General features: G+C 42.1%; 3 protein-coding genes and 1 long non-coding RNA gene across 6 annotated transcripts; 3 read left to right on the top strand and 1 right to left on the bottom strand.

Moving 5' to 3' along the window:
• Positions 1-5,090: 5,090 nt before the first annotated feature.
• Positions 5,091-9,655, bottom strand: adrb2a (adrenoceptor beta 2, surface a). Its single transcript, XM_058063292.1, has 2 exons — positions 9,504-9,655; positions 5,091-9,252 (listed from the first exon to the last, which is right to left on the bottom strand). Exon 2 carries the CDS (start codon positions 9,250-9,252, stop codon positions 8,002-8,004), a length of 1,251 nt encoding a protein of 416 aa, XP_057919275.1. The 5' UTR covers positions 9,504-9,655; the 3' UTR covers positions 5,091-8,001.
• Positions 9,656-39,739: 30,084 nt separating this feature from the next.
• il12ba (interleukin 12Ba) lies at positions 39,740-41,813 on the top strand. The gene is given in 6 exon segments (XM_058063950.1): positions 39,740-40,337; positions 41,151-41,238; positions 41,331-41,383; positions 41,385-41,433; positions 41,436-41,603; positions 41,704-41,813. Coding segments are annotated over 5 exon segments (468 nt in total). The 5' UTR covers positions 39,740-40,337.
• Positions 41,814-46,070: 4,257 nt separating this feature from the next.
• Positions 46,071-103,167, top strand: ebf1a (EBF transcription factor 1a). Of its 3 annotated transcripts, XM_058063168.1 has the most exons (17): positions 46,072-46,662; positions 47,109-47,265; positions 47,811-47,874; positions 48,247-48,302; positions 49,254-49,327; positions 50,561-50,629; positions 72,602-72,683; positions 73,756-73,897; positions 76,141-76,271; positions 79,707-79,833; positions 87,958-88,046; positions 92,317-92,382; positions 93,390-93,552; positions 95,703-95,882; positions 97,691-97,888; positions 98,818-98,886; positions 100,973-103,167. In XM_058063168.1, the coding sequence occupies exons 1-16, from the start codon at positions 46,529-46,531 to the stop codon at positions 98,883-98,885; spliced, it is 1,800 nt and encodes a 599-aa protein (XP_057919151.1). In that variant the 5' UTR covers positions 46,072-46,528; the 3' UTR covers position 98,886; positions 100,973-103,167. The 3 variants fall into 3 exon arrangements, with proteins under 3 accessions (XP_057919154.1, XP_057919151.1, XP_057919153.1); XM_058063170.1 differs by lacking the exon at positions 98,818-98,886; XM_058063171.1 differs by lacking the exons at positions 97,691-97,888; positions 98,818-98,886; positions 100,973-103,167 and adding an exon at positions 97,511-97,662 and having other exon boundaries at positions 46,071-46,662.
• Positions 103,168-106,852: 3,685 nt separating this feature from the next.
• Positions 106,853-119,563, top strand: LOC131110494 (uncharacterized). The gene is made up of 3 exons (XR_009120897.1): positions 106,853-106,990; positions 107,658-107,711; positions 119,020-119,563. It is a non-coding gene; the product is annotated as an uncharacterized LOC131110494 (long non-coding RNA).
• The last annotated feature ends 375 nt before the right edge of the window (positions 119,564-119,938 follow it).

Below are 119,938 nucleotides of genomic sequence, written 5' to 3'. Positions count from 1 at the left end.
AGGGAGCTGGAGCCGACCCTTGACCCCTGACCAGTTGCTACAGAGTTGGGGGTGGTCGGGGATGAGGCTGCCGTATCCGAGCATGTCAGCCAAATGGAGAAGAATGCCGATTTATCCTGGTGTACAATCATGAGATTTATGTAGTACTTTATTAAAAATAAATACAATAACTTCCCACTGGGATCCAATATCATTTTCAAAGCTCTGTAAATGAGCAGGATAAAGCCCATTTAAGAAGTGTATTTTGCACATAAATATTACCTGTGTTTAACTTCAAAGTTAAAACAAGAAGAGCATCCTTTCATTTCAACCTTATTCAATGTTTGGTTTGGTTGGCTTAGCATACACATATTAACATTTTTAATGTACAAAATGTATCAAAGTGGCCCCTCATCTTTTTCTTTTTCTCACTGGAAAAAAAATTGGACACCCATAGGATAGGGGATACCCCATCCGTTTTATGTTTGCTGAGGGGAGGCTCACTGCCGCTCACTTGTCGTATATATTCTATAAATAGTCCTTGCATATTTGCTTTATTGGAGTTCATCAAGACCCTTAAGGTTTTATGAAAACAAACAAAACTATCAAACACTGCAAAACTCTTGTGATATTTTAAGAAATATTGGAAATAGAGTCATGAATAAGAGTAAATGGGAAAATGGGTGTAACCGAAATGTCCCTGCTGTTGAATAAACGCATCAACAAAGAATATGTAACAATTTGATGGACCTCTCATCAACTCTTTGAATAGTTAAGGTTGGTGGAACCCTTTGTTCCCAGTCACACTCACCATGCACACATAGACACACATACAGTGTTTAAGTAGTCAAATTGTACCACTTACAGCAGGGGTGAGCAAATATTTTGACTCGTGGGCCGCATTGAGTTAACAAAATTGTCCGGGGGGCCAGAACACATAACACACACTATTTTATGCTTGTAATTTTCCTTGAATTATTTGTCTAATTGCAAGTCATGTTGGCGGGCCGGATTCAAACGCTTGGTGGGCCGCAGTTTGCCACCTCCTTTGGAAGCATTGCCTTCCAACTTCCATCCTTCCGTCCATTTTGTAGTTTGTTCATCCTCATTATAAAATGTGCAGTCATTACCTCATGTCACATACTTTCTGTTTGGTTATTTTCCGGTTTTAAGCCTTAGTACCAGTTTCAGGCTTATTTTGTAGCACTTCCGTGGGTTCAGTCTACTTTTTTCTTCGTTAAGGACTCGCACCTGCTGCTAATTTTAGTTCCCTTTCTGTTCAGCAAGGTGCTTCTTTGTTTTGTCAGTGTATTGAACATTACACGTGCCTGTAAGACGGTCGGCTGTTGCGTCCCTTTTGCTGCACTGCAGCTTTCATGAAATATATAAATATATATATTCACCTGCATTGGCTCTTGTCTCTGCATCCTGAGGTCATTGCCAGCACTAAGACCATGCCAAACCGTAACATCTAGGACTTAACTCACCCTTAAAAAGCTATTTTATACTATTTGACTTGAACAAGGAATCCTATCTTGCTATAACAGACCTTCATATTCCATCCCTTTTGATTTAAAACAGAGTCTCATGTTATATACAAGCTTCATTTCATACTTTTTATATACGTACTGTTGAGTTACCGTTGTCTAGGAGTGTCATCTGCTGCGTGACAACAGCATTATGATCCTGTACACACTTTGTACATACACACATCTCCACATGCTGAATTATTTCCTTTCCCTACATGCCTTACACAATACATGCTTTTAGAACCATATTAGGAATGTTTTTAGAGAGCACAGCATCTTTTTCCCCCATGTCATGGTTCTATAGGAAGGAATCTCAACTCCATGTTTCTCATGATGTTACAAAAGAGAATTGCACTAATGAAAGTAAGTGAGGATAGGATAATTACCAATGCAATAGACCACCTTTCATCACTAGTTATTATGTATTATATGGCATGTATTAGATTGGACAAGTCCAGAGTTACAGTGTGTATGTAAAAAGTGGATTAAAGGCACAATAGTGGAGCCACACACAGTCAAAGACAAGTGTGGACACACACAGCTCATTAGCATTAAAGCTACAGACACACAGATCTTTCGAGCATCCAATTAGAGCTTCTTAAAAGCGCTGTCAAAATGTCAAAATTTCAGATGAAGGCACACCTCCAATATACTATAATGATGAGATATGATATATGAGACTTACGTGTTATTGTATAATCCGTCATAAAGGAAAAAAAAACTTGAACTGAATCAAGCAAAAAGTGTAAAACTTGAAAAATTAGGTTTGTCTGTCGTTGAAATGAAAATTTTAATGTTTAGGAAGAAGTAATGATACCAACCCAACCCTTGATTAATTAAGGGGTGTGTTTGACAATTGTGTTTGTCTTTTGATTATTTAAAACCTGTGCTTTCCAGTAAGTGTGTGGAGGACAGCCTAAAGCGATCAAAAACCGGCTCAACCTTTCGTGTGAGGCAGGCTTTAGTTGTACAAAAAATAAAAGACACATGGCTCATTTGAAATGAACATTTCTGCTGACAAAACGGAGGCTTCTGCTTGTCAAATACAACCCTTGGAACACAAAGCAGCACTGCTAAAAAAAAAAAAAAAAAAAAAGACAAGAAGGTACCGTGAGGTTAATAGGCAATGAAAACAATTGAAAAGTACACAACAAAGAATGATGTAACAATAATTCCCTTCTCATCAGCCCAACAGAGCGACCGTATTGCATAAGGCTTTTCAGCACCTCAAAGGATGGCAGAAGTAAACCTATAACCAATTGCAATAGCTTATCATTAAGAATGCAATGTCCCTGACACAGCTTGGAGTCAACATTGATTGCTTGGAAGTCAATTATTTTGCACAGATAATGGAGCCATTTGAGGCGAAAGAACGAGATCGAATTTGAAGCAACTGCATCCATGTTTTCCTGTGCAATTTTATTCTAATGACATCTTGGAGGAGCGACAATATAGTTTCTACTTTTTATGGTCAAGTTGTTGTTTAGCCTTGTGCAGTAAGATAGTGTAGTGGTTCACAGAGTCTTTTCACATGGACTTTTGTGCAGTTTCCAATTTATGTCAAACTACCAGTCTAGGGTGGAGTCTTTGTTTCATCCAGCTGGTGACCCATTGCCCTGAAAAGGGTAGTTGGGGATGGATGGAATATAGAAGACTATGACCAGTATAAGCAAATATATTTACTAGTAGGGATGCTCTGACCAGGGTTTTATGCTGCTGATTCTGATACCGGTCATCCAGGACTGAAATCCAATACCCGTCACATGAATTAATTATGCATTTTTCAATTTATTTATGATGAGTGCTATTGGCCGATCATTACAACTTGAAATGCATGTGGTGTGACATAACGTATGAAGTGCATTGATGGCTGTGCCTGCACAATCCTATGCATATCGTTCAGTTGTACAGCACCAAACATGTTAGCAGGCTATAGAAGCTGTGTTTTATGACATTTTCTTTGGCAGAATCAAACCCACCAAGGAGTCGTTTCTGCTTTGATAACCTCAGGTCAGGTGGAGCTCGTTTTTCGGAAGCGGCCGGAGCATCGACTGGAAGATTTCAGTTGCATTTGTGTGTGGATGCGCTCCCCAGAGGGAAGCCCTTGGGATTGTCGGGACTGCAGACATTATGGTGCCCCAGTTCACTTCAGTCACCGAAATGTCGGGACTTTCAAACTTTTCACAAACTCGGACCATAACTGATGTAAGTTGCTGCTGTAACTAACATACCTGACCAAAACAGACTAGGATTCCACGATGCTACGTACTGGAGCTAATAGGATCTAACTAATGATCGACGCTGTTGTGAATGGGTTTACATTTGAAATCATGACTCAGAACACCCACTGTGATGCTGTGTGGGAAACACAGTAGATGCACTCTCATATGCGGACTTTGAGTGGTGAAATCCAGCTGTACAGTAGAAGGTAATAAATGATTTATCCATATAGCCATTCATATTATATAGTGCTCATTATATGCAGAGTCACCGGAAGCTGGCCCCCAACACAAATGTCTTTATCATAACCTAATCCAAAAAAACTATTTATACGTCTTTTAGGGTTTTTTTTGCATAAGATGTGAAAACACAACTCTGCACTAATACATTTGACTTCAGAGCAATTTTAAACCATAAAAACAGCCACACACGGTGGCAGACCTGCATTTGATAGGCACTCCACAGGGATCACAGGAACGGAAAAATCACACATGACAGGAAGAAGGAAGTGAGAGGACTTCCAAGAACATGCATGCTAGTTTAAGTGGACACTCTAAATTGCCAATAAGTATGAATGGGAGTGTGAATAGTTGTTTGCGATTGGGTGGCTGTACCCTGCCTCCCGCCTAAAGTCAGCATACCCTGCTCAATGCTGAGCATAAAAATAATATATAGATTTTTTAAAAATGAATTTAAGCAACAAAAAAATCAATTGAGCCATTTGAGAGCCGACACAGCCGACTCTTTTTAGGGTGTTGAGCCAAAAGAACCGGCCCCCTTAAAAGAGCCAAAACTGCCATCAGTAGGGCAGACAGATCTCTCATACTGCATGACTAAACTGTCAAACAGGCAGTTAAAATGACAAATAGATAGAATGATAATGAAAATAAAAAGAATGGCATGGTTCTTTGTAATTGAAAGAATGATTGATGCTGGTTTCATGACATTGAGTCATCAGTCTTGTCAGTGTTTGTACAGATTACCGTTTAAAGATAAAACGATAAAGAAACCACCGACCCGATAACTTCATCCTTCCATGCCGTGCAGTCCATATTCTGTCATACCACACAAGTTGATGACATATTCTGTCATATGTGGAATGGTCCTCATGCAAATTTTTTTTGCTGATGATTATCCAGATTATTTTCCTTTTGCTTCCTTACATCACTGAAAGAAACATTGTTTACAATAATTTATTTCCAACCCATTTTATATTTACATCACACCACATTTTATATATTTTTTTCATTCATTCATTTTCTACCGCTTATTATCACGAGGGTCGCGGGGGTGCTGGAGCATTAAAAACATCACAAGTTTATTGTTGTGTAATTTAATTTAATGTTCACAAAATGAGGACAGTTCATGCAACAAGTAAATAATTTATTTCAATACAACAACTCCAGGTGTTCATAAATATATCACAGGACACCACATGATGCAACAGACTTATTTCCCACGACAAACTTGTGCGTGAAGGAAAGACATCGAGTAAACATTCAGCTGCGAGAGAGACCACTTTTCACATAATAGCTGAAGCATATTTAATATTAATTATCAGACACGTCAATTCGACACACATTCCCCCAGTCTTTGCAAACAGGAACACAAATGTCTATATGCAAAATTACATAATCATTAAAGTACATATGGACAGCATTACCCTTGAGTCATTTATGATGTGGTTTAACTTTAACTGTAATGGAGGACTAATATCTCCTCTTTTGGCACAAGACATCCAATAATATTTAGCATACCTGTAACCATAACCCAGCCACTTAACTGTATTAAGTATTGGAATGTTGTCATGGCGTCTTTTCTTTTGAATTACTGTGTTGCCAGAACCACTAATAATAATAATAATAATAATAAATAAGAGTGGGGGCCGCCAGGAGGGACCAGTATCGCTCAAAACCCCCATCAATGGGACTAATCAGATGACTATTTTGAAAAGAAACAGCAAGGGCACATCAGCACAGACACAGATTTACCATGCCAACTAAATCAGTTTATAAATCCATCCCAGACATGGCAGCCATGTTCCGTACAAAACTGAAAAGTGACAGTGAAATCCACAGTGACAGATTAAGAGACAAAATTGTGTGTAAATAAATAAAAAGGAAGTCAGGAATCTATAAGTCCTTCCTGTTTTCTGCTGTACAGCGAAAATACATCTGGAGAGTGTTTCTTTTAATGACATTCAACCCTTTCATTTACTTTGCAATAAATCCATGAAAAAGAAAAACAGGGAGGGGGAAAATATGATAGGAGAGCTTATTTTTTCACTTCACAAACATTGACGTATAAAGGCAGTATACTCGTGTCGGTTTCTTACGCTGTGCTGTGCTGTGCTGTGCTGAGCCATACAGTGCATAGAGATACAAAGTTCACAGTTTTGATGGCGTCATCGGGTCAGGAGGAAAGGCTACGTCCACAAAACACAGGACACGAACACTGATTGTGTTCAAAGCATGTTACCCATGAGCAAAGTTCTGTCCGCAATTTATCCCGGGAGTGTTAGATTCAGTCCCCATAAAGTTGTCCATATATGACTAATATAACGTTGGTCTTTTAAGGGATGCCAACATTCAAACTGAGAACTTTGTATGACAGTGTTGTTTTAAGGGAGGAGGCACTGGGGATAATGGATTTACTCTTGTTTAATGGGCTGGGCTCAGCTGGATTGAGCCACTTCCTGATAGACAGACACACCAAGGCAGGGATACTGCGCTGACACTCCTCTGGATTATTTCATGATAGCACTGACATCCATTTAAGGGGAAGGAATGTCTGGGAAACATCAGGATGAAGTGACAAAGGTGCACTTCTTTTCATGAATACGATAAGTCCTAAACACACTTCTCACCCTCACATTATTATTGTGTTTTACACATATTGTAAACAGTACTTTCAAACATTTACATTCAAATGAACCAGTGCGCTGAATGCAATGAACAACACTTGCAAGTTGGTGCTGAAAGACTTGGAAAGACCGTCCTTATTAGTGCTGGTAATTAGGACCATCCAATGATATTGACGCATGAGTGATGACAAGCTTGATAGCTCAGCATGTACGTATTTCTCACCTTCGGACTGTAAATATGCCATTTGCAATAAACGGGGGGTGGGGACGGGGGGGTTATGTGTCTTCCTTGAATACTTCTAACCCAATCTCACACCTCAGGAAGAATCACTCAGAGTCACTCACAGCTGGCGTACCTGCAGCTTAATAATAAGCGTTGGTGGATGTGATTGTATTACTGATTGTCATTTCAGTTTTTAATTATATTATTTTAGTTCCAGGGATTCATACTTTGCACTATGATTTTCTCACATAGAAATACAAATTATTATTATTATTTTAGTTTTAGTTTGATGGAAGAGCTACTGCCAATATCGGTAAAACAAAACAATGTATACACACAGTTATAGTGATGTAAATGTAACATTTTGAGTTAAAGTGATTTTTTATTTAATTGGCATTTTTCAGCTGAATCTTCAAGGCTGTGATAAAACAAACGATTGTCCTGATTTTTATGCATTTTCACAAAAAGTGTTACAATTGTCCATATATTTGAGTTGCTGCCAATAACGGTATTAGTAATAAAGTGCTGGGTATTATTAATACATCAGATATCGGTAAAAAGCCTACATCGAGCCTCTCCTTCTGATAATGGAATTGTTAATTGCTCAACAAAAGCACAGGCTTTTATCATTCAGCCGACAGAAAATACCCCCAGGCGTTGTTCAGCTTGCGCCAGTGAGACCGAGATAACTGTTATTTATCAGTGGCGCTATCTGCTACACAACCTCCCATGAAGGAGGCTGTAAAAGGCAGATCAGGCAAGCGGGGGCCTCATAATACAGCTGAGAAGAATGACGCCCAACATGTTGTTCGGCTATTGTGTTTGAATATAATAACTGCGTTGTTGTGGAATGTATCGATTCAAATGAAGCACCACCAAATCTGTAGTCCAATCTAATGAATCTCCACCACATCGAGGCTTTGAGATCCATGTGTGTTGAAAGTGAGCAGCGTCTGTGCGATGGTGTTATCGAAAGGCAAGCGCACATTCAAGATGCGGTGAGGTAGATGTGACGTGCACAAAATGAATGAGTAAAATGTGCCAACAGTATTTTTGTAACGTGATAAATATACTGTTGCATTCCGCGACTCTACTGTGCTGCTGCACTGGTCTTACCTGCTAAAGTCAACGTGTTCGTGACCGCAGTGTAAACATAAAGGTTGCCCTCTCGGCAAAAGTGTCATTGTTTAAAGTACAGCTGATACAGCTATGAGGTCTTTGCTGCAGTTCCCGTTAGAGTCCACTGCTTTTTCCTCAACGCTGCCGACAGACGCCGCTTTCTCCAGACAGCCCTCGTTGGCGTCGCTGTCTTCCGAGCTGCCTTTACTCCGCCCCTGCTGCTCGCTCTGCCAGCTGTGTCTGTTGTAGATGTATCCATTGACAGGCCCCGCTTTGGAGACGTGGTTCCTTTTGAGGCAGAGGATTTCCTTAAAGGCGTATCTAAACTCGGGGCTCCGGCAGTAAATGAGCGGATTGAAGGCTGAGTTTGCGTAACCTACCCAGTTGAGAATCCGAAAAGTGAGGTCAATGTCTTCAACTTTCCATATGGCCACCACCACGTTGAGCAGAAAGAAGGGAAGCCATGACAGAGTGAAGATCCCCATGATGATACCCAAAGTTTTTAGGGCTTTGTGTTCCCTCAGGCAAAATTTCACCTTCCTGTGCCCACGCCCGTTGTTGGCCTCCAAAGATCTGATGTTGTCGCTGTTGTGAAATCGTCCCACGCTTTGGTCGATCTTTTTAAGTTGGCGTTTAGCCTCCTGGAAAACACGGCTGTAGACAAATACCATGATGATCAAGGGGATGTAGAAGGAGATGATCGAGGAGGTGATGGCATAAGCCATGTTGGTGTAGAACTCGCAGCAGTTGCTATCCTCGATGCACTCCTTCGCTTCCTTGTCATCAGAGATCCACCACTTCATGTGGATGGGCAGGAAGGAGATCAAGGCGGCGATGACCCACACCAGCACCACCACGATGCGAGCTTTGCATTTTGTCAGCATGGTCTGGTAGCGGAAAGGCGACGTGATGGCCAAATAACGATCAATAGCGATGACGCACAAGGTCTCGATGCTGGCGGTCACACAGAGAACATCGGTCGCCGTCCAAAACTCGCACCAAAAACTACCAAAGTGCCAGGTCTTGAAGATGATATAAAAGGCACCGAAGGGGACCACGACCAGACCCATGACCAGGTCGGCACAAGCCAGAGAGGTGATGAAGCAGTTGGTGACATTTTGGAGACGCTGGAAGCGGGCGATGGCCGTTATGACGAGGATGTTGCCGAAAACGATACACAGGATGAGCAAGGACATGATCATGCCCAGAAGAATCATCGTCGCCTCGCTGAAAGCCTTCTCATTTTTGGTCGGTTCTGATGAAGAGTTGAACACATCTGTGCTCGCATTGAGGTACGGTGGGGTGGTTGGACTTTCCATCTAAAGACCAACAAACACAACTAAATTAAGACTACTTTAAGAGATCGGGATATCTCATGTACAAACAAAATGTGCAAGAAAAAAAGCCTTAAGTACTAAATACTTAACACGCCCACACGTCTGCTGGTAGTTAAATTACACCCACTGAACAAACTGTTGCCAAAAAAAATCTCAATTCAATCCTGCAAAGCTCCAGTCAGCCTCAGCTTTAAAACACATTCAACAAGTTGAGCAAAATTAAAAATACAAACCTCCACAGGTGGTTTCCTTCCTTCCTTCCTTCCTCCCCGGCAGAAAAAGTCACGGCTCAAGCTGTTTTTGCTAAAACTCACATGTCTGTCTGACTACCCTGTCTTTCTTACTCTCCTGGTGTCTCACTCACTCTGCCCCTCAGTTGAGCGGCTTTGCTTCTCATGTGTCTCTCAGGCTATTTGTCAGAGCCCTTATAACGTGCACCAATGACATCACGGCCGAGGTTCAGCCAATGAGGAGCAAGAAAGCATTGGGTGCTGAGAGCTCCAGAGAGTTTGAACACATTGTCTCTGCAGCTGTGACTGCATAAGACAAAAGCTGCCAACACACTGAGATGCTGAAACATTTTCACAAAGTCTTTTTACACTTTAAAAAAAATACAATTGATGAGATACTGTATGTTAATTCAATTTATATGCATTTATAATTGTTTTATGCAATTAAAACTAAAATAAAGCAAATTAATATGGTCATTTTAAAGACTTTATGGTCACGCTGTACAATGCGTATAATGTGTTTGCAGCAAAGCGCTGCATTCAGTGACTTCAAGTCTGGATCAGTTTAAAAACAGTTGTGGGTGAAATTGGATGCGTATGTTGTTGAAGTGGCGAGTTGCATCATTTGGCTGTTAAGATGCACCAATGCACATTTCCTGACAAAACATATGGTCGTCTATTGCATCTATTGCAAAGTGGTCATATAATAAATTTAGATAACAGAATGTCTTAATTGTCCAAAAAAAAAAACAAGACATTTGTATTAAACAAGTCTTAAAAATCGGGAGATCCCATGATAATAATAACAAGGGTATTTAGATCAAGTGTATCACCCGAGGATCCTTCTAAATCAACCCTGTGTGTGTGCATGAAGATCTAATCTCACATGGGAATCGATGATACTTCAAGAAACTCCATGTGCTGATGCCACAGGCGCTGTTCTTCACTCGGCGACCTCACAATGAGCTCTCAGAGGGAACCGTATGACCCGTGACGCAGAATGAGATCCAATCAAGTCCATCTTGTTCTCATCTCATTGCCACACATTCATGCTTCAAGTCACGTAGAGTCACTTTGATTCATAAATCCCTAAATTATCTCAAGATCTACTATATGAAGATCACGTCTTGACTGCATTATAGTTCTCAATTGCTTGAAAACTCATATTAGGCCAGGGGTGTCCAAACTTTGTCCACCAAGGCCCGCAAGCTTGTTTTTTGGTCATACGTTTTTCTGGAAACGTCGGTAAGGAGTGGCAATATTGTCAATATTAAACATTTCACCCCAAAAAATGTATACAATATCACAAGAATGTTTGTCATTTAAACTATCAATCTTGAGTATTCCTCAACATTGACTTTTCAATAACGATAGAGTGACGATAGAGCCAGTTTATGACCACCAAACATGAGAAAAAACATGACACAAGAACCACTTTGAAGTTCCGGGTTATCATAACATTATGAAGAAAAAACCTCCTTCCTCATGGACTTGATACCACCTCTGATGCATACCATGCTAGATAAACCCACCACTTCACAACGGACAGCTTAAAATAAATAAATGAAAATAAAGCCCGAAGCTCTGTCATCTATCCATCAGTCACCTACAGACACGGAGGAATTAAGCTGGATCATTTTTGTTTTTCTGCAGGCTAACCTTGCATGAGCTGTGTAATGTTAAGGCTGCAGCTCACATCACTATGATAGTCTTGTGTAACCTTTTTCTTCTCCCTCGCTCAATCTTACATTATTCTATGTGCTATATAACACATATATGGCACTTATATTGACGACAACTTACAGTGTGTGTGTATGTCAATAAGGATATAGCATCTTGTGGAGCCTGAATTCCAGGATCAACTGGGCAAAATGCTTTGAATAAACAATTCAAATTGTTGAAAAATAGTAATATTGGATCTTTAAATAACCCTGACATTCTAATCTGGTGCCAACATTACAAAATGAGCAAGAATATGACAGCATATGCATTTGCGTGATCTTGCAGTAACGCCTATTGCCAAAACAAAGGACTCCTTTGTGCACAATCAAAATGGAATTTGTAGATTACTGAATTCTACACAAGGATTACAGTACTGACAATTATGAGTTCTCTTTGTAAATACCTAAATGCTTTACAAGTAAAGTGAATTGAGTTCCTGTTAAATGTCCTGTTTTGCAAACGGAGTCTGCATGTTGATTAATCATGACTGGTTTCCTCAGTTGGTGATATTTATCTTTGTGCATCCTGTCATTTGTGCACCGAGCCCCTGCACTTTTGCAGGAAAAAAAAAAAAAGGATTGGGAAGGATTGTTTCCAATAAGACGTTGAACATTTCATTTGAACACTTCTAGATGTCTGTCGCACTCCACGCTGCGCTGTGCACAATTCCTTTATTCAAATTCTCGTTGTGGCGGTACCGCTCCGATGACCCAACCTTCACCTCCCACCTCCCCCTGCTAGGTTGTTCCTGTAATGCATGAAGAACAATACCTGGAGCTATTATTTCTTTAGGGAAATGAGAGGATTTGTTAGGACCTAAAAGAAAACCCTCACTTGTTCTCATACATGTTGATTGCTTTCACAGTATAAATACAATAGCTTCGCTTTATATTGATACTGAAAATCAGTATGGAGTTGGAATGGAGTCAGAAGACAGAATGAATATTAAAAGTACTGTTAGAATGCAGTCACAGTATTTAGAAAGCACTTCAAATGCCCTTTGAGTCCCATTCGATCAGCATCATCAGGAATAGGAGCTGGCTCTTTCGGGGCTTCTGGTGCTCCGTACACGCCGGCGGCTGGTGGTGGAGTTCCTCACCTTGACGGGATGCGATAGCGGCAACACTTTAATGTCAAGCGAGGTTGGGACATTTTGACTGCATTCAAGGTGCAATTACGATGCATTCAAGCTGCCTTCCGGCTAATTAGAGGAACATTTGGAGACATTCTGGCAAGATCTGAGGTGGCTTGTCTTTTCGGTTCATCCTCCATTGCAATCAGAAAGTTTGGAATGCTGTTGGAATACTGTAAGAATATTTAGAATGCAGTCCGAGTACCGAATACTTTAAGAATATTCAATATTTTTCTTCCTCAAATGCACCTCGGAAGTTTTTAACATGAGCAAAACATTCGGATCAGCTGCAAAAATGGGCCTGAATATTTGGAATGCAGTCAAAATGCAGTCAGAATTTTTAGAATGCACTTCAATATCCAGGAATAAACAAGGAATGTTCATTCAGTTTACATTCTGGCTCATTCTGCCTCCAGTGGAAAAACAAATCATGTGAAAGGGACTAAATTGAGCATTTGTTTTAATATGTCACAAATAAAATCAGTTATTTTCTGAGAAAAGTAAGGCTAATCAAATGCCAGAATTGCCTTGTTTCCAACATAGGGACTCACATATAGACTGAATAATTAACTGAAAACAACATGCATGTGTATTCAACTTGTACACTCAAAAATCTTTGTATTAAAATATATGTGTAGTTGACTATTCAGTTAAACTCCATTTCATCTCAGTGCCAATCGGTTTCTTATTTAAGTTCTCCCAACAAACGCCTTCCGCTTGGGGTTTATCCACAGCAAAAACCGTTAATCGATTCGATTGCCAGGACCCCCGAGGGACTGTTCTCCTGATCCGTGAAAATTGGTGTATGACCATCAGCGCACCAAAATCCCATGTTTGCAATGCTGCGGTACAAAAGAAAAACACTCTGAAATATGCAACACTGTTGAGGTTAAATTGGTTGATTCAGTTCTTCTTGTGTAATTGGGTGATAAAATCCCCACTTATTTTGGGCAAAACTGTTTGCCTTCATTAAATTTAATGTGATGAATAAAATTGTAAATGGCAAATTCAGTTCGACACAAAGCGCAACAGCTGGAGTTGCAAATTTGAAACTGTTTCCAAAACACTCGACCGTATGGTTAGCGACTTTTAATGTGAAATGGTTTGTTTCACACTGGAACTTCTGCTCAAATGGAGGGACAGCCAATGGGAATGAACGGTGCAGATCCTATGTGATCATTTTTTGAAGTAAGCCTAGCTGTGAGTGACGGTTCTCACATTTTGCCCTGACACACACTTGAGCTGGTGCTTGTAAAATTATTAAACAATCCCATGGAATCTTATAGACAATGATTATGTAATGGAATCATTGCACACCATTTGCAGTTTAAACAGCTTTGCAGTGGAAATTTGAGGGTGTTTTTTTATTGCCTTTTTCATCCAGGAGAACGTTTGTGAGGTCAGAGGTCACTGTTGTTGGATGAGAGTTGAATCATGATATCACGTTACAGAGCTTTACAGAACATTATGGGCTGCTCTACTAAGATCACTAATAGGGATCTTAAATTGCATGAGCAAAGTAAAAAATTGCATGTATTATTATTAGTGGGTGTGTAACTGCTACTACTGCTACTATGATTGCTTGCACAATTTTTAACATGTGCAGACCGCCGTATGAAAAACGGGATTTGAAGCCATGGAGTTGTCGGAAGAACTCCAGTAGGGACAATGTATCATTATAATATTTTGCCATTTAATATGCATGTTTTACACTACATACATGTGACATGAATTCCCAGAAAGTTGGTATTGTCCATACTGGGGTACAGTAACATGTTTGGCCTCTATCTACGCTTGGCAGACAAATGGTTTGTCTCATGGGACTCACTTCCGTAGGTCTTATTGATCTGGACCCCGAGCTCGTATTAGACTTATCATTGGCTTTGAAAAGGTTAAAGGGTGACTGCTGTGATTGACCTAGTGTTACAACCTGTCTATTTAATAAGAATGTGGCCTTTATCCTGACAACTTTATTTAATGTCCAAATGAATTGACTTAGACGGACGCTGAATGGCTACCCTTTTCATCCTGTGGGAAGAACATTAAGCATCATTGGCCTTGGGAGGGGGTGTAAATCTGTTCAATCAGCAAAAAAAAAATGTGAGTGGCAACACAATTAATTCAGCCATTATGACAAATAAGTAAACAAATGTTCGTAATGCTAAAAGTTAAATAAGCGTCTCTGGCATGGAATGATGTTTATTCTCTTGGGTTCATTCCAATGTTCATTTCAATTCCTGTTGTGTTGTCTCATTTGAAGGCCAGTGGGGGCTGTCTGTTGGTGCTGATCTAGTAAATGGAAATATAAATAAATAAACAGCTACCTTTTTTAACCTCCCGAAAAGACATATCAGAATCAGCAGCCGCCCATAAATTCAAATTTATGTGAAAAATAATAGCAGTGACTATTAGTGGGAGAGTTGCACCCTGAGAAGATGACCATAAAAGAACATGAGCATACAACAATAGCTATGTAGACTACACATAGTTTACTGCCCCTATCTTGTATTAGATTCATCTACAGCATCATAGACTTTGCTTTTATTCCAAAATGCCACAGGAGAGAAAAGATTTGTTTTTTTCCATGTTCTCTATTTCCAAGAGTGTGCAACTCAGCATGACCCAAGCAACTGGGAATGCCGCCGACCCTCCTCCAACGGTGATTTACGGGTAAACAAGAATGGCTTGACTTTGCCACTTAAGGAAGAATCTCTTAACAGCTCCCTTCTGTTCTTAGCCACCCTTGAACCGCAACCAAAGTGATTCAAAGATAAAAATTAGATATTCCACTAAGTCTACAAAGTGACTGCTTTTGTTTATCACCATCACATTGCTACGGAGCAGCTTGTATTGTTTTTGAACGCTTCAGACATGAGTTGGTTCGGCACTGAAGAGGAATTTTCTGTGTGAGTGTGACTGCTAAGCAGCCTCACAAAAAGGGGTTTCAAAGTTGCAGCCATCTGTTTTATGTGTTATCTTTTATCTGTTTTATATCTTTAGGACGCACAGAAAAGAGAAAGACGTTTTCATGTGTCGCATAAAGATTGTGGCTGATGTGCAAAAAATTGCAGTTTTGCTTTAAGTTGCGGTGTGATGCACCAACGTTATTTCTTATATGCTATCACGAGTCAAACTGTCATGTTGAGTAATGACCTCCTGCTGTTTCCAACGTGTCGACACGCTCATCGGGAGCTCACTTGTGGCTACTGCTTGCCCAAATAAAGAGCAACAAGCAAGCTGAAGTACCTCTGAGCATCTTCTGGACAACTCAGGAGTGCAACACTATTAATTTTTTATCACCTGTGGCTGAGACTCGGAGTTGCTTCCGGTGGTGTTTGCTGACAAGTAAGTCAAGTAAGTGAATACTTGATGCAGACCCGCGTAAGTTGAGTTTGAGACCCCTAATAATAATAATAATCTGTACAATTTAAACTGAAGTTGGTTAGTTCGTCTCACTAAGGCACATACGCACACATGTAAAATATTGGTATTTATTATGCACAGCATTGGAGCGGATGCCTCAGGTTTGAATCTCCACAAGTAAGCATCATCACCAAGTATTCGTCAGAAAGGGCATCCGGAATATTAAGGTCTCCAGCCAAAATCAGTATGCAGATCAAAAAGATCCGCTGTGGCGACTCTGTAATCAGTAAAAAGCCGAAAGAAACAAACATTCAAAATAGAAAGTGAAAAACACATTAGACTTTGTCACAAAACATGTGTTGAAATAATCACTATGAGTCTTTGTTTCTTCTGAAAAATATCAACAAAGTTGTTGTTCAACTGCAGGTTCTACCAATCAAAACAAAAGGGTAAGTATAATATGTCTATTCTTGTATAAGTGTCCCAGCTGACTCTATATCTTTTATCATCAAAGTATGAAATTGGTCATACACTGCTGGGAAAGCCATTATTTCTTTGAAAAGAGAAGTAATGTGTAATGGGATACATTGCACCTCCTGTATATCTTTCATGAACAATGGAAATAAAATAGAACGTAAGCACCCACAGTGTGTGTGAATAGTTTCTATGGACATTTATCATCGGCATTTTGAGGCATGTGAGGCAAGAAAACACATTTGGATATTCTGTTGGATGTTTATTATGCGCCTGCTTAGTTGAGGTGAATTCGGTGCATTTTTGTGCTACCATTTATCAAAACAGTGTCACTGTCAGAACTATTCACACATTATGTGTTAGTTCTGATACACACAAAGCATTCAGGGACCACATTCTTTCAAGCCTACAAATTGTCCACCAACCAAACACTGTTTTCTAAAAGACAAGATATTGCATAATAGAATAATAATAATTTCCAAACCTAACTAAACATTACATATTTAACAACATTTCATAGAAATATATATTTTCTTTGTGTGACGAAATGGAGAGGGTCCCTATTTGTGTAGTGGTTCACATGGCTTTTTGTACAGCAAGGATGGGGTCAATTCCCCAGCACTGACTGGCAGTGTGAATGGTTTGTCTATAAGTGTGGGGTGGGTGTACCTCACCTCTCACTCAAAGTCAGCTGAGGTAGGCTGCAATTTCCTGCAATCCTGAAACGGATAAATGGTAGAAAGCACGAGGCTGTATAGATCAGGCAGCTTTTTATTCCACGGGGGCCGATCATGAGCTATGTAAAAACTCTATAAGCTTGTCAATCCATTGAATGGCAGGAGGTCATTAGTCAATCACAATAACAGTCTGAATCACAATGTCATCTTAACAGAACACTAAACTCATCACACAGTAACTTAACACTGAAAAGGTACCGATTTGAGTTTTCCCACACAGTCAGGAGTCAGTTCTTCCTGTGAGTTCATGGGTTTTCTTCGGGTACTCTGGTTTCCTCCCACATTCCAAAAACATTTGTGACTCCGAATAGTCCATAGAAGACAGCTCCAGCATACCCCCGCGAAATGGATGGAAGGGTGGCAAAGCAATTAATTGGAGGACAAACAGCATAGAAAATGGATGGAGCTGAGGAGCTCGGAGTCCAGAGGGTGGCTGATATCATTGCAGCACCCCGCAGGCACTAATGCACTGCTCACTTGCAATGCATGATGGGGAAACTTTGGAATAGTTGTTTTCATTTTAAACCTACTTACCATTATTACACATAAAGATAATTCAATGTTAATGAATGCTAGAGGGGTCATTGATTCCATGTGCGTTTGCATGACGATCTGAGAGGACAAGGGGATGAAATCCTTCCGGTAAGGATTTTTTTAAAATCCGTCTATCCATCCATTTCCTATACAGCTGATCGTCATTATGGTCACAGGTGTATGCTGGAGACTATCCCAGCTGACTTTGGGTGAAAAGCGGGGAACACCATGGACTGGTTGGAGTTAAAGGAAAATAAATGAGACAAACATCTATAAATACAGCCCACGGCAGCTGATGGCCCTCAACTTGCTGACGCAGCTACGTGGACAAGCGTCAACCTCAGCATGCTGCAATTTCAAGATAGCTGAAACGGCTAATTGTGGCACAGTTATACAATGGTATACTGCAATTATCAGCAACAATGGCCACTCAACTTAAACCTATAGAAGATAACGGTATTGATCTGTGTTTTTTTCCATTATGGGTAACATGGATGCATTGAATGTGTTCATCTAAAGTCGAGATAATGTTTTCATCCAAACTGATTTTGCGAGGAGCTTTCAGACATGTTGCGTGTTGTATCCATTTCCTGTTTCACTTCTCTGTCCTCATGTGTTTATGCTTGTTTCACTTCTTGCCCTTGTGCGTTTCCTGTTCTTGTGATTGTCCAGATTGATTGAAACCTGCTCCTTGTTACCCCCCCACCCTCTGCAGAATATTTACACTATCGTTCAGCTGCTGTACCTCTGGAACACTTTTGTCAATAATGTTTTGGGACATTTGTCATCTGTGTTTTGTCAACCTATTTATGCTTAATTAAATTTGGTGTTGCTCTATGAGCAACATATTACAAAAAGTCCCAGCTGCAAGACAAATGAGATGCAATAGAAGGTCTGTGTCAATATTACACCTTTACACATATCTACGGGGTAAATATGTTGCATATTTTGTAACCATATATTTGAATAACCAAAATAATATTATCCCCTTTCAGTATAATCCAGTGAAGTCCCTTAGTAATGTTTAAAAATAGTATTAATAAAGTACTCAATACTAAAATTGTGACCTATAGTCACAGTAGAAGCAATAATCATTTTCCGTAACACATATTTAATGCACAATAATATTAGTGGTTGCACATCTTGGTATAATAATGTGCACTCTGGATGTTCTTACCTTTATTGTTGGAAGTAAATATACGTTACATTGAGTTATATGACCATGAGTTGAGACTTGGTGTCGTCTGATCGGCAGTCAGTTTCGAGAATTACGTTCTGTGTCATTTGTCTTTGCAATGTGCAGACACTGATCCACACTCCTGTCTGCCATGCTGATAAAAATGAAGTAAGAGTACTCGCTTGAATTGGAAATGTAGATTTAACGACACATGCAGAAAAGTCTGAGGTCTTCAAAAAACCCGAGGGTTTAATACATCAGCGCAGATTAGAATCAGAGCAACAATTTCCCATTTTCCTTGAAGGGAACTTCCTGCATATGATTGAGGCACTCGGCTAAAATGTTAATGTCAGGACAGGATACTGTGCTGATTGACAAAGCGGACTCGTGAGGCTTGGAATTTTACAACTTAACTTAGTTTATATTACTGTTTGACTGTGCATGTGTCTTTACAGCACCAGAGACCTTCCATTGTCTTTTCCTTTACTATTGAAGTGAAAGTCAGTTTAACAAACAGTGGCTATGTTTACATAGACAGTAAAAAAACAAAACTGAGGTAATGGTCCTTATTACTAATAAAATATAATTAATATTCAACACGGCCGCACAGTGACCGAGTTGGTTGGCATGTAGGCCACACGGTCAGGAGATCGGGAAAACCTGGGTTGGAATCTCCGCTTGGACATCTCTGTGTGGAGTTTGTCTGTTTTCCCCATGCATCCGGTCAGTCATCTGGGATAGGCTCCAGCATACCCGCGACCCTAGTGAGGATAAGTGGCATAGAAAATTAATGTTGACAAAATGAATGTGACTATAGGGGTGTTATTTCATGTTGAGAAGGCTCTAATAATGTTCTGGTTTTCTATGCTCTACCTATGAAAATATATAAATAAGGAATCCTACTTTGCGAAAATGCATTATTCATGGAATTACTATAATATTCAACGTCTGAAAACAACACACCCATCTTGAACTTCTTCTACCAGAGCATATACAAGAAAACCAACATGCAAACTCCAAGATATCCAAGCCAGGATTCAAACCCTGACCCACTTGGCTGTGAAGCAGACGTGCTAACCACATGTTCCACCGTGCTCCCCAAAATAGAATGAATCACAGAAAATTCAACTTCTGCAAGGCAGAGACCCAGAGTAGCTTCCTTGCGTATTTGAGCTGGACAATAGACGAGAGTGACTTGGAGCGAATCGCCTGCAAGACTGGTGAGATTTTTCTTTTGAACGCTACTTTTTAAAGGTCATGCAGCATACTTGAGCCCGTTTCTGAGCTCTCCTGTGGTTGTGTGTGTTTTATGGGTCATTTGCACTGTTTCCTGGTACTTTTATTGGGGCATTAATAATCCACAATGGTGCAAGAGAGGCACAAGTAGAGTTCTCGTCAGAAAAAGAGATTAAAAAAAGCCTGGTACTAATGTCTATTTATTCTTTACCTTTTCTTCACGATTCTTGGGACTATATTACAATCGGAGAAGTAGTCAATATCACCTACAAAAGAGCCCAGAATGAAAGTACAAACAGTATAGCAGAAAGTGAAACTTAAGCTTGTGTGCCTGGAAAGTCAAATTAATGTTCCATTAATTCTACGTATTTGCATTTGAATATTAATGGGAACATTTTGAATTCTGAACACACCAGCATACAAAAACCTTCAAGTAGTAAGAATATACATCGCGTGTCGTTGTCTAAAATCCCTGCATCCTTTCTCTTCATCCCACAGGTATGACTGGGAATTCATTGAAAGCTTGTGCCTTCCAATCATTCCCAGCAAGTCAACAGCGAGCATGTATGCTCATGCTCAAAAACATCATGAGAGTCAACATGCATCGTCATGACCCCCCCACTTTGCAGGTCAGCAGCCTCCTCGCGGCTTTAAGGTCATTCTCGAGTGGTCAGTACAAGTTGCTTCTCCTGACTGAATCTGAATAATAGAATGTGTAACTATAATAGTTCCTGTGGTTTGGGGACCGCCGTGTTCTTTAAGGGGGGGAAACAAAACAAACCAGGAGCAGGTGGCAAATTACTGCTCATTATCATATTAACAGCACACCAAGCCAGTCTTGTTATTATTCATATAACAAATTCAGCAAGATAGGATTTTCTTGTTTTTGTAATCATGAAGACCTGTTACCCAGGCTGTAAAAATAGCGACATATTGCCATATATTGTTTTCAAGTATTTTAACAAGCACATACTGGGTGACGACACACATTAAAATGAGTTGTTATCAGTCAGTGTAATGAGTCCAACCAGATAACAATTTTCCAGGAAGTTATAAATAGGTTTTAATGGGACCAAAGGGCACAACAAACAGTTGACCTCAAATTCATTAATATTTGTCGAGAATTATATCATATATGAAACGACAAATGTACTGTGAAGACCTTTACCAAGTGATCTGCATCAACAAAGAATCATTTTTAGATGGTTGTAACAACTTAATATTCAACCATGCATAATCTATACCACTGGGAGTTGGCTCCCAATACAATAAAACAATAAAACATTGAAGTATCAAAGTGTGTTTGATAAATAAGATGTTTTACATGTTTTACAAAAACTGTGCTGTTTGAAAAATGACATTTGTATTTAGTACATACTTGTGTGCTGTAGTATTTCATAAAACAGTAGATAATTTTGTGGTAACTGGTGTGTTAGTTTCTGCTGCCCAACGCTGTTATCACTTGCTGGCTGGGCCTAAAAAGGTGCCGCTTCCTCTGTTTGGGTGGTGAAAACAAGACAGCGATTTTTTGGTCCGATAGTTCAAACATGCGTCATTTCCTGTGCGCATTGTTTGTTGCATATGTGCAGGGAGAGCGTTTAAGGAAAAAGGGGGGAAAATGTCATTTACAGATTTTACACTACGAGTTAGTTGAATTACCATATGTTCGCTTTTGTTTGATAATATTTAGAAAACAACATAATGCAAGCTTGTTGACCCATGCAGGGATCTGAAATGTCTCCCCAAAATAAATACATGTTTTCACAATGCAGGAAAAAGCACAACAAAGAGTAGAATAAAAAACAAAAAAAACACTGGAAATAAAAGGCAGACGGTGTGTCTGTGTGGTGTGTGGCTTGTGCATGACGTTGCCATGGTAAAATAGGTCACTCAGCAGAATCTGTCCGATCACCGACATTACACTAATTTTCTTTCAGGCATTGTCTCCCGGTGACTTCATTGTTGATTTCCTCTGATCTGAACATGTATCATCTGTCTAAAACTTCCACTGAATTAAAACATATTTGGAGTTGTCTGAAGAAGATAAAGAAGGAAGTGTTGATTGCTAATCTAATCAGACAGAGTGTTCAGCACTTATCACAGGAAGAAGCGAATTGAGATTGCATAAGCGCTTAGAACCCCAGAATGAGGTCAGCCTTATTTGTTGTATAGTTCTTTGTCGTGCATATTTAAGTTAATCATTCAGGAAACAAAGAACTCTGATATTTTGTTTTTTTTTTCTTTCTCTACAATGATCTTATTTTATAGGGTGTTGCCTATCAACATGAGTTCACCAGATGTGTTGAGCATTTGATGTCGACCACGCAGAACCTCTGGACTGTGTGTTCTCTCAAAATAAACACATCCAATCGCTGGCAGGCGGCTGCAAAGTAAAAGAACAAAGCACAATATTATGCTGACCTCACTTTCACTCTTGGTACTCCATGAAACGTTCTCGTGCTCTAAATAGAGCTACAAACGACGCACTAAACCTCACTGTAGTTTTCCAAAATTTGACCCATATAATTTTTATTAGGCTGCACGGCTGCAGCCTAATGAGTGGATCACTGGATGAGTGGTTAGCGCGAATACCCGATCCCAACAACTTATTTATACGGGGGGGATACGGACCCAACTGTCACACAGAAAACTATAGCAATAAGGTAAGTACTTTTTTCTGATTCTTTAGAATAAAATATATATAGAATAAAAAAAAATATATATAAAATATATGCAGGTGGACTCAAATATTCCAGTCCAATTTGTAAATGTATATTCCAAATAAGATGAATAAAAGCTATTTCAGAAGATTGCTTAGCAACAGTCCTTTGTTTTCATTTTTCAAGAAGAGTCCGGAAATTACTTGCATAACCTTGTCCTTCACACCGACTGTGATGTCATGTGGCCGGAAGTGTGTTACAGCTGCCAGACGCCATTCAGTTGACGTGGGGAAGTGTCAAGTTCTGAGCTGGCTTGTCACCAACTTCCTTGCATCTGGAGCACTTAGTGTACTGCCTCATGTACAAAGGCAGTATGGGACGTATACAGTATACGTATACAGTAGCTGTGAATGTAGTATGTTGTGTTTGCGTAAAATAATACAACTTTTGTCATTATAAAACATTTCCCTTTACAAGCAATGCTTTACATTATAGTGATGTGTAGCGCGTGTGTATACGCTTCAACCACAGCGTCTTCTGCCCGGCAGAATGTCAATGAATTATTCTCATATTCTGCCTTCTATGTTCTTACTGATTTTTGCGGCATGACTGCGGCCAACAGCAACCTATTTTCTTCAATAAAGCGATTCTTGTTTGTTCACATCAATCGCCTCCTCGCGATCCTTCCTAGGCATAAAGAATATAACTGGCTGATTGATAACCATCACCATGAACCACCTTTTTAAGGTCATGCACAGCATCTCTGGACTTGTTGGTGTGTTTTGGATGATGGTCCTCCTGCAGAACTTTTCATTCTCGTTACATTCTCTTTCAGGATTTTTTGGTAGACTGCAGAATTCATGGTTCCATTTATCACAGCACCTCTTCCAGGTCCTGAAGCAGCAAAACAGCACCAGAACATCACACTACCACCACCGTATTTTACTTGACTGATGCTTTTCTATTCAAGCTAATGACCTTTTGCTGTATTTTAGTGGTTTATCAAGCTTTCCAATTATTTAAGGGAGACGTGGTGTTGCGAAAATCCTCATGCCGTTTTTTTGTCACAGTGTCGTAAATGTGAGATAAGGTTGGTCATATTCGACAGGAAATTTTGACAAACACGCTAGTACACACTGTGGTGATCATCTGGGATATGCATGCTAAGTAAAAGTGCAGTACAGTAGAAATACTGGAAAGGAGTCTTTAACGGACAGATCTGGCAAAAGTTATTTTATTCTCTTGCAAAAGTTCGTTTTTTGTCTTTTCCATGTCCCCTCAAGAGCTCTGTAGTTTTTTTTTGTGATGGTCAGGGTCCTCTTTGTATCTTTATACTTGAAAAATACGGCATACGATCATTAACTTTGATCGTATACAATATTATTTTTAAACTTTGATTGAATCGGTTTAAATAACGTGAAAAAAGAAGTGAAAAGCTGGAATCAACTGGTGTGCCTGAGCAGCCAAGATGCAAATGATGTTTACATGTATCGAGTGCCTGACGGTGAGGCTGCGCGCTTTGACATTTACGGTGAAACTAGTGAAAAGGTTAATGATATCAAAACACAAATTGTACATTGCTTTAGGAGGAGAGGTCATCTGATCCATTCATTAGAGTGAGTGCTTTGATATAGATGAGCATATTAAAGAGCGGTTTTCACTCATGCGCTAATCAAGTGAAAGACCATTTACCATCCATGTGACAAAGTGACTTGGAATCATGTTCAGGCCTGCAGGGAAGCACATTTTGTAACACGGAAGCTTCTTCAGCTGCTATAAAGGTCTTCAAATTAACCTGAGGTGTTATTTAATTGATAGTCAATGAAGTGGTTTGTTCCACAGGAAAAAATATAGACATCTGAATATAGTCGATTTGTAATTAATTACACTCATCTTTCAGTAAACGCCATGTTCACTCTTCTGCTCACATTTCCCACACACAAGGTTTCACCAAACAGGAAACAGTGAAATTTTAAACGTTGACGGCCAGGAAATAAGTGTGTGACTGCGGCCCAAAGGAAGTCAGGTTTTGGAAATGTTTACCAGTATCTAAGGTGAACAACACTCAATCAATTAGAGTCCACACATGAAGGCGGGGATGCAAAAGAAGCTCTGAAACAATAGTCGACATACCTGACAGTGCCGAATTTGACGACGCTCAAGAATGTGCTGTTTCTCATTGATAAAAGCAAAAGAACACAGACTTACAAATGAATTAAAATTCCCTGCAAAGAGAGCATCTTCTTACAGAACCCAAATTGCATACACACATGACATGATGTCATGTAATTGCATCACTTTGAATGCAAGCATTAGTGTTTGGTAAAATCAAAGACTCCATCAAGACAGTCTATGCACAATGGTCTGTTTTTATTACATATTATGTGACATGTTCACTGACAAGGGAGTTAAAACACAACAACCAGAAACAAACAGCAAAACAAGAACACAAATGCGGGAAACCAAAACAAGATTCAAACTGTCCCGCAGAGCGTGACACGGTCATTATAAAGTCCAGTCAAGCAAGAAGTATTGATAATGAGAAGAAATGAGTGTTGCAAGAGGAGGAAGGAGGAAGGAGGAAGAAAGATCCCTGGCCAGATTGGGATACCAAGGACCCCCTGATTCCAAAATCAGTATAATAAAGATAATATTGCATATTAATTCTTGCCTTGGCCTGACTTAGTGTTTTATGCCTCACGGCAGAGACGCACATGCTTTGCACATTGTCCGAGAATATTCCACAAAATGTCGCACAACCCCCCAGGGTTCATAGTGATCTATGCGCATTGCAGAGGCAGAAATTGTATCAAAGTAACATAATACATGACCATGAATATTTACTGTAAAGCATAAAATAACATGCACATAAATAAAGTATATTTCTGTGCAGACCTCAGTCACATTTTTTTCTAGCTTTTATTATCTTTAAAACACAAATCAGAAGTGAATACTGCATTGAGTTATTGATGTCTAGACGATGGCTTGAGATAAAGGGCGTAAAATGTTCTTTGCATCAGTTAAAAATAAAAATAATAAAAATAATTGTAAACCCCTTGTACCTGCTGTTGTGTTCCAACAGACAAACTGACTACATGCAGAAAGGACAATCAGCAAAGGAGCGATGAGGGTATGAAGGAGCCTGAGCTCACAACCTTGCATGATTCAGCACGTTCAGCAGTTTCCCGACAGCACCAGAATTAACAGATTAACTTCAGGTTCCCAATGAGCACATGTGACAGATGAGAGATAATCTGGTGACACTGGAGAATTTTCTCCGCTGCCTTCCATACCCTTGGAGGGTTTCACAAACTGCTGACTGCGGTTTGGTAACAGGATGAGATCCTAAGACCCATTGTCAGACCTTAGGCTTGTCCAGCTGTGCTCCTGGTGCATGACAATCCCTGGTCGGTCTCACATACATGTAGTTCAGTAGTCAGCACTTCCTGGATAATTAAGGTACTGAGGCGATAGATTGGCCCATCATTTCTCCAGACCTGAATCTATGGGAGATCATGTGTTTGCTGCATCCAGGAGCTGACTGATGCCCTGAAGTGACTGTGATGACTGAAGTTCTGGGGGGAGATCACCCAGGGGACTCATCCATCGTCTCAACAGGAACTTGCCCAGATGTTGTAGGAGGTACAAAGAGGCTTGTGGAGTCCATGCACACTACTGAGCCACGTCTTCAGGATATTAAAAAAAAAAAATCTCTTTTTCTATTTCCTTTAAAATGCCATGGTTGGAAAAATTCCTCTTCAGTTGGATTAAAGAGTTAATTCTAATTCCTTGTAAAAATCTATTTTAAGCAAATGACGAGAGAAAGCAGAAATATTAAACTTGTCAGTAGACTATTCTGTTTATGTCTGGTCCCCATCATTTATACAATGCAGGGGTTTGTATAGTAATCCTCGTCGTGTCTCACATTTATGTTTGAAGGATCTCTTATCTGCAAATAATAGCTTAAAATGTTGTGTATGAATATGCATTGGTTTAGTTCATTTTATTGTATTATTATTTATGTATTTTTTTTCCCCAGATGGATTCAAGCTATTCACTGCAGGAAACTACTGTTTTAGAACCTCTGTGTGATGGCCTCATGACTGACAGTGAAAACTCCAGACCTTTTTAGAGAACATTATGTTGTTGCAGCTATTATTTCCTTAGGTTACTAACCCAGTAATAGCTGATGTCCTTTTCAGAGTCCGTTTCAGAGGCCCCCGGATACAAGATACCATAATGCATGCAGGTTTCTAGCATAACCCAACCAATTCTGTTCATAAGTGACAAATCTGCGTCCTGATTGGGTGTAGACTACTGTCAATTAATCTCCTTTGTGGCACCCTGATATGTCTCACTAGATTTCTATCTTGTGTTTTTTGTATGTTTGCAAGTTTGTCGCCATCAAAGCACACAATTAAATATTTTGGTTCAAACGAGGACTGTAACAGGAGCACAGCAGCGATATGGTTTAACAAGGATACAGAAACACTACAGCTCCAGGACGGAAAGGCGTGGTCGTAGATCGAAATATGTTAAAATAAGTTTTTTTTTTACTTTTATTTGAGCATGACAGAAAATAATTGAGAATCACTGGGTTTATGGAGCAGATGGAGGAGAAAAAAAATGACCTCAACCCCCAAGGTACATTCAGGATAATCTTTAGTGACATCATATAAAACAAGGCCTTCACTGTGTTTGGTCGGAAGAACGGGATCGGGCACAGAATAGGCCTGATAATCTTCATCTTTGTACTGGGATTTAAATAGCAATGTTGATGTCATCAGACCAGCGAGGTATAAAGAAAAAGTACTGTATGTGGTTTTTATCCTTTATATCATATGTGTGGTTTTTAGTCCTTTATATCAGAATGACAAACATGACCTCGTCTTAGTAGTTCTAAATGTTACGCCTGCCCACAAGCCTTGTAATAGGAAGAAATAACCTTCCCACTCTGTCTGTGCTGAAAATATAATGAACATCGTCATCCCAGCAGCTGGTGAAAGCAGCGCCTAAATACTTTTCTGCATCCTTATGAATTGTGGGTTTCCCATGGCGCCCCATTATTATCAAAACCTTGGAACAAGGAGGTAGGGAATTGTGGTTGCTGCTGGTTTCCAGTAGCAAACGGGCGGGTTACTGAGGTCACACAGCATTGGTGGTGAAAGCACTGCTGATTAGGACCTAAGAAGCACTCTCATTTTTTTTAGTCACACTGATCACACTGTTCCTTTTATTTATTTATTTTTTGTTCCATGGACTCAGATGTGGTTTGCTTCATCTCTTCAAGCTTGCTTATGTTTAATCCCATTTCTAAATAAAATGTATTATGTCATGATAATCAATAAATAAATTAATTGTTAAATAAAAATGAAGTCAGTCTCGATAAATTGCACACAGGCTGGCTGACAAGAGGCTTCACTGTGCATCTCATTGGTTCTATAGTGGAATGATGATTGAGATGTGACTATAATGTTAGCCCTGTTGCATACATTATTATGCCGGTGTTGACGTTTGACAGATGTAGACAAACAAAGCTCATTAGCATTAAAGCTACAGACACATAAAACGACATGTTGACAGGAGGGCTTCCATAAAGTACTTTTAAATCAGGAGTGTCAAATGCAATCGCACAGGGGGGGGCCAAAACTCAAAGCTTACTTTAGGCTGGGGGCCAAACTGGACACTTGGCGCGGTTGTCTGTTTTCATAAAGTGATTTTTGATGGACCACCTCTTTGGCATTCTGTCAACGTCTGGGCAAAAAGCTATAATATTTTATATCAACACAAAATAATCACAATCTGTGAGATTTGTAAGCTGGCAGAGTTTGCAGCTGTGCTGGAAGAGTTCCCAGCATCCTTTGCTGCAGTTAATATAATTATTTTTGACTGTTTTTTGTTTTTTATTCTACACTGCATAATGTCACATACAGTCGCAGATCATCAGCAGCAACGTTATAGTGTAGTTTGTGCGTAAACATTCAACATTTGTAAAAATACCCACGTTTGTGTGGACATGACCTTTAAGGTTTCATACACTAGTGAGAAAAAGAAGCTCTGTTTAATGGAGGGAGCTTTAAAAGGTAAAAAGATAGGAACTCATGTGGATGGTTTAAAAGGAAGGTTAACTCTTTTTGTGGAATTTATTCAACGGTAAGCAGATTCCAACTTGCTCCTCTTTAACAAAAGAAAGGAATGTACTACGCTGCATGATGAGATAGCTCCCTGACGGTGATAATTGGCCCCTGCTGACTGACGCCTCGGCAGCGTCAAATGAACTATGTGAATCTGAGGGATGGGCAAAATACGGGGCAAAAATCCACCGCTTGCTCGAGTGTTGTTTGTGTTCATTCAATGCGTGCAGCTCTGTGTGTCTTCACTCCCCATGCCCATATTTTAATGGATGTTTTCCAGCAGCGTCTCGGACGATAAAGTGAGTGGCTGTCATCACACATCGTCTTCGAATCAAAATAAGGCATATTTAAGCCCAGGCTACGCTGGATGTCTTATTTAAATTCCCAAACAGTCAGGAATGTGCATGTTTGCCAGGAAATACAAATGATGTTGTTGGTTGGGTGTAGGTCTGTGTACCGTACGTTCCTGTCAACATTTGAGTGGTGTTACTCACATTAGCCCGGGCGCATAACACACGAGGAGTCACCACGCAAACCAAATGACGAAATAAAAGTGCTGAACTTTGAGTGTGCCTGTTAAGTGGCAGTTCAGACCAGGACAGACAAAATTACTCCCAGACTGTTTTTTTTAAGCGTGTGCTACTTCTCTACTACTTGCCACAAGATTGGATTGAAAAAAATTACAGATGTGAGTTTAAATCTGGACATTTTGGTATTTTGGGTTTACACTCAGCACACTCACAATACACTAGAGATTTATTATTAGTATTTTTAAACACATGCAAAACAATACATTCAAAGAAAACAACAGCTTTTCACTGATGGTAAATTTATGTGGAGAGTTTTTGTGAGTGCCACTCACTCCATCTTTATTCCTAGAAAAAAAAAAAAAACAGCTTCAAACTGAAATGTCCCAATGCAAAAAATAAAAACTAAAACCCAGTGAGATTTAAAGTAAATGAAAAGCCTTTTATTTGATTTTTTCACCACTTCTACCACTTGTTTATGCCAAATTACATCCAATCAAAGACAGTTGAAGGTCTGGTTTTAGCAGGGTTACATCACTGTCTTATCGGCATAAATAGATCCATCAGTTAGCACTCTGTCTGAAGGCTTCGCTCCAGTATGTATGACCTAGAAGACTACGTGAGCAGCCAGCTGCCTGGAATAGAACGGTGGCAACAGGTCGGACTGCTCTGCTGATAAACGGTAAAGTACGACAACAATGAAGTGAGGCATCCATCCGACAAGCCGCTGTTTCTGCATGGACGTCGGGCTCGTGAACCACTAGATTATCAGTGACCCTGAAACCTTTCATTGTTTGCGATCAAGTGGATTTAGGGATTGATCTGTGTGCACTATGCCTGCCCAGTATTAACTTGGACAGGTTCCACATGCTGTAATGCTCTACTGAATAAGCAATGGAAAACAGCCAGACAGTCGTGGTTTGTTCACATATGGCCATAGGCACCATATATAAATATCAACAAAAGTATAAAGTCAACACTCAATATTTTTTATGAGCGGAACTCAAATATGTAAACGTTTTTCTATGCACACAAAAAATATTTTTCTAAAATGTTGTTCACAATTCCAACATTTTTTTACCTATTTTTCCACTTTTCTGACCTATAAATGTAGTTAGAATGTTGTTTTCTCGTGTTAAATGATGCCAGAGTTTCAGATAATGAGGTTTGGGATGGCTCAAAAAGCTCGGTTTTAAAAGGTGTGATAAAAATGCCCTTTTGTGATGTCACAGAGGGGCGGACTTCCTTATATGGTTCATAACTAGGAAGCACTTTGAGTGGGCATGCCGGCATGAGGCGGGTCGTGGGTGGAATAAATTCAAACAGACCGTTTCTTATCGGGATGTCAGAGTAGACGCTAACTGAGGTTCCACTGTATAGTAGAAACATGCAAATAGTTAGCATGCTAATGATATGTATATAATATGCAAACTGTGAATAATAAAAAAAAAATACAATTAATACATTTTAAAATAAAAATACAGATATTTTGTTCAATTCTCTGATTGCATGTTCTCCCCGTGCATGCGTGGGTTTTCTCCGGGTACTCCAAATTGTCCCTAGGTATGAATGTGAGCCTAAAGTAAGCTGGGTTAGGCTCCAGCATACCCCCCTAACGAGGATAAGCGGTATAAGAAGATGGATGGATGGATACAGATATTTTCACCTGCTAAATTGTGGCGCTTCTGTGGACCGTGCTCCAAGTTTAGGGGCTTTCATTTCAAAGTTCCATCGTACATTAAACTAAGCCTGCCAAAACTGATGTTTGAAGGAAGGGAGCTGGATGTAATTAAACCAGTTATGCCTGAGTGAAGCTCTCAAATTGGAGTGTACGCTTTTATCTCGGGCTTTCCTTCATGTAGCAGGTGCTACACACAAAGTACTTCACTTAGTACTTTCACTTAGCTTCACCTTCAAAAACAAACAAAAGTAAATTAAAACTGGTGGGTAAAACCTTATATTACATAACCTCATATTACAAAAAACAAAAACCCCCAAAAACTTACATCTTGTAAGAACTTAGTTAGATTGCATATACAAAATAACATTAAATTAGAATGTCAGAAAAAATGTGATAGAAGAACCCCTTTGCAATTTCCTGCAATTTAATGAAAAGTGTCCATTAATTAAAGGGGCAATTACATGTAAAAAGAAATGTTTTATAGTTGGAGTGCAACACTACTTCATACTATACTATATGAATATGTATACATGAAGTGTATGTTTGAACTTGGTTCCTGCGCTTGTGTGAGTCGGTTAATGTCGACTGTGGCCTTTCCTTTAACTTGGTTTGCACATTTGGATGGGGATGAAGATGAGTCACACTCATCTTTCTTCACCCACCTTTATTACTTGCTGCAGCTGCTGGTTGCCATGCCAACATACCTAAATGCTCTAGGAGGGAAAGAGCCTGGAAGGCCCATTCATTCTGGTCGCCATCATTTTGTGGAAAGACTAAAAAGAACGAAAATGACAAAAGAAACCGAACTTTGTCTTGATGTCAAAGTGAAAGGTGTTGGTTTTCATTGAAGAAAGTGGGTGGATTTTTTTTTTTAGCATATACCAGCCATGTTGTTTGGTGTAGAGACAGGAAGCAGAACTGGAGGTAGCAGATATGAGGATGCTGAGGTTCTCATTGGGAGTGACTAGGATGGATAGGATCAGGAAGGAGTACATCAGAGGGACATTACATGTTAGCCGGAGGTAGCAGAGATGAGGATGCTAAGGTTCTCATTGGGAGTGACCAGGATGGATAGGATCAGGAACGAGTACATCACAGGGAAAATACATGTTAGAGGCCTTGGAGATAAAGTCATAGAGGCCAGACTGAGATGGTTGGGACATGTCCAGAGGAGAGATAGTGAATATATTGGTAGAAGGATGCTGCGTTTAGAGCTGCCAGGTAGAGGAAGACCAAAGAGGAGGTTTATTGATGTAGTGGAGGCCTGGTTAAGGCCTTCTTAACCAGTTAATCCAATAAATGATCTCAACTTTTGTCTTTTTTCACTAAAGACTCCTAGTTTTCAACAAAAAAATCCTTTCTAATTGCAGTATATAAGCACCTTTTATTCATCAAGGACAACAACATTTTTTTGCTTCTAAAAGATGTTTGCACTGACAGAGTGACGACTGAGACTTTCTTCAGAATAATACTGCATGTCTGACTGCAAATTGGTGAAAAGGGATGTAAATGTGCACAAAACAAACCACAAGGTTAAAAGTGTTTGACCTCTGTACTGAGACCACTCTGCTGCTTTCATACAATATTTCTCATTATGGAAATCAAAAGCAGCAGACAACTAAAAGACAGCAGCCTCCGTCTGCTTTATCAAAACAAATGCATTCTTTTTTTGGCTATAAAGTGATCTGTAAGAAAATCTGGTATTAATCAGTTTTGGTTGGAAGAAACCTTAAATGTGATTGTGGCTTTTTGCTGTATCAGAAATTGGCTCCCACATCTTTCCAGAAATGCCTTGTGGCGTTCAATTACTCTAATCCATGACCTAGTGATTGGCACTGCTTCATTTTTGGTGATGAAAATACAGTCTATATAAGGGAATATGCTAATTTGCATGCATTGCAGCTGCCGTTTTCCTATTTTCTATGCCACTTATCCTCACTAATGTCACTTTGGTATGCTGGAGCCTATCCCATTATTATTATTTTCTAAGATCAATGACTGATACTTTGGAACAACTATCCGGCCATCCCAGTATCTCAGCATCTTCTGCCCCACACTTGGTACCACTTCCTTTCAGATGAATATGTACTCTCAAACCATGAATGAAATGTGCTTTTCCCCTCGGTTCCTCGGTTCCTATGAATAGATAGATCCCAGTTGATGAATAATACAGCTTCTTAATTCAGACAGATGCATTAGCGGAATCTTTATAAATAGCTTTGTGTTCAGAAGAGAGCTGACATAATTAAGGAATTTGATTGCTCTTCATTTCTACCATCATCTCTGACGTGTTGTTTACGAAATATGAATGGAAAACTTAATCGATTGGCACCCACCTGCTCAGTCAACTGCGTATGAATAAATGAATGAATTCATATTTATCAAAGAAAACGAAATGCACCGCTAAGAACGTGTGAAAGGAAAGACAGCTAAAAGGTAGAATATTCCTTTTCCTCCTTCTATGTCGCATCCATCCATTTTTCCGAGTGACATAATACATGTGGGGCGGGCAGCTTCTGATTTTGTGTGGCCTTTTTATTTTTTTAATACCAATTACGCGGGACGCAAGCCCCCCCCCTCTCTGTGATCGGTTGCCATGGGAGTAAGCACACAAATACGGAGCAGGGCAGTTGTATAATTCACAGATTAGGTAACATCCAAAATAAGGCAATTTGGTAACAAAACAATTCCAAAATCAACTAAAACAAGCAAGGAAGGAAGAGCCGTACAAATGTATGATACGTTTTCATTTGTGATATTAATCCAAATGTCACACAAATAACCATTTTGTACCAATTGTAACGAATAAAAGGTTTACTTTGTGTCAGTAATGTTACTTTAATATTCGGTGAAACACGGAAGCACCAGACTTGATCGCCAAAACAACAGGCGTTTATTGCAGGTATCTGTATCTGCTATATTGGGTAGTACAAGTGCAAAGGGGAGTATATGTGAGTTATTTCAAGTCTAAAGGCCTCTAAAGAAAATATTTCATTTTTAAATAAGGAATTCTACATTGGGCGGCACGGCGGTCTGGTGGTTAGTGCGCAGACCTCACAGCTAGGAGACCAGGGTTCGGTCCCCGCCCTCGGCCATCTCTGTGTGGAGTTTGCATGTTCTCCCCGTGCATGTGTGGGTTTTCTCCGGGTACTCCGGTTTCCTCCCACATTCCAAAAACATGCTAGGTTAATTGGCCACTCCAAATTGTCCATAGGTATGAATGCGAGTGTGAATGGTTGTTTGTCTATATGTGCCCTGTGATTGGCTGGCGACCAGTCCAGGGTGTACCCCGCCTCTCGCCCGAAGACAGCTGGGATAGGCTCCAGCACCCCCCGCGACCCTCGTGAGGAAAAAGCGGTAGAAAATGAATGAATGAATGAATTCTACATTGTGGAAATTCACAGTAATCCCTCGTTTATCACGGTTTGGTCTGAAGCCAATTAACTGTGATAAACGAGGGGTTACTCAATAGAATTTAGTTATTGATAGAGGAGACAACGTACCTACATATGGGTATAATAATCAGTGTGTGGAGTATTCAATCGGTTAATTTCTATTAAGAAAGTGGTTGGTGATAAACAACTGGTGAGCACCGACCACATAACGTCTCTGTTGTTTGCATGCATCCATTCCTTGCACATATAGAACCTTATCATGATCCTGCCTTACAGTCGACGTCTCACTGCATATTTGACATTCTGCTGGCATAGCTTCACTGTTTTAGTTGACATATCAGCAAGTGGAGGTCAGATAATACCAGAGTGACTGGACCAAAATAGTACAAATTATATTTCCCCCTCTTTGATACTATTATTGTTCCAGAATGCAGGCGACATATGAAGCTCTATTAATCTGACTTAATACGCGGCACAAAAACAGTAAACTGTTGGGTCACGATGTACTGTACATGTAACCAGGTTGTTCGGTGCGACTCAACATTTCTCTTTGAGACCGCAATATTTCCGAGAAGGGGGTCCCAATGGGTTACTCTCCTGTATAATGTACATTTATATCCAAAGCTCTAAAGACGACTCTTTGCTGTAGTTGTGGAAACAGCTGAGGGCTAAGTAGAGCGAGGCCGGTGTTCAAACCAGGAAAACCAAGGTCAGCATGTTCCAGTGTTCTTCCTAGTCTGCTTCACCATCACAAAGGTCAAGCTAAAATAATCCAAGGTTTATTTGAAAGAAGACCCGGATGTCATATTGACAAACATACTCAAAGGGATTAAATGCATAACATAACATAAACCAAAGCACCAGAATATGGCTTACATGGATACAAATGTTAGAATCAATGTCTGCAACATTGTTTGTATGAATGATTTCCTTTTATATTATAAAGTATGAAGGGCATTTAATTGGAAAAAGGATTCTTGATGTATTGATTAAGAAACATTTATGTCTGTACCATACTTGCCCAGATTTCAAGCACTGCTTGAGCAATCACATAGTTTGGAATTTATTACTACAACGTCACTGATGTACACCTGTCACATTGAGAAACAGGTGGAGCCATTTTGATACTGCGAAGGACACAAAAATTCTTCAATCTGCACCTGTAGCTGGAGCGGCACCCAACATATATTTGGTTCTTAATTTTGGTTCTTAAGTTGGTTCTTGGTCCATGTCTTTTGTATGAACCTGCTAACACACAAACGTGAAAATACACTCATTCATTCATTCATTCAATTTCTACCGCTTATCCTGGTGGGGTACACCCTGGACTGGTGGCCAGCCAATCACAGGGCACATATAGACAAACAACCATTCACACTCACATTCATACCTATGGACAATTTGGAGTCGCTAATTAACCTAGCATGTTTTTGGAATGTGGGAGGAAACCGGAGTACCCGGAGAAAACCCACGCAGAGATGGCCGAGGGTGGAATTGAACTCGGTTCACCTAGCTGTGTGGCCTGCGCGCTAATCACTTGACCGCCGTGCAGCCTGAAAATACACTCCTGATCAAAATTTGAGTAGCGGTTGAATTTACATTTCGTACAATTGGATCTCAAGAAGGTTCCAAGTCTAGCTTCAAAAAAATAAAAAAAAACAAAATGGGAGTGACACAAGACATTTTTGAGTAAGCAATTTATTGCAAACAACCATTAAAGTGAAATCAAAAGTCTCCCTTTAAAAGCCAAAATTCAATGTCGTTTTCCATCAGGTATTCAGACTGTCATAATAATGGCAGTAATCTCAGTAATCTCAGACAGTAATCAGATAATCTCTTGATGGCAATGACAAAAAAGCTTTCTTTCTTTGAACACGGTCAGATTGTTGAGCTGCATAAGCAAGGCTTCTGCCAGTGCAACATTGCTACTGAGGTTGGACCCAATTGGAAACTTCTTAAAAGAGCTTGAAGGTTATGTAAATGGTAGACTCCCAAAAAATGTCAGTTGGAGTGTCAAGACACAGGGCTATAATTAGTCCAAATGCAGGTTCTTAATCCAGTAACCATCAGACACTATCTGGTCTTCAAAGGCCTTGTGTCGTTCAACGCTACAATATTACCCGTTGGAGTTTGCATGAAAGCACCAAATTTGGGTCATTGAAAGGTGAAAAAAACTTTTATTCTCTGATGAGGGGGAAAAAATAATGGCTTCCACCATCACTGGCATGACAAGAAGTGTTTCAGGTTGTGCAGGGGCGTCAAACGGTGTAATGATGTTGCAGGGGGCATCCTTCATGATTGATTGCCCGCCTCACAAAGGACTTCTTCCAGAGGAATAACATGACTATTTTGGACCATCTATGGAAATAATCAATTCATCAATAAAGAGGGATTAACAAAGGATTACTGTATATGCCAAAGCCTTGTACTATGCCAGTGTGCAATATGCAGCTTGTAGTAAAAGGGATGTGTTCAATATCACGTCAGTGTTGTCTTTGTCTGTCATTGTATGTTTTTTTTTTGCATGGTGTTCCTTTTGTTGCAGGTCTTTGCATGCTAACGGGCTTAACGTAACCATGGTAAGGTTCACTCATTTACACATACCAGAATGGATTAGCCCATTTTGTCTGAGATGGTGAAAAGGATCACGTGCATTTGAGTTGTACTATACGTATACCAGTCTAAGAAAAGAATAATCAATTACAAAAAAAGATTTGTCAATTACTTTATGCATTTCAGTACTCATACAACACATCCTCATGGATCTCTCATATCAGGAATTAAGAATGAAGATAGCACTTAAATCCGATTTGGGGGGGGCGTCTGAATTACACACACATGCATGCACATAAACACTGACCACTATAGTTGTCAGATAGAAAACCTGCTCCTTAGTTCGACAGGGCCACCCAATAACTGCAGCAAAGAAAGCAGAGCTCTATCTCTCAAACCACAAACTATGTGGGAGGGAATATGATCCTTCTTTGGAATTAAGAAGGCCATTCTAAGTTTGCAAGGAATTGGTGTGATGCACTGAAACTAATTGTGAATATCAGTCGGCACGGCTTGGTTCAACATGGTCGCATCCAAATACTGCCTAAATTACTGTAATGTTTCTCAAGGTACAGTATTTTATAAAAAGACAACATACTTAGCTTTTCCTTTTTGCACTAAATACTATAAATGCACCTCAATATTGTGTTATGATCGGGATTCTGCATTGATTGAATCTTTCCTTCTGTGGAGAAAATCAGTGGTTCAACTTAGCAATCTTGAAGTCAGTCTTTGTTATGTGGAGTCTTTGTGAAGCCAATTTTTCAGCTTCATCCCTGAAATGACACCAAAGTTGAGGACAGCGTTATTATAAAAGAAACTTTCCTTCCCTACCCTGGCAAAAGGTGATAGACTGTAATGCAGGGGAAAGCCGCCCTGACTGTTTTCAGTCGGTTTCCCCTCAGTGATCATGTTTTTTTTTTTTTCTGAGAAACGGTGATAACAAACAAGCCAGTGTTTTCCTGAAAGAAGATGATAGCGACGTGACTTCATTAATGACTTCATCTGGAATACAACCAATTTAACTCATTTGGCCCAAGTTGTAACTGACTAGAAGACTGGAATGGATCAAAAATACTAACAAAACAATAGATTTTTTTCAAGAATACAAGTGATGCATTTGTAAAATTTGGTTTTAAAATCTAATTTAAATCAAAGAGTGTCTACATAATGTTTTTTATTATTAACCATTACAATAACATCAAATATGGATGAATTTAGGGCAGCCGTGGCATAAACCTTACACTGGCCGTCTATCATCCTACCTCGGGGCTTCAGAAGGTCTACAAGGTCTACAAAAAATGGGCTAACTTGAGCTGCATTGTGATCTGTTCCACACTGTGGGGAAGTGGTTCCAATGTTATTCTCCAACAGACTCCCGCGGTTCCATTCACACAGTACGCGCTCAAGGACTTCATTCATACATCTGCACGATATCAGTTAAGAAAACGGCATTAAAAGGAAATATATTCAGCCTTTTGTCCCCTGAAAGTCTCATTTCAATTAAGCACACGTTAGAGTGTTACTTTAAATAGCAACCAAATTATTCTGTGTCCTGACAAAGAATAAATTTGAATGAATAACAAGAGACTTCCTTAAGTTAATGAAGCCTGATGCTCCACTTAAATGTGATTTAGAATTGTGACTACACTACCACTGACTTCTGGGACTGCATTATACACGTTTGAATGAAATATTGGAAATATTTGGGTCCAAAAAAGTACATTATGCCACTTTTTTGCTTCTATAATAAGGGATGCCAAAAAGCCCAATACCAGCTTTACATAATAAAACTGATTCCATGCATAAAAAGTTTTATCAACACAATGTTTCTCTTTGACGCAAATAGTTTAACAGATCTAAAAGAAAAAACACCACAAAAACCCAGACATAAACTGAAGTAGCTTCCTAATCATGCTAATCATGCCAAAACAAACTCCCCTAACAGGATCAGTATGCAGAATGCCCCATTTTAAATGAATTAACCTTTCAGGGCCTCGATCCACCGCTTTCTTCATCTCTCTCATGCCCTCGCTCGCACACAATAACTATTTCCACTCTTTTGTTTCCTTGTGTTTTTCCATCCATCTCCACAGATGAGATCACTGCACTGATTTCATCCCAGCTGCTACAGTTTGGAGTATTGTGGGGACTGGGGACAGTCCAATGAAGGGTTAGATTTCACACGCAGAGTCCTGTTCAGCTGTGCATTTCTTAAGAACTGTACAACATCGATTAGGATGGCAGCCAAAAACCTGAAATCTTTATGTGAATAATGAAATGTAAGATGCTGGCTGTATATGTGATGGCATAGGATCAACTTTGGAAAGCTTTCAGTTCACATGTTGTCCTCTATTACCCTCTAGTGGCCATTTGAAGACATTACATGAACCACAACAGGGATGCTGAGCAATTCAATTTCTGCATTGCGTTATAGGTAAACAATGTAGCCTATTTCAAACAAAAGAAACATTTCTCTCAAATATTCCCTCACAAGTCTGTCTAAATCTGTAAAATTGAGCATTTCTCCTTTGCATAGATAATCAATCCACGTCACAGGTGAAGCATATCAAGATGCTAATTAGATAGCATGATTATACACAGGTGTGCCATCATTGGCCACAATAACAAGCCATTCATGACTAATTACATTGTAGAGTCTCCAAACTATGAATGAACTTGTAGAATTATGTACTACACTGAAATGTGTGAAATAACTCTAAATATGTTCGATTCCTTAAAGAAGCCACCCTTTATTTGATTGATAGCGCTGCAAACCCACGGTACTTCATGAGGTAGTCCACCTGAAATGGTTTACACTTCACAGGTGTGTCTAATTAGGATTATTTTCACAGAAACAGTCTCAGTCTCTTCTCTTCTGGAATGAGAACCTCCCGTCCTCAGCCAGAAGCACTAAAGATGACTAAATCATACAATCAAACCAACAAAGGAGTGACTCTAGAAGAACATGAAGATCCTGGAGTGATTTAGTCTCTGGACTTTATTTATTTATTTACTTTGCCAAGTGACAGCATTGCAAATTGTCAGAATTTGGAAAGGAGCGGTCTAAAATCTTTCCTCAGATGATCGTATTCTTGAAGATACTGTTCTGTTAAAATTGTGCTATGATAAAACTTCTAGACTGTGTTTTCATGTTTAAAACTGATGGAGGCCATTATGCTTATTGGGAGCTTCATAACAGCATGGATTGATATGCTGTGTGTATAAACTAAATTATCATAGTTCATGTCAAACAGATGGCCTTCAGTGTCCTCCAAATGACTCGACGTCTCAAGTACTCGTACTCAGATTACTCTTAGAAGTACAAACCGTGTTATACGTAGGATTCCAATCCAGAGAGAAGTGTGTATGCTTGGGTGGAAGTGACAATAGGTGGCTCACAAAAGCAGTTCCTCAGGAGAATTTTTGAGGAAATTTGCCTGTGAAACGTCACTTGGATAAAGGGAACTGCGGAGAAAACGACTATATCTCGCTATGGCATCCCATCCAAGGTAAGATAACACTCGCAACTTGTAGCCTTTTTGTTATTTTTAACAAATACACTTCCTTTAGTTAGTTTAATTATTTGCTCTTCTTTCTCTTAAATTTTGTTGTAAAATTATAGTATGTATTACCGTATACTGACAGTCTACCAGTCCCAGTCCACTGGGTTCTTATTTAGACCAGGGGTCGGCAACCTTAACTATCAAAAGAGCCGTTTTGCCTCTTCTTACGGTAAAGCAAAAATAAAGAATAGATTCTTTTGTATATTCTTCATCTCTGAGTGCTCTCTTAAAGTCTTAAAGAATTAAAGTGTATATTTTCTTTCATGGGAAGACCTGCATCCGACGGGTTGCCGACCCTTGCTCTAGACCAGTGTTTCTCAGCTATTTTTTTGTCATGCTCCCCCTCAAGGAACAACAGAAATTGATCATATTTATTGATTTATGTGTACTGTACTAAGTGAATTCAACAAAATGGAGAGAATACAAGCATAAAGAGTGAAATTGCATGTTGTGTACTATAAATTTGTACACGTTGGTACGTGTGCATTGAAATGCAAGCCCCCCTTTGTATTTTCACAGATTAAAAACAAAAGTATGACATTATTAACCTGTATTCTACCATAGCAACTAACAAAATGCATTTATTTCATTGTTTTGAGACTGTTAGCCGCTGCTGCCCCCCTATAGCCCAACCTGGAATCACAGCTCAGAACCAAACACAATAGTCCCGTCGCTACCATATCAAATGAAAACAGAAGAATCCAATAAAACATGCATATGGAGGAAAAAACATGGCCGATAGATTTTCCTTTTTTTCAGATGAATATGTTTGACTTCACTCTCATCTGTGCATTTCTTCAACTGGGTAACCAAAACCCGCTGAACTCCTGGACTCTCAAGCCTAATGGTAAGTTCGAAGACCATGGAAACACTTTCCATGTTAAAGTTCAAGTGATCATCATTGCACCATTTTTCTCTCTGTGTTGGTTTGGCATTTAGTTTTGGTTGTGGAGGTCTATGGTGCGTTGGGCCAACAAGCCCTCAAGTGTCTCTTTGCACTCAGCAAAGGAAGTAATGAGAGGTGATGACAAGGATATATTGTGGAAGAAGAAGCACAGAGGGGTAATTCATACCTGGTTCAGCTGGAGGAGAGTTTAGGAGGAGGCAACTATAGCTGCTACACTAAGAATGGAACTCTCCTCAATCACACTCTCGTTCTGATTCAAGAGCGTAACACCAAGGGAAGGAAGATTCTAGTGCAAACCGCCCTGGGTAGAACCACCTTTTAAAATATTGCGAGATGTCATTGCAGCATTTCAACTCACATGAAATGTTTGTGTTGCTTGGCTCTGAATGCGTCTCCTCATTGCAGGGGATTATTTAAAGTGCTCTACTCGAAACTTTGAGGGCGCATTCAGCTGCTCTTGGACTTGGCACAGAGCTCGTGTTGGAAAAATAGAACTTATCAGAGCTGGACGGTAAGCTCACACACCGTAGCGATGTTTCCTGTTCCGCGGTCCAATAATAACACACTGCTCAGACTCACACCCGCGTTGAGAGCAACAGCCTGAAATACTTCTTTTGGACAGCAAAACTACATTTAAGTGTCAAGGACACATCACTGGATACAGTTTCACATGAGGAGTCATAACGATTGATCAATTGTGTAGCCTAATTAACAGGCGAGGAAGACTGAACACTAAATATTTGGGGGAAAATGGCAAAATTATTCATCCTCATATTTGCGGTTTACTATCTTCTATCTGTCTGAAATAGGTAAGAAAATACAAATTAAATTTGTATCGTGTGAAACAGGAGGTCATGACTCAATATAACATTCTGACTTATGGTTTCATCTTACAAACAACATTTAAACTCATCACACAGCAACTTAACACTCAAGTATTATACCTCCAAAAAATATAAAAACATGTACAAGTTTAAAATTATCACAATACATTTCATTTGATGAGCATAGAAATGAAAAATGGTGGCTGGAGTCCAGAGGGAGGCTGACGTCATTGCAGTGCCCGAATAAATTTGCTGCTCAGACGCAAATGCCTTATGGGAAAACTTTTAAAAACCTGTTATATATATTGGGACATGTTTGTATATTTGTCAGGTATACATTTTGAGTGGTAAGTGGCTATTTAGGGTTGATAAAAAGTAAAGTGTTCTTGTCAAACAGCCCTTTAGCATTATGGTAATGACTTCTTTGTAGTTCATTGGTTCATTCATTGTGTGCTTCCCACCTTTCCAAATGACTTGCATCCAATGCTTTGCTTTAATAGTGAAACTGGACAAAGTGAGGATCAGTCCGAGCCAAGGATGCCCTATGTAACTCTCAATGGAGCGAATGGAGCCATCTCAGGTCAGTATCGCTGTATTAACAAATGCCAGTGTGCCTTCTGTCAGTACGGTAATTCTTGTTATCAAGTCGAGTTATGTGCCTGACTGGTTTGATGACTGGTATCATACTTAGGCCCTCCTTTTTCTTATTTGTCTTCTATACTAAATCACTTTTTAGCGTCTTAAACCTGATTTTTTTGAAGCACGTTTTCATTGACTTTGCCAGTTGCAGTGTGTGACTAATGTATTTTTTATTCAAGTAAGGAAGAAGGGGAAAGCATCCAAACAAAACATAGCAGCCAGCTAAGCAGAGAATGTGAGTGATACTCAAAAAGAAAGTCCATCGCTGGACACATTTAACAACAATATTTACTATATGTCTTTCATACAGTGTGACTGTAAAAGATGGCCTTTAGCGCCTTCATGGTCTCCTTAATCAAAGCGTGACACGCTTACATTTAGTGTAGACTTTATTCTGATTATTTAACATGACATCATGCAGTTATCATTCTGAACAATTGTAGCTCTGAACAGAAAAATATACAGTATTCAGCAAGGAGCAGATGTTTGAAACATGAGAACAAGGGAATCATACGATGCTGACATTTGACATGATATACTGTACGATTTCCAGGTTAAGTCAAAACACAGATGCGTTTACTTACACATTTCCACATTTAAAACAGTGGGAAAATCCCAAATGCACGACATCATAACCACGGAATAACATGCCAAAGTATTATGGTCACTGGGGTCCTAACGAGGAAGCGGGGAACTATCTTTTCCCTCCCCTGTCTGGAAAAGCAGAGGAGATTGTGGCGTGATGTGCCTCACATGTAAAACCCTGATGTTTGACCTTTCACGGACCATTTCCCAACTGTGGCTATTCCTCACTGGAGTCAAATTAAAGAGCATAGTGTTAGGTACTTTTATTGTGTACTGTATTATGAATGGATAGTCTTTTTGTAGGGATAACCAATGAATGCTTCTCAGTTATATACACATATATACTACCAGAACAAAAGAGAAAAAATGCTGAAATTGTGTATTTAAATAATAATATTTTTATTTCACATAACCCGAACAAATGTCTTGAGCTCTTGGTTGTCTGAAACAAATATCCTTGACCTTGCCCACATTTCTTGACCCTGTTAATTTAGAAGCAAACCAGTTTTGGAGATGGTACCATTACGTGCAGTAATGAGCTGTCTCTTTTTATCAGTTTTTATATCTTTAGAACACACAGGAAAGAGAAAGACATGTGTTCATGTCCAACATAAGGATTGTGGATAATGAGGCATTTAATTTTTTTTTCAGTAGCCGTCCCTGGAAAAAGTTTTGACACCCCTGACCTAGGACAAAAACTCATGCAATGTCTTTTCCCAGGCACTAGATGGTAACATTGTACCAGGCACTCAAGTGGGCCACTTCCAAAGAACATGTGAGAGAACACAAATGCCACATTCAGTGCTACTAATACCATCTACAATACTGAATGCATAAATAAGCAGGTGATTATTGTCTGCTAATGAAGAGCCATCACATACATTTTTTTTTAATCCAGAGACTACACTACACTAGTCAAATTACAAATAATATATATTTATCACCTTTTATGACAGGGGTGTCCAAACATTTTCCACCAAAGGCTGCATTTTTAAAAGCTTTACATTTTGTTAAAATTATATATATATTTAAAGCCAAAACTTTGTATTATCAGGAATTATTACTATCCACATTTTGACTTTATCTTTTGGAGGACATGGAGTAATTTTATTTCTGCAGTGTACCATGGTCTGCAGATGGCCCTCGGATCACACTTTGGATGGCCCTGTTTTATGGCGACTGGAGTGCGTTGCTCCACCCTCTCCTAAGCATATGTCTTGAGTGTTGCAACCGGTCATTTTATGCATCTTCAATCCAATCAAGCCATTATTATCATCAGCCCAACCTTTTTGATTTAGGACAACATCTGGCAGTTACAACTCCTTTCTGATCACTTAGCTTCTTCAAGATCACTTTTTATGGCCTTCCCCCATATGTGCACACACACACACACACACACACACACACACACTTGACAAGCTTTGTTCCACAGCCAGTGACATGTTGCCAACCTTATGTCTGCATGGGTGCCATGGAGTTAGTAGATCACAGTGTTGGGATCATCAGGGCCCAAGTGACATCTCTGTTTTGTGGACGGCCATGCAGTGATATTTGGGCTAACAGTGTGTGTGTGTGTGTGTGTGTTAGTGGTCGGGGATATAAATATAAGCCACCCGAGGGGCCTCCACTGACCCGCATGCCGACCGAGGCAGGCGGATCATGGCGAGCCACAATCAAACAAATGTGCTGAAGGATAACTCTGAACGTGTGTGTGTGTGTGTGTTGCTTTTTATTTATTAGCATTGAGAATATTATGTACTCACATGTCTCCTTCCACAGCAGGAGACATAAATAAACGGATAAGGGAAAAGATGAGATGATTTTCTGCAGTGGTTGTTTGCAGCTTTTGCACTCTTAAAAGACTGTTGGTAAACAAGGAGAGGAAATATTAACATTTCAGCTATGGAAAATACACAAAAAGAGATGATACATTTTAATTGTGTATGTTATTTGTTTCTAAAATGTATTGCACCTAGTATGATTTAAGGTTTATAAAAAATAATATCATTTTCAGACAATATTCTAGAGAAATCAGACAAAAAGTCAATAATTATTGTGGTTACAATGCACCACTTCCATATAGTGTATATATATATATATATAGTATATATTGGCATTCCATACATGGCATCACATAAGTGCTCTGCAAATAATGATGCATTTCTTTTCTTATCATGTCTGCAGTTGTTTCTTGGCTTCTTGCAATGCTGTGGGACGTTCAAGGCGCAGCACAGACGAGCAGTAATCCTCATATTCATGTTGGATTCACCAGTTGGTCCCAATAGATTTATGTCAGGCTCAGTTCTCTCTTGTCGGCTTGCAACAGAAAATGTGCACAACTGATGCGGTGCCTTTGTTTTTTTTTTATCTTTTTGTTCTTTAATTTATTTCTATTTATGCAAGTTTTTATTTGATTTATTTTGAGGTCATAGAGTTTAGACTGCTGGTTCCTGTCCTTTTTATTTTTTTTATTTATAAATGGGAATTGACATTTAGGTTAAGATGCTTTTGCAGGTATATTTTTGCCCTCACATCATGCACAGCTTCTCACTAAGTGGCCGCAGGGCGGGACACTGCAAGTGTTGGAAGGACAGGAGGAGAGAGATGGGGGGGGGGGGGGGGGGTGTCCAGTTGGTGGACAAGCTGATTGTCGGTCTTATTAACCGTGTTCGGGGGCGTTGTTGCTCGCCTTGCAGGCCACGCCCCCCTCGCCCACTCCTTCTCCTCTTTGGCATCCACACAGAAGGTCTAAAGTGATTCCTCTGGGAAGAAAAGAGCGCAAACCTCGCAGGCTGGAGCTGGAGCGTAATTGCGCCTGTTTTGCGTCGTCTGAACCGGGGGAAGACGTGATGTCACCTGGGTGTTCCTTCTTCTTCTTCGTCGCTTGGACTGTTTGTTGCAAAAACTGACATCTTCCTTTTTTTTTTATACATCAACCGCAGCCTTGCTCTCTCCACCCTGCGCGCTCCTTCTTCAGAGACAAGGTGCATCTCGCCGTACGCGCTGACAGCTCCTCTCTGCTTCCACATGTCGCATCTTTTGTTCACTTTGAGAAGCAGGAGAGCGACTAAACGCCAAGTGCAATAGAGAGCGCCACTTTGGTGACAGCGCCTTGCAGCACCAGGAGGGGGGAGAGAGACATAGACTTGGAGAGAAAGAGAGAGAGAGAGAGGTGCGTTTTGATGTTTGGCATCCACGACAGCATCCACAGGAGTGGGAGTAGTATGAAAGAAGAGCCCATGGTGGCCGGCATGAACGCGGTTCGGACATGGATGCAAGGTGCCGGGGTGCTGGACGCCAACACAGCCGCCCAGAGGTGAGCCTGAGGCGGCGGGAGGAGAGCAGACGCGTAGCCGGTACCACTTGGGGCAACACGCCGTCCCGGAGGACGCAGTTGGATGAGATGATCCACCGCTGCTTTTAAGAGTTTAGACATCCAGCAGGACTTAAAAGAGGGGGACGTTTTTAGGCGTGCAACTTTAAAAAAAACTAACTTTTTTTTAGCGCAGTGTTGGAGCAGATTTATAATTTAAATCATTTATCTTATTTAATTTCCTTTAATACACAATATAATCCCAATCGTAGGCTAAATGGCTATATTTAATTCTTTATTTAGTTTAATAATTCATCCACTAATTGTTGGAATTGAGGGGAAAAATCACTACAATCAATTTGAATGACGCATTGGAACACTATGAATACTGCAGTATTTATATATGTGTATTTATTGATGTTATTTGTATTTGCTTGTGGCGTCCCCAGCGGAGTGGGTCTGGCTCGGGCACACTTCGAGAAGCAGCCGCCTTCCAACCTGAGAAAGTCCAACTTCTTCCACTTCGTGTTGGCTCTCTACGACAGGCAGGGGCAGCCTGTGGAGATCGAAAGAACCACCTTCGTTGACTTCGTGGAGAAGGAAAAGGTACCATGTTATGCACCGAAGTATATATTTTATACACATTATTTAGCTTGTAAAATAATGTCAAAATGGGAGGGGTCGTGGAAAAGGGGGGGGGGGGTTGTATTTCACTGCAAATGAGGCGGCCTGTTGAATCCACGTAATTTATTACAGGCATCATTTGTACTAAATAGTCACGCAACTTCATAATAAATCCTGCAAAGTTCAAGGAGCATATAAATGTAATTATGTCTTAATTTAAATAATAAAAGTCTTTCTTTTTTGCACGCTGAGATGCAGTGAAATGTTTAAATGATTGTCTTTAATTCATATGTCATTTATAAAATGTAAATTATGTGTCATAATAACATATGTTATTTGGTAATATTGTTGAAATAAATACTACATCCATGAATTGTATTTAGTGGCGTGTTTGCTGGGAAAAAATGCCCTGATCAGAGTGCCAACATTTAAAATAACGTAATTTAATTGTTGTCATTTTTCTCAAAATTTAAAGAAACATTTTCGTCTTTTTTATTGACTACTATTTTTTAAAATTGTACTTATAGGAAACGACGGGGGAAAAGACCAACAATGGGATCCATTATAGACTTCAGCTTCTTTACAGTAACGGTGAGTTTGTTTTTCGGGATTTTGATGTAAAAAAAAAAAAAGAAATACACACTTGAAGAGGAGAGCTTTAATTATTTATTGATAAAAAAATATAAAAAGCTAACAGAAATGCTCATATTTAATTATAATACGTCGTGGTTATTATTATGATGATGACCATGAATGAAAGTGCATTATTACCTTTTAAAAATACATATTCATAATCTTGTTTCCTTGATTGAATTCAATGATACATTTTAAATCAGTATCCTTTTCTCCAGTTTACATGACAGGAATAAAAATGTGTAAAATTTTAAACTGTGCTTTTATAAAATGCCTTAAAAATAAAATATATATTTTATGTTGCCACGTTCAACCTTCTCCGTCTTGTAGGAATCAGGACAGAACAAGACTTGTATGTTCGGCTAATCGACTCCATGACCAAACAGGTAGGACTTTTTCCAACACTGACAAAGATGTCAACTTTGCATCATTCCCATGCTTGTAACCACACACACACACACACACACACACACACACACACAAACACACACAGAGCTGCATGCCTGTGTCTGAGACCCTCAACTTCAGCACAGCCCAGTGTGATAAACGACCTGTCTTACCTGTGGAATACATTTACCAAGGCCCAGGAAGGTAGAGGACATGTGTCCTCTTATTCTCCCTCCACTTATAGCAGCCAGTAACCGGAGTGTGAGATTTTATAAGCATCTTTGTGCACATGTGTGTTTGTGTGTGTGTGTGTGTATAGAAAAAGTGCAGGAGTGTGTCAGCGTTGGGGAGAGACAGTGATGCATGCCAGCTCACTCTTTAAAGACCTTGACCCTCATTTCCTCAATGTGAAACAGAACAAACTCCATCCCAGAGTGTGTTATGAGCAATCACATCAAGAAACGCAGAGCAGCACAAAGTCAGGGAAATCTCTCTTAAGATGAATTAGCTAATGAAGCCGCCAATGCGGTCTCTAGTGACTTTACCGGAACTTAAACAGAAACGAGAGGAAGGAGATTTCATTTTGACGTGACGCGGAGTGTGTTTGTATGTTTATTGTTTACTATGTGTGTGTGTGTGTGTGTGTGCATGTTGATGGCAGCCCTGGAGAGCATGTTGAGTGGGGTTGGAGGGGAAACCAGACTACAATTTTGGACGCTGTGCTATATAGAGCAGATGGTGCACTATACTCCAGTCTGGCAGCCCAACTGCTCACTGTACACCACACATAAACATACATACACATATGTGCACGCGGGACAACACATATGTGCACACACAAATGCTTTCTGTCTTGCTGTAAGGACAGAGTGTCCCCACAAAAGATACACGTTTGCTTAAGACAATTAAAACAATAAAATGTTTTTTTTTTTTTTTTTGTCTTACTCCAGGCGATCGTCTATGAAGGCCAGGATAAAAATCCAGAGATGTGCCGAGTTCTGTTGACCCATGAAATCATGTGCAGGTAAGACTAAACAACACCCTGCTGCTAATGTCAATTTATTCTGATCCAGAATAGGCCTGGATGGAGGGAAATGTTTTTTTTTCAAACATAATTGGAGGTGTCTCACTTGAAGGAAAGAGAGGGCAAAGATGTGAAGAGCAGCGCTAAATTACTAAAGAAATCTTATCATTTTCTTCAAAGTGGGTTGGGAAGATCGGCCCTGGCCTATTTCTGTTGGTAGGGGTGTGAGAATGTGTGTGTGTGTGTGTGTGTGTGTGTGGATCCTTCTCATGTTCAGCTAATTAGGACAAGGAAATGCTCATTACTCAAACCCATCCTCCTTAGTCTGCATAACACATGCAGTTTGCACTGTCCTGCAGTGAGCTATGCACCGACAAAGACACACTCACATTAAATACACACTAGCCCTGTCATGTACATACATTTATAGTATCAATAAAGGTATTAAGCATGTGATGACCATCAAAAAATACGTAGCTTCAAGTAGACATAAATGGCCCGTGGCACTTCCTGGTTATCACACAAGGCAATTTAGAGCACTTGTTTTCATATGCTGCAGGAAACGGGCCGAGATCAGAAATCTGATCTGGCTCCGCGAGCTCCTGTCCTGGGGGACGCAAAAAAAAAGTAGGGGGGAGGGTCACTCTCCCTCCCTACTCTTTTGTGTGTTTCTGTCTTGTAGACCACTAAAACAGATGCACACATGCAGGTAGATGTGCACGCACGCACGTATGAGAGCAGGCAGAAGAAAAGGTAGACGGGCGGGGTGACAACATACTGTACTCTTACTGCCGTCAAATCATTGGGAAAAGGCACTCGTCACATCAGTATGCAACCCCCTTCTACCCAGCATGCACTACTCCCCAGGTCCAGTGGGACCACTCTGTGACCCACTTCTGAGGGAGAGGAAGAGCGAGGCGGGATAGAGGGAGGGGACGAGCTCTGAGGAGGAAAAATAGAGAACACAAGATGTCTGCTTGTGTGATGTCTGACAGAAATGGAGCTAACCTGAGCCCCCCGCCCCCCCCAGTGTGATTTAAGTTTCTACCCAGCCTGATTCAAGCTTTGCCGCTTTTACTCATCTCCAAACCGTGCCCGAAATCACCTTGCTGATCTGGCCTTTAGTGTAGCGGGACTGAAAACTTCCCAAAAGTCTCCCCATCTTTTCACTCCCCCGTTCCCTGTGACGTACCCCACATTCTGGTGCTTAACCCCCGTCTTGTCGCCCCGCAGTCGATGCTGTGATAAGAAGAGCTGTGGCAACAGGAATGAGACCCCATCAGACCCGGTCATCATCGACAGGTAGGCCACTCTGACCTTTAACCTTGCGTTCCGGGGATGTTGCGTGTGGTGTAAATGTTGATAAAATGTCACACGGCTGAGATGTATGAATGATTTGAGAGGAAGCAGACCACCAGTTGTTTACATCTCAGCAGCCATAATCATCTCTGTGAGTAAAATGTGTGAAACAGCAGTAAATACCACCAAAGTGTGTGTGTGTGTGTGTGTGGACTCCTTCACGTGTGGTCACACACAATGTTTGTGTGGTAAGGTTGATGACTTAGCTGATGAGCAGTTAGAGTCTGATGTGTGTGTGAGTTGGTGAATCAGTTCCCTACCCATGATGCTTTGTTGTTTTTAGCCCACATTCCCCAGTCGTCATAAACTCATGCTGACCAATGCAGCAGTTACACTTAGTTAGGGAGCGAGAAAAAAAGCAAAACGCTGCAGATTTGCACATTTACAGTGTGGCACTCATGTGGCCTGAGTGGGGATGTTTATATTTTTCTTTAATATTCAAGTATTTTTATCTAAAGTGGAGTTTTTCTGTTGATTGGACATATACAAGAGTGTGTGTTTGTGTGTTAATGAGGCAGTGACCTGTGCTATTTGATGAACACAGCTGTCCTAAGCTACTTTTTTTTTTTTTTTTACCTGTGTATGTATATGTGTGTGTGTGTGTGTGTGTGTGCATGCGCCACCCTCGTTTCGCTCCAGTGAAGCGGAAGGCCTCACCTCAGTGCTCCCTGAGACAGCTGCACCCCGACCACGTGGGCTGGGACAACACGCCTGCCCATCACTCTGTGCCACAACTATTTTGGTTTGCATGCGTCGCTACTTGTTGAATTTCTCATCAGTGCACCTGCCGCGTCTTTTTTTTTCCTCTTCAAGTCGTGCTGCAGTTTTAAGCAGTCACCCCATGGCGCGGGAGGCCCCCGCACTGAGCATGTGTGTGTGTGTGTTGCTGCGCCGTCCCTGGCTATATTCCCCTGACACGTGATGGCTCAGGTGTGCGGGTTGCATTAACAAACAACAAATTAGAAAACGGGGGAGGGAGGGGAAAAAAGACGATATCTCAGCTTTCCTCTCCAACGAGCACTCTTCCTGGACAGGAAATTAGGTCAGGTGAGAGGGGTGACAATTTATTTTGGTTGCTCAAACCGATAAGGTCGCTTCATGCATTTGCTCATTTAGCATCAATATATTCCTATAGCAGTTGTAATCATCAAGCTTTCATAAACAAACAAACAACTGTGACTCCCAAGCTGACTCAATTAACATGACCCCTCCCCCCTCCCTCTTCTTCAAATTCATAAATACCATCAGCAGCCCCTCTCCACCCTTGAAGTTATTTAGTTCGTTAAATAAGGGCTCGTTAGCTCGCTGCTGTTTCGCAGAGATGATTAGATTTTACAGCCCTAATTAGCTGGGCTAGCTCAAACTCTTCTGGAAGAGTAATGGGTCTTATTGCCTAATTAGCTCTCTCTCGTTAAGATTGGAGAAACAGGCCACGGCAGCAAAACCGCAGGAATGAGGAAAAATAAAGGCAACTAATGAGAAACTTATTTGATTGTTAGGAGAACAAATCTGGTACAGTGTGCAATCGGGTACGGAAGACACTCCCTTGTTGAGGAGAGAAATTGTTTGGACGTTTAAGCGGCGATATGACGCTGATTTTAATTACGAGGAATGTCTGTTTAAGCTGTGTTAGCAAAACACTTAAGAAGTTCAATCTGTCTTCCTTGTGCGAGCATCTGACTCACTTTGCTGCTTTTTCGTTGGAGGATACATGTCGCCAAATTGTTTCAGCGCTTGACACATGGCGGAAAGAAGCAGCGGAAAGGTGCGACGCTCCTGTGCACCTCTCAATGTCTTCCCCAGGGAAACATGCGGTCCACTTTAGCCTCTTACAGAAACAGGATAATATGAGGGGGGGAGCCCTTAACCCCTCCACCTCCACTTTTCAGCTCTTCTCATCACTCCTGCTTAGCATGGGGGTTAATGGTATGCAGACGCTGTCCGTCACTCTGCGGTGTGCCTGGATGGTCCTCACATCATGAACACATCTCTCTGTCTCACCCGCGGACACCTTTGCTATCTCTTTGCATAGCGCCTGTCAATCCTGTGTCCATATGATTGCAGACTAATCTGCGAGTCCTGCTTGCTTTGGGGTGAATGTCCTCTCCTTGTAGCGACTGTGTCCGACCTTGTGTCCCCTGGCCCTTTCTTGCCCGTCCGGCTCCTGTAGGATGGCCACAGGGTGTCCCCCAGGCAGGCTTCACCTCTTTGGAGGGCCCTCCGCGGCCATGGATAAGGATCCACATGACACCCCCCTTTTCCAGTTGCTGTTTTTGTGAGTTGTGAAGTTGCTGCGGAGATGTTATTTCAGGTTAATTGCTGTTTCTGAGTGTGTTTGTGTTTGTGCACGCTCCAGCAGCCCGCTGTTGATGTGGTCCATTTCCTTGCATGCGTGTATCAGCGTCCATGTTGCTTGTTTCTCTGCGAGTGTGTGTGCGGTGATAGAGGCCATTTCCTGGCGAGTGTGTGTGTGTCTTGAGTGAAGAATGTCGGGGAGGAAGTGCTCCTCCCGGGCAGGATGATGTCATGGCGGTTTCCTGTTCTGCTATAGTGGAGCGGAGTGGCTCGCAGCAGATTTTCGATCACCTCTTTGGCGATGTGCTCTCGGGAAGGGAAAATGTTCTTCTGCTGCTTGTTTGTCACTCTGCTGCTAATTGTCTCTATTTAGCGGGGAACCCCCTCATTGTTTTGGTTGTTGTGTTTGGATGCACTTCCTGAGGTGAGAGGTCATGTGTTGCCTTGGCTGAGCTAACGTGCGCTTGTGAATAATGTATTTCATTGACTTTATGTCAGCTCTGCCAGCCTCCCAAGCCGAGCCCACCCATGTTTAATTCATCCGTCTCATTTGTGTGTGTGTGTGTTTGTGAGCGCACGCGCTTGCGAATTTGTGTCATTTAGAGGCCCAGTCTGCACCTGTCCAGCCATTAGCCCGCTTCTAATTTGCATTTGATGCTAATGCGGTTTACTGGCAGTGCCTTCCATTGCTGCGGCTTAGTTTCACTTTCATATCCATGACTGTGTCAGCCAGAAGGTGAAAACACACTCACTGTACATGCAGTCGTCATTCTCTCTTCATCTCGTGACGTCTATGACACGTCAGTCAGGTCTTGAAGTGAAACCGGTTACATGATGGTTTTATAAAAAAAAAAAAAACACAAAGTCATGTGACCCGTTGTTTGCCCTGCACTTGTGAAGAAATGGCTGCCAATTGCGGTGCTATTTTTGTACTTGACTTTGGAGAGCTAAGGGTCGCACTTGCAGTTTTCGCAGGTTAGGTCGCGTAGCGGGGCATTGCAAAGGGTTGCCTACATGTTAGTTGTGGTTGTTCCAGGCTGGGGGCCAAAGAGTTACTGGCTCATCGATAGGCAGAACTCCCCTCCCTCAGGTGCTGGCTGCTTTTATAAGAACGCACACACATAGCTCTCACCCCGAGATAAACTCATTTCCAAATATTCATGGAGACGTGCGCACACACACTCTTAAAAATCCACAGCCATGACTATAAACACACACATATACACAAATACGTTTTGACCTGCAGTTCCCTGCATCTGTTTGGCTGTGTTCTTTCTTCCCTGCAGTGGTTTCCCCCCTCAGGGTTGGAAGAAAGCGCGGCCCCAGGGGACGGACGGCTTGGATGATTGACAGCAGAGAGTTTGGAGGTCGAGGAGCCTCTAAAACAGGGCTGCCTTTTTTTTTTTTTTTTCTATCGCTGCAGCACTGTAACCCCCAACAACTGCTGCGCTTTCACTTGCAAAGAGAAAAGAAAACACATAACATTCATGTGCTGGTGGTTTAGTCTCTCCGTATATGAAACAGCAATTTTGCAAAAGCTGTTTCTGGGTGGACTTGCTGGGAAGGAAACAATGGGAGACATTTATACATCCTTGAAAAGAATGTTCATGTATTTTGGGGGTGATGCCGTCACACTTTTGTAGGTAGTAAAACTAATACCCCACAGCTGAATGCAAGTAACAAACACTTTATTAGCGCTCGTAAAACACAATTTACAAATGTCATAACTCCGAGACCGGCTAGTAAGTAGCTCACTTTTCAGCCCAAACTGCTTACCCTGCTGACCCTCTACTTGGTCATCCTCACTGCCTTGGTGCCAGTGTTTGTTCTGTCCCCGAATGACAGGGTTCGGTTAGCCAAATGAGTAACGTGGTACTTCTTTGAAAGACATTTTTGGTGTGGAAATTGCAGACCGGGGCGAAAGAGATAGAATAGAATAAAGATATATTTACTATACGCGAGCATGTGTGTATGGTGCTGCAAGTGATGAAAGAGCAACATTTTCCAGGACTTAGTCCATGCCCTAGAAGATGCGCTCAATTTGCTTTTCAAATGAGGCGTGAAGAGCACAAGCGTGTGCCTCTCGGTGCGATGGTATACATTTGTCTGTGTGAGTGTGTGTGTGTGTGTGTGTGTGTGTGTGTGAGGAGCAGGGCTTTGTTTTCTCACTGCGCTGATGCCTGTGGACAGTAAGTGCGCTCTCATGGCCAATGGGTTACACGGCTGTCTGTTTGTGGCTACAATAGAAGAGAAACACCAGCAGCATTCCTGCCCTGATGCTATCCCAGCCACACACACCCTGATCTCGCCCCCCCCCCCCCCCCCCCCCCCCCCCCAACGATGCATTGTTTACTTCTGCTAAGTGAGAACACAGACAGTTCACCTCATGCCAGCTCGATACTAGCTGGCGTCTCACTTCCTAGCAGCCAGTCTCCATCCCAGCCCTTCTTTGGCACTTTAACTCAGCGCCGTAGCCCAGGATATGAGTCCAGGTGTCCAGGATGAGCGCTCAGTTGACCCGCTGTGCCCGAGTGCGATGTATAGTCTGTTGATTGTTTTCCATCAATCTGTTCAGGAAGAATGGATCGCTGGCCGGGCGATGTGAGCGCCGCTCTCAGTTTCACACACCACAATGGAAGGAAGACCTGCACGGCATGTGGGAGGGGGGGGGGGGGGGGGACGCTGGGAGGGGAGGACTATATGGAGACTGATCGCAGTGTTGGGACGGTGCAACGAAACAATAGCGTATTTACTTGTTTGTTCTCCTTTGGAAACACATCATCATTTCATATGTGACTTTTCAGACATTGAGCTTGACTAATTTGAGCTGCCATGTTTAGGTACAGAAAAACAAACCTTTGGAGAACATAATTAAGACTTAAAGCGGCACGTCAGTAAGCAGACAGTAATGGTGAACAGCAGCGTTCATCAAAGGAATGTTATATATTCTAACTCTACTAATAATACTTTTATTTTTGCATTAATCATGGACAAATGAGACCCAGCACATGTCACTGTTTCACTTCAAAAAGCCGACCATGAATTTAAAGGCTTTGTTTGTGTTTATGTAACTGATGGGGGAGACAAAGTAAGGCGTAGGCAATCGACAGAGACACTTTGTTGTTTTACACCGCCTCAGCCCTTTTGTGTCTGCGCTTGTTTGTTTGCTGAGCGACTTGACCTCGCTGAGAGGAGTGTTCAGTCCTCCTTGTCTTCGTCTCGCTGACTGCCATCCTCTGCTCGTTTCTTCTCTCTGCCCCTCTTGACTATGTGTTTTTTCCCTTTGGTCCTCCCACTCATAACTCCATTCTTTTCGGTTAATCACACATGGAGTCTTCCCGCTTTTGAACATGTGTCTTTCTCGATCCCTGCGTGTGGTGCGGGGGTGAGTCGACGCTAATTATCCCGGCTATTGGTTTCTGCTGCATAGGGGCCTTGATTTACATGAGGTGACATTCAGTTCAAACACAGAGACCTTCGCAACCTTTTTTGGGAAAACAATTAACAGTGCGGTGTTCTCCTGTATCCTCTTTTGCTCCCGATGCACCACTCCCTCGCTCTCTTCCTCTGGCTATTGTCTTCACTAATACAGAAGTCTTGCAAGCAAAAAACAGTCAGTGTGAATGCAAGCAAGCAAATTTATAAAAACACAAAATAGGCCCCTATTATTGTGTGAATGCAACGAGAGCATCAGACTTTATTACGGTCCAAGGAAACCCAAGTATCTTCGATTGTTAACTTTTAGTCGAACAATCTCAACAATTACTTTTGTGTTTTGGAGAAAAATACAAAATACACAAAATATGATGATAGATGTTTTTCATCTGAGATTTATGCCGGGTTATTCTCCGCCAAAACGTTTTTAACCGTGCTGAATGGGACGTGTTTTCTCGACAAACTGAAACACATGCAAAGAACAAAATGTGCAATTTGTTTGGTTTGGCTGAGGTATTATTTTCCACAGACCAAAACCTTCTGAAATATTGGACCAGGATGATCAACAATGAGAACATGTAGGCAAATATACAGCAGAATCAGAATCACTCTATCCTGTCAAGCATCCACTCACATTCATCTGATAAATCCACCGAGGAGACATTTTTGTATGGAAATGCTGTTATCCCTTATTTAAATCCTTAATTAGTTTTGAGATACTTTTTCTTTGGCATTTCAACTCAGTAACGCCATTTGTCTGGAATTTACATGCAATTTGAATACTTTACTAATATAAATAAAATGATAACAAAGCAAAAAAATCACTAATATGAAACAAATTTAACAGCAATACAGAACACACCAAATGTGCAAAAAAGTGCGCACATTCATAATTTGTGGCGATCCCACTTTTACAACAGTGTTAGCTTAGTATTAATTGATTAAATGAAGTTAGTGTAAAGACATGCTTGTTAATGGTGGTTAATGTAGAAGTAGACAGTGTGAGAGTAGAGGAGACTTTACCAGCATAATACCATTTTGAAGCACTTGTTGCAGGTGGCTCAGTCCGCATTTAGTTCCAAAATGAGGCATATATAGCTACTTAGTTTTGGGGTTTTTTACACTCATTAATAGCAGCACTGGTTCCATGAAAATACCATGTTTAGGTATGCATCCCTACTGCAGGGATGCCACTGTAGTACTCACCTCATCTTGAGGGGGCCTGAAATGTGCTTGTCACTGCCGCCCTTCCATAGCACCAGCACCAGCTGCAGAGTAGCAAGTCAAATGCGTGAATGAATTAATTTGACTGCCAAGATTATATATCCAAGCTCACCAGGTGATCAGACCTTTACAACAAAGTATCAGAGCGTTTCTTAGAGAAGGATATGGTGCATGTATTTCATACCTCAATGGTTAAGAGAGGCTCATGGTAATCCTTAAATGATGTCTTATTTGTCCCTGCTACCGACCCCAAACCATTCAAACCTCTCGCATGCACCCCTTCCCCGTAAGGCATCCTATATCCTCCCACAACCAAACACAAAGACAAACTTGTGGCCGTTAATGAAGCGCGTCTCTCTTCTGTCATGACGCCCGTGTTAGTATGTGACAAGATGTTTACACGAACAATCACGGCCGCGCCTCTGATGCGGGCGGGGATGAAAGAGAAGAAGTAGAGGCAGAGACGTGATGGCGAGTGTCTGCCTCTCTCTGTTTGACAGCAGGACAGTTGTAACGGGAGCCCACTGAGAGCCCAGACAGAGACACGGCGAGAGCCAGGCAGGCATAAACCGGGAGATGTACCTGTAGGAAAATGCGCTGGGAAGGAAAGCTATGCTGTTTTTTTTGTTTTTTTTTCCTTGAATCCAAAGGAAAACAATTAGATCGGCCCGCTTCCTCCCTCACAGTCCTGCAGTGTTGATTACAAATGAGCAAACCTGGCATTTATCACATTACTACAAACATTTATTAAAGCCGGTTCCCCTCTAAAGCTACAGAGATAACAGTGGGTAATTGCAGAGACTGGCTCTATTAGTTAAGTATGCCTAATGTCACTGCCTCAGAGCATTAATGGACGCCGTAGTATTATGTTCCTACCCCTCATTACCACCCCTCTCCCCCTCAAACACACACACACAACCCTCTCGTCGTGCATTGACCCTGCAGCAGGAGTCTGTGCCACTCTAATGAGAAATGGAAAACACTGCTCCACATGCTCAAAGACACACACACACACAAATGGACACACTCTCGGCAGGAGCCATTACAAGGGGACAGAAAGGTACAACAGTATAATCACACACGCCCTGGGAAACAATTGTGGCGGTATCAGAGTGATCATATTATAAAAGTTTAATAAACAGCAAACGGCCTAATGGTGAATTAGCCTGTATGTGCCCTCTCTTGTGCTAAATTATAATTAGCGATTTAACAGACAAACAAATGTTTTCACCCGTACTTATGATAAGGAAACGTGCGGCTCGGAAATGATTTGTCAAGTTTTCATCGATGTCGCCTGTGCTGTCGCTGCGAGAAATAAAAACAAACACTGAAGCTCCGGCAGGACGGTTTGGCTCAAGCCCCAGTCTGGTTTTCTAAGTGCCACTTGAGATGTGTATGGAGAGAAGGGGATGAGTGCTTGAGGAGGAGGGAAGAAGAAAAGACACAGGAAGTGATGGCGGTGAATGACGTGGAATCAGTCAGTCAAGAGGGTGGGCTGCTAGCCCCCCCACCCCATACCCACCCCATAACCCCTTCATCCTAAAGTGTGCCTTTTTTATTTGTCTGAGAGCATTTCCATGTATGCGGTAATTGACGTTAAATCGATGACAATTTGTAATTCACAATCACAAGGACCTATCACTTTTTTATGGAGCCTCCATCCTCACTCATCAATATTACATCAGCACAGCGACGCTCATGGCGAGGGAGCAGGGTGCTTAAAAAATGGCTGAGGGGAGAGAATATGGCTTTAGTCCACTTTGTGTGTGTGTGTGTGTTTGTGCGGTGGAGGGCATCTGCTGAGGTTGTAGAAAATGTCGCTTCCAGCATACACAAATGTGCAAACGTGTACCCGACCCCACATGTGTGTGTGCACCTTCTGCATATGTGTGTGTGTGTGATGTGTTTATGTGTGTGGGCTTGCCAGCTGAGTGACAGCCTCGTATTGATCGGTGGGAGGCCCCTCTGTCATTAGACCCAGTGTGGACCAGCAGGCACACGTGGAGGTCAGGGCACAGTGTGTGTTTGTGTGTGTGTGCGTGCATGTGGAGGAGGAATGAGGGACCAAGTGTTCAGTAGTGACAGGCTCAAGCATCTGAAGGAAAATCAATGGTGTCATAAAAGGAAGGTTTCCTCCAGCCGTCTTTCCTCTCCTTTGCCCCTGTTGTATTCTCATTCTTTTTCAGTTTCTCCACTTCTCTCGACTTTTGAGTTTTACCCCGCTTTCTTCTTCTTTATTTGACAAATGTGTGTTTCTCAGCCACAGACGCACACACAGATAGGACTTCAGGGTCACAACAAGGGATGCATGTGTGATGTGCGGATCAATCGGTGAGGTTATCCTGGCAAAAGCAGCCATTAGTGACAGAAGTGATCCCGGATCATCCCTCATTAACTTAAAGGGCACGGGGGGGGCTGTGTGTCCAGATAAAAGAAATGACCCCAAAGCAGCGCCAATTAACTGAGACGCATTGAATTGACGTTGCAAATTGCTTTGTTTATTCCAAGTTTAAATCCGAAAAGTAACTGATTAGACTTTTGTACATTGTGAGGCTAAGCCGTCCTTCAGTTATTTATTATGAAGGATGAGCACGTAGACGCGTACGCGCACGCGTGCACGCGGGGCAAGCATCCACCTGTTCTCCTCTCTCGCCTGAGGGCACTAGTATGGTGGATAACAGTTTGAGAGAGCCTGCTGCAAAACACTAATCAGACCTAACGCTGCCTACTTAGCACAGAGTCCACTGATTGGCTTACAGCAATAATTAACACAGGTGAGAATAATTAGCTCCCCATAGACCTGTGTGTGTGCGTGCGGCTGCGTGTGTGTGGAGGATGTTATTATGCAGCCTCGGTCCCCTGTGAGACTTAGCAGGCAGAGAGAAGAATCAAACTCATTACAGAAACCAGGCCAACCCGTGTTAGGTGCTCTGCTTTCCCACACCCTGCGAATTAGCCACAGAGAGATCCACCTGCCGTGCGTATGTCCCCTCTTCGCCTTTTCTTGCTTACTTTGTCGGTTTTCTGCCTCATCCCTTTCTCTTAAGCCTCCCCCTCAGTTGATGATGACTGAAGGTGCGTTTGAGGAATTTCACCGCGAGGTGAACCTGCTAAGATGAGATGAAACACACACATGGGGCATCTTTCCATCATATTCTGTTTTGCTGGTGGTGTGCTTTGCGCTTTTATCCTCCCCTCCCAGCCACTTCCTCTCCATATTAAAAAAAAAAACCTTTACGGTGGCGATATAGCCTGCGAGCCGTGCTCTCCCTCTCTATAAAACTACACAACACCAAGCATTACTTACCTGCTGGCTGTATATACGGTACTAGTAGGAGGCATGGACGGACACCAAGACAGAGAAGGAATGAGATAATGAGAAAGACAGAGATGGACAGACGAAGTCAAGAAAAGAGTGTTTTTGCAGAAAGTCTGGCCGTCGTTCATGAGTCTGTCTAGCAGCATGGTGTCTTCCTATTTTTACCAAAGTGCCGCTTCTTTGATCAAACCAACATCACAGAGAAGGAAGACATGCACGCAGACAACGAGAAGTTTTTTTTTTTTTATTGAAACACAATTGACGGCTTGTCACTTTTAGCTCCAAGGCACCAACGTTGCAGAATAGTTAGTGAGGTGCCTCAGAAGAAGATAGAGAGAAGTAACACACACACACACACACACACCTTCAAGAGCTTGGTGTGCTAAATAAATAACAAGCGACGATGTAAATTGGTGTTTTCCTGGAGTGTGTGGTTGCTTCTGAGATGTATTTTTTATGTCAAAACATTTTACAGTGGTTTAGGAGTGCATGGTGAATAAATGTAACCCCGCCTCCAGCGTCTCCACAGCCACATGCATAAATACACACTCTCATTCAGGGTGATTCAGGGTAGTCACTGGACCTTCAGTGTTCATTATTGGGAGACGACAGTTTGACTTTCATATAAATACAAATACAGTAAATACTATAAGAACAACAGGAATTAGATATTAAGCACAAATCATGAAGCCTTTTGTTTGTAAGTGCCTTGAAAAATATTAATATAATAATTAGGAATGTCCAATATCAGCATAATAATATATCAGTTGACATCCGTTTTGGATTTTTTTTCCCGATCATGAAAATGGATATTATAAAAATGCTATATCCAACACATATATCGGTGTTGGAAATTGAGAGTTACGTAGACAATATTGGCGTAAATCCCCAATAATAATTATATAGTATATAGTGGTGCCTTGGTTTTCATTATTAAGTCCTTCCCAAAGGTCTGACAAAAACCAAAAAGTCCATGACGGACATTTGACATCATTTTTTTTTACCTTCATTGACTCCTCTTGGTGATAGTGAAGATCATAGTGACGGCCATCTTTGTAATTTCTTGAATCCTGTAGTCCTTCTCACTTTCTTTCACTCTCAGAGCGCTAGCACTCACAACTTTCTTTTGGTACATGATATCAGTCGCACTCAATAAAAAAAAAAAAAGAAAAAAAAAGAAATGGACAGTGACTCAGCAACTTATCGGGTGCTATGTTTGAGAACTAGATTCAGTGCAGGGCAAACACACTACCTCGTTAGGTGCAATATTGTACGATAACTGAGACAGTGTACGAGTACAATATAAGAGTGGTAATCTAATTAAGCAGTATGTAGTTGTTGTGATACTTTTGCCTCCAAAAGTTACTTTACCTCCTATAGCAGGGAGTACTACACATGGAGTTGTTTGCATGAGCGGAATGGATGTACTGACGAGCAGCTTAAAGCGATATAAGAGCTGTTAAAGTGGTGTTTATATGATGCATTTGCATAGTGTTCATAGCTCGTTCTGTGTGCTGCCTCCTTCAACACACACGCACACACACATGCACACACACACACACACACATACACACACTGCACTTTTCTCTCTTGAATACTTTCCGCATGCCTTCCTGACTAAAGAAAAATGAAAGGAGGTTGATTGAGGCAAAACAAGGAAGGTTGTTTTTTTTCATATTTCCTGTTTCAATAATTAATATGCATGAGTTTTATGGCCGCTTAAGATGCGATCAATTATTCATTAACAGCATGTTAATTGCATCCACAGTCGTGAATATTTAACCAAACACTAAATCAATGGGGTCGAATGAGCAGCAATATGGACATTTTATAAGCTTTGCCAAAATGAGGTTAGGCTTTAATGAAAACCGCCGACAACAGATTGAAAGGAGACGCATATGAAGAGTTTTCAAGCAGATAGTATGAATAAATGTAATGTTGTAACAGTCTTTGACTCTTAGCCTTTTCTGTGGCGTTGTGTCTTTATTCTCATCTCTTCTTATTTTAAATGGAAAAGATGTAATCTGTCCATCTCTGTCCACTGTAGCCACCAGTTTTTTTTTTTTTTTTTTTGGCTGAAAGACTCCAGACTCCTTTGTCCTGGATTTGTGTGTGCGAGCGGACTTTGTATGTATATGTGCATGTGTGTCACATTGGCGTCTGGACGGTGACATTTCCCTGCTTGGATAACCATCGAGCCCCCTGTCCCCCTGTCCGTCCAGCCATGACGCAGGGTAATGTCACCTGTCAGTCTCAAACTCCTACTTACAACCCCCCTCACCCGCCCGTTTCCATCAAAACCACATGGAACACCCTTTCACCTTGACCCGGCAGCTTCTCCCCATGCAGGACCTCAACTGATAACCAAAGCCTTCAATGACTCCATCATATTGCTTTTGTCTTGGTCTCTTGTACCTCGTATGACTTCATATCCGTCTGCTCTTTTCATTGCCGTATATCCAAATGGCAGCCCCGCCTCCTCTTACCCCTTACATTTGCCCCCGGGCCTTCAGACATGAAATGGGAAGACGTCTCGTGAATGGCGAAGTCAAGGGTGGGAAGTTGAGTTTTTACTTGGACCCCGGTGAGGCGGGTGCCTGTTTCCAATTACTTTCTCAGCACAGGCGGGGTGGAGGTTTATGCGTTATATGGGAATGTAATTGACTATAACTGCCCTCTTAACATTAACCAGGTGTACTTGCTGAGTGTGTGAGATTAGGCCCCGGGTCTTGGCCCGTTGTAATGTGCCTCCACTGTCCCTATGTGTTGTTGTAAATATACTTATATTGTGTGAGTTCCTCTGCTTGCATGTGGATATAAGAATATGAGGGGAAGTAAATGGAGGCAGGACACGGATCCAAACTGCTTCAAGGGGGGGCCTGACTTTACAAGGACAAAGTCAAAATGGGGCCTTTCACAAGACTGACACACTGTGATTTGTATGTATAGTGCTGTGCAGCCTGCGGGGCACAAGCCCAGGGGCTGTCGCAGATGCAGAGAGCCGTTCATGGGCAGAGAGGGGGTAGAGGTGAACTGAGGGAGGGAAAAAAAAAAAAGACAGTTGCGTGTGGTAGGAAACGAAGCCTCAACTGGCTGTCAATCAAGCGTCGGCCACAGCCTGTCACTCCTGGATAGAGCTCGTCCGGGGGAGAACGGGACTCCTCGGGACCCCGGGAGGGAAAAAAGGAGGAGGTGACTGACTGTCTGTCTGTCTGTCTCAGTGACTTGATTTGATATTTGATACCGAGCATGTGGCATTTGAATGCAAATCTATTTTCATCGTCCCACTGTCTGATAGGGTTAAGAGGAACCTATTGGGGATGTGCATGCATGTATGCATGTGTGTCAAGGGGCTTTCGGTGCGGGAGACACGCACACGCAGAAAATGGGGAATTATTCAGATGCATTATATTACTCGCCAATTCAATTGCATCAGGCACTTTTGCTCTGAAAGCAATATGACGGCAGCTCGCTCATAAAACATCAAATAATAACTTAGAGGTTACAAATATGTTTAGCGGAGTGATCTTTGACTTGGTGAGTAAAGTCAGTTGTGCAAAAACCATGCATTATGCATACTTTTTATACGTATATGTTTGGCTACATGAGCGTGAGCAGGATAATTATTTTTGTTTTTAAAAGCAAGCATGCCAAGTAGGTAGACAGACGGATAGATAGAAGCGTGGAAAAAGCCGCTAGTATCGCTGTATGGAAATGTGAGGCTCACTTCCCTCCCAATTAGAGCAGTGACTTCTGAAATGCCATAATACCCATTAATTAGCCGGCTGCTATTTTCTCAGTGATTTGACTAATTAGTCTGCGAGGCGCTACACTATCTGGACCATTATTATTGGGTTGAAGCCATGCAAATACGCTCACTCGTGTTCAAGTTGCCACGCAAACACCAGCGTGCTCACGTTGGTGTGTATGCAGGGGAACAGTTGCAACAATTCCCCACAGTTGACTGACCCTATTTTAAGTGACACCATTATGCGCTTCAGCAGCAGCAACAGCAGCAGCAGCAGCATCGCACGGCTTGAGAGGGTTAATGGCGAAGAAGGGGATGGTGATAAACAGTTACACATCGGTCGCCCCTCTTTAGTCTCCTCATAACATCTTAATGTATGTGATATACTAATGAAAGCCAGCAAACAGCAGCACTGGCCTGTGCCCTCCTCTGGGAAGCCTTTAAACACCTTGTAATGACTCTGCAAGTGTGTGCGCGCGGCACCCTGTGTGTGACAGTCCATCACACCCGGTCCCCCACTGGACAGACAGGCCTAAACCTTTTCAATCATTCCCCCACTTTTCCCCTCTGTCAGATGTCACATTGATCTGTTGTTCTTCCACTCCAAAGTGGAGTGTGGAAAAAGACGTCGGGTCAAAAAAATGCTTAATGAAAGCTTTCTCGAAATTATTAATCAGCATCATCAATATTGCACCCCCAAACCGTTGGTCGCCACGCTGCCGTGTGCAAGTATGCGCTCGCAATCCTCGCCGCCCCGTGAACTTCGTAAGTGTCCCATCACCACTTTAATCAAATTACTCATGAACCAAAATTGACAGTTTTCATTAATTATAAAGGATTATTCTAATTGCGATTCAAATTTATTCATTTAGAACAGACGGCATTCAGTAATGTTTCAGGAAATTTGCATATTAAATGGAGAGGGGAGGCCATTAACTATGCAAATATATGCATGATTCCTTATTTTGTGATTGGTGGGCCATATGTAGCAGGCTGGGGGAGTGCAGGTGAGGAATCTAGAAGGAGCCGTAATATGTTTGATAAACACAGAGGGATGCAAGGCCAAAGCATGCGTGCACGCGCACACACGCGTGCACGCATAAGCCGTCTCTGTTCGGCATCAGTCTGTCTTTGCACCCTCACACACTCCCTCTTTTCATATTCCTCCCTCAAGACCCATCGGAGGAGCAACTTTTCACCCGAGAATAAACACGGCACACTAATTAAGTTTCAGATTTCTGATCCTGCTGCATTTAGAAACAACCTTGAACCCGTGTACAGTCACATAGTTATGATTTAATACAAGCGCCTAAATGGAACAAAAAGAAAGAACTTTTGCAAGCGGCACATTCATCCCCACAATGTATGGCGCTGGTCTCAGGCTGACACCATGTTCTTTATCAAGCTATATATAGGCAATGTATTATGCATTAAGTTTAACATGTACTTAAATCAACATGATTCAATATATACGCTCTTCAACTAAGTTAGAAAAGAGAACATGAGCATGAAAGCTACAGTGTACGTGGCTTTCACACACACACACACACACACACACACACGCGGTCACACGCACCTTGGGGCTGTGTGGTGGCGTCCACCCAGGCTGATGACAGGGCCATTATTCACTACTCAGTCCCGTGAGGGCAGCGTTTGGGTTGGACAGGGTAGCAGAGCGTCCCGGCTTGGTAGGGCAGCTTTGAGGTGAGAAGGACCAGGACCCTTCATTACTCCTCTGATCAGGAGGCCTGCGACAACCCCATCCGCTCACCCCCCCCACCCCAGTCTCAGTCGCTCTCTTGGCCTGGCTTGGTCGCTGTCCTCATCAGATTAATGGGCCAGACCTGACAGAGGAAGTGTTTCAATCAGCGCCGCCTGCCAAGCTTGTCCATCACTCAGACAGCCACTTATGCCTCATGGCATATGAAGAAACACAGTCTTACAAATGCACGTTTCATGTTTATTTGCCTGCATTTCCCCCTAAGAGTCCTAAGTAAAGCCGAGGAAAACCGGCCTTTATTGGTATAAAAATTAGCTGCTAGAACAGTACGCAGATTTTAAATATGCAATGCCGAGTGTTACGTTTTGTGTCCACTTTGTCGGATTGATTACAACAAAACAGATACTGCAAAGAATCTGCACATCACCCCCAAAAAGGAAAAAGAATACCAAAATAAGAGCACCAAAAATACACAATACTGAATATTGACTATCGGTAAGAAAGCTAACATGGAGCATCTCTAGTAGCAACAGCTACAAGTTGTTGAAGACCGCACTCACAAGCAGGACACATTTGACTGCCTGTCTTTCAACGCTCTCTCAGTTGAATTTTGAATGATCCTTTTCAGATGAAATGGATGAAACACAATTTGTTAAGTGTCTCTGGGACTTCTGTCCCCAAGCAAAGGACTGCAACTGTGGCTCCGCAAAGCTAGCGACCGACTATCTCTCCCAAGTGGGGCTTCTCCCCGAGCGGCGGTGACGGCACTGCGAGGATTCTCCCTGGCCCCGCCGTCTCTCTCCCTCCTCCGGGGTCCATTTGTTCTGAGAAATATTTAACGACGGGGCAAATTCAGCTGACATGACATGCACAGACACGGAGCAGATACGGAGGAGCGGGAGGATGGGCCGACCAAGCTGGAAATGAATTTTTCAGCATAGTGAGATGTTCTATTTGAATAAATCATGACACTTAAGATAGACATGGGGGCAATAGCGAGGTGCACAACACTACTTTGAGGAGCTGCATCTCTAACGGCACAAAGCGTCAATCCATCTATCTCTGTATCGGGGATAGGGATTTGTTTCTCAATTAATTGGGAAACTAATGTTTGGTTTGCTTCATATGATATGTGGAACTTGATGTAGCCCACGCCATTGCAGTCCTGTTAGTGTCCGAGGCCCAGGGCCAGACCCTGAGACAGACCTGTTTCTGGATTATTAATGCCCCCCCCAATGGAGACAGTACCCCTCCCCCACGCAGTGGCCCCCTACACCCCTGGGGTCAGCCTCTGTGGCTCCTGGTGCAAGGCTCCCCTCATAAATCTCCCTAAATTAGTGTGCATGTGTGTTTATATGTGTGTGTGTGTGTGTGTGTGTGTGTGCTTCCAGGCTTAAATATGTACTGCAGGAAGGGAGACAGGTCACCAGGAAAACAAGCCAGGCAGGCTCACGGTTGAAGTGTCAGTGATGCATGGCGGAAGGAGGGAAGTACAGAGTTACAGAGCCAAGAAGGAATCGGTTGAAATGACACACAAAGAATACAGAAAACACAATCATTGAAAAAACACACACATTTAATTGTTCTACGGTTATGTCACACGTTCAAATATTCATTATAACGGACTTCCGGAACAATCCTTATTGCTTAATTGCCCGAGTGGAGGATGTTCCATTCCTCTACCTGCCTAGATTAGTTCAACATGTCCCACGGTGGTTAACAGGCGCGGGGAAGTGCTGTTGTGTCACTTAGTTAACCTTGGAGATAAATGGCTCCCCTCCGGAGCACAGTGAATTACACACCTCATGAAGCATATTAGGTGCCTGATACAGAGCTTTTCTTGTGGAGATGATGTGTTTGGCAGAAATGGATGGAGAGAGGCGGAGAGGGCTGAGTTATGGCATCGCTATTCTTACCGTGTGTGTCAGCATCGCAGGAAAACTGACAGAGCAGAGAGAGAGAGAGAGAGAGAAGGAGAGGAGGAGCAAATAATAAAGAAATGTGACACAAAGACGGGCAACACAATGAGAACAAGAGAGAAGATGAAAGTAGAACTACCGAGATAAAAACCGTAGCGTTGTAAAAGTTTCCCCTTGTGTTAAATTTGACAGGGAAGTATACTGTTCTCCTCATTTGTGGCTGATGTAGGAAAATTATTAGAGAATTTAACGCAATCGGCCCTTTGAGGCCTGCTTGCTGTTTGCTAATCACATAGACATTCTGTATCTCCTGCAGTGTAATAATATTTAGATGCTACAGGGATTACTTAAAAGTTGGGTTATAATTGCTTTCCTTGTTTTGTTTTTTATGGGCAGTGGGTGATTTTGTCTTTAATTGCTCCGGAGTGACAAATAACGCCGGCTCATGATGAAAGTGTGAGATCATTAAATTACTACAGCGTTACACTTCCACTGCGTGTGTGTAATCCACCCGTTTGCGCTGCTATACGCATTTTTGCCATGTGCCATCAAAAGGGCCAAGCAGTAATTTACACAAATTCACTTCCACAGCCATTTCTGGATTTGGGAGTTGGAAGGAGGCGGGGTGGTAATTACGGGGGGGAGCACAATGGTTTTATTTCATTTAATCCAGCCCGTGCAGCAATTTGCAGTGGTAATATTTGGAGCTGTGGAGTCCACATGGTAAAACCGCATGAACCCTGCAGGAGTGTGAAACACAAACAAGGGATTTGTAAGGGAGTGGACAAAACAAGCATCTGTGCGGGGGCCAAAATGATGTGCAGATGCTAAAATGTGCATATGCGTGGGAATGAAATGCTAATACGTGTTCTTTTAACCCTGACTCTTGACTGTGTCTATTTGACATGACCATTTATTTTAAGAAAATATTTCCTGCAGTACGTTTTGTCATTGCCTAAAGTAACTTTAGACCAAGAAGATCAGGATTGAGATCCAAACATAAAGAAGGTTAATTGTTTCCTAATTCTGCTAATGGGAATCAAATTGGGGTTATAGAGGTAATAGGGTTTGTGATCATCTTCAGCCCTCTGCTGCTTTCTTGTATTCCAGATCATTACTAGATCATACACACCAACAAAACATCTCACTGGCTCCATTTGCACTGTTGCAGTCTAATGATCTGTGGAATAAATTCTCTTTACAAAAATACAGGTGGTTAGTTACGTTCCTGTAGACCGTGATGACTGTGATTCAGGGGTCGCCACAGCAAATCAATCTCCTCCATCCAACCCTGTCTTCTGCATGTGTCTCTCTCACTCCAACTCCCCTCGTGTCCTCCTTCACTGCATCCATAAACTTCCTCTTCGGTCTTCCTGCACCTCCTACCTGGCAGCATCCTTCTTCCAATATATTCACTATCTCTACGCTGACTTTATCTCCAAGGCCTCTAACATGTAATGTCCCTGTGATGTACTCATTCCTGATCCTATCCATCATGGTCGCTCCCAATGAGGACCTCAGCATCCTCATCTCTGCTACATCCATTCCTGTCTTTTCATCAGTGGCACCGTCTCTAGACCAAACAACATGGTCTCACCACAGTTTTGTATACCTTTCCTTTCATTTTAGCTGATTATTAGCTGAGTATTATGATATATATGATCATGAATGAACCTGTTACTGCATGTATATAAAACCATCTTAGCAATAGGTGTGTCTCAATAATGAGGTGTGTCTCATTATGTGCAGTAATGAGCTGTCTCTTTTTATCTGTTTGTATATCTTTAGAACACACAGAAAAGAGAAATATGTGTGTACATGTCTCATATAAGGATTGTGGATGATGGGCAAAATTCCAAAAAACAGGTGCAGCTTTCCTTTAAGTCTGTATTGACAACCTGCCATTGCTTTTTTTTTCTCAGTTAAACCCACAAAGGGAGAAGAACAACAAATCTGACTCAATAGATAATCCTCAGGGCTAAAAAAAAAAAAATGATGAAATAAACGACAAAAAATAATTATAAGCTATCATTAGCAATCTGTCCATATTTACTGGTCAGCTGTCAATCAGATAATCCATAAATCCTTATGGCAATCTCTTTGCTATTTCATATCAACCAGCATTGCCCTTTATCCCCCACCCCCCCACACCCACTCACTATGTCGATCCATGTAAATGCGCTCAGTCCCCCGACACCGTAGTGATGCGATGAGGAATCAACATGCTGCAGTTTTGTAATGTTTCCGTGCGGCTGACTCCAGACACCTTAAGTCGTGTAAATAATGAATCAGATGATCCACGTGCGTTGGAGACGGAGGGCACACCTGGCATACGGTACGGCGAATAAAGCATAACCACTTCTATTTTGCATGATGTCTCAAGTGATATCCCTCCATTATCTCACTTTTAGACTTTTTCTTTCTAAGTGTGGTATTTAACCCGCTGATTTAGTCACGTCTGACTTCAGTGACCTTAACTTTCCTACTTTCACTTATCCATCATTCCTCTATCATAAACGCCTCAGAGGAGGAGGACACTTGGGGAAAGAATGGAGTCAATGAATTAAACAGGAGGTGCCAAGAGGAAGGTGGAGGATGTAGTCCACAGCTGTCTGCGAGGATGCCCTTTGACCTGCGGTTGATAAGGAAGTTAGGAGACCCTCAGCCTGTGGGGTCCAGCAGCCACTGTAAAAAAAAAAAAAAAAAAAAAAAAAAGGAGAAAAAAAACTCCATCTCTAAGCTTCATGAATTATTGAGCTATTGGTCTACAGCTTCTAAAATATACAGGAGGGTGGTCTGTCTCTCCTTTCGGATTTCACATACCCTCTACGTTGTCCTTTTTTCCCATCGGTTTCTTCTTCCCCCTTCTTCCTGCCTTCTCGTTCAGATTTAGTGTTAGCTTCTTAGCTCCAACAAGATTGTAAATCAGAACACAAACAAAACAGGACGGGGGGGAAAAAAAGCCATTGCCAAAAGACACTTTGTTATTCAGATCATAAGACGCTTTTTTTTTTTCGTCTTTGCTTTAGGAACAGTGTCTACCACTAACCAGCTGTCATGCATTTAAAAGTTGTCAGGGATAAATTCACAACTTCTTCAGTTACATCACATGCATGTAATGCGCACAAGACGAGGACAGCCCTTGAAATGAGACAGAACTCTCCTCTTTCCATTTATCTCTTTCTTGTTTTTTTTTTTTTTTCCCTTGCCTTTGACGTGCCACGATATGTGCACGCGTGACACGGTTGCCGCCATGCCATTATATCTAACGGCGACTTGGCTCCAAACGCGCTGCCCAGTGCAGAATCCCAGCCGTAATAAATGAACAGAGGGGGAGAAAATAAGACATAAGAAAGAAAAGCTGAGCAAAGGAGCGATTCTCTCTCTAGCTGGTGGAGATCTGTATTGTAAGCACTTTCGGCTGTCAGCACTTCTTTGAGCTACCTCAAAGGGAGGATGAGGAGGGGCAGGATCAGGAAATGTAGAAGAAAAAAAAAATCCCCTTTTTGAGGGTTCCTGTTTATTTGTTCACAAACAGGCTGTTTATATTAGTCAGTCATTTGATAATGTGATTTATTTGTCAGACAATGCAGGAGCGTGAAGCCAGCACAGATTTACGGTAGTATCTGTTAAAGAAGAAGTTGTCAGGCTTCAAGCAATAGCTTGGAGGGCTGGGGGGGGTACGGGAATAAATTGCCAGCCATCCTTTTTCTGCTTTTCAGGCCTCCGGTGCCCCCCCCCTCCCCCCTTTACTACTCCGACCCACCCTCCTCCCTCCTCCCTCCCTCATTAAGTATTGATGTGGGTAGCCATACTTGCCATCTCAGCCTATTAATAATGCATGGCAGGTGCTGTTGATGTGGTCTCTCACACTGAGATTGAGAGCGGCAGGAATGGCAACACTGAGCTGCATAGTAGCTACACTACAACCTCCGTCACTGGGCTCTGCCGCTTGGGGTGGGTTCGGGCGTGCGGGGGGGGGGCGCGTATGCCCCTGTGAGTTTATGGCAAGCTGTGACAGCAGCCCCAAGATGGATATACAAGGTAGCATCTTACTCAATATCCCGGAGCAGTTTTTACATTGAAAACTGCCTTTTGTCATAAAGTACTGATGGATGAGACTGCGGCACGTAGTGTGAGAGCACTATCTGCCACTGCTGATGCTTTATTTTGTTTTTGTCCTGTTTAATGTTTTTTTTCCGTCACTGTCAGACATGTCTTCATCTTTTAATTTGTTTTTTTTTTCTGTGTGCAGGTTCTTCCTCAAGTTCTTCTTGAAGTGCAACCAGAACTGCCTGAAGAATGCTGGGAACCCTCGAGACATGAGGCGTTTTCAGGTGAGAAACTACCACAAGTATGTGCATAAAAGTATTATAGTACCATGATAGGAACCAGGCTGCACTGCTTTTCGTACAAAATAAAAAGCAGGACATGTGTCAAACACAAAGCATGCTGTAGTACACCTGTTGTATTAGCACTTTATTTTAAGCATTAACATGACATTGTATCTTATGCTGCAGAGTACAGACTAATAAAAAAAAAACACAAACACAAAATAAAGCTTGTAGAAGCACAAGCATCCAAATGTGTTTTGCACATATGGGATATGAAACTAGGCAGCAATTAGTCCGTTACAAACTTCACCGGTTAGAGGTGTAATTAAAAATGCTGTGAAATATACACTACACCTGAAAGCCTCATCCCTGCAGCGACAGAATACTGAATAAGAGAAAGAAAGGAGCCTGAAACTGAGGTGTTCATCGTTCACTGTGCATTCTATTTACAAATAAACCTCTCACACACATAATAAAGACGATTACAGCATCATCTATAGTGTCCCAACTCTTTGTTTGGCCCTACAATAACCAAAATACTATAAGAAATACAAAGTATACTGTGTGTTGAATAACAGAAACCCATGAAAACCAGGGTTCCACTGTACTATAAAACTTGTAATGCACACTTTTTAACAGCACGCTTTAACGGTACACTGCTTGGCTAGAAACAGGCTCGGCATGTGGATTTAACTAAGCAAATAGGCCCGGGGGTTGCTGCAGTTGGTCAGGTCTGGATTCTACCCAATCTACTGGAGGTCCACTGACTACCTACAGTACACGAATATACTGAATAATCAGATTAGGCCATGAAGTTCCCTGGTGGTGAAGGCACAGTGAATGCATTCCAAAGGCAGCCCAATGAAATATTAGTTTTTGACCTTATTTTTGGCCTTGCATGGGTCATATGTACATTATGGTGGATTCTCAGTGAATAATGCATCATCTTATTGAGAAGACCTCTTATGAAGGTGTAGTTTGGTTCTTATCCAAATTGTTCCGTTTTCAGTTTCTACTGTTCCATTTGAGCTTTTTCCCCAGTTCCATGCCTCCGTCTGTCTTTCCCCGGTCTTAGGTGGTTGTGTCAACTACGGTGAGCGTGGAGGGTCACGTCCTGGCCGTGTCTGACAACATGTTTGTGCACAACAACTCCAAACACGGGCGCCGTGCTCGAAGACTGGATCCCTCGGAAGGCACGCCGTCCTACCTGGAACACGGTACTAAAGCCTTGGAACATACAGAAACATCAACCTTCTTTGTCTTCCTCACAGTTCCCCTCCCCTACATTCCTCATCCCCTTCTTACTGTCTGTCTCGGAGCTCATTCCCTCCTCTCCCTGTCGCCTTTCTTCTCGCTCATGTTTCTCACTTTGGTCTCTTGTAGTGTTTCTAAGTCGCGCTAAGAGAGGAGAAAGTGGTAGCTAGTGAGTCTCTTGTATGTCCCTGGTGTCTTGCACCCCTCAGGTATCCGCCTCTGGGCCTTCTACTCTGCCTGGCATAAGCACTACTTGTCTTATGAGGTCTGTTCTGCTTAAAGCCAACACTGGCTTTATTTCCTCAGAGACCTGTTTTTATCCCGCAGCCCTCCATCACTCCCCATCCCTCAGGTTTTTAAACACAACCATGTACATTGCCGGCACAGTCAGACCCAAACCTTTAATACTTCATAATGACATGTGCACATGATTTAGGGAGCACGCACTGATTCCCAAATCTCTAATCCAGTTATTTTCTCATTTCTGTTTCCTAGAGATTGAATAAGAGAAACATATTTATTTTTCTCTTTGAGAACAGTCAACCTCGGGGATGATAATGACAAAAAAAAGCCAGGATTTACATGATGGCCTATGGTAGATTGCATTAGCGTGGTTAAGTCTTTTTAATGACTATTCTCCGGAGGTGCAGTGGACCGCTTGGCCTGGTCTCACAGCCGATTAGAGAAGTTCACAAAGATGAGACATATTGGAGTCATCATAAAGGCTTGCATGTTACAAAGACACAACAGTACAACACACGACGCTAACAGATGTTCCTTGTGTCAGAGAGATTTGTTTGGGAATTTCCTCCCTGTGATTTTCTATTCTCCTGATGATGGGGGTTGGAAGAAGGAACAACGGGAGTGACGGAAGAGAAGAGAGAGGGCCCTGACAGGAGAAGGGGGAGCAGTCCTGACGTGAGGCGGGAGTAGAAAGTGCTTGATGCTACAAAGCAAAGATGAAATGCTAAGCAAGGAGACGCCGCGCTTTCCTTTTTGTTTTCGCCTTCACTTTCCATCCATCGCTGTGTTGAGCGCGTGCACGCAGCATACCCAACTTTGGGGGGGGGCTCATTTCAGGCGATAATAGATGAACAGTGCATAGAGTTGAACAGATGGCACAGAGGAACACCCCAAAGTATAATCCTATCACATGGATTCACGTTCCACCATCTGGTTAATCCAAACACACACACACACACATCCGCACACGCATGGAGCGCACATAATATCAACGGCTGCGAAAAGGAGGCATCTTAGGCCATGATTACAGCCACAGATTGGCGCTTGGTGAATGTTGATCTCTGCAGGCGTATCGGGAGGCTAAATATCATTCCGGCTTGTTGGGGAGGATCAACAGAACACGGAGTCAGGCAAAGAGCAAAGGCTAGGCTTCGGGGGGGGAAAAAAAAGTCAGCCTAGTCTAAAGTGGATTATGCTGCTTTTGCGGAATTACAGCATGTCAGACAAGCGATAAAAAGGTTTAGCTTGTATAAACATATATTTCCACCATGTTGTTCTTTTCTTCAATCACATCCCACAATCTCTAAGTCCATAATACCAGCAGATAAGGTCACGGAGAACAGTGGAACACCAGTTACTGAAATGAGGTTTGTTGTTGTTATTCCGTGGAGTTTGTGGAGCTAAGTCTAGAAGAATAAGCTTTGAGAGGAAACACAGAAAGCTCAGAAAACACATTAGAAATTTTACTCCAGCTTGAATGAACCCTCCATTCTCCGGAGTTGACCGTATGCAGGAAACAGATAGCTGAGCAAGTCTTAAGTGTTTGCTTAATGAGGGCGCTGTATTCCGAGGGCAGCGCTACTGTTGGCCCAGCCGCGCTCCCCGGTCGCATGGCCTTTGATCAGACACTCAGCACACCTGACATTTACACGCCTTCGCGCTTTGCCACGTGTCATAAAACAAGCACACCACCGCTGCCCTCGCACACGGGGCAGGGGTGATGTTTAATAACGGGGTGCGTATAATCACTCCGATTAGTATTCCTTGCTCGCTCTCAACCCCTGGGACGGAGCAGGTAATGTGTGTATGTGCGTGTATGTGTGTGTGTGGGAAGAGTAAGAGGGGACGGTTACATGTGTCGTACCCATAAAGGTCTTCGCTGTGGTGCCACCAGCAAAGATCTTTATGGGCTTGTCATTAGGTTACTTAACATCTCATCTTTTCTGTCCCTTCATCTCCTCAGCAACCCCCAGCATTAAAGCCATTAGCCCCAGTGAAGGCTGGACCACAGGGGGTGCTACAGTTATCATCATCGGGGACAACTTCTTTGATGGCTTGCAGGTCATTTTTGGCACCATGTTGGTGTGGAGCGAGGTTAGTCTACCACACTCTACCGTGTTGTTTTTCCTCATTGTGATGATATCTTTAAATAGTGGAACTCACTTGTCTTGAAAGCCTCGTTTATCACGGTTATTTGGTTCCAAAAAATGCAACATTTTTATAGTTATAGTATGTTTATGATGTGCAAAATATAGATTTTGATGTTATTAGAGCCTTCTAGACATGAAATAACATCCGTACAGTCACCTTTACGTTTGTATTAGCCAACATGGTAGACATAATCAGGCCAAACAGGCCATTGAAGACATAAACATATAAACATATGTTGCAATAAATATCATCCGCACGTGTGGAGACGTCGTAGGGGTCAAAGTTGAGCTTTAACTGCATTACGGCCACAACAGTATAGCGCGTTGTTATTATTATGATGATGATGATTATTATTATCACTGTGAGTATTATTATTGTTCCTGATGTGAGATAATTTAAACCTGCAATAAAAGCCTGTTGTTTTGGCGATCAAGACCAGTGCTTGTCTCACCAAACAATTACCGCCACCTAGTGACCAATGCAGGCATTCTCACTTTTAATGTCCCTCATTTAGCCATTTTTATGTGCTTAATTCCCGCAAAACGCATGTAACATTTGCTTCAATATGCACATTGTTAACGTAAGAATAAGCCGTATTTGACCAAAGCAAATTACAACTGTAAACCAAACAGGAAGATGACTAAAATACTGCTAGAATGGTGACTGTTGACGCAAATGATGCAACTCTGCAGTAAAACTTAGTGGAGTATGGGTCTGATTGACAGGTGTCGGCATATATTGTACTGTATATGAGAGTGCTGTCACTTTATTAGTGTCTCGGTGAGGAAAACAAGACAATCGTCAAGTTCTTAAGATGTTAAAATATTCAGGCTAAGTAGTTTGCACAACACGAAACGACGTATAAATATTGCACATGAACATAAAGTTAACAAAATAAAAAAGTTAACTCAAACTTATGAAGGCCAAAGTGCATAAATATATGTGTTTTTATGTATTTATTAACATTCCGATACCTGTGTTTGTGTGGATATTGCCCAAGGCTGTGTCAAAACATAGCCCAGCGCACACAAATGTTGAGTGTGAAAGTACGGACACAACACAAGGCCATTTGAGCGGCAAAACATTGAGCAATGCGGTCACAGCATAATAAATATGATACTCCATAAAAAGGAGCTGATTGTGTTGTGTAAATAAACGTATGTAGGAGCGGCATGCTGGTGGTGCATGTGATTAGCATGTATGGCGAACACCAACAAGGTTCTGAGTTCAAATGTCGGTTCTCTGTGTTGAATTTGCATGTTCGCCTTATGCTTGCATGGGCTTCCTCCAACTCCAACTCAAAATTGTCCTTATAGGTGTGAATTATATTGATATCAGTATTGGAAATTAAGCTCTTGACAATATCGTTATATTGGTTATCTGTAAGAAAGCTAATGTGGAGCCTCTCTCCAAAATATTCAGCTCCCCGGTTGTCTTTTATGAAATTAATATCTGTAAAATGTGCATCCCTTTGTAAGAAGCATCTGCCACATGACTAAAATGGAAATTCAGTCTATGTGAAAAATTGAAGGTCAGCAAGCAGCGCGGTGAAACAGCTTTCTCTTTAGTAAAAGAATTATTCTATAAAAAGCTCGCTATATTATCGCTCCGGTACGTGAGTGAGGGTCAGACAATGGCAGAATGAAAGCCTAGTTAAGTGAGCAATAAAAGGGACGGTTTGAACAACACACGTGCACGTACACATCCATACACGCTGGCAGCAGCATTGATAGCTTTTGAGCGCCTCTAGCTTTGAGTGCTATTTGGGCACAGGATGCGGAAAACGAGCACTCAGTGAGGTCTCATCTGTGTTTTGTCTTGTTGCCGCTTTCCTTCAAAGAGACTTCAGCAGGCACACACACACACACACACACACACACATGGCGAGTGGGCTCATCAGCCACACTAAGTGAGCCTCTTAAAGACAACTGTGGTGCTTTAATGTAAGCTCACGGCAGCTCGACAGCTAGCGCTGACAGACACCGAGACAGGGGCAGCGAGGATGAACATATCATACGTTTACTTATACGGCATAATAGATGTTTGCAGAGGGAGGGCTGTTTTATTCATAGACCAGTAACTACTTTTGAAGCCCTCTGTAAAGATCCGTGTCAGCACCGATAACCATCTCGAGCATGACACTGCCTTGGGCTTTATTGGCTCACCTCGGGTCTTCAGAGCAAGCTGATTTACAGGACCATGATACAAAAAAAGGCATCATATTTTGATTTATTTTGCTTTCTGTCGTTACCTTGGAAGTTTAACACTATTTGTGTTATGGCTGACAATAAAGATCAAAGTTTACTGATGAATGCATGCGGTATTAAAATATGGATTATGTCCATTGCAATGTTAAATTAATTAATTGTCTGGCACGTTCAGGGACCTTGGCTGAGAGACAGGATACACACCCCGTATTGGTCACCAGCCAATCACAAGTCACATATAGACAAAAAAACATTCACACTCACAGTTATACCTATGGATAATTTAGAGTTTCTATCAAATATGCATGTTTTTGGGGTGTGGGAGGAAACCGGAATACCCGGAATCGACACAATGACAAGGAGAAGAGCGATCATGCTAGTAGGGAAACTAACTATTTGTACATAGTCTTCAATGTTAAATATAAATACTTTACTTACTATTGTTAAAAGAAAACAAAACAAGAACATTATGATGTTACTGTACAGTGAAATGCCTTCTCAGACAAAAAGTGGGGGAAAATGCGGGGAAAATCCCCTCACATTCATGATTCAGCATTCATAAGCCATCAATTTTGCGGATTTTTGGTCTTTTTTTTTCAAAATTATATGTAATATGGTTATATAATTTATAAATACATGCCAATACAGCTAAAATGCACTTTTAGCTGATTATGTTTTTTTGTTATGCATTGAGAGTTCACACTTTCTCAGTCCTTGAACGCACCATAGACACAAAAGTGAAACTTATACCTAAATTTACATTTAGTATCTATTATTCATTAGTGGGGAGAACCTATACTTTTTATACACCAATAAGTTTAAAAGCGATGGTTAGGATTCTGGAGGCCAATCTTGTTGGTTTTATGAATTGAATTGATTATAACCGTTACTTTTATTGCAAATATTGATCCAAAATCTTAAGTGAACATCAACATCAAGCTAACAGAAGGACTTGGGTGTCAAAAGTAGACTTATTCATGGATTTTTCAAGTCCTGGTTTTTCGCCATTGACTCCCGGAACGTAAAACCCTGAGAAAGCGAGGATCTACCGTACGTGCTCGTCACTGACCAGCACTAACCCTAACCCTAACAGTGGTTATCATGTCATTCATGTACTAATATTATATTGTCAGTAAGTCCCGTTAACCAATAATAACCTCTCTATCCACAGCTGATCACCCCACATGCCATTCGAGTGCAGACTCCGCCCAGACACATCCCCGGCGTGGTGGAGGTCACGCTGTCCTACAAATCCAAACAGTTCTGCAAAGGCACACCTGGTCGCTTCATCTACACAGGTATTACATCCAACGTATGCACCAGTGCTCGCTAATTACAGCAGTTTAGGTTGCAATTAGAGAAGCTCGTGCGATTCCCATTCACTAGTCTGCTTGGTAACAACGTAATGCACTTTCTCTTTCACATTGGAAGCAGCTGTACTCACAATTGTCCAAATGCGTGTGGTAAAAATATGAAAATACAATAGTATAAGTAAGGGTAATTCAGGAGAAGAAGCCAGTGTTTGCGTCCGTTTATGAAGCAGGTGAAGGTCAGTGGGAGGTTTAACCTTTTGATTAGTGGGATTATTGAGATTTAACCCTGTCGAAAGGCGGGATGCAGAGGGTGGGCGATCCATACCGAGCACGTGATTTTTGATGGCGGGTGTGAATAGCCCGAGTGTTACATCAGAATGTATCGGTGTAGATTTATAGCCAGGCGGTGAAAAGAGCAGCAGAGAGAGTGAATGTGAAGCAGTGATTAACTGACGCGTGGACACAGGTCTCCGGGGAGAATGTGAATCACATAAATCTGTCTGTAATCTCAACCACTGATGGACTTAGCATGTAAGCCCTGCTGGAAGTGCCAACATTTGACAAAATCACTTTTGTGCAAAGCGTGCTGGCTGCATCCTTGGCATGCGCTTTTTTTTTTTTTTTTTAATTTTGCATGTCTTTTAATTATTGTACATTGACAGAATCCGTGTCTGTTTGTATACTTGTGGCAAAGGAGGCGTCCTGGGCTGGTGTGTACTGTATGTGTGGAAGTAGTCACAGCACACACATGCGTATTGACTCTAACTGCATTACCAAGACAGAGGGCAGATGGGTGGGCAGCCTTTGCCATGCCAGAGCTGTCCAACAGCCTTCAACGCTGCCAAGCCTATAAATGTGTGTAGGTGTGTGTGTGTGTGTGTGTGTGCAGCCTTTTAATGTGCCAGACATGGGGAAAGGGTATGCATAAACACCCCATCTCTTCCCAGCCCTCCTCTCTTTCACCTTGTCACATTCACTTATTCCAAAGTTGCCTCTTTGAATGAATTCATCCCCCCCGCCTGTGCCTTTTGGCTTCTCTGGTGGCACATCGAAGCGTCTCAACAGGTGATGCTTCCAAGAGGTCATCCACCGGGGACTGTGGTGCTCCATGCCAAGCACGGGCACCTTCAACCGTGTCAAGGCATGGATCCCACTCCACTCGTGGATACTCGCATCGGCATATAAGAGACCCTTCAGCTTTCCTCACATTGGGCGCCTCGTATGACAACAAGAGGCAAAGAGTTTGGAGGAACAAAGCAAGTGATGAGAGTGAAGAGGAGAGAGATGGTGGATTACCATGGGCCATGTTGCCCTCCTGGGTCTGTTTGGCACCAGTTTGAGCCCAGTTGCCAGTGGGTACTAATCATGGAGGATTGGCAGCACCGCGTGGCAGCTGGCAGCTCGCGCGTACACACACACGGCGACACAGTTCCCCGCTCGCAGACACCCATACGCTCGTATATCGCGTGCACACACACACACACACACACACACACACACACACACATGCACACCCTGAATTACATTGGGGACAGCTGGCATTGCTAATCAACTTCTGCTGAGGAGAGGAAAGCGAGCAGCACACAGACCTAATTAAGTCAACACATACCCAATACTGCTGCTACTGCTACTTTGCAAACACACACACACACACATACAGATGCTACCATCCATAGGCTTGTGCTGCTCAGCATGATCATTGATGCTCTACAAGCACCCGCAAACATTTCCAAGCAGTCCAGGACGGAGGAGACAAGAAGGGGACTTTTGGTGCAGAAGAGATTGGGAGTGAAGCCATTACTGTAATGTGTGCTCTGCTGTCTCTAAGGACTCCTTTGCCATTAGACTTCAGAAAGCTCCAATTAGACTCATCAAAGGCAATTAAGCTCTCCACTGATAAGAATAAAAGAATGTTTTTTTCATTCTCTACTCTTCCTCTGTCTTTTTATCCCCTTATCCCCCCCTTTCTGTTCCTCTATGCCCTCTGCCTTACCCACCTCTGGGGCTTACATTCCCCCCTAATCTCTCTCTCTTTCCTTCTCTGTCATTATCAGGTCATTGCCTGCCACTGCCCCCCCCTTCCCCCCGCCCTGTATAAATGCATTTCCATGTTTGACTGTGTATCACCTTTAACTGGATTGCTGTCTATATAGCATTCATCAGCGAAGCCCTCTCTTTTCTTTTCTCCATGCAATATAAGACGGTAATAATAGCACCTGTCAGCAGGGCCCACGTGTGTGTGTGTGTGTGTGTGTGAGTGTGTGTGTGTGTGTGGCACAGAGGTGCTGGCCAACAGATTGAGAAAATTGATGAATCGCCCTTGTCGTTCAAAAGGCAATCCCTCCCTCCTCAGTATGCAGCCTTGTCTGCTTAGTGCTTCCACTTCAGCCTGTGCTGATATTAAAAGGCCCTGCTTGCTCACATTAAGGTCGGCACTGCATGCAGCGGCAGGCATCTGCACACACGTACGGACAAACATTAGGGGTAGTCTTCCCGTGCTCGCTGGATATTAGGTGTGTAGGAAACATCGTTCAAGGAAGCAGGCGGGGAGGAAAAGACAAAAAGTCAAGAAAGGAATTCAAACCAGCCGAGATGACTGCTGACATCTCGGTTCATCTTTGCTTCTGTGCTGCAAATTAGTTTTAGGAGCAGAGAAGGTCTGTCTGCTTCATGGCATTTTACACTGGAAAGACCTCAAAGAGGTGTGGGGGGGTGGGGGGGTACAATAGTTGCAGTTATTAGGCAGTCTCAAATATCCAAATCCTGCTCACAATGTCATCAAAGCTTCCATTTACATTGGGATCAGCATATCTTTGGCTTTAAACGTGCCAGTATCAATCAGACCATCTTCAGTGAAAATAAAACTTTATTGTCAATCATCTTACTCACAATATTTCCTACATAATTCAAGGCTGCCAAGACTTGGCTCATTAAAAGAAAGTGACTGCGATCAACTTTCCTCTTAAAGGTTCTGTCTGCCCTGGTTGGGTACTGCATGGGGGGGGGGGGGGGGGGTACTATCTTTCAAATGTCATATCCGACTATGCAAGGCACGGCGTGTGTGTTAGCCATGTCTGTTCTCAGCTAATGATGGCGATTTGGAAAAGTTTAGCTACTAACATTAGCTCTTATTGAATGTATGGCTGCTAATTCCAGTTTGAAGTCATTTTTGCCAATTTTATTTATGAATTGTGATAAATACATTTATTTATTCAATCTGTTCTTTTAAACCACTATTGGTAACATCTGCTAGACGTTAGTCTTCTTGATGTTTTGGGTTGAAAAGTGGGTTTAAGCCCCTTAAATACGCATTTAAAGGGTCATCACCAGGAATTTGAGACCACTGAAAAGTGTTTGTTTGGAATTGTGTGAACTCTTCCCCCCGCTACATGGCCCCCGTATGGAGTCACCACTGATGAACGATAATTCATGCAAGTTTTGAGACCGATTTAAACTCACAAGCACACATCTTTGACACGTTCAATGGCCACCGAAAAAAGTGCAAAATCTCAGTGCTTGATGAAAAGACATTATTAGTGAAACATAAACATGTAAACATTGCAGTATGTATACTCACTGCACGGTGTATGAGTGGTTAATGGCTAGTCAGGAGATCGGGACCTGGGTTTGAATCTCCACTTGGGCATCTATGCATGTTTTTCCCATGTGTGGGTTTCCTCCCACATTCCAAAAACATGCTAGGTTAATTAGCGACTCCAAATTGTCCATAGGTATGAATGAGAGTGTGAATGGTTGTTTGTCTATATGTGCCCTGTGATTGGCCAGCGTTTCTCTATTGTAGTTTTAACTTGTAGTCGTATGGAACTATACTCCATTATTGCTTATTTAGTATATAAAACAAGTAAAATGTCTGAAACCGCTCCCAGTTGCAGTGTAGTAGCACACTACATTAAATAAGTATCTCTTTGTCAGTGTCAATCAAATCCCGGTGTTACATTCTCTCGGAAAAGGCAGGATTTTTGATCGAGCTCTTGTATTGGATCTCATTAGACAGCGCAGGTGTCAATGTAGGAATCCATCAATAACGGCAGTGCAAAAAGGGAACATAATGAGAGTGGAAACGCACTGCCTACCTTTCTATCCAAACTCAGACTCCCAGATATACTCCTCATTCATATTCACACGCGATATACCATGAGCATATCCGCTACACACCCAACTGCAGCATGTAGTCATCTGGCAATAAAAGTAGGGTGCAAGCATGAGGAGATCAATTACTTGTCTTGCTCCTATTTGTGAATGCTGTCTTTTATTGAGCTTGGGTGGAGGCCTGCTGTTGATTAAAACGGCTGGTCTCCAGCTGGAGACAGAGGGCCAGCTGAGATAGCAGCACACGCTTCGCATTTACGCCGTCTTAACTGCGAGGAAATTCACACCTCGATTTGAGATTGAGATTAATTTTCTGCACCATGTGGCTTGTCTTCCCTCTTTAGCATGCTCAGTTCTTATTACACAAGCATCTGCTCCGTGATGATGATGTAAATGAATCTGGAATGTAGGATGTTTTGTGCGGCGCCGAAATGAGCAGTGCTCACCGAGGGAAATGATTCCCTACGTTTTGTTGTGTCTTAATTCAAGCGCACACTTTTTATCCATACTTCCTGAATTTGCATTCTCCCGCCGAGGATCCATACTGTCAGGTATTGTTAACTGTCGACATTCGCTTTTTTTTTTTTTTTTTTTTTTTTTCTGCAACAGATAATTAGAGCTTAGGTTGTAGTAGCTTCCACACCTCCATTGATTTGTAGAATCTTTTAGCACTCCTCCTCTCGTTTTCTCTCCAAAAGCAAAAAGCTCCACTCATCTGTTTTCTCTGTATGAATTTCCAGCCATGCATTAGTCTCCCTGACATTTTCAAGCGATGCTTTATTTAGCTTGTCGGATTCTCCAAATAAACGCAATCTCGAGGTTTATGGAAAAATGGATAAAAATTAGATTGTAAGTTATTGATCTGGATTGTGTGTGTGTGTGTGTAGTGGTGGGTGATGGGGGGCAGCTCTCATCTGTGTGTAGGGAAGGGGGGGGGGGGGGGGGGAGAAATGAAGCCGTAATTCAGGGCTATTGAACCCCCTGCCACTGGCGGCATCGATCGCCAAGCAGCGCTTATGAGATCACACCTGAGCACTGGAGACTGCAGAGGGGAGGGGCGGGGGGGTATAAAGAAGGGAGACGAATGAGTTGAGAGGGAGGAATAAAGAGACAGAGGGTTGTGATATGATCAGCTCCTAAGCCACCGTCTGAGGTCTTGAGAAGGCGCTAACATGCAGCCTCAGAGCCAATTACCCAACCCCGCAAGTACACACACATGTTCTGACACAGGACCGCTGGATGCTGGAGTTTCCTGTCCTCCATCTTTCCCCCAGCACTCCTTCACATTTCCAGTGGTAACAACCAACCATCTGACCTCTCAATTACACTCCTCCACCTCCTGAACCAACTCCCACATTCCCTCCTCCCCCCCTCAAGCACATACCTCCAACACCCCTCCATCCCACCTCTGTCTTCCTCCCCTCTTCCTCGCTCGCCCCTTCAGACCCGCTCCCCCTGCGGCACTGTGGGTTATTATGGTGAAATATGAAGCGGTGTAGATTCTAAGCTTCATGAAATTTCCATGAGCATTGATCTGATCTGATGTGGGTGATTGCTAGGTGAATCCCTCCAGTCCAGGGCTGTTGCTCATCTATTCATTTATTTATGGCATTTATGTTTTACTGGCTTTGATTTGCTCTTCTGGAGAGCGACAGCTAAAGATTATAAATATACCTGTACAGGAGAGTGTGCTTTGAATCCTGGGCTGCACTTTCCACTTCTACTCCACTCAAGTTTTCTTCCAGCTTTATTCTCGGTGTGAAATGTATGAGCCCAAAATCCTGAAAAGCGCTAAAAAGACATGAACATTGCCCTTCTGCTTTATGCTCCTTGAAAAGCAATGTTAACATCTTCACTTCATTATTCAGATTGCCTACTTATTTCTAAATAATAAGGGCTATCGCTGTGCATTATGTATATTTTGTGTTCACTTGAAATTCATCCTTTGCATTGTGGAGGATAAAAAATAAATAATACAACAAAAGCCTCACAGACAAAAGAGAGGATTTTGTGAGAACAATCACCTCAGACTGGAAGCCTAATCAAGAGCAAATCCCTCTTAAGGCTTGAAGGATCATTGAATAGGGTAGTAATGTCAAATATTTGTCCTTTGGAAGAATTTATACTTTACTTTGATTTTCCAGGTTGTATGACAACATTTCTCCTTAGGAAAAAAAAAAAATAATTAGTTAATCACGCAATAAATTGCATCTGTTTCCCTCATCTCTCACCTCCAAACAAGCAGAAAGAGGTTTCACCCTGTGTTGGTTCAGCCTCATGAAACAGTTTTTCCATAGGAACCCATACAGTCACTTTGTCTCTGTGGGGGGGAGGCGGGGCCGCTAGCACACACAGAGTGTAGCCTCGTATGGAAGCAATGCAAAGTAAGTAGAAATTAGAAGGGAAAAGCATGTAGGAATATTCCGGCTTCAGAAGGAGCAAGGTGAGCCCATCATGCCGGTTTGCCAAATTTGTTTGGAAGTGTTACAACAAAAAAGCTACAAGGACACCTGACCCAGTTTTCCCAGCTGGAAAAAAATATCGAGACATTTGACCGGCAACTAAATACAAACGGACCAAAGCAAAAATGGTGTGCGTTCATAGAAAGTGTAGCTTCTTGAATCCCAAAAGAAATGCTGCTTTTTAACACTTGAAAAGCCAGCATTTCGAGAAATGCTCCAAACGTTTGACAGTATGAATTGCACTTTTTTCGACAAAAACAATCTGTTTTGTACAAAACAAGCCACTGTCGGCCGAGCCACGGCATAACAATATCAGTAACGTCGGAAATCATGAAACCTTTTAACACGACAGAACAAATAAATGGAAAGGTTGCTAATTACTGTTTCATTTAATTCTTCTATTATATATATATATATATATATATATATATATATAGAGAGAGAGAGAGAGAGAATAAATGCAATTGTATCGAGATTGTACATGCTAGTTTATCCTCCTCACAACTTTCCTTCTATTCTATTGTATAATTTGTCCAACTGCATGTGTAGCATCCACTATTCCCGCGCTTGTGCTTTGTTTTTAGCTCGTCTGTTTGAGTGTTCAGGGAGTAGCCCCCGCTGAAGCCGCTAGAGGTCCAGCAGGACAGCTTGTACTCATAGCCTCTAGGGGCCTCTTTTCTAGGGGCCGCCTAGTCAGCCTGGCTGCTCAGATGTGAGGCGAGCAGGGCATCGGCCCCCAGGAAACGTCCAAGCTGCGACCCACAGGGGAGACAGACGGCCGGCACAGACACATGAGGGCAATCCCTCACATATATGGCTTCCCTTTGTGTTCGTGTAGAGACACACACATGCATACAAACACAGAAGCGGTGTCAGAGTAGTAGCAAAGACTGTTATCCATGCACTGACTCCCCGGGCAACCTGCAAGGAGGCGGGCGGGGGGGCTGTGTGGGGGGGAGAGAAAACAGAGCTGGAGTGCATTAGGAATGAATTATATGAGGAGAGCATTTATCCAACAGTCCTCCTCTGAAGTGTTTGTACTGTAAGCCTCAGATCTTCATTGTATTTATTCAAATGTTTAAATATTCATGGTAAATCTTCTCATATTCAATTACACTCGCACGACCACAGCATGCAGAGAGAAGGCTTTCTCCCTGCTGTCTGGATGATCTGACTCTATATGTGTGTGTGTGTGTGTGTGTGTGTTTAGCTGGTTCCCCGGAGCGATCAAGCCTTTGTTATATTGGAACCCGGCTCTGTAATTGCTTATATTAGTCGCTGATCAACATAGGACCACAGGACACATACCCAAACACACACACATTTACACGCACGCGTGTACAAAAATACACTCGCTTGGCTTTTTATTAAGCACTAAAGCGGGCAACAGAGAGAGATTCATTACATCACATGCAAACAAAGACGCACGTCTGACTAGAACTGAATCACTTATTTTCCTCATATGATAGCAAGTGCTTTCATTACTAAGAATCAAACATCCTAAATTTCCATTTTGTCTTTTCTTGTTTGTTCGCAGCGCTGAACGAGCCAACTATAGACTACGGCTTCCAGAGGTTACAGAAGGTCATCCCCAGACACCCTGGAGACCAGGAGAGATTACCCAAGGTACCCCCAATGCATTCACAACTCCTCTCATTTGTCTGCGTTGGTGTCGCTGTGCCTCACGCAATTATTGCATAGCAATTTTTCTTGGTAGGACTGATACAGAGATGTATTTACGTCTTCTCCTGTTTCATAGCGTATGGATATACATGCCACAAGGGCACCATGACCTCACATACAGACAAATGACTATATTCCCTGGACACTGTATGAACATTAACATTTTATTACACGCTCATGGACGGTTTTTTTGCAGTTTTTTTTTTTTTTTTGCACGGAAAATGCACAAGCGGCTCTATTCATGCTTGTGCTGTGCGTAAGGTCGTTTAGATTGGCAAAGGGGGAGTGATGGTGGGAGGAAATGGGGGAGAAGGAGGAAAGGAGGTTGAGAGAGAGAGAGAGAGAGAGAGAGGAAGAGAGAGGCAGAAGGAGGTTAGGTGATCCATCATAGCTGTCCAGTCTTACCTCCTGCTGGGTCAGTGGATCGAAGTCAACCCCGGGTGGACTTTATTACTTCCAACACACACACTTTCACAGAGCGGCATACACATGCACACACACACACATTTATACACACACACACAGCGGACGTCACTGTGAGGCAGAGATGGAGAGCCCAGGTAGATGTAGAAGGAAGATAGAGAAATCACTTGTCCTGCTTGCGTGTCATGTCTGGTGGATACAAGACTTGTCCTGGTGATGTCTTTACCTGCACTACGTCTTTCTCCTCCTCTTCATCCTCCTCCTCGCTCAGTGGTATCTCCTTCTCCTCTAAATGAACAGCAGCGGCTGGCAGGCCCACTTGTTCATTTCGGCTCTATTGATTTGTGCCTTTATTAGGTAATAACACTTTGTTGACCACACTCGTCTCAACGGTTGGCCTCCATCATTAGAGGGGCACACATTGGCAACTTTTTTGTGCCCATTCAGTGCAAGCCACTCCTGTTTATCCACACAAATTCTTAAATCAGAAAGCAAGTTTTCCCAGAGGCACATTTTGTGAGGAGCTTCTTAATGAAGCCTGGAAATGCCTCCTTTGGCTCCATATGTTGTGATGATGATGATCCAGTGTCCAGCTGCACTGTGTTGTCGCTAATGGTCCTGCAGTAAGTGAGCAGGGAGTGCTGGAAGCTGGAGCTTAGTAGCTCAGGTTGTGGTGTGGGGGAGTCTGGGGCTGGCTAATGAGTGACCGTCCTGCCAGACGAGGCCAGGCTCTGCTCTGGATCAGGTTCCCCTTCCTGTTGACGTCTCCGTGGGCCTGACTTTACGGGAAGAGACCCTGCGCCCAGGAAATGGTCTCTCCTTACAGCAGCAGGGCAAGACAGGCAGCACGGCGCTAACCACATTTATCTGTTTATCAGAATGACTCTGGAGCGCTGCCTAATCGCGTTTAGCTTCTGGACAGATCCCTTTGCTAACGAGAGACCGATAAGTACAGACGGGGCACCGGACCATGAGAGAGTCATTAATAGAGAACATGGGGAAGGGAGAGAAGACGAGGAGTCAACAGAAAGTAAATGCTGGTGGACGGGAGATGGATATGTGTGGGCACACGTTGTACATACGCCAAAACCCTCCCAAAATGTATCAACATACAAAACGAGGACTGTCAGGGGTAAAGTGATAATGGTGCTAACTAAGTGATTATCGTAATGAAAGCCATACCTCTGTTAAGATGGTAATTGTAGCATCTCCACAAACATACACGGAGTCCGATGCTCTAAAAATCATACCTTAACACATCAACAGCAGTGCTCGGTTCCAACACCAATGTGCATTTCTATTTACGTTTCTATCTATACTTAGCTAAACATACAGTATGTTCAATATATAACCACATCCTGTGACTAAAATACAGTGAAAAGTAATATATTTCAGACATTTCTGTAAATGCTGATTAATCATGATTAATTAACTGTGATTAATCTTATTTTTTTAATCATTTGACAACCCTTTCAATTTTTTTTTATGTCAATTCATGATATGACATAACAAAAACTGAACACAAATACACGAAAAAATTACTATTAAAAAACAAACATCAAGACAAATAGTCATTTCACACTAAATGACACCACCTAACCATTAAATATGTTTCATTTTCCAGTTTTGGTCCACAAAGAGAAATAAGGGCATTCAAAGCATGTCCTTGTATGTATATCGTGTTATTAGTAATCACACTCGTCAACATTCACCTGAACTAAGACAAGCGCTTCACGATCTTATTTCTCACGCAAACACGCTGTAAGGATAAAAAGTGTTGTGCCGGGCAGAAGGCATCTTGAATTTCTACTGATGTTACTCTCATCAAAAGATTATGGATTACCACATGATTCCACTGGCCGCTCCAAAGTATTCATTGCATTAAAAATTAAACAAACACATTTTGGAACCCTTACCAAAAACTAATGTGTTATATTGTTTTCACCCAATACAATGATTAATTACATTCCACAAAGGTTACATTGATATATTGCTAATTTAGGTCACTCATATGTATTAATGGGCCGGCTAATAAGTACACCATATTCACAGAAAAGTCAAAGCATTAATTCAAAACTACCAGCAAAATGAGTTATGAAAAGTTAAAATGGAGTTCAGTTCAGTTTTGGAGCATTCTTGATAGATACTTCAATAAAGCATTATTAATATAAATGGGTGAAGTTTCGATTAGATGACTCATGTCACTCATCTGAATTGTACAGGTGTTTTTTTTCACACGTTTCGATTGTTTTTATTTTGGTTTCATTTTTCTATCCCTTCCAAAACGAGAGGATGGCCCCTGAGACACTTCCTTTTTAGTGAAGAGCACGACATCCTACTTGCCTTCCCTGAACACTCTTTCTCCATCTGGGGATCTGTTTGTGCCCTAATGCTTCACACTTCCCTCATTTCCTACCCCCCCCCCCCCACCCTTCATCCATCCATTTACCTATCTAGCAATCCCTAGGAGGCATCTGGCATTGAGGAAAAGTAGCGAGAAGCAGGCGAGGAACGATGCATACATACTAAAGAACCACTTAGCTGACTCGGGCTTCTACATTTCTCAATCACGCCGAGCGGGCCTCCTTTCTGGTCCCCCTCTTTTCCTGCCTCTCCCCCCCCCCCCCCCTCCCGCCTCCCTTTCACCCTCCCCCAGATAGTGCTAGTAATGGGAGGTTAACACAGAGGCAGCGCTCCCATTATTGAGTGAATTTAGCACCTCGGACAGCGCTCTACAATCTTTATTGCTTTGCTGACCCTCCCGTCATGTCCTGGGCATGCTCGACAGCCTCCACATGTGTGTGGCTGAGAGTGTGTGTGTATGTGTGTGTGTGTGATATGAGGTCTGATTGAAAGGCGGTGTGTCACGGAACAGAGAGCACACATGCTCCGGGGCTTGTTCACAGCGAGGGATACACTGAGGAGGGTATAGCGCACAGCGTGTGTGTGTGTGTGTTAGTTGAAGAGAAGGAGGGAGAGAACGAAACGAGAGAGGATCGGAGGGGCGGGGGCTGCAATTTTCTGGTTGTCGCGCCTCCAGCATATATCCTGGCCCCGGCACATTAACTTTTAAAAAGGGTTTCGTAGGTCTGTAGGTGTCTACATCACAGACACACACACACACGTATATACAGGATATACAATACTATATATAGAAGGACTGCCTTGAGACACAGACCCATAGACTAAACGAGTGAAAAGAGCGAGGGTAATAAGGAGGATAAGTGGTAGAAAATGAGCATGAAGAGCAGCAACACCATGCAAGAATAAATGTTTGATATTAGAAATATTACTCCATTCCACACTGCAAAACTATTTCACACAAATGGCACAAAGTGGCTCTTCATGTACAACATTATCAGGGCCAGTCAGGGTCAGGAGACAGGTGTGCTTGAGCTGACAAAAAGCACGATATCGCGATCAGCCCGATTCTATGTTGTGCTAAGTTAGATTGATGTGTGATCATGTGCAGGAGATACACGATCCAGCAGGAAGCATGGAGAAGATGCAAAAGATGGTTGACTGATAAGAGCGATACCGGCTCATGTTTTATTCACAGCTAACGGTATCTTCCCTCCACTTCTCCCAAACTGCCCAGCCAGTAACAAAGTACACGGACGGGCCCATTTCTCTTCCTAACGCCCGCTTTCACCGCCGTCTTCCTGTCGTTGCAGCCTCTGTTCTGCATTCACGGCATAACACTACTAGTGAAATGTAATGAAAGTGACTGAACTCTTTGAGCCGCCACACTCATGATCAATCTCCCGCCTCTTTTTGCTCCTGATTGTAGGAGGTAATCTTAAAGAGGGCGGCGGACCTGGTTGAAGCCCTGTACGGGATGCCTCACAATAACCAGGTAAGCACACAAGATACTGAGCATGGAAACCAACATAAGCTCCCTCTAGTAGATTGGAACATGTTTTTTTTTTATATGGGAAACAATGTTTTAAGTAACATGATTAACTGCTATGCAGGTGTAAGAAAAAAAAACTGTAACGAACTGTAAGATGCTAAATGTGTCACGCTTGGGTACACACAATGCCTTTGGTCCGGATTGTTTCACTAGAATGAGTACTCTATTCTGTACTGGAACGCCTTATACACTGCAATAGGATGATTTCATTCAGCCCATGCCACCGAAAACAGAACAACTCAAAGTCATCCTCAAAGTCAGTCGGGTTACGGTTAAAGCATGTTGTATCATGAAGTGATGGCATACATAAGAAATGAAGATGAGTGCAGGGCGGGAAACAGGGAAATTTAACTAAGCCATCCTGAGACAACATTAACAACTCTTTTATTGCTTGAAATGAGAAAAATGAGTTTTTTCATTAAATATGTCACAAAAAAGCCATAAAAAAACAAAATAATTAGTGGTTATGTTCTCAACCAGGGATCTCAAACTGACCAAAACGGACAAAAGTTATGGATGACATTAAAGTTTAGAGAGTAAGGGATGGTTTAGCTTGCTTAATTTGGCAAGCGATAGCCGACATTGACCTTGCAATGACCTTGTCACAAGGGGGGTGGAGTCACTAGACATAAAACTCACAACAATCATGATTCCAACACAAAAAGACCACATGGAATAACATACAGTGGGGCAACATAATTCCTGGGAAGCCAAGCACTGCCAGGTCCCAGCATGCTGCACCTCAACTCGGCCAGTTGAGCTGATTTTGAGACCTGTGTTGTTCACACCAGATATGCTGATTGTAGCTTACAATAATTTGAAAGATTTTACCTCTAAATAATTGACTCATTCAGAATAATAGAACCACATTGATGGTAGAAGTTAAGATTCTGGGGTTTTGTTGTAAACGCCCGGCTTATTCTCTCCTTTGAATCCTCCCACAACGCCAGGAGATGATCCTGAAACGAGCAGCAGACATCGCAGAGGCCCTTTATACGACTGTTCCGCGAGGGCACAACCAGCTAGCCGGTCTTGGCAGCGGATCCGTCCATGCGGGCATGATGGCCGTCAACTCCTTCACCGGGTCAGAAGTGGCTCAAACAGCCAATCAGGGTGAGTGACGACAACGCAGCATGGTCATTTTATTTGATTTCGACTTAAACACAAGGAAGCGAGAACCGGCGGTGACTTTGTAAAGTGGAAAGTGGACACAAGGGGGGAAAAAGACGGAGACAGTATCTAAAAGGAATGCACAACCAGAGAGTCACGGATGAGGTACGATGGAGCAATCTGAGTGGGTCCTCGGGTGTGTATATTAGACTGGGGTCGGCCCCTGTCTGACAGAGAGAGATGTGGGTGCAGTCAGGGGTGATTCATCACATGAGAAAAGTGGAAAGATGGCTCAGCCTCTGGATGTGTCTCAATATTTCTAATAAGCTTCCTTTCTTGTATGAAGACCACAACCACCGCTTCACTTATGGCTTTCTTCATCGTTCTCTAGGAGGTTGGAGAATCGGTGCTAATTACGCCGGAGAGGCTTCTTTGAGAGTTAGAATGTAGCCACTATTGTACAAGAGAATACGCTAGTGATCAATTCAAGGTGTTTTTTTCTGCTGTGTCAGCATTTGTAAACTAGGATGTATATGTAGTACTCCTACTGTAGCCCAAACCTTCACATCTTAAAGGAGACAACAGGAATACTATGAATTGCCTTATCAATATATACCCGTAGAGTATTTATATTTTTGGAAAGGAGCCAGTTAGGTTAGAGGGCTCTTGTTTTAGTGCTTGGATCACTCTTTTATCGCTCCTCCTCCGATCTGTTCATTGCCTTCCCACAGCGCCATATGCCATCCAAGATTGTTCCAACATTTCTCTTGGCTTATATCACCGTGGCCATTACCCGTGTACAAGGTATAAAGTGATGTCTCGCTCCCGATACAATTTGTCCTCTTCAGCAGCGCTGTGGCTGCAACGCTCTCAGATAAGAAGCGTGACAATGGCTTGTCACTGCAGGCAGTCTCCGCAAAGTACTATTATACAAAGTACTAGTGGTATTCATTTTCTTATGAATATCCTCACGAGGGTCGCGGGGGTGCTGGAGCCTATCCCAGCTGTCTTCAGGCGAGAGGCTGAAGTGGTACACTCTGGACTGGTGGCCAGCCAATCACAGGGCACATATAGACAAACAACCATTCACACTCACATTCATACCTATGGATAATTTGGAGTCGCTAATTAACCTAGCATGTTTCAGGTATGTTTTTTGCAAGTCAGTAGCAGTGATCGTTGTTGAACTAGCTCTGGCATGGAAACCCATATTGTTCTATAATTTTGTTAGGAATGGAATATTTTCCACTCTGTGATAGATAAGTACAAACTATACTGATCTAAAACAGACAGGAAACTATTCCAACAGTTTGTAGACGATATCTAAACTAACTTTTCCACTGCCTGTGGTCTTCTGGGTTCTTGAATCAGTGCTTGTGTTTTCTGGGGATCAGTTGAGGAAAGATAGTCGGGACAACCGATGGTAGTAGCACTCTCCAGTAATATACATTCAATGCCAAACTTTCTTTTATGTGAGGTGTAGTATCAAAATAACCATCCTCGAAATGTGCCAAAATAGAAAAGCATCTGACACAGCGAATGGAAATCAAAAGCTGCACTTCAACACTATAGAATCCAGTATTTGCTTCTGGCTGGGAGGGTTCTCCGAGGCATAATAGCATAAAAATATACAACAAACAACAGCAATTCAACCCAAAACTGCACCACAACACAATAGAATGCAGTAGAGTCCTTGGGTACTTCTGGTTGGGAAGGTTCCCTGCAAAACATCTGGTTAAAACTCTGGTTTGAAGCATATTTAGGGCTTAAATCTTTAATCTTGTGTTGCAAGTAAGCAATGAAAGGACAGTTTGGAGAACCATTTGTTCAATATTTGTGTGTATCAATTGTACTTGCAGACTTTTCTTTGCAAATGAACAGTAATGTTCAGTAAAGTACTTGTCCCGATTCCCCTCGTTACTGTATGTCTGCATTACAATAGTAACTCTTGTCTGAAATGTGTGCAACGCTGCCTGGTCTTTCCTCCACTCAGTAGGTTTGATTACCCTTCCTGATGTCATGCATACTCTCTCATCGGCAGCATTGCATGGTTTTATTTTTGTCTGCCTCCTTCCTGTACATCTTTAACACCTCTTCTCTCTTCTATTCCCTTCTTCCTTCTTCTTCTTCTTCTTCTCTTTCCCTGTCCATAGGTTTCAGTAGGAGTACAAGCAGTGTGTCCCCTCATGGTTATGTCCCCAGCTCTACTCCCCAGCAGAGTAGCTACAGCTCTGTCTCCACTAGCATGAATGGCTACGCTAACTCTGGCATGGCAACCTTGGGCACCTCGCCCAACTTCCTCAATGGATCTGCAGGCAACTCCCCGTATGCTAGTGAGTAAATGCATCACATCTTCGAGCCCATGCCACCAATCTGACGCATCCGATTCCATAAGGAGGGACAGATGCCAGGCAGACACATACTACCTAGTACATACGTACCTGTCAATATTTGTTAATATTAATATATATATATATATATATATATATATATATATATATATATATATATATATATATATATATATATATATATATATATATATATATATATATATATATATATAAAATAAGGGAAATTATTATCTTATTTTCATCAAAGTTAAAATATGGGAAAAACACGGGAGTTTCCTGGTGAAAACAGAGAATTGACACACATTGGATTCAAAAGGAACCTTTTGGTTGTAAAAAAAAAAAAAAAAAAAAAAAAAAAGTCATGTGACACCAAATTTGACACACACACAGAAAATGGAACAGTTTAGCTGGCTCATCTATTTCTTTAAGAACACAGTCAAACACAAATCCTCCCTTTATTGGCAAGGGGGAGCAGATCACCTTAGCATCCCCCTGACACACACTCCTCCGGCACAGCTCACACACACACACACACACACACATTCCCCCTCTACATTAAAGACCCTTGATTAAATCAATAAACTAATTGCTAGAGAAGCAATTCCATTTCGGCTCTTTGATTCCTGGGTGTTAACAAGTATTTTAACAGGCTCGTCGGCCCCTCACAGACACTTTCAATCAATGGCCCCTCAGCCTGCCTTTGTAGGTCCAATTTTCATTAATTGATTAGTTAGGCCCCTTCATAAATGGATTATGACTTTATTGCAAGGATTTGGCAGGAAGGGCCATAAAAGCTAAGTGTTGGATAATAACAACAATAAAGGCAGAAGCAGATATCAGAGGGCAGGTGAAATACGACTTGGCTGATTGTAAAATCACTGAGGGGGGAAATGCTCTTAGTGTATTAGCAGACAAAAGACAAACCCTTAAGAAGTGAATGGATGGGATGATGTCAGAGGCAGAGACCGAATTTGGCTTATGAACATGGAGACTTACATGTATAGTAAATCCAGCTAATAGTCATTGTGTGGATAGAAAGCCGCCATTTTCACTTTGGAGACGCTCTAGAAAGAAGCTATTGTGTTGTTTTGTGAAGGATGAAAGCTTCCATAATGCTGTGGTATTAATGTCATGTAATGAAATTGAATATACAAATGCAATGCACTCCAATTTAGACGCAACAGTCGATTTTCGTCCATGGACTAAGTACAAATCGCAAACAACTCTTCCTTTGCCTTTAAGCAGGATAATCCATTTGTATTTGAAGTGAAACTATTGACCGTTTTCATTTTGTAAAAGTAGCTTTCACAAGAAAAAAAAAATGCGGTGACCTCCAATATAGCTAGTAGTACATGTAAACATTTACAATGCATGTACTATGTGATCGGTATTGGTATCGGACTATTTCACTCATGGATTATCAAGATCTGTATCGGCAGCATGAAACCCTGATTGGAACATCTCTGGTTCATAGCATACTTAAAATAAAAGATAACAAAATGTTATGAAAGATAAGAGTAGAAGAACGACATATTAATATTAGAGTGTAAGGCCATTGTTGATCTGAGTTACAAATATTATCCCTCCTGCCATCATCCGTTGACCAGTCCCCTTCTGTTCGTCCCGTCTGCCCGTCCTCTGTCCTCGGCCCTCTCTCTAACCCCGTCTCTCTCCCCCTTTTCCGTCTTCATCGTCGTCCTCCCCATCCCTCTTTTCCGACATGACCTCCCCCTTCCCTGGCCCCGCTTTAACCCCCCCCCCCCTTCACCCCCCTCCCCACCTCTCAGTCGTCCCATCCAGCCCCACCATGGCGTCATCGACCAGCTTGCCCTCCAACTGCAGCAGCTCCTCCGGCATCTTCTCCTTCTCCCCGGCCAACATGGTGTCCGCCGCCGTCAAGCAGAAGAGCGCCTTTGCCCCCGTCGTGCGACCCCAAAACTCGCCGCCACCCACGTGCACCAGCGCCACCGCTAACAGCCTGCAAGGTAAGCTAAGCGGTAGCTGATGAGGGTTCACAGTGGAACCTTCAAAGTCCAACACTTTTTTCTATAACACGCATTCAACAAAAATAGAACCAAAACACTTGGAGTTCTTATATGTATGCAAAATGCTCATTTCTCCACATTTTTGAGTGGCCTTTTATTGTAGCCAACACCTGTGCAATAATCATGCTGCCTTATCAGCATCATGCCATAACTATGAGGTGGATGGATTATTAGTGCGCACTGACACAGATACGTATGTGAACAATATTTGAGAGAGACGGGGCTTTTGTGTAGATGTGAAAAGTTTTACATCTTTCAGTTCATCTTAGGAATATTTGGAGCAAAAACAAGTGGATTAAATATGTATTTTCATTGACTGCACATGCAATGTTTTCAGTCACATTTGACATGACTAATGTATCATACAAATGTTAAAATAGCCACTGTGTCAAAAGGACTAAATAAAAGTAAAGTAAAATTACTCACCCTCTGAGGACTGATGATGTATTGATGGCGGCGCAAACACTAAAGTGAAAAGTGGATTTCCAGAAGGCGAGTCCACTTCATATTGCACTTGTTAGCATTCTCAAGTAATATAAATAAATTAATCACTCGACAGTAACTTTGGTGATATGCATAACATTATTATGATTATTCATGTTACTGTTCTTCTTACTGCTCCTTTAGTCCAGTTTTATGTATTTTAAGTTCCATTTCTGATTCTATGGTAGTCGTCACACTTTTGGACATGGCGGACTTGGGAGGTTCCACATGATCCAGCCTGTTCTCATTAAGCTCCAATGCTGCTCCTTTGAATTCCTTTTAATAACAACTTGTCACCTTTTCTTTTCCTCTTATTCCCCCTTTCTTCCTCCACTTCACACCTTTTTTTTCCCCTCCTTGATCCCCACTGTCCTTCCCGGCTTCAGATCAGTCTTTTGTGGACTCGAGCAAGTACTCATCAGCCAGCTCTCTGCAGGGCCTAGCCTTCTCCTGAAGTACGTTCACCCTCGCTTCCTCTTTTTTTTATTCACAGTTTCTCCCTTTCTTTCCATCCCACGGTGTCCCACGCCGCAGCTCATCCTGCCCCGCCCTTCCTTCTCATTTTTTATTTGTCACGCTCAACTTGTCAGTGCGATCACATATGTGTTCCATTTCCTGTTTTCACTTCCTGCTTCCTGCCTTGTGCTCCGTGCGCTGTCCGTGGGGAGGTGTGTATGTGTCGTGCCAGCAAGGGTCATTCTGCTCTCCTATTTCCATCCAATGTGGCTCACAGTCAGGCCGTCTAGGCAGGATGTTGTATGGTGTTGAGATCCCCGGCCAGAGAAATGATGGATGGGAATCTTTATCAGAGCTCCGAGCTAAGCACTTCCTCACTTCCTCTGTCGGCGTTGATGAGCACTGAACATGGTGACCCCGGGGCCACGGCACGCTGATCATACTGACTCACACACACACACATCATTGGGTTAATCCCAACAAGCTGGAGACATTTAGGAAATAACCTGGGAATTAGTGGATTGCAGAGCGAGGGGGAATCAATAAGGAGCCAATATCTTCTATGAAAAAGTCTTCCATGTGATGGCTTCTGTGGAAGAATGAGGAGTGCTGGAGATGTGAACCAAGCCACTTTCACAATCTGATGAGATCCAATACAGGAACGCTATCAATATCTCTGCCTTTTGACAGATAATATCGCTCAGTTTTGATTGACACGTTCATCTTATCCAGGGATATTAAAGTGGCGCTTCACATGCAAAACTTGGGTTTTGAAGCGGATTCCTAAAAAGAGCAGAGGACTCACATCTTATAGCGGACTAGTTATGATCCCATAAAATACTGTATTAGGGACATTGTTAAGAAAATAACCCTGATTTTACTTTTCATATGAAATCACAGTATTTGATTTTGATATGTTTCATGTTTTTATAAGGTTAGAATAATAATGAAATATAATCACCCTGGTAAATCAATAAATGTTACAATATTTGAATATTTGGGAAAAAAATACTCAAGAGGAAAATACAAATGTTAATATGAACACTTTCTTCTGGGATAGTGTCAATAAAAAATGAGCATTGTTATTATGTAAAGGTGGAATGATTACAGCTGTCAGATTCTGCAGGAGTACTTGTGGCCTTAGGGGGGTCCAGATTCTGCAGGGGTACTTGTGGCCTTGGGGGGGTCCAGATTCTGCAGGGGTACTTGTGGCCTTGGGAAGTCCAGATTCTGCAGGGGTACTTGTGGCCTTGGGGGGTCCAGATTCTGCAGGGGTACTTGTGGCCTTGGGGAAGTCCAGATTCTGCAGGGGTACTTGTGGCCTTGGGGGGTCCAGATTCTGCAGGGGTACTTGTGGCCTTGGGAAGTCCAGATTCTGCAGGGGTACTTGTGGCCTTGGGGGGTCCAGATTCTGCAGGGGTACTTGTGGCCTTGGGGGGGGTCCAGATTCTGCAGGGGTACTTGTGGCCTTAGGGGGGTCCAGATTCTGCAGGGGTACTTGTGGCCTTGGGAAGTCCAGATTCTGCAGGGGTACTTGTGGCCTTGGGAAGTCCAGATTCTGCAGGGGTACTTGTGGCCTTGGGAAGTCCAGATTCTGCAGGGGTACTTGTGGCCTTGGGGGGGTCCAGATTCTGCAGGGGTACTTGTGGCCTTGGGAAGTCCAGATTCTGCAGGGGTACTTGCGGCCTTGAGGGGTCCATATGTGCCTCTACATTTGAAAATAAAGGAAAATTCCCACAAAAAATGATCCGTTAGTGCTTACTTTATCACTGTCACCTGCAATGCCAGGGAGGATGTGGGAGTTTCCCTGGAAAAACAGGAGGGTTGGCGGGTGTGGAGGGTTCATATGTCCATTTCCATGTGCCAGGTGTAAGCAGCGGAGAAGAGTAAAAATGTTTTGGGCTCTTCCCGGAATGAGGAGCTAATGAGAGCTCGAGGTGTGTCCTTGTAGGACAAGACGCTGGAGCATGTCGGTGTTATGGGACTGTTGTGATGACACACGAAACCCAGCTATCACATGACTGACCTCTCTCTCTTTCTCTCTTCCTCTGTCCCGCTTTCCTCCCCCTATTTTCCCACAAGCAGCAATTCCGGGGATGATTGTTCCACCCATGTAGGGCATCTGGAAAAAGAGGAAGAACACGACACAGTAGTAGCTGGCGCAGCTGAAGAGACGGAAGTGAAGATAACGGTTCAAACTCAGGCCTTTCCACTGGGATTTCATCCGAGGAGAAGATGGGACAAGCTTTTTGCCATGTGATTTCCCTTTTGGTTGAATTAGTGTAGCTTCTCTGACACCGTGTTGGATGCCCCACAGTGTGATCTCCCACCAACCCCGACCTCATGAGAAGAGCATATATGTATTTTTACTTACTGGATCTGTCTTAGCATTGGAACCAGCACAAGCAACAGTCAAACCACACATTCTATTTCATCATGCCTCTCGTCCTTCCTTAATGCTGTTCTACTAAAACTGTGACGATGGAGCTTTTCATAAGCGTTTAAAAAAAAAAAATTGCTGACGTTAGTAAAAACTTGAAAAGCCTGAGTATGTGTGCGTCCAGCCAGCACTGTACTGTACTGAAGGAGTCTAGCAACCCTACAATACAAGCGTGATATATGTGATATATTTTTGTATATATAAAAAAAGTGATTTTTTTTGTTTGTTTTGTTTCTTTTAGCTTTTTTTTTTTTTGCAATAGCTCTAGTTTGAAATGTAAACATGAAATGTCTTAAGGCAGCTTCTCAGTACAGAAGTACAGTAGGTGTTTTGTTAAAAACATGAGGAGAAAAACAAGGATTTGGATACAAAAAGGGGATTTTTGTGTAAAATATCCTATAAATAATGTATTTATCCCTTGTATTTGTACATCGCCTTTGTTTAGTTGTGTTGTGAACATACATCACGTGTGTTTCTGTTGTCGCTCACTATTTAAACGTGTTTTGTTTTGTATGTGACTCACCCACCACGCCATTGTCTATTTTTGTATAAGTTAATAAAACGTGTCTGTCTTTTTTTTTTTGGTTTTGTTTTCTTATGAAAATGTTTATGGTATGGCAAAACGTAGCATCTTATTCAGAGTATTTGGTTGAAGTAGATTTTCTAAAGAATATATACACACATTAATATATACTGTAAAGCTATATCTTTTTGTTTTTTCAAATGGATACTGTTAATATGCATGGGTTCTTCTCTTGAGTGTCTTTTTGTGTGCGTGTGTGAGTGTGTGTGTGTGTGTGTGTGTGTGTGCACATCAGGAGAGCTACGTGTTTTTCTTTGTCCATGTTATTTATGCCTGCTTCCATACTGTATCTTTACACTCTTGTTTTCTGTCACTGTAACCTTTACCAGCAGTCTAGATGCCTTAACAATGCAATGCCATTCTTCTTTCAATCACATGTACAGTTTTATAGTCTCGCCACAATTGTCTCTTTGCCACATAGGAATTCGTGGGAACTTCGGGTAAGGGGTTGGGGTTGGGGTGGGACGGGGGGCAAAGCACAAACTCGAAGCCACACTAGAATACAAAGAGCCATAATTCAAAAACAGCCCAACGTATGTACAAACATAAGACTTTTATTTGCTTCATCATGTCACCTTTTTGAGCTGTTTAATTGCAGTTCAACATAAAGTAGCACAGTGAAGCGCTGATGCAGCACAATTTTAATCCCACACAGACTGTAGAATCACCATCACCTCATGTATCCACAATAAGACTTCATTTCAAGCCACAAAAAACGGGAGCTCATTTCTGGAATTCTTTATTTTTGTTTTATTGTGTATGTGTGTGTGTGTGTGTGTGTGTGTGTCTTCAAGCTGTTGCTGGACAGACAGACATAGAATGGGGCTTTTCGCTTTCTCTCCGTCGGGTTTTGTTAAGCAGCATTTCAACGCAGAGGCGCTTGCTGACAGACGAGTGTTTCGAGGCACTTTGTGTTGTTTCTGAGGCCATATCAGTTTCTCACACACACACACAAAAAAGGTCTTTTGTGGTACAAATCAATGGCTTCTTTGGAAACAACCTATAAGCTCCACTCAACCCTGATTCTCAATATTGGTAACATTTTGTACAACGAAAAGGACAGATGCAAACCAAATAGCCAGTGTATTTTTCCTCTGTTTTTTTTTTTTTTTTTTTTTTGTCTTTGACTGCAAATACACTAAAAAAGCTCTAAGAGAAGAAAAAAATCTACTGTATAGATTGTTATTGTTTTTGATGAGCTGTAAGATAACTTTTGGACTCTCACAATGTTGAATTAAAGTTACATCTTGTCTGTGACTTTGTGCTCCTTTTTGAAAGGTACATTTTTACTTTTAACTTTTAACAGAACACCGTCCCTGTTTGGAAAAAACTGTTGGAAATTCCCCAACTGTACTATGCCAATGCAATGAATGCACTGTTACCCTTACAGATTGCTGTTTTTTCTTCCTCTTTCTACAGGAAAAAATTCAAACCAGACAGGGGTTGGTAAAGACGGGTAAAATATGGGAGCTTCCGGTTCTGTGATGCTGTTTTTTTCCCATATAAATAATAATAAATAACATAATATCATACATTCACACTCAAACTGCTGAACAGGAAGTTGTATGACATACCCATCAACTGTGTAGTGCTTGCCCCCCACCTCACCTCCCAACCCCCAGTTCATCCACGTGAGCCGGGTGATGAGGAACGTAGGAGGGACCACTTATGTAAAACAATATGCATTCAAAAGAGTAATACATTTGTATGACATCGTGAACTACTTACTATGAGCATGCATTACAATTTCCCTTCAATGTGTAATCTCTTGAACACGACACAGCTCCAAGCCTTTTCACTTCCTGGTTGCTTCAGAGTTCTCCTTTATGGCTCATCGCCTATTTTTGCCTCTGACACAAAAAAACGTAACAGTGGTATATATACGTCTTTGGTAGCAAATGAGTTGATATAGAAACTGCGACTGCTCTGAACGATTTGCGTGACATTTTATTTTTAAGGCAAACAAACAATGTGGTTAGTTTGGAGCTCGTTTTTGTCCCACAGGGAAGTGAATATCATGTTCATTCTAACTTTTTGCAAGTGTCCCTGAAAAACTTATTCTATGAATGTTGTTATCATGATCTAAAAAGTCATTACGACTGGTTAGCACACAGGCCTCACAGCTAGGAGACCCGAGTTCAATTCCACCCTCGGCCATCTCTGTGTGGAGTTTGCATGTTCTCCCCGTGCATGCGTGGGTTTTCTCCGGGTACTCCGGTTTCCTCCCACATTCCAAAAACATGCTAGGTTAATTGGCGACTCCAAATTGTCCATAGGTATGAATGTGAGTGTGAATGGTTGTTTGTCTATATGTGCCCTGTGATTGGCTGGCGACCAGTTCAGGGTGTACCCCGCCTCTCGCCCGAAGACAGCTGGGATAGGCTCCAGCATCGCCCCGCGACCCTCATGAGGATAAGCAGTAGAAAATGAATGAATGAACTTTCATAATCTTTATGAAAAAAAATTTGCATTATGGAGCCTGTAAACATGACAAAATGGTCTAAAATACCACTATAAGGCACGCAAATTATTCAATATTTATTATATTGAATAATACAAGTGTAAAGGGGACTATACGCTCATGTCTAGAGGTCACTAATGATGTTAACAACCATATATAGAAGGTCATAAACAGTATTTTATGCTCTAGCTCCAAAAATATTCAATTCATTCCAATACTCCAAAATACCAGCAAAATGTGAGTGACGTATGAGTTGCTGAGACCAATTCCCCAGGTCAAAAACAGGCCTGCATCCCTCCCCCGACCTCGCAAAGCATCTCTCTGTAATGAATGAAATTCATTAATGCATTAGCGATGGCATGGTGAACATGGTTAGCCTGACAAGTTTCCTCCTAAACATATTAGTTAATGATGATTTCAAGGTTATTAATTGCAAACGCACCAGCCCACCATAATTGAGTCATCATTTGCATACCCGGTCATCAGCAGAAAATTAATTTCTTTTTTATTTTTTGCATATCTAATTTAAGAGGCCGCGATTGGATTACCTTGTGAAAACAGCAGATCCCGGGGTTCCGCTGACCTCCGTGTGCGTAACTGGAGGCTTCCGTAGAGCCGAGGGGAACCTGGAAGTAGTGATGAATTAAGGATTTGTCAACACTTGAGTGCCTCTTTAATTGCTTGCAACTTTATAATTGTGCAGGGCCTTTTCCTTGGGTATGTAATAACCGAGTTGGTAGTTTGCTGACAAACAGTAAAGTAGGGTGCATGATTTAGCAGTAAGAGGTGGAATATTGAATTATGGAGGTGACTACACGGAGCCTAATGTTTTTGATTAGCGAGCCGAGCATCAGCACGCGGCTCCTGGGAATCCACCGCTCCACAACACACACGGCATCTGAGCAGACACACTCAAACACATAAATCATAAATACACATAGACAAAAGGTGAAGCCATTTTGCTCCAGCTTTCCCCCGGCCCAGATAGAGTGGTCAGTGTGGAGGAGGACAATAGGAGTGGGAGGCCCGCGGCCGGCCTCTGGAGACATCCCATTCAAAGACACTATTCCTGGAGAGCGGCTACTTTGGATAGCGGTGCCACAGCCTCGGCACATCAAGAGCGGCGCTGTTCAGGAGTTTCTCTGCTACTAGTATCCTAATGAAATATATTAATGCACATATTCCGCACCATCTCGCACTCCTCCTACTTCTCATTCTCCTCTCTGTATGGACACATGAAGAGAGGAAGGGTAGTGGAGAGGCGTATTTGAAAGAAAAAACAGGAGTCCCCATGGGGATCCCACATAAAGAAAAGAAAGAAATGAGAGAGGAGAGGATGGGGGGAGAAGTGGGGGTGGGTTGGAGAATGGAAACAGAGCAAAAAGACAAGGAATGAATATTAATAATATGCTGTGTTGGAAAAATAGCTATACAATGGACAAAGAGCTGCATTCCTCATCACACTTAATATTATTTATAATACTATGTACACCAAGCAGTACGGCTTCAGTTTGGTATGTAGTATTATACATTTGTACACAGGGGCTTCAGCATTCATGGACTCACAAGTTTGTGGATATTTCATATAACTTTATACCTTTACTACTAATTTTCCTTTAAAGGGGACCTATTATGCTCATGTTTCGGCCCTTTGTATTGACTTGTGGACTCCTATAGAGCAGCTACACACAATAACCAGCACATAAAGCTTGATAGGGGCGGCACGGCGGTCAAGTGATTAGCGCGCAGACCTCACAGCTAGGAGACCAGGGTTCAATTCCACCCTCGGTCATCTCTGTGTGGAGTTTGCATGTTCTCCCCGTGCATGCGTGGATTTTCTCCCACATTCCAAAAACATGCTAGGTTAATTGGCGACTCCAAATTGTCCATAGGTATGAATGTGAGTGTGAATGGTTGTTTGTCTATATGTGCACTTTGATTGGCTGGCCACCAGTCCAGGGTGTACCCCGCCTCTCAGGCTCTCAGACAGCTGGGATAGGCTCCAGCACCCCCCGCGACCCTCATGAGGAAAAGCGGTAGAAAATGAATGAATGAATAAAGCTTGATAGTTCTTCCAGAACTTGCACCTATTCAGTTGTATTTCTTTGGATTTCGTGGTTCCCGCGAACACGGTTGGTTTTAATGTATTCCACCCACGGTCCGCCTCCTGGCACTCCTACGCTGCTGTGGTTGGTCACATTCACGAATACTTAAAATGGATCCCAAACCGTATAGGTGTTGATGATAAACGGCAATGTATCCTTTTAAAATGTCGGCTTTTAACATGCAGCCACATGTGTTGGATTATTAGGGATTTGACCACCAGATTTGATGACTGTGAAGACAGACATTGTTAAAAAAAAATTAAAAAGAATGATAATGCCATGCTCCACACTCTTATTTTGTAATGTTTGCATTTCCTGCCGGGGGGATGTTGCAGTTGCTTGACCAACAGCTGTTTGCAATTGCAATTAGTGGCTGAGTTGCAGGGATGCCGCTGGTTCCCTGACTCTGTTCCCCTCACCTGTGCTGTCACCTAAACGGTTTACTTACCTGTTGCTTCTGTTATTTGTTCTCACAGAACCTTTTTCACCTTTTGTCGCCTTATCCTGCACAAAAGTGAGTACTTTTTAAAAAATATTTTAAGCTGCCTCTGTTTCTGCATTCTAGTGGTAGGATAATCCATCCCAACGTCGGTATCAATAAAAAAGAGCACTATGGCAGAAGTGCATGAGTACGCATTGGAAACCACTTTGTTGCACCAGGAAGTCAAATGTTGCTACAGGATAAGTGATATAGGAGGGGGGGGCTCTTGTCGCCGTTGCTCATTAGGGGTCGGGTTGCATTGTAGAGATTCCTACAGCTTTCAGACTTGCCCCAAGGTGAAGATCCACTCCCGCCTGCTTGCGGGAAAACTAAAAACTAATTAGTTTTTATTGATCGCCTGTGTTTTATTACCGAATAAATACCTGACGCAAGAAACGAGTCCCGTCTTTGAATTTGAACGTGCACCCCGACTCACTAAAGATAGCGCTATCGGGGTGGTAAATGTCACTAAATTGTCAACACTGTCTCTTCAACGTATGATGAGTCTTGTGCTGAGAATTGGGTCTGTAAGAAAAAGTCATTGATTGATTCAGTGAAAAGTTCACAGGTCAATAGAAGACGCTCGTGTCGTGAACCCTGCCATGCTTACCTTACCATGCTGAATTCTACTCCGAGGTAGAAACAAGGCTACAGTAGCGATAATGTGTATCTGTGGTAATGTAATATTGTGCTTTTGCAGGTGCACAAAACCCCACAGCACATCTGGCTGCCAGTAAGACGGAGCACATTTAAGGTACGCACACGCTACTCCTTGGATATGAGCGTGCACTCACATTGGAGGTTTGTGCTCTCACTTATGAGGGTGTGCGGTCGTTTCCCACAGTAATTATAGCGGTGACTGTGTGTGTCTGTCTATGATCTGTGTGGTACCTGTCAGAGGGAAGCCGGCAGAGCACATGCTTTATACGCCTTGTAATTGCTGCTGCTAATTTACTGTGCAGTGCTCTAATGAGTGGGGAGGGTGAGGGGCTGAGGTGTATAATGGATGTTAGAGCGATAGAGATACAAAGATAGATTTTATCGTATATAGAGAGCGGGTGGGAGGCGGGCAAAGTATGTGTGTGTTAAGCAAGCATGTTACACTTATCTTTATTGTTCTACTAAAGCAAAAGAAAAAAAACAAAACTCTTTTTCTTTCCATCTTCTTTCCCCATATGCATTCTCCTCTCAGCCAGCACATTAGACACGCTTTTTGTTATGTTGATTAATGATAAAAGCAAATCCATAAATAATGTAGATTATTTATTCCATTTATTCACATGATAATTAGGGCTGGAAGCAGCTACCTCACAGAGATACAGCCGTTATTATTTTTTTCATCTGTTCCAGTACAGCTCCATAGGCCAAGTGACTGAGGCACATATTAATGTCATTCACACTTTGAAGCTCCAACGGTATCTTGTGATGAGGACACGTCCACCCTTCATTTTCCCCTAATGAGGTCGCGATAGAGGCCAGTGGTTTTCAACACACATATGCATACATTGTTTTTTGTGCAGCCTGTCTGCACAATCTCAATGAATGCTGGATTGACAGGGTCATCTTTGATTGATGCACCGCGGTCCGTCTGCATGTTCTACAGCTCAGTCATTTAATTATGTTTCCTAAGCATCATTAAGTACCATTATATTCGATCATATTCTAATGAGAGAGGTGGCCGGTCGCAGGACAAGCTAATTGGTGATTAATGTTGTGTATCAGTGAAAGACAACGCAAGATTGCTCATTTAATGACACAATGCTGTATTTAAGTGCTGAATATGTAAAAAAGGCAAACAAAAGAAACGAGGGAGGCTAATTTCTATCTTCTCACATCGTCTGAGTTGTCTTTTCTTCCACTTGTGTGTGTGTGTGTGTGTGTGTGTGGACACACACCTCGCTTTACTTTGAATTGTTGACCTCTCAGCCGCATTATGCACACTTACCGCGATAATGCAGGAGACATAACTCAGCTGCTCCTCCAGATTATCCACTAACGAACTCGGTATTGATGCACTGCGTCACGGCGACACGCAGACGCGAGAGCATGCGCAAGCACAGACACAAACATCTTCATGCGGTATCGACGTGCCGTGCGGCTGTAGGTGTTTCCATTTAAGGTCAGTCGATTGCTTTAAGTATGTAATGTTAGGAGGGGGGTCCGTAAACATGTCAAATTAGTAGTAATGAATGACCAGACGCCAGCAGGGGGATGTGTCAGGGTGCAGGCTCAGGACAATACATTAGCCTGAGTTATCTGAGTGTTGCCCGCTTCGAACACACGCGGCGGCCATGCAGACACGGGGTGTAAACCAATGGGACCCATTCAGCGGTCACACGTTCTGCTTTAATGGGCCATGTGCCTGATTGGTGTCCCGAAGACCAAACTTCACTTGACAACATAATGTTAGTACGTGGGAGGATTAGGGGAGGAAACACTTAAAGAGCAAACTTAAAAAGATTTAGCCACACAATCAGGATGATTTGAGGGTGGAGGAGGAAAACAAGAGCACTCGGAGAGCACAGACCTCCTCCAAGGCTTGAACATTTGTCTCATTCTAAATCAATGAGTGACCAAAGATCTCACTCGCTAAACGGCGGTAAACTTTCTTCCAGACTGATGGGACAGGAGAATATGTGATAAGATCCCAATAGCCGAATATGATAGGATTTTATAGACAATAAAGTGTCGAGACATAGTCAAAGACGTTTAATGTTAAACCTTTTATTATGAATTAGAAACCATGTAACTCCAATCAATACATTACGTTTTCTGATCCATTCAATACACACAATACAACACTTTGTTACACGCATTATTGCACAATTATCGTGACAGTCTACAAGAACCGATGGCAAAATTTGGGTGAATATTTTCATGAAAAAAACACAAAAAAACGGCGGGTTTTGAACAATACAGTACAGTTTTGTTTATTCTTAAGTGCAGGAACAGCAACGTCATTGTCAGCTGGAGACTATCCCAATTGACTCTGGCCACAAGATTGGGTATACCCAGGGCCAAATAACATATTTAAAAAAATAAATATGCCACTTTTTCAAACATTGCATTAAGCAGTGTCTTATTTTACAGAAAGTCTTTATTCATGTTCATTCATTATTGAAGATTGTTGGCCATTATCCAGCATCTCCAATAAAAAAAATGGTGAAAAAGAAGCTCAAAAATCAGGGTTGACAGATCAAACAACAAAAGACGGTACACAAAAACCAACAAAGAACCCCACAGCGATGAAAACATAACTTCCTTGGCAGAGGTAAACTTGAGAAATATGACAGATATATGGCTAAGATGGGAGAGAAAGCAAACAGTGCTATTTATTTTTTCTTGTCCGTGTTGAAACAGGAAAAGGACCTCTGGTTTAATAAACCATGAATCCTTTCACAGAGGGTTTGTATGTTATTCTTCTGAGAAACAGATATGTGGGGAGGGAACGAAAGAGGGAAGGAAAGAGAAACAGAAAGCAGCGGGAGGGAAAAAAGAGATGTGCTGCAACCATTTGAATGTAGTTCTTTCTCTCCGTTGCACATATACACACACCATCTACAGTGGTGCGAAAAAGTGTTTCCCCCCTTCCTGATTGTGTTTTTTTTGCATGTTTGTCACACTTAAGTGTTTCAGATCATCAAACAAATTTAAATGTTAGCCAAATACAACACAACTGAGCACATGTCTTTTTAAATGAAACTTATTATTAAGTTATTAAGGGGGGGGGGGGTCCTAACCGACATGGCCCTGTGTGGAAAAAGTGACCCCCACCCCCCCTTAAGACATATAATAATATAATAATTGAGATCTATCAGTCTGGAAACAGTTATAAAGCCCTTTCTAAAGCTTTGGGACTCCAGCAAACCACAGTGAGAGCCATTATCCACAAATGGGAAAACATTGAACAGTGGTGAACCTTCCCAGGAGTGGCTACCCAACCAAAATTACCCCAACAGCGCAGCGACGACTCATCCAAAAGGTCACAAAAGACAGCATAACATCATCCAAAGAACTGCAGGCCACACTTGCCTCAGTTAAAGTCAGTGTTCAAGACTCCACCATAAAGACACACACAAAAAAAACATTCTTCGTGGCAGAGTTCCAAGATGAAAACTGCTGAACAAAAAGAATATTAAGGCTCATCTCAATATTGCCAGAAAACATCTTAATGATCTCCAAGACCTTTGGAAAAATACTCTGACGAGACAAAAGTTGAACTTTTTGAAAGATTTGTGACCCGTTGCATCTGCAGGAAAACTAACACCATAGTATTTTAAGAAAAATAACATCATACAAACAGTCAAATATGGTGGTGGTAGTGTGATGGTCTGGAGCTGTTTCAGGACCTGGAAGAACATTGAATTCTGTTGTCTCTTAAAAAAATCCTGAATAAATGTTGGGGCCATCTGTTTGTGACTTTAACCTGAAGCCAACTTGGGTTCTGCAGCAGGATATTGAGGCTGGGAGTGAGTGTGAATGGTTGTTTGTCTACATATATGTGCTCTGCGATTGGCCGGCGACCAGTCCAGGGTGTACCCCGCAAGCACGTTTCCAACTGACTTTATATCACCAGCAGGCAAGCAGACGAAAAACACAGTCAGTGACAGATGCACGATCGTGCCCGATGTCTTGTTTAAAAACTCGTTCATGAAACAATTTTAAGATTGTAACATATTGAGAGGGATGTAATATTTTAGCACGCATATGCCAGCCATACATGCAGAATGCCGTCCTTGTGCGGCATCAAACTTTCCAAATACACCGTGTACTGTATGTTGATGAGGCACCACTGAGCTCCTCTGTGTCTGATGCTTGCAGAGTCAGTCTCGGGAGAGGCGGTCACTGTGTGTGACTAGCCAATCACAGAGCATTAAGAATGAATACATAATGAGCATTTTCTTTAAACATGATTAAAATATCGAATATGCATTATCTGTAACTGGATACTTGTTATAAATGAGTATCCTGCTCATCTCTACTTTGGAGTGTTCTTGTCCTCACCTGAATCCTATTGAAATGCCAAGGTGGCATGACATTAAAAATGCAGTTCATGCTCAAAAACCCTTCAATGTGGATGAATTACAACATTTCTGCAAAGATGAGTGGGGTAAAATTCCTCATCGGTGCAGTAAGAGACTCATTGCAAGTTATCAAAACGCTTGATTCCAGTTGTTGCTGCTAAGGGTAACCAAACCAGTTACAGTATATTAAGGGTGCAAACACACAATTCTGGAGCTTTTTCCCGTCTTAATAATGAAACGGTTCAATGATAATCTGCATTTTGTGTTCAGTTGTGTTTGTCATTGACTAATACATAAAATTGTTGGGAAAACACTTTTTCCAAAACCAGTGTACAAGCATCTACAAGCTGTATGTTGGTTTTGGGTTTATGTGTGTGTGTCGGGGGGGTGGGGGCGTTATACATCCTTCTTGGTCCAGTCTGGGAGTGAACAAGCATAAATGAGAAGTAAAAGATCCACTTCCCATCTGTGAATGATTAAACCTCTCTCCTCTTCCACTCCACTTTTGACACTTTGACACACCAAAATTGCTCTCTAACATATTCACCCCCCCCACCGTTTGCTTTACCACAACACTGCTTGTGTACTTATATATACGCATAAGCGGTGCATACCCAAAAGGCAGCTCTGATTTGGAAGATCTCTTTGACCCTTGCATCCACAGCGGATATGGTGATAAATAAACATGTACACAAGTGTCTGTGTAAGTTGTCTCTTTGGCCCCCACACTCCCACTCTCCCCTCGCTCTCTCTCGCCTTCCTGTAACAAAGGTTACATTGATCATGTTTCTAAAAGAGACTCTGTATTTCCACACCGCCCGGCCTCTGATATGTTTTTCTTGGCAGCTCGGACTTCTACTTTTGTCATTCACTCAGCATATTTTAACAAATTAGAAACATTAGAAACCAGCATCGCCGCGATGTTTTGGTTTGGGTTTGAAACTCTTACGGTCGCCACAATTATATTTCAAAACACGGCTGAATTGTTTGACAGCCGAGCGGAATAAAACCCTAAAACAACTTTTTCATTAGAAACACATGGGGTTGCAATTAGACGCCGGCGTGATCGCGACGGTGATGATGATGTTTGCACGGGTTCATTTGTTGTCATGTGAACAGCGACACGTCGTGCGGGTTGGAGGTCGATGCACGTGTGCGTTCACCTTTACGTGTGTGTTGTGCATACTTGTGTGTGTGTGTGTGTGTGGAAGGGACAAAGGGACACAGTGCTCTACATAACAACATTACAGATGGCTGTTGTGAGTGGTTGTGACAGTGAAAGCGAGTGAGTTCCCACTCCATACAGATGTACTCTGAGTGACCTTACAAAGTAAAACAGCCCCCCCGACCCCCCCTTACGTCTCCCTCTCACTCTGGCACACACTGTCAATTCTCACTCAGCCCTTGCGGGCCACTAAAACTTGTTTCCTGAGCCAGGAATACATCAAGGGCCAGGAATATATATAAGCAGCGAGCCGGGGAGATGCATAGCAAGGGTCCAGGAAAGCAAAACTTGGACTAAATAAATATTGGACTGAAGGATTAGTAGCTTTTGCCACCTATAAAAGCAAGACAGGTATGCCAGTCTGAGTTAACGACCACATGCTCTGACTTTACCCTCCATTGTTTCACTTTTTTGTGAACTAAAAGAACATTTCAACACATTTACTTTATGGACTAAAAGCGGCGGAAAAAAAGTAGAAATGACTTCCCTCAGCTTAACAATCGCCTCCTTCCTTTTACTGACATAGAGACTATATAATGTTATTGGGTGGGAAGGGGAACATAAAAGCATTAGTAATTGATGTTTTTTGGAAGCCTATAGTGAGAGAAAAAAATCACCACCCACCCCAACTTATAATAAAAATGATATTAAAGTTCTAAATTGGTTGAATTCTTTCCCCAGTGATGACTTTAAATGCGCTGGGAATTAAAGATGGGGTAACCCAGTTAAAATTTTAATGTGTCAATGGAACAATCATTTTCATACTTCCATTAATTTTGGTTAAATGAAGACATAGCATTGTTATGTGTATGTGGCTCAATACACAAAGACAATTGCATGCCTGTCAACCCTCCAGTTTCCCCTGGGAAACTACCCTATTTTGTCCTTCTTTCCCGGCACCCTCTAGTTTTAATAGTTTCCCGTATTTTAACTTTTATATAAAGACTTACACATCTGGTAGCCAGTAAAGTCGGGCCTTAATTCTAATTAATTTTTTCCTAACAAGAGATGCTCTATCGGGTTTCCCCATCAAAATCAGATATACCAATATCATCCAGCACTTCATTACTGATACCAAGATCTACTGATAATGATATTGGCAGCCTCTTCTCAAGCAATGAGCGAACACATTATGCTTTGTTTAGTGTGATGCAACTGGATGCATTTCAATTTCAAAACCAAAATGTGATTAATGCTGCAATGTGCATTGTAAGTTATGGAAAAGGTGCCGTATTTATTTGAATATAAACATTTTGTCTCAACAAAAAAGTCATTTAACTATTATAACGTGTCCTCCTGTTAGCAACGATACAGATGCAAGCCGGATATTTTGACGTGGCACAAACATCAAGTGCTAGTTGTGTATGATATTAGATTAGAAGTATTGAAGAAATACGTATTTCTCCATATTATAGTCATTGCCGACTATGTGTTTAAAATAATAATTCCAAACAGGACATACTGCTGTAGCAAGTGTCGTTGATCTGCAGTGCATAGCGCAGTTTGAGGTCTCACTCAAACGGCGATATCAATATCGGCAGAAAAACTGATACCGATATGACCTGATATCTTATTTTTATGCAAATAGTCATGACCATGAAGCCCATTCAAATAAAAATGTAGGGGTCATTGAGGCACTGATGATTGATCTGTGCATGATAACAAGTTCCAATGTGTAGAATGACCAGGTAAAAAAATGTGAGCCATTCTATTGGCTCACATTGTCGTGTCTGCTGGAGAGTTAAAGTACTCTTTCCATCATGAATCATAATATCAGTTACCTTTCCAGTGCTCATTTCCAACACTGTCCAAAGCTAACAGTCAGTAGTGTCGTTTTTCTGGTATGGTGCCTACTAAAGTGATTGGTAAACATCATTTTTCCCCATATAAAAATGAAAGTTTTAAAAAAAGAAAGTTTTACAATACATCAGTTGTACATGTTTCAATCAATGAGCTGTTAAAATGGGGTAGAATTAACCAAAAGAAAAACTTCCCGAATGAAACCTTTGCGCACCATCCCTTTAAGGCTGCTGTCTCTGTGTTTTAAACAGCAAATATATTTTCAAGGGCTTCCGTTGTGCAGCATTCCTCCGCTTTCTCTGATGTTCAAGCTGATTTTGATTTTTGCATTTGCTTGCTCGTTCCTTTTCAGTCCTCCTCTGAGCCAGCTCTTTTCTGGTGGGAGATTGTGAAACAACAAGAATGTGTTTTATTCTCGTGTGGTCTGACCCGCAACATTTGCTTTCAATTTGACAGAGTTTGGAAAAGGCATCCATGGGAGAATGAATGATGGCTGCATGACGGTTCACATGTAAAATCCTGATCCCAGCCCAGGTCATGTAGTCCCTGCAGCACAGGAGGCTTTCTGCTTTACTTCCTTCACCTCCTCTCTTCTTCTGGTTCTGTCCAAACAAAGTCACCTGGTCGTGTATTGTGGGAGATTGTAAAGTTTTCACTGAGCCCATGTGGAAGCCATTTGGCTGTAATCTCCAGTAATTGTGACTGTAACGCAGAAACAGGCTGGAACGCACTGGCCTCCTATTTTTCTTCAGGGTCACGACAGGCTTATCTCAATATTTAGCGTTTTGCCTGATTGAGTTATCATATCACATTTGCCGTTAAGAGCTGAGTGATGTCAACAAATGTAACCAGAGAGCATGAAATGTTGCTTTAAATCAGGTTCCCGTTTGAAGAGAGCGCACACAGCCGTGTCAGCACGTCCCCAGTGAGATCTGACTTTTTAAAATGCATGACATTTAAGGCCGCGCTGGAGATGTTCGACTAAAACGCTGTTAAAAAACCTCACCATTACACTGTGACCTATCCAAGTTCTCAACCCAGTCCCCCCCCCCCCCCGCCCCAACAAACACACACACACAAACAGACAGAAAAGGGCCACTCTGCTGAGGTGCAAATGGTTTGTCTCTACGCATCAGTGGTTCAACACCGCGACTTCTCCTCTGCTTGCTCCTTCTTGACTCTGTCCATCAAAAGCCCACCTCGGTCACCCCTGTCCTCTTTTCAGTGATGCCTCTTCCTCACTTATCTTTCCATCACGGCTGTACTGTTGGAGGCAGGGTAGCTGCTGCAAAATAAGAATATAATACAATATAATATAATTTTCTGAGCTCCCTAACCAGTCTTATGTGCCAAACGTTTGGAGTTCATTGGATTCTCAGAAGCTACTGTTTTCCCCCTTTTATTAAAAGACTATATTGATTATACATGCCGCAATGACTTTGCATTGTGAGTTAACGTAACTCACTTTAATGGTGAGCTGTTCCATACAATTAATTCCAGCTTCAGGAACATTCTGTGTTTCTATCTCTTCAGTTGTCATTGCTCACTACTAGAGAGGAAAGTGTCACACAAAGCTAAAAAGTGAATGAATGTCATGTTTGCACACCACCCCGAGACCTTTTAGAGGTAGACGTTCAACTTGATGCGGTTCTTATTTTGACACAGAACTTTGAGATGTTTGTGACATCACCAGAGAAGATAGCGTGGTGACTTTGCGGATGCGTAAACCAAGCTTAATTGCAGATTAATTTGCAGAATTGGTGTAATTCAGCCCCATTGGAGGGTTTAAACCACCTTTTGAAGGTCATGACAGCATCTTAATAGGATTCAGGTCAGAATAGGTCAGGGGTGGGCAAACTTTTTGACATGTGAGCCGCGTTGAGTTTACAAAACTGTCCGGGGGGGCCGGAAAATATATTTAACACACACAATATTTTACGTTTATAATTATATTCTAACATTCTGCATTGAATTAGTTGACTAATTTATTTGTAAAAGTGTCATACTATCAGCTGTTTGTCCTTGTGTCCCTTTTTTCAGGAGCACTTTAAACATCAGACCACATTACAAAAATTACAAAATTGAATTTTACATTTTTTGTGTGTGTTTTTTTTTTAATCCGACATTGCAAGTCATGTTGCCAGCTTGTATGTTAAAAGTTGAAATACTTGGAAAGCAACTGGCGGGCCGGATTCAGACGCTTGGTGGGCCGCATGTGGCCCCCGGGCCGTAGTTTGCCCACCCCTGGAATAGGCCATTCCAAAGTCTTCCTTTAGTTTTTCGTCAGACATTCAGAGGTGGACAATTTCAATTTGGATTTCAGCTTGAGCTCACAAACAGATGGTCGGACATCCTCCTGCAGGAATTCATGGTTCCATTTATCACAGCAAGTCTTCCAGGTCCAAAAGCAGCTAAACAGCCCCAGACCATCACACTACCACCACCATATTTTACTGTTGGAAAGTTTTATTTCAAAACTGCAATTTGTCTTCAGTTGTGTTTCGGATCTGAAACTTAAGTGTAACAAATGTGCAAAATAAGAAATCAAGAAGGAGGTAAACACTTTATAGTTTCCGAAAGACTTGGCTACATTGTTAGAGCTTCATTTTCAAACACCAGCAAGAGCAACATTGATCATGAAGGGTAAAAAAAAAAAACAACCCTCCATGGGTCCATAGAGGGCACAAATACATGACACCACTGCTCTCATATCACCGTTGCTTTCCATTCTCCATGAGCCCTGTGGCCACTTCCTCACATCCTGAGGAATGAGTAATTGTGTTGAATTGTACCCAGTCATCCTTGTCCATGTTTAATAATGACTCTTTTGAGTCTTCCATTCCAGTGTTGTGGAGAGTGGCAGGCCCACGGAGCTGGAAGCCATGCAGTTATCATATAAAGCACATCGACTGCGAAGCCGCAAAGCCTACAAGTGATTAAAACCTGTCAACTCAGGGTTACTTCATCACAATCATTAGTCTTTTCTTGTCCTACCTTCTGGCTGTAAAAACCCACACAGCCTTACCCCTCCCCGTGCGTTAATAATATTCACTCTGCCTCTGATACATTAGCCAGTGAATGATAGGGCAAAGCCCCGGCCTAATTGCTTTCTTCTTGTAAAGTCTCAATTCATTTTTGCTGAGGAGACACGGAGATGTGTGCCGACGTTCACACACACACAACCTGACACGCACTTACATTTACACATAGCCCCACCTTCCCCACTGCTGTTTTATGATGGATGGGGCTGAGGATGCACGGAGGGGAGTGTGGAGGGGGGGGGGGGGGGGGCTATAAGACTGCACATGTGCATGTACTGTGTGTGTGTGCAGTAAAAGTGTGTGTGTTGGCTGGAAAAAGAAAAAGAGGGAAGCTGAGCAGAGGAGCTCTGATTAACGACACAGAGAAGGGGTCCCAGAGGAGCTAAGGGGGGGGAGCAAAACTATCTAGGGCCAGTTGAGAGAGAGAGAGAGAGAGAGAGAGAACGAGTGAGGATGGGAGGGAATCTGTTTTCTTTTCATATGTTTCATTAAAGGAAATTCACAGTCGTGTGAAACTCGGCGTATCCATCATTCCATTCATCATCGGTACAGTAAAGGCCTCTTCTGGTTAGCTTCCCTGAACGCCACGCTATGGTCCTTCTCCATCACACACACATCTGATTAAATCCTCTCACCTGCCTTATGATTGTGGACGAGTGACGGACTTGTGTCCACAGTTTTGTACACGGAGGAAAGAGTGCCAGAGCGCGGGGCATCACCTCTCTCTGATTGCGCATGAGAGTAAAGGTAATGGAGGTGTAATAGCACCTTAAGTACCCTGCTCTCACTGACACTCCCTCTATAGCATTACCCCTTTGGTCTAGATGTGCGAACGAGGGGATGTGTGCATTGGCATATGTCCATGTGTAAGTTTTGTGTGTGTGTGTGTGTGTGTGTGTCGGCAGTGAATAAAAGTGTTTCTGTGTGTGTGATGAAAGACATTTGACGAAGGTTTGTTGTGTTTTCCCACAGGGTTGTCTGAGCGGCGGCGATCAAAGAGAAAGATGGAGGTTAACTGACCAGACCCGAGAACGTCCACACAGGAACCTGAGGGACTTGTCTCTGTTAGCCCAGGTACCCAATAATCTGACACACACACACACTCAATCAGCAGAGAGCGGAAGGGTAACCACTGGGGATTTCAGGATCCGTAAGGTTCAAACTAACTTTGTCATTTCACTCATGAAGCTGTAGCCTTTTCACACAGTATCCACAACCTCGCCACAAAATAGCTTAGCGCCAACTCCGGCTTCGATTCTGTCGTGAAGATATTCCTTCCTGGAATACAGAAGTCCTATAAAGTGAGTATAAGTTATATTGTGTGCATCCCTAGAGAGGAAACCAATGACTAGTCTTGCAGTAAGAAGTTAGACGTTCTGCCGCTATATCTCAAAGTAACAATCCACGCCCAAGGACTGAGTGAGTGGTGCATTTGTGCTGGAAGTTAAGTTGGAAGTTATAAAAACACACACACAAAAAAAAAACAATAAAAGACGAGTGTGTGAATGTGTGTGAGTGTGTTTGAAAATGAACGAGAGATAACATCAGAGGCAGCTGCTGTGGTGAAGAGAGACAACTAACACCAGCTAGAACTTGCCTTAAAAACAACATTGATGACTTGTTGATCCAATGGATGCTTGAACCTATTAGTGGTAAGATTAAACTCTCATTGAATCATTTTGCAGCAAAGTGGAATAAAAGGGTGGAATTTAAGTCAAATAACAAAGTAAAAATGAAATTTGTATATCTAAATTGTACATCAAATATGTATTACTGTCAAACCTTGGATTTCAAACACATCCGCTTTCATATGATTTGGTTATAGTTTGAAATTGGGCTCATTCTCCCATGTATTTTGCCCATGGCAAGTACCAAGATGGCGTCCCTCGTC

The sequence above is a fragment of the Doryrhamphus excisus genome, chromosome 23 (assembly GCF_030265055.1).
Source record: "Doryrhamphus excisus isolate RoL2022-K1 chromosome 23, RoL_Dexc_1.0, whole genome shotgun sequence".
Taxonomy (NCBI): Eukaryota; Metazoa; Chordata; class Actinopteri; order Syngnathiformes; family Syngnathidae; genus Doryrhamphus; species Doryrhamphus excisus.
The sequence above is the reverse complement of the archived record's forward strand: the minus strand, read 5'-3'. Positions and strand labels throughout refer to the sequence as shown.

What these genes read in the sequence shown, in the direction of transcription:
- adrb2a (XM_058063292.1), bottom strand. Translation starts at nt 9,252, where the DNA reads ATGGAAAGTCCAACCACCCCACCGTACCTCAATGCGAGCACAGATGTG.
- ebf1a (XM_058063168.1), top strand. Translation starts at nt 46,529, where the DNA reads ATGTTTGGCATCCACGACAGCATCCACAGGAGTGGGAGTAGTATGAAA. An exon ending in TGGTCGCTTCATCTACACAG is followed by an intron (nt 79,834 to 87,957) that starts GTATTACATCCA and finishes GTTTGTTCGCAG; the next exon opens with CGCTGAACGAGCCAACTATA. An exon ending in AGGCAACTCCCCGTATGCTA is followed by an intron (nt 95,883 to 97,690) that starts GTGAGTAAATGC and finishes CCCACCTCTCAG; the next exon opens with TCGTCCCATCCAGCCCCACC.